At 42.5% G+C, this 111,196-nt stretch overlaps 1 protein-coding gene across 6 annotated transcripts; it reads left to right on the top strand.

The window, feature by feature from the left end:
• Nucleotides 1-14,459: 14,459 nt before the first annotated feature.
• SPEN (spen family transcriptional repressor) lies at nucleotides 14,460-110,895 on the top strand. 6 transcript variants are annotated; one of them, XM_059137053.1, is made up of 15 exons: nucleotides 14,460-14,963; nucleotides 43,921-44,241; nucleotides 47,334-47,810; nucleotides 79,962-80,122; nucleotides 81,649-81,849; nucleotides 84,135-84,286; nucleotides 88,642-88,767; nucleotides 89,881-89,994; nucleotides 90,793-90,906; nucleotides 92,061-92,161; nucleotides 99,336-107,538; nucleotides 107,945-108,454; nucleotides 108,611-108,805; nucleotides 109,103-109,261; nucleotides 109,724-110,895. In XM_059137053.1, the coding sequence occupies exons 1-15, from the start codon at nucleotides 14,881-14,883 to the stop codon at nucleotides 109,853-109,855; spliced, it is 11,049 nt and encodes a 3,682-aa protein (XP_058993036.1). In that variant the 5' UTR covers nucleotides 14,460-14,880; the 3' UTR covers nucleotides 109,856-110,895. The 6 variants fall into 6 exon arrangements, with proteins under 6 accessions (XP_058993036.1, XP_058993037.1, XP_058993039.1 ...); XM_059137055.1 differs by lacking the exon at nucleotides 14,460-14,963 and adding an exon at nucleotides 15,149-15,424; XM_059137054.1 differs by lacking the exon at nucleotides 81,649-81,849.
• Nucleotides 110,896-111,196: the final 301 nt, after the last annotated feature.

Consider the following 111,196-nt stretch of genomic DNA (forward strand, 5'->3'; position numbering starts at 1 on the left):
ATAAATTTAAAAATAAGGATCTGCAGACTTTATAGAAAAGTAGTAGTCTTTTTCCAAAGAAACTGTGTATTATTCATGTCGTTATGGAACAGATACAAGGCGAGAAGCAGACCATATCCTGAGGGTGTAATAATTCTTCCAGAAGCCTGAAGGTTTTGAGTTCCTGATTCTTGCACTGACCCAGGAACTTTCTGAAACAAAATGTACTTTCTACCATTACCAGCCCTGGTACCTTCCCCTCTAAGTCTACAGCAGTAATTTTCCCAAAGTGACTTCAGAGTCACTGATTTTTTTTTTTTTTTCCTTCAATCTAGTCCAGTCAAGCTCTGGCCCCACTACTCCACCCAAATGTCTCTTGTCAAGGTCACCAGTGACCTCTGCGGTGCTCCAACAGTCAGTCCTCCTTCCTCATTTTAACCTTTTGGTTGCATTCCACAGTTGATAAGTCTGATCACGCCCTTCTTCAGTTTCTTCCTCTGCCTTCCCAGGCACTACCCTCTCTGGGTTTTCCTCCTCCCCGACCCGTTCGTTCCTTCAGTTGCTTTGCAAGTTCCTCACTTCTGAGACCTCTTTCTTTTTTTTAAATTATTTTTATTAACATATATTATTTTCCCCAGGAGTACAGGTCTATGAATCATCAGGGTTACACACTTCACAGCACTCGCCGTAGCACACACCCTCCCCGATGTCCATAACCCAACCACTATCCCTACACACCCCCTACCCCCCAGCAACCCTCACTTTGTTTTGTGAGATTAAGAGTATCTTAAGGTTTATCTCCCTCCCAGCGTGTTTTTTTCCCCTTCCCTACCCCCCAAAACTCCCACCCTGCCTCTCAAATTTCTCATATCAGAGGGATCCTATGATAATTGCGGAGACCTCTTTCTTCAGTGTCAAAGTGCCCCAGGGTTTTCCTGGGTATTTTTTTTTTCCCTGCTGGTTTCCCTTGGTGACATCATCCAGTTTCAGACATCAAATTCCATTCACATGCTGGCAACTCCAAACTCTCCTTCCCTCTGGTTTACTTGCTGTCTCTCTCTCCCTTTCTCTCAAGTGCACACAGTCACATAGATACAATATACACATATACAATTTATCTCCTAAATAATATATAAAAATATAGATCTTCTGGACTTCTTCCTGAACTCATATCCAGCAGCCTACCTGATGCCTCCAACTGAACATCTAATACCTCACACTGAACATACTTAAAACTGAGATCTTAATACTGCTCTGCAAAATGGTTCTAGCCAGTGTTCCCTAGTTCAGTTGATGGCAACTTGATCTCTCTAGTTGCTCAGGTCAAATACCTCAGGCTCGTCTCTTGACTCTTTTTATCGACTCTGTTCAATCCATCATCAAGGCCCTCTGGGTTTACCTTCAAAATAAATCCAGGATCCCCTTAGCCAGTGAAGCCAACCCTTTCTCCTCACCGGCTCCTGCTTCTAGCCTTATTGGTCTTTCTCCCCCTCCCACCGGCACCCCTACACTCCCCTCCCCAAGCCAATTCAGTTTCATGAGAACAGAGATCTGATTACTTTCTTCAGTGATATAATATCCCAAGTACTTGGCACAAAGTTGATGCTCAAAAATTATTTGTTAAATAAACAAAGTAATAAAGATCTTGACTTTTTAGACGTCTTTTTGATGTCTATACAGGCCATTTAAACCATGACGCCAAACGATAAATCTACAGGTTTCATATAATCTGCACAATTATCAGGATAGAATCTTGTTACAGGGATGACCATGTATACTCGGACAAGATAAATGTTGGGTTGTTCCAGGAGTCTTTTTTATTTTCATAGATGTGTTTCTACTTTTTTAAGAAACATACTATTGGCTGCAAAGATTTTCTTTGAACTCCAATACTTCTGAAATGCTGAACTTCTGAGTTTTGCCTCAAAGCAGAGAGGCTATTGCACCATGTGCGAGTGTTTCACCGCTGCCAAAAATATTTTGAAGAACTTCCCATATTACTAAAGTCTCTAAAAGAGTTTAAATTATCCTTACCAGGAAAAGGTCATTACGGTTACTGTTTTAAATTCCCTCCTATGCTAGAATTGGCATGAAAAGCTGTCCTTTCCTGGAACAATGGCTAGAGAGCCTCAGTATTTCTACGTTGTTTAGAAAGGCTGCACACAATCTTCACTAAATGCCAAAAAAAAAACCAAACAAACAAACAAAAAAAACCAAGCCCAAGGGGCCTAGCACATGCCACGGAGATGCTGCCCTGGCTAAAGGATCTTGGTATAATTAAAGGTTCTGGTTAACATCCAGTCTCTCTCAGGGAACACAAAATGCTACAAATTAGTTCAAAAGCACAGTTGGAAAAAGAAAGAAAAACTACAGGAACAATGGGTTGGTGATGGTGGAATTCTCTAGTCCTTTATTGTTTGACAAAAGGAAACCAGTCCTAGGACTACATACAAAGCATTTTTACTCCAAGGGCAGATCATAAAATTGTTGTAATTCAGAATGTTTATTTGAACATGGCCTTCTACATGTTTAAAGTCCACCTGTTTAATACTGTTTGGGCTTTTTGGCTTAGGAAGCTGGAAAATGTTTTGAGGCCAACATTCGGGTCAGAATGGAGTTTTCCTGAATTTCTGTTCAACTGTTCTGCAAATGTTTGCCATTGATCATATGGGAGAGAACAGTGCAAAATACCACCCACTCTAAATACAAATTGAAAATATTTTATACAAAAAAAGGATGTGCTTTTAGCATTAAGTTTAACAGTTAAAGGTGTGAAATAAGAATGTTTTATAAATAAAAACAAATTCTAGGAATTAGAATTGTTAAATAGATCCTCTACATCTGTACAAAGTGAAAGGATTGTGCAATCCTTCTCTAGTTTCAGCTGCCTGGCTGCTGAAGGCATAATGTTTTGTCTGTGTTATTAGGATAATCTGTCCTAATGCCCAATAAAATAGTTTCATACTACTTAATTTTGGTTGTGCAGGCAAAAAGTAACAGCATTTTCAAAACAATTTTCATAAACTCTCCATACCAAAAATATACAATACTGTTCTTTATAAAATATTGAGATGAGTTTAAAAAATTTAAAAATTCCAGAAAGTGCTTTCAGTCATATTGAAACTAAGACAAAATTTGGGATCTAACAACCACTCCCCAGATGTTTCTTTCATCTGGAAGCGATCAAATCTTGATCCGTTCCCTCGAAAAAATATTTTTTAAACTCTTCATCCTATCATTACGAGCTTAACGCCCCTGTTACTGAAATAGATAACCAAACCTCTGTAATTATACATAGTAAGGGGAGAGAAAAAAGCCCTACTGTAGCTGCAGCACCAAAAAAGACTTGAGCCAGAAAAGGTTGGCTCGGTTATGAACTCACGCTGCTGTGAAGAAAAACAAAACTTAGGAAAAACAAAATAAAAACAAAATACCCCACCCCACCTCATTATTTTTTATTTTTTCTATGTTCCAGAATAAAAAAAAAAAAAAAAAGCCCCACATTAAACAAAAATACCTTGCACAAAAAGTAAGGCTGGAAGACAAATATAGCAACATTACTCTTGAATTTCCTGGCTTTGTTGATTCCAGCCGCAAAGTTAACATTAAATTGCCAAGATTCACATTTAAATATTCCCTTGAAATCAGAAAAACAATAGCTCTTTCAGGATGTGAAATGACCCTGGAAGGCACATAGTTATTTTATTGAGTCGATTTGCTATTTACATACTCATAAGGGGCTCCAAAAAGAAGTTAAATGGAAGATGTTCTCAACAGACAGAAATAAAATATTCCAATCTATTGTTCCAGTTTATGGCTCAGATCGAAATAATGGGCTATAAAACCTTATCAGAAACCAGTTGCGCAGTGCGTGCTTCGCAGCCAGCCAATGAACACCGACGTCTCGGTTCTCCTACTGATGACAGCACTTCAAAGACATTTTTTTCTTTCTTTCTTTTTTTTTTTTTTTTTTTTAAAGAGCCCGACCTCTCGGTTACGCCGGTGCTCGGCACCTCGGTCGGGTCTCCCAGCGCTCGAAGCTCGGCATTTTGCTATTTGCAGGGCGCCTCTGCGGCTCGAGGCAGCGGCGTCCAAGCCCGTCCAAGCCCATCCGCGCCCCCCCCCGCGCCCCCCCCGCGCGAGGCTCGCGGAAAGCGCCTTCATTCTCAGGGCGAATACGGCTTCCCACGGTGGCGTTCGGGGCACGGCCAAATAAAATGCACTCCTTTCCCAGAGCGGGGGTGGGGGTGACGAGCGCCGACTTGGACAGGCTCGGAGGCCAGAAGGGATTTGGGACTGTGCGCACGCCCCTCGGCCGCCGGTCGGGGGCACAACGCCGCGCGCACACAGCGCGGCTCCGGGGCGGCGGCGCCCGAGAGCCCAGAGGCGAAGAACAAAGGGGACGCGCTCGCTTTCGCGGCTCGGGGGCTGCCCGGGCGCCTCCGCCAGCCCCGCCTGCCCGCCCCGCCCCCCAAGCCCGCAGGCCGCGGCGGCGCGCGCCCCTCCCCCGCCGCCCTGCCCCCTTGGCTCCGCGAAATGGCGGCCGCGCCACAAAATGGCAGCCGCGCCTGTCCGAGAGCGGGCGCCTGCGGGGAAATAAAAGGCGCCGCGGACACCCCCCCCCCCACCGGTTCTGGCAGCACGGCAGTGCCCTCTCGGGCTCTCTCAGGGTGGCTGCCCGGGTGACCCTCCCTGGGCACCGGCGCGCCTTGACGCCGCACGCCTTCCCTCTCCGCGTCGGCCGCTCCTCGAGTCCGCAAACGAGGCGGCGCCTTTGTGCGGGCGCTGCCTTTGCGCTTCCAAACGTGCCCCACGGCCGGAGGCTCACACTGAACGGTACAAAGAGAGACCTCGGCTTCGCACAACAGACGGGCGACCCCTGCCCGCCCGGGACGCTTCTCGGGCTGGCGCGGGAAGGGAGCAGCCCTTTCCTAGGGTCTCCACACCCGCAGCTTTAGCTCTTGGCCACCAAAGTGAAGACAGGAAGGGGGAAGCAAAGGACATCCCCTCCCCCCCAAAACGGGGGGAAATTAAGGAAACGGGTCAAGGAGCCCCAGAGTAGTACTTCGGCAGCCGCGTAGAATCCCAATGCAGAGCCCACGCTCGAGAGCCAGAGAAGAGCCACGGGCGGCCCACGAGTGCGCGGGCAGCTCCAGAGGGCGGATGTCGGCTTTCACTCCACCACGCAAACCTCCAGTGAGCGTTTTAGGGTTTTCATCGCTCCCCCTGCCCTTTCCCTTCTCCCCGTGGTTAGAGGCCTCGGGGCTAGGCACAGGCAGTTCGGGTCTGCTGCAGTTTCCATGCTTTTCCCCCCGACGTTTGAGGGTCTCGGTGGTCTTGGGCTTTGCTGTGGCCATGGCGTGATGGATGGACGCGGGAAGGTGGCGGTGTGTTTTGGACGTTTCGCTTTCTCTTAGATGCTCGCTTCCCTGCGATTCCCATCCCCCAGCTTCCCCTGGCCTCCGTCTTTCCAGAAACTTCTCAGGGAACCAGCAAAAAAAAAAAAAAAAAAAAAAAAAAAAGCCGCAGGCTCAGCCACCGCCTCCTTCCCGGAGCATGCGCGCCGGGTAGGGCGGCAAGCTCCGCGCGCGCGTGTGCAAGTGTGAGAGTGGGACGTGCGCGCGCGCCGTGCGGGGCGGGGCGGTTCGCTCTCACAATGAAGGGAACAGGTTTTTGTTTTTTTTTTTTTCTCCCCCCTCCCCCCACGTTCCGTCGTCGCGCCGGCGCGTTGGGGCAACTCCCTTGGCCTTTGGAAGGGGGGGAGGGGCAGGTCCGTAGCGCTCGAATCGTTGCTCTGCGCGCCTGCGCAGCAGGTCGTCTCTGCCGAACTGTGTTCTCCGCGCTGCTTGCGGTAGCGTCTTTGATGTGAAGTGCGTCTGAGCATCTCGACTGCGCCCTACTCACTGTTTGCTCAGCTCCCACTCGGGGGAACTGTAGCTTCTTGAGGGGTTTCCTCGAGCTTAGCCTTCCTTTGTGGCGAAGGGATGAGGTCGGGCCGTGTCTGGCTGGCTCCCTTCCCTTCCTGCGTGCGCCATGTTTGGCCCGGCTCCTGCCCGGCTCGGGTGCCTGCCGTGTGGTGGCACCTTCACCCAGCCATGGGGGGTACAGCCTTGGCCGCGGGACCGGGTGGTGGCCGGGCTGCCTTCCGTCAGGCGCTGCCCGCAGTTCTTCCTCACTAAGCCGAAATAGAGGTGTCCTTTACTTGGAACGCTGCCCGGGCCGCTGAGGCAAGCCTCTGCTGGGGGCGGCGGGGCTGGCCGCTAGGCTTGTCCTCGGTGTGTGGCTGCGGACAAAGAAAGGGCCTGGGTGTGCAGCTCGGTCTCCCTGGGCTGACTTCAGCTTGGAGAGTGGTAACCATAGCAACAGCTTTTACCCTTTCTCAAGGTGCCTTTGGTTTTATTTTCCTTTTCTCTTCCCTTAGGAGTGTGGGGGAAATGACTGCCAGGGTTGTGGGTTCTTAAAAAAGCCGGCGCCCCCCCCCCCAGCTCTTTTAACTTGCTGTATAATCCACTTCCATGCGAGCCCGTTTCTGAAATCCAGCAGGTTGAGGTTAAGTAAGGGTCCCTTGGCAGGGCATGGAGGTCTGCCACGTCTCCAGTCCCGAGCTTTGTTTCCTTGCCGCCTTCCTTTTGAAGGACCTTCGTTTCGCTGGTGGAGTAATTGCCTTCCTATATTCGTTTAGCGTGTAATGTACCTTCAGATCCTTACAGATGCGAGGTTTGAAAGAGGGAGCTTGTTCGCGAACAAGGCACCTTGGGGGCTCCTAAAGACTGGCGTGGCACTTGCAGCTTCACATTTTATGGTCATTTGGGCTCTGAAGTTGTTGGACAGTGCTAACTTGCCCGCAGGTGCGAGTGCACCATTGACCACGCAGAGTCTGAGGTTAGGTCGGGTCAAGGCTCTGGGCGGAGCCACGCAGTGGGTCCTAAGGAAGGGAGATCTTTCTTCCTGGTGGGAATTTTGAGTTGGTGCCAGATTCCTATTAGGAGCTCTTAGTATATGAAAAGCTGTCTAGAGGCTGTTGAAGTACTAGCCAGCAATAGAATTCTCCCCCTGCTAACAAGACTGTAATTTGAAGCTTGGAAACGACCAAATCAACTGTCCCTTGAATTGCTAGAATTTTGGTTATAGATTCTGTTCTAAAAAATTATGGTTAATGAGTGTCTTCAGAGTCAAAATTCCTAAAGTAAGGATAACACCACTAAATAAGGGGAAGAAAATTTTGTGTTTGTTATGTTTTATAATTAAAAAAATTTTTTTAAAGGAAATGCACCCAGAATGGGGCTTGAACTCACAACTCCCAACCTAGATCAAGGGTCGCAGGCTCTACCCACTTAGCCAGATAGGCACACCAGATTTTTTTTTTAAGTTGTACATTTATTTGGATGTTTTAAAATTTTAAATAGGCATAAAAACAAAGTTCTTATGTGCAGTCTAACTGAGAATCTCTGGAAACTGATGTTGAGGGGTACGATATATTTAAACTGAAAACTGTGAAAGACAACAGTTTCTCTGTTTGAAGCCACTTTTTTTTTTTTCTTTTAAAGATTTTATTTATTTATTTTTCAGAGACAGAGCACAAGCAGGCAGAGAGGCAAGCAGAGGCAGAGAAAGAAGGAGGCTCCCACCTGAGCAAGTAGCCCAATGCGGGACTGGATCCCAGGACCCTGGTATCATGACCTGAGCTGAAGGCAGATGCTTAACCAACTGAGCCGCCCAGGCATCCCTGAAGCCACTTTTCTGAGTGAAATTTTTTAAGGGAAAGGTTTATGCTTGTGTGTGTGTATGTTTAAATTATCTGATATTGTGGGGGAAACACAGACCCCTTTTATTAATTCATCTCACCATGTCCCTTCACCAGCTGACAGTATTCAGTGAAATCTTTAGTTATGACACTTAATGGTTCTGTTTTCTCAGAGAAATCATTTTAAGTTAATCTAGCACCCTCAAAGACAGTTATACTTAGGCATTGTTTTTGTGTTTTTTGTTTTAGCCAGAGTATCATTCAAATAAAAGTGTAAGCGATGGTTCTCATGACTTCTGTAGTATATGGCCTGAAAAAATTCAATGAGCTCCATCAAAATACTGAAATTTAACTTTTTGAAGCTTTAAAAATAATTCCATCATTAATTTAGAAAGGTATCAGTCCTATGTAGTCTTTAAATAGTGTGGTTTTATTTTAAGCCAAAATGTTTCAAGTGTCTAATTATGGAATACTATAGAAAATTATCAATTATTACCATCCTGGAGATTATTGAGGCAGTGATGTGATTTAAAGAACCATTTTTATTAAATAGCAATAATTGAGTTAAGATGGATACAGTTTTAAAAACATTTCAAAAGTACATAAATAATTTTCTTTTTAAATTTGCTATTTCAAACTAGAGCCACGGAGCTCAAGACCCTAAGTCTGAAAATTTCAAGACATATGTAACAAGTTACTAAACACATTTTATTTGGCATTAATGTTTTTGAGATTGTGTCAACTGTACTTTGGTAGTGTCTCCCGAATTAATCAATAGCCTTATTATATTCTTACTTCCTGATGTTCAAAAGTTACAATCTACATGGGGTGTTCGGTTAATGTATATTACTTCTAGTGAAGAGATTAAGTTTTTTCTTACATGAGGATTAACAATAGAGGTTTAAAGGGTTGAATGAAATATCCGAATTAACATAGCGAATAATACTTTGTTCACATGGGATCTCTTAACATAAATATGTTGATTTAGTATAGTCCAGCACCAACATTTCAGAGAAACCTTGAAAGAAACACAGATACTGACTTCCAAAAGTCATTTTATTATAACTTTTTCTAATTATAAAAACGATATATGTTAACCAAAGAAAATATAGATGGAATTTTTTTAGAAAATATAGATGAATAAAAACTTTAAAAAATTTTTACATTTCAGGGGAGGTGGGTAGGTTAGGTGATGGGCACTCAGTAATGTATAGAATTGTTGAATCGCTATATTGTACACCTGAAACTACCACTGTATGTTAACTTTACCAGAATTGAAATTTAAAAAAGAAAAGAATTAAATTCTACCATATAGGCACAGCTGTGATTAAGGTATTTGCAAATATCCTTCCAATCCATTTTTTCCCCATGCCCTAAACGTTAATTTGTAATTCTGAATATTAGATACATAGCAATATTTCCTCATAGAGGGGAAAAATTAAGCAATATTTCCTCATAGAGGGGAAAAATTAAGCAACTTTCCAAGGAAATGGTAAAAACATAAGAATTTATTTAAAAAAATGTATCAGCCATTACATTCATTTCTGGAATGCAAAAAACAATGTGGGATAATTTAGCTTACATAGAGTGTTGAATAGTAAAATAGATTATGAAATGTTAGCTTGCTGAAAGTATGATTTAGAGGACTGGCTGTCTGATGGTCAATTGATATAAGTTATAATTTATGTAATTCCACCAGACTCTGCCTTCTATATCAAAATAGATCTGTTAATGGACTGGTCTTTCTTGCTCCCTCAAAACTAACAATATGTAAAACACTCTTTGAGAATAATATAGCAGTGTTGCCTGTTTTATTTTCTACTGTTAAAAAAAACCTGATTATAAAAATTTGTATTGTCAAGTTGTCAAGTAGGCTTTGATCATTTTAGAGCTAGTTAATGTGTTTTTATATGATGCCTTTAGAAACAGGTGCTTATATTTTAAGTATATGTTTTGTCATGAAATAGTTTAATTTTAATAGCTTGGGACTAGATTTGTAACCAAATTCTTGTTAAATATCTGGTAACGATTCTGTCTTTCTGTTTAAATGTTGATATTAATTTATCTGCTCTATTGGCTAGGTTAGCATTCAAAGTCCAAATTTGAGGCTCAAATGCTTTTCCCATTGGGCTTCCGTTACGCATGACTGAACTCTTTGAGCACATCTAGCATGCTAAATACAGGAGCTCCTCACAGCGTGAAAATAAGACCTGATTAAAAACACATCTATTTTAATTCCCCTTTGCAAATGGTTCTGCTTTTAATGTTACCTTTCCGAATTATCATTAAGACTCAAATGAGGAAATTCACTTCACCATCCATTTATCAGAAGAAAGGAGAGATCACACCCTACTTTTGATTTTTCTCAATGAGCATCAATTATTTATTGTTAAAATAAATTTAAAAATCAGAATAACAGAGTGGGTTGCCTTGCTATTGAAAACATACCAAGATAAATGCTGCTGAAGAAATTCTGCCTTTGTAAATATTTGTACCAAAGACAGAAATAGAGAAAAGCTTTCCCAGTGTTTTCTGATACATTGCCAATAAAAATGAAAGGCATTGAAAAAAATCAAATACTTGATTTGGGGCTATGCAAAGGGCGTGTACTTATCAGTTTTGCTGTTATTAAGAGCTTTGCAAAAACAAACGGAATGTTGGCATACTTAATATGCAATCACTGCATTTTGATTTGACTGTAGGACCTATGTAGGCTATAAAACCCTGAAAATTGATAATGATATGTTCTTAATTTCAGCTGATACTTACTTTTGATATTAATGAGAAATTAGTGGCCAACTTAATAGTATTTATGATATTTACAGTATGTTACTTCCAAATCCTTTTACATATATCATCTTCTTTGATACTTCTAGGAAACTTTTTTGATAGATATTTCGTTTTGCAGATAACGATATTGAGACTTTGAGGATTTAATCGATTTGTCTAGGTCATATAGCTAGTGACAAAACTGGAACTGGAATTTCTAACTCTTAACCCAGTAACCCAGGGGTATTCCATTATACATACTGTCTATTGTTTGTATCATCAGTATTGTTTTTGTTTTGTTTTTATTTTTTATTTTTTTAGTATAACACAGAGTTCATGCCAAGTAGTGTTTGTTATGCTAAAAGAATCAGTAAGGAACATGGACAGTATTATTATTATTTTTAAATATTTTATTTATTTATTTGACAGACAGAGATCACAAGTAGGCCGAGAGGCAGGCAGAGAGAGAGAGAGAGGGAAGCAGGCTTCCCGCGGAGCAGGGAGCCCGATGCGGGGCTCGATCCCAGGACCCTGAGATCATGACCCGAGCCGAAGGCAGCAGCCCAAACCACTGAGCCACCCAGGCGCCCCATGGACAGTATTTTTAACCTGTAACTATTAAGTTTAATAAAGATGGATAGAATTCCTACCTGAATTGCTCATTTGAACCCAGCATCTATATGTGAGCTATTTTTCCTTTAAATGAATCTGTTCAGTTGAAGTTAGTGTCATATTTTTTTTCTTTTGGCATCATAGGAGCACGTTAGATAATTGACATTTGTTTTACTCATTAAATTTATTTAGGCTGATATCTGTTGACATTTTATAAACTGAGAATTCTCTTGAGAAATATATATCGGATTTTTAAGAAACCAAGAAACTAAAATGAATACTTTCGTTGCTATTTTTGGTGCCAAACAGGTAGTTTGACAATACTTCAAGCGAATCTGAGTATAAAGGTTGGTTTGATGAGATTTTGTTAGGCTTTATATTAAAGAGAGACTGTTTCTCAGTTGTTTGGTAGATCTCTGGCTCGATGAGATGATATTCTTAATTTGATATTTGCCTCTAATCTTTTTGACATTCTGTGAGCTCTTTGGTCTTTGGGAGAACTTTAACTCAACTTTGCTTAATAATTTATGTGTTGGTAATCTTCTACCAGGTTTCTCCTCCACTACTTCCCAAAGGTGGGGGACTTGAAGTAGTATTTGTAAATAACTTTGCCCATTTTAAATTAATTTACAAAAATTAAGTACTTATTCTGCTTTTTACATGGAAAAACAGCACTGCTGTAACAAGACTTTTAGGCTAACTGAAAAGAACTAGTTCAAAAAATTTTTAGTTGGTAAGGATGTTGCTTTAACTTTCACTTAATGTACCTTCATTCTTGTGCCATGGAGAAAGTATTAGAAAAAATATCTTAATTGCTTCTTATTTTGTTCTGCTTTATCCTTTTATTGTTCTTTGGGAGCCCTAGATGGATACCAAATACTGCATTCAAGAATTATTCTAATTAGTCTTTTTTCTAATGATTTTGCTTCTAAAAGTCTACCCCCCCTTTTTTTTTTCAGTCCTTGAATTTTTTCCTCAGACTGATTTTAACTGAAGTCTGCATGCAAGGTCAGATATGCCCTTTACTTCTGTAACTGCAAGACACTATGTTGTGAATCCTCTTGTCAGTTGCCCCTCTTAGTGCAACTGAGCCGAATCTCTTCTGTTCTTCATGGTGACATTTTGGTCTTTCCAAGAAGTTTCAGCTAATACAGAGCCTATCAAGTTTTAAATGAGGAGTTTACATCCTATTTTAAAGTGTGTTTCAAATTGTGGTGGTTGCTTATATTGAAATTCATGCTTCATGGAAAAATGCATGTCAGTTCAATGTTAACTGCAGCCGTGCATGCAGAGCTATATAGTTCAGGGGTGCTTGGGTAGCTCAGTCAGTTAGGTGGCTGCTTTCAGCTCAGGTAATGATCCCAGGACCCTGGGACTGAGCGCTGCATCAGGCTCCCTGCTTAGCCGGGAGTCTGCTTCTCCCTCTCCCTCTGCCTGCAGCTCCCCCTGCTTGTGCTCTCTCTCCTTGTCAAATAAATAAATGAATAATCTTAAAAAAAAAAAAAAAAACAACAGCTATATAGTTCATGAGTTTAGGTTAATAGTGTGCTGGCTTGACACTCCTTAAGTGATAGTGTCAGGACAAAGAAATGGCCACATGTAAATGGCTGATCCTACATCTGTGGTTTGTTTGCTTTTACTGAGGAATCCATTCCATAATATTTTCAAGAATACATATTTCCATTTCATTTAATGGCTGATTTGCATGAAGACGAGGACAGCCTGTGGGGTGGCACTAAATACTTTAAGTAAATTATCAATTAATGCCACTATTGTAGTGGGGCTTTTCTGTTTCTAGCTTTTCTCTACCTCTTCTGACTCTTACTGAAGTTAAATTGGTTAAATTACCTGGCTCAGAATCTAGAAGTTTTAGAAATAATTAGTCAAAATTCCAAAAATCATTTCAAATGGAGGGTAAGCTTAGCCCCTCAGCTAGCTCATCTTTTACTGAAATCATTGCAACTGTGTTAGACTGGGGCTTGCTTAGCCTTGTCAATGGAAGAGAGAGTATCTCAACTGGTCAGATTTATAGCATGGACTATTTCTCTTTTTAAGATTTTATTTATTTGGGATAGAGAGAGTACAAGCTAGGGGACAGAGGGAGAGGGAGAAGCAATCTCCCCACTGAGCAGGGAGCCAGCTGCTGGGCTGGACCCAGGGATCATGACCTGCATAGAAGGCAGACGCCTAATGGGCTGAGCCACCCAGGCGCCCCTATAGTATGGACTATTAGACCAAATACAAGAAAAGTTGATGTGACTCTCAGCCAGACACAATAATTAATTAGCTTATGTCACATTATATGGTAACAAAGTAAAAAACCACTTGGAGCATTACTGTCTGTGGAACAAAAGAAACTGCTGTGCACAAGTGACTCCAGGTATTAGTGCCAGTGATCATGGTGACCATATTTTCCAGTTCACAATATAGTCTGGTGATAAATCGGCTGTATTTAAGGAGACCGTGAATAAGACCAAATATTTAAAATCTGGTGTGTACTTGAAGTACCGCACCTTTGATATTTTATTTCTGCAGATTAAAAAAATGGAAAATTGAGTTGCTGACTGTTCTAAACGATTCCATTTTTCTGGACTCAATACAGTTTGCCTTAATTTTGTCGGTTTTCTCTGGGGTTCTGTAAACTGGCCTTTATATGAAAGTTCAGCTATGGTCTTTAAAGGTCGCTAGGCCTGGAAACGCCAGAGGTCTGATCCGTTCCTATGCTTAAATATTAAATTACAGTAAATCCTTTATATAAATCCTTTTAACAATATTAGACATGTAGCCGTCTTCTATCAGTTCTATTCCTGATATACCGTAACGTATCTTGCAAAACATTTCGTAAGATCCTATATAAAATAGTTGCTTTACGTTAGGGCTAATTATTCTTGAGAGGGATGGGCTTCTGATCCCGTCATTGCTTCGCTTGGCAGTGAGAAGGGCGGCCTTGTTCTGACACTTTCCCAAGCAGGCGGGGATCCTGGTGCCCGGAAACGGCCAGCTCCTGGCCGAAGGGTGAGTAGGGTCAGGAGTCCTGGCTTCTCCGGGGAGAGGCACCGGCAGCCGCTCTGACACGCGGGGCTATCAAAACCAACTCCCTTTCTCTCTTTTGTTCCTCTAGGCCCGCGCCTGGGACCCCTGTTGGAGGGGCTGGAGACCGTCCCGGTCCCTGGAAGCTCGGCGCCCCAGGTCTGACCGAACGCCCACCCCGCGGCCCACTCCCTGCGTGCCTGCGCGCCTGCGCATCAGGATCGGGCGCGCGAGCGTTCCTTTCAAGCCCCGCGTTCCTCCCTCCCCCGCGCGCCTGCGCGCCGGCTGGGAGGAACTCGGCGTTTCAGCCTCCGCGGGCGGGCGGACGCGCGCGTGCCCGCGGCGAGGGAGGCGGGCCGCGCGCACCGGTGGGAAGCGTCCGGCTGCCACAGCGCCAGCTCCGTCGTAGTCGCTGCCGCCCGGGTCCCGCTCGCCCCTCCTCCCCGCTCCCCCCTCCTCCCCGCTCCCCCGCCCGCCGCCGCCCGGGCGCATGCGCCGCCGGAGCGCGAGGGTCGGCTTCGGGTGTGTGGTGGCGGCAGAGCGGAGCTGCGAGGCCCGAGAGTCAGAACCTGGGGGAGAGGGATGGTCTCTGCACGGGGGGGAGCCGGAGGAGCCGCCGCCGCTGCCGACGCCACCGCCGCAGCCGCCGCCGCCGCCGCCTCGGCGCCCGCCTCCCGGCGCTGACGGGCTCGTACGAAGCCGGCGAGGGAGAACCCGCACCAGCGGTCGCCGGCACACCGCCCAGCATGGTCCGGGAAACCAGGCACCTCTGGGTGGGCAACTTACCGGAGAACGTGCGGGAAGAGAAGATCATCGAGCATTTCAAACGGTGAGTGACACGCGGCCCGGGGCCGCGCTCTCCCTTCGGGCGCTGCTGCCCGCCCGACCCGTTGCCGGCCCCTCCCCGTGCGCGGAACTGCTGAGGGGACCCGGGCCAGAGCCGCGGACTGGTGCGGGGGGCGCGCGGTTGTCTGGCCGCCGCTCGGCCCGCGTCGCGGCGTTGGGCCTCGGGCCTCGGCGGAGCGGTCCGGCTGCCGCCCTCTCCCGCCCCAGCGAGGAGGAGGCTGTCGCTCGGCCTCCGCGGAACCGGCGCCCGGAGGGCGCCCGCCAGCCGGCGGGGCAGGAGTAGGGTCGCGTCCTTGCGCGCCGCCGCCCCGGACCCCCGTCCCGGCGCGGCCAACTCCGGAGTCCCGCCGCAAGTCCCGCTCCTCGCCCTGCCGACGCTTGGAAATGTCTAGCCGGGAGAGGGGTTTGTGCGACATGAGAGGCTTCACCCAGACACACGGCTCGGTAGGTGGTGTAGGAGCAGCTCGGAACCGGGGCAGCTGCGAGGTTCTGGGCACCTCTCCCGAACGGCTTACAGACCTAGAAACTACAGGGAAATGGCAAGCTCACATTTCTCCTGTGGGTTTTTGGTTTTTTTTTTTTTTTTAAATTCTTATTTTTTCGGGGTTGGCTAGCGAGTATGGTGTCTGAAAATAAGTTGGTGCGCTTGTTTCGGCTCTTTCGCCTTCCAGGCCGCCTCAGCCCTCTGGGGTCCTTGGGTGAGGACGGGGGTGAGGACCGAGGGCTTTCACTGGAAGCCCCACGGCGGGTAGGACGGTGCCCAGCGGGCGCCGGAGCCCGAGAGCCTCGGGATCGCTACCTCCGCGGCCGCGCGGGGTTAGCGCTGAGGGGCCGCCTTTGAAAGAACGGTGATTCCCTCCCGCCCAGAGTTCTTGAACCGGTCGTTGGAAGAATGCACGTCTTTTAAGATCAGGAGATGTAGTTTTTTTTTTTTTTTTTTTTTTTAACTTCCCAGAATATATATTTTTTTTCGGTGAGATGGTGGGATCACTGTTGTTTTGGTACCTCTGCTACGGTAGCATTCAAGCGCCTGCTTTCTTTGTGGAACGTATGCGTACCGTGACGGGTAGCGTCCTCGCTGGAACATCCTGAAAGTGACGCTGTGCTTAAGCTTGGTGCAGAATGAGGAGGACTGTAGCAGATCCGCGCTCGTCCTCGAAAATTACCGTTCCTTGCGATATTCCAGACCCGGAACGATCTTCAGTTCGGTTTACTCCCTAATTCCTCTTACTATCTAGTGAGTGGAGGAAATTATGGAGCGCCCTTATTAGTGAGTCACCATGGGAAAAACAGATTGCGTCGCTTGCTCCTGAGCAGCTTGGATAGGGAAATGGAAGCAGAGGCAGCAGAGCTGGATCCACTCCGTCTTTTAAATGGAGGATCATTGATTCTGTTGGTGGTTGCTGTTACTGGGGTATTAAATCTTCACCGCTGGGGCGCGCGTCTGCGCGTGACCGCGTGTGAAAAGGAGCCGGCAATAGTGAGGCCATTCATAACCTGCTCAGGCTGTCCTCGGCAGGGCTGGGGGAGGCGCGCTTCCAGGGACTCTCCCGGTGTTTACTACGTTGTGCTGAGAAACCAGGCAAGGGCAGGCAGGGAGCAAAAGCTCACCTCTACCCCGGTGGTAAAGGGGAGCGAGACCCCGGGCTCAGTGGAGAAGCAGATGGGAACTTTTCCCTCCCTGGCGCGGCTCCACCCTTTACCTCCACCCACCGCCCCACCGTCTTCAGTGCTTTGGTTGGAAAGTCCTGTAGACGCAGATTATCGGAGTGGAAAAGCCACTTTAGGTGTGCTCACTTTGAACTCCTGTGGACTTTCTCTGTAGGTCTCTGGGAAATTCGGCTGTACCGACGTGCAAACACGTGCATTGCAGCATTCGCGTTGCTCCTCAGTGTTCTGTGGCCAGACGTGTCACTTCGCATTATGCACATTCCAGAGACATTGCATACCTCTTGCAGGGAGTTTGACTCCTCTCAAGATGAGGGGAGAGGGAATGGGAAGAGGAGATCGTCCGCGGGAGGTTTGGGAGATTTTTAAGTGGATGGGGCTGCGGTCCGGCTTGTGTGAATGACTTTCTAAAATGGCGGCCAGGACCCACTTTATGTGGGAATCAGCAGCAGCTCTCAGAATGCACAGAGGGAGGAGGGGGCGGAGGATGCGAGCTGCCTTCGAAAGCGGAGGTCTGGAGGAACGTTACTGTATTAAACAGGGCTTAGCGGGCACACTGCGTTTAAAGGGGTACCTCACCTATTGCAGAGCACAAGCAGATGCTACCAAAAGCAGATTCTGTTAAAACTAAGCAGACCGTGTGTCCATGACACTCCTTTATGTTAAAAGCGATTTTTAAAAAAATTTAGACAAACGTCCTTAGCTCTTTGAAAAGGCAGTGCATTCTTATGGGTTTAAAGAGTGTGAAGGGTTCACAGAGAAAAATCTCCCCTTCACCCCTGACCTCGGGATTCCCAGTTCCCATCCCCCACTTCCCACCCAATCCCCGGGACAGGTAATCTCTATTTATGGTTTCTTGTTTATTCTTACATATGTATAAGAAATGTTTTTGCTTTTCCAGCTGTGGAGTTAAATGGACCCTGTTTGGAGGAATTCAAAGCCTTTTATCCCTATTGTAGAAAATGTTTTGTAAAATGTGTGATTGCTACTAGGGGAAGGCGAAATTTGAGTAATTTAAGTGAAAGGGATAAAAATAAAAAGATAGTTGTACCGGAATGATAGCTGTGTAAGAAGATGTAAACACTTCTAGTGTTTTCTAGAACTCAAGATGAGAGAAACTCTCTAATACCTTTTACCAGCTTTTACCCTTTTCCCTTGCTAATTACAACATTAACTAATAACTGTTTTACAGGATTAAGAGGTGTATATTGGGAATATATTACATAGAACGTTTTCAGAATTATTCTTGTAACACTGATTAGGCTATTATAGTAAGTGTTTGGGGTTTTGTTTTTGTTTTTTAAAGATTAAACCAGTTTTGGAAGCAGGGCAGCTTAGAGGGCACTTTTGTGTGTGTTTGGGGGAGGGGTCGGAACCAGATCTTTTTTGTATTATTTACAGTGTATTATTTTTATTATTTACAATGGTCAGTATTTTTGGTGGAAAATAGATTGAGGGAAGGATGCTGATAAAGGCTTTTTTCCCGTTCGAACTAAAGAAAGACCCAGTCTTTAAAATATAATCAGAGCATTTTCAAAATTTGGCTTTACCTTCTTGCAATAGAATATATTTGTTGTGTTCATTTTCTTTACAGCTTTTAATATACTGCTGAAAAAAATTAAATGAGGACTATTTCTGAATCAGATTTTAGTTAACAAAGATCTGTTGCAGGGACTGAATTTGCACAATAGAGAAAGTCCTTTCCTTTGTATGTTAGCTGGGTTGAAGGGGGAAGGGAGGAGTTACACAACAATTGGTTGCTGTCTTTTAGTTGTAAGAGAGAGAGGTGTGTGCAAAGATGATTCCCTGAATTAGAATGAGCGAACGAATAGAGCCCTTTAAAGAATATAAAATTCTCTATTTTATTTGCCTGTTTTAAGTAAATCACATTTTCAGGTTCTTCCCATCCATCCCCAGTTTTAGAGAAGACGTTAAAGATTGTGCAGAGGTAGAGCAAGGTAGCAGCTTATGTAAAAATTCTGTCAAAGAATGAGACCCATTTAAAAATGTATTTTTGGCTTTGCTAATTTTAAATATTACAGTGGTTTTCTGAGTTAAAATAGCTGGAATACATGTTACATGTATTTGGATATCTTTACTTTGGGGACACAGTAAAAATATAGTGGAAGAATTTCCTTGTCTTTAGTATTCTATAACTGGAGGTATTTTTAGACTTCAAACAAATTTGACTCACCCTAGCCTTACATCATTGCTACATCGTTTCTTTTTTAGAGCCCAGCCAGTTCTATGTAGAAACAGCTCTGGTTTTGAATGTTATAATTTTGATATTTTTGTGTCGGGCTTTTGTACATTTAAAAAATAAAATTCAGTTATTGTGATAAATAGCATTAAAAATTAATACAGAATGCTTGAAATACTGTATTTTATTTCCTAAGGAGGATGCCTCTGGCAGATTGGGGGGAAAATAGGTGCCAGGAAGATTGGTGATGTTTGACTGGTGGAGGGCACCGTCTTGATTGCTTTTTTAAAAAAAAGTTTGAGGGGCACCTGGGCACCTGGGTGGCTCAGTCGTTAAGCGTTTGCCTTTGGCTCAGGTCATGATCCTGGGGTCCTGGGATCTAGCCTTATATAGGGCTCCCTGCTCAGCGGGAAGCCTGCGTCTCCCTCTTGCACTCCCCCTGTGTTCCCTCTCTCGCTATGTCTCTGTCAAATAAATAAAATCTTTTTTTTTTTTTAAGATTTTATTTATTTATATGACAGAGAGATCACAAGTAGGCAGAGAGGCTGGCAGAGAGAGAGGGGAAGCTGGCTCCCTACTGAGCAGAGAGCCCGATGTGGGGCTCAATTTCAGGACCCTGGGACCGTTATCTGAGCAGAGGCTTTTAACCCACTGAGCCACCCAGGCTCCCCTAAATAAATAAAATCTTAAAATAAAAATTAAAAAAAAAAAGTTTGAAATAGTTTGTGAGAACTAGTATATACAATTGGAGATGATATATTTCTGTTTTTACTTATAAGAATCTGTGGTGTTTGAGCTGTAGTTAACTAGTCCACATTATTTAATGTAAGCATTGTGGTCTGCAAATACCTTTAGTATATATATTGTTATTAAAATTGGGCTCCTGAATTTCCTTATTGGATGCTTTGTAATGAATGTTCAAGCCCTTGAAACAGACCTATATTAGCCTGCTGAACAAGGAGACAAAATAAAGTAATACTTTTTTATAGTTAAATTTCTAAAGTTTACTGCTATCTTTACTTAATTTATTATTATTATTATTATTTGCCTTAGAGCTACTCATGTTTTGAGTGAAAATCGAATACTCTGGGGGTGCCCAGGTGGCTCAGTTAAGAGTCTGCTTTCAGGGGCGCCTGGGTGACTCAGTGGGTTAAGCCTCTCTGCCTTCGGCTCAGGTCATGATCTCAGGGTCCTGGGATCCAGCCTCACATTGGGCTCTCTGCTCAGCAGGGAGCCTTCTTCCTCCTCTCTCTCTGCCTGCCTCTCTGCCTGCTTGTGATCACTCTCTGTCAAATAAATAAATAAAATCTTAAAAAAAAAGTTAAAAAAAAAAAGAGTCTGCTTTCATCTCAGGTCATGATCCTGGGGTTTTGATATCGACCCTGCCTTGGGCTCTCTCCTCTGTGAGAAGCCTCCTTCTCCCTCTCCCACTCCCCCTGCTTGTGTTCCCTCTCTATCTCTCTGTGTCAAATAAAATCTTTAAAAAAGAAAAGAAAGGTAAATAGCATACTCTGTTGTGGAAACCAGTTAGGATGTTTAATCGTTTTATTAGAAACCATATAATTTTTGTATTCTACCTGTTTTTGCTGTGCAGAAATACGCTTTGCTGTGAAGAGATGTTCTTGATACAATTGTACAGTATTACAGTATTCAGACCCCACCCCCCGTGTCTGTATCTGCCAGGTTGAAAATTGTAAACATCTGAAACCCACAAAGAAATGTCTCTGTAAAATGCTAACTAAATTTAGTGAATTCTTGGATTTAATTACTTAGGAGTTCATTTTGAATATAGAGATAAACTGAAATTTAGCATAAAGGTTTTTATTATGTAAGGAACCACTCCAGTTCTTACATTTAAGGAGTATTTGTGGGAAAATTCAAATGGGAAACACAGTTGTTTGTCCTATTGCTTGTTTTGGTGCTAGATTTTTTTAGTCCAGCATACCAAACCTCTAGAGTAATATATGTCTTTGTTAAGTGCAGACTTTGGCTTACTTGAGAATTTGGACAAATGGAATGGCGATTTTCTGAGTGTACCTTGTATAGACTTTGATGGTTACATTCCTATCATGTTTACATGCGGTATATGAACTTGTGTGTGTAATGCATTTGTAGTTTTATGTATATATAATATATATAACATAATACATATATATATACGCATTTATAAATTCTTAAAATTGATTTTTTTAACCTTCACCTTATTTTATTCCTTTCATTCAAAAACTAGGACATTTGTATTCTTTTTAAACATTTTGTATTTCAGGGGCACCTGGGTGGCTCAGATGGTTAGGCCTCTCAGACTCTTGGTTTCGGCTCAGGATTGTGAGGTTGAGCCCCTACCTTCAGCTCTCTGCTCAGCCGAGTCTGCTTGAGATTCTTTTTTTTTTTTTTTTTTTTTTAAAGATTTTATTTATTTATTTGACAGAGAGAAATCACAAGTAGATGGAGAGGCAGGCAGAGAGAGAGAGAGGGAAGCAGGCTCCCTGCTGAGCAGAGAGCCCGATGCGGGACTCGATCCCAGGACCCTGAGATCATGACCTGAGCCGAAGGCAGCGGCTCAACCCACTGAGCCACCCAGGCGCCCCTCTGCTTGAGATTCTTTCCCTCTGTCCCTATCCCTGTTCCTGAGTGCACACAAGCATGTGCGTGTTTTCGCTGTCTCTCAGATAAGTAAATCTTTTAAAACATTTTTGTATTAAAAAATTTTTTTTTGTATTTTACAAAATGACATCTGGCATGCAGTGATTTGTGTCATCATTAAGTTGGTAGGTGGTAAATTTTTTTGTCTCAAGCATTAATTTTTAAAAACAACGCTGTTACACTGTAGTAAAGGCTCTTTTGTATTCAAGATTTCTTAAAAATCGCCTTGGGGTTTTTCTTTGTTTTTTTTTTTTTTTTTTTTTTTTAGTTTTTTTAGGATTTTATTTATTTGAGAGAGTGCATGCACATGAGGTTGGGGGTGGAGGGCAGAGGGAGAGGGTGAGGGACAAGCAGATCCCCACTGAGCACAGAGCCCAAGGAGTGGCTCATTGCAGGACTTGGTCCCAGGACCCCAAGATCATGACAGCAGAAGTCAGAGGCTTGGTGGACTGAGCCACCCAGGCACCCTGCAGAGGATTCTGACTTCCTCATTTCCATGTTTGTAAATAATTCATGCTCATCACAACTTAGAAACTAAAGTAGCTGTTAGACTTGCTGCTAGATACTTTAATGTATTAATAAAGATGCATATGTATTACTGTTTTATAGTTTAAAAATTGTACTTTGGAGAATTTTGGACACATATAAAAAGAGAAAAATAGTAAGTAAATCCTGTGTACCCAGCATTTAGCCCAAACAACTATCAATTGTGGCCTGTCTTGATTTATGAAGAAAATTAAAGCAAAGGAGGGAATAGAGAGTCATGGGGGAGGGAGGAATGAGTAAGGCCTCTTTGAAAAGATGGTATTGTGGGGCACCTATGTGGCTCAGACAGTTAAAGCAGCTGCCTTTGGCTCAGGTCATGATTTCAGGGCTTTAGGATCGAGCCCCACATTGGGCTCCCTGCTCAGCGGAGGGCCTGGTTCTCCCTTTCTCTCTGCCTGCTGCTCTGCCTACTTGTTCTCCCTCTCTCTCTCTCTGTCAAATAAATAGATAAATAGACATAAAAAAAAGATTTTATTTATTTATTTGACGGAGAGAAACAGTGATAGACGGGCGAGTGGGAGAGGGAGAAGCAGGCAGGGAGAAGCAAGCTTCTTGCCGAGCTGGGAGCCCCACGTGAGACTCTATCCCAGGACCCTGGGATCATGACCTGAGCCAAAGGCAGAGGCTTTAACCCACTGAGCAACCTAGGCGCCCCCAATAAATAAAATCTTAAAAAAACAAAAACCCAAACACTAACTCTTCTTAGTTTAAAAAAATAAAAGGGAAGATAAAATGGTATTTGATATACCAGAATGAGTGTCTGACCACGTTTAGACCCAGTTCTTTCTTACCAGTAATATTTTTCTCATTTAAAATTTATTTTGAAATATAGTTCATGAATGGTACAAAGAATTCCCACATTCCCTTCATCCAGATTCCTCAGTTGTTGACACTCTTGCATGGCACCTCATTGTCTTCCCAATCAGGAAGTCCGTATTGGTGCCATCCTACTGCCCAGTCCACAGACCCCATTCACCCGATGCCAGCCATCCCCACAGTGTTCCATTTTCCGTCCAGGAGCTTGGTCATGTGTTGCTGTTGGTGGCTGTGTCTCATCATTCTGAATACTTTGTCAGTCTTATGCTAATTCTCATGTGCCTGGTAGTCTTACAAAGCACAGGTCTTTTGGGGAACCTGGGTGGCTCAGTCAGTTAAGCATGTGCATTCAGCGGGGTTCATGATCCCAGGGTCCTGGGTTTGAGCCCAGTGTCGGGCTCCCTGCTCAATGGGTGTCCGCTTCCCCTTCTGCCCCTCCCCCTGCTCATGCTTGCTCACTCGCACGTGCTCTCTCTCTCAACTGAATAAATAAAATCTTAAAAAGGATAGGCCTTTGCTTCTGCAGGATAAACCCTCCAGTTGAATCTGTCCAGTATTACCTCATGACCAGATCAGAGCATGCATCTTGGCAAGAATACCACAGAAGTGATTCTTTGCTCTTCTCAAGAGTAGCATATAAGGAGGCAGACAGTATGGATCTGTGCCACAACTGGTGATACTAGTTTAACTGCTCACCTAGTCAGGTTAAATCTTTACTATTTTCCCCTTTGTATTTGATTAGCATTTTATGGGGAGATATCTTAATATTATAGTCTTTCTTCTTTTATCAAGCCTACAGTCACCAGCTTTAACAGTGCTAACTCTTGCCGGTAAGTATAGTGTTGTGATTCCTTCTATATTTAGTTTCCTGTAGGTAGGAGCTTTCTGTGTATGTGTAGAATACTTACGATTTCTACTTTTTTCAGTGAGCTTTGGTCCAGGGATTATTTGATACCCAAATTGTCCTAGGTTTGGCCACTTGGAGCTCTTTCAAACTGGCTGTTGTGTCCTTTTGATATCTCTCCATCACTGTTTAAGCATTTCTTTATTTCAGGCATAACAAAGGCTTATCATGTACTTTCCTTGTCCTATAATCAGTCATTTCTCCAAGAAATTCTAGTTCCTTTTAGTGTAGGATAGTATTTAGAAACCAACACCTGGATGCTCAGTGTACCCATTCCTACAGAGCTAAGAAAATGTGTGTCATGTGGGTACCTAACTATGAGATATATATATATATATTTTTTTTCCATATATACACATTATCTGTACCTCTGTGTCCCATTTTTAAAAAAGTTCACTTATGTTCCAATACCTGAAGATTTTTTCTAACCTCTCCAGTTTTAAAAATACGTATATTTTTAAGGATTTTATTTCATTTATTTGACAGAAAGACCTTGAGAGAGCGAACACAAGCAGGGGGAGAGGGAGAGGGAGAGAGAGAAGCAGGCTTCCTGCTGAGCAGGGAGCCTGTTGAGGGGCTTGATCCTAGGACTCTGGGATCATGACCTGAGCTGAAGGCAGATGCTTAACGACCGAGCCACCCAGGCGCCCCATAATCACTGCATTTTTATATTTGTAAATTTTTTTCTTAGTGAGAAACCTGACTACTGCTATTCTCACTATCTTTGCTCAGTCAGTTCTCTTTGCCCAATCAGTTCTCTTCTTAGCGTAGCTCTACACTAAGAAGTAGCTCTACACCACTCTACTTCCCCCACCTCCGACACCTTGCTGCCTCTGTTTCTCATTCCCTTCCTCTCAACTACTTTCTTTGGAAACCAACATTTGAGGGTGAGGAACAGGAAAGGAAGATGGGACTGGAAGTGACTTGCATTTTTTGTAAGTTTTTTCAATATTTTCCTCTCCTAGGAGATAGTTTAATGGATGAATACATTCACCTGTCTCGGTTTAAAGCAGATATGGAGTGCCTGGGTGGCTCAGTTGGTTGAGTGTCTGTCTTCAGCCCAGGTCATGATCCTAGGATCTTGGATTGAGTCCCACGTCAGGCTCCCTGCTAAGCGGGGGGCCTGCTTCTCCCTCTGCCTGCGGCTCCCCCTACTTGTGCCCTCTCACTGTCAAAGAAATAAAAATGAAAACAAAACAAAACAAAATCAGATACAGAGCTACCTGATGATTCTTAAAATTGTAGTTTTGGTTCTAAGCCAACACTGACTTGGTGACATGAGTATAATCACTAGATCTGTCTGAGCTTTATTATATGCTGAGTCACACAGAAGAGGAGATAGTGAGAAAGAAGTTTGTTTCTTAGGAATAATATTGGGAATCATCATTGCTTCATTTATTTATTTGGTTGTCAGTCACTCACTTTGGTATCTCAGCAAAATTTTACCTTTGCCCTACCTTCCCCCAAACCTTACTGACCTTAACTTTAAAAAATAAATGAGTTATAATTGGTGTATACTTGAAACTAATAATGTTATGTAACATAATCTGATATTTGTATATATTTCAGTATGGCCACCATGTAAGTCTACTTAACACCTGTCACTATACGTTGTTACAAAAATGTTTTTCTGGGGCGCCTGGGTGGCTCAGTGGGTTAAGACCTCTGCCTTCAGCTCGGGTCGGGATCCCAGGATTCTGGGATCCAGCCCCGTGTTGGGCTCTGTGCTCAGCCGGGAGCCTGCTTCCCCCTCTCTCTGCCTGCCTCTCTGCCTCCTTGTGATCTCTGTCAAATAAATAATAAAATCTTTAAAAAAATGTTTTTCTTGTTCTTTTATTATTTTATTTTATTTTTTAAATATTTTATTTATTTATTTGACACAGAGAGAGAGAGAGAGAGATCACAAGCAGGCAGAGAGGCAGGCAGAGAGGGAGGGGGAAGCAGGCTCCTCGCTGAGCAGAGAGCCCAACGCAGGCCTCTATCCCAGAACCCTGAGACCATGACCTGAGCTGAAGGCAGAGGCTAAACCCGCTGAGCCACCCAGGCGCCCTTATTATTTATTTTTTTAAAAAAAGATTTTATCTATTAGAGAGCATGAGTCGGGGGAGGTACAGAGGGAGAGGGAGAAGCAGACTTCCCGCTGAATAGGGAGCCTGATTCTGGGATGCTGGGACCATGACCTGTGCTGAAGGTAGACATTTAACTGACTTAGCCACCTGGGTGCCCCCAATTTTTTTTTCTTGTGAAGAGGACTTTTTAATTTTTTTTTTTTTTTTATTTATTTTTTTTTAAAGATTTTATTTATTTATTTGACAGAGAGAGATCACAAGCAGGCAGAAAGGCAGGCAGAGAGAGAGAGAGAGGAGGAAGCAGGCTTCCCGCTGAGCAAAGAGCCCGATGCGGGACTCAATCCCAGGACCCCGAGATCATGACCTGAGCCGAAGGCAGCGGCTCAACCCACTGAGCCACCCAGGCGCCCCGAGGACTTTTTAATTTTTTAAAAGATGTTATTTATTTGACAGAGAGAGAGAGAGAGAGAGAGATCACAAGTAGGCAGAGAGGGAGGCAGAGAGGGGGGGCGGGAAGCAGGTTCCCCGCCAAGCAGAGAGCCCGATGCGGAACTCGATCCCAGGACCCCAAGATCATGACCTGAGCTGAAGGCAGAGGCTTAACCCACTGAGCCACCCAGCTGCCACCCCCCCCTTTTTTTTTTAAAGATTTAATTTATTTGAGAGAGAGCAGGAGCAGGGGGAGAAGGAGAAGCAAACTCCCTGTCGAGCAGGGAGGCTGACTCGGGGCTCGATCCCAGTGCCCTGGGATCATGACCTGAACCTAAGGCAGGTGCATAACCTACTGTGCCAGTTGGACATCCCAAGATTTAATTTTTTAAGTAATCTCTACACACAGTCTAGGGCTTGAACTTAGAACCCCAAGATCAAGAGTCTCATGTTCCACCTACTGAGCCAGCCAGGTGCCCCTGTGTTGAGGACTTTTAAAATTTACTTTCTTAGCAACTTTCAGGTAAGTAATACAGTATTGATCATCACTATGCGGCACATTACATCCCTGTGACTGGTGTCTAACTAGAAGTTTGTACCTTTTGACCCCCTTTCTCTCACTCATTTCACCCTTCTACTCACTGCCCCCCCATCTTTTCTCTGTATCTGTGAGCTTATGGTTTTTGTTTTTAAGATTTTACACAGAATGAGATCATATATTTGTCTTTCTCTGACTTCATTTAGTATAATGCTCTTAAGGTCCATCCATGTTGTCTCAAATAGCAAGACTTCTTTTTTTTATGGCTGTTTAGTACTCCATTGTGTATATACACATCTTCTTTACCTGTTCTTCAGTCCCTGGACAGTTAGGTTGTTTCCATGTCTTGGCTGTTAGAAATTATGCTGCAGTGAACATGGGGTGCGCATTATCTTCTCATGTTAGTGTTTTCACTTTCTCTGGATAAATACCCAGAAGTGAATTGCTGGATCATATGGTAATTCTATTTTTAAAGTTTTGAGGAATCTCTATACTATTTTCCAAAGTGGCTGCACTCAACTTTTTTTTCTCCTTCCTGTATATATTCTTGGTCCCTATCCAACAGGTTCCTTAATGAGTTAAGACCCTTATTCTTGGGGTGCCTGGGTGGCTCAGTGGGTTAAAGCCTCTGCCTTCAGCTCAGGTCATGATCCTAGGTTTCTGGGATCTAGCCCTGCATCGGGCTCTCTGCTCAGCAGGGAGCCTGCTTCCCTTCCTCTCTCTCTGCCTGTGTCTCTGCCTACTTGTGATCTTTCTCTGTGTCAAATAAATAATCTTAAAAAAAAAAAAAAAGACCCTTATTCTTTAGCACAAGCCCTGGAATGCTGGAGTTTGTACAGTTTGTAATATTTTGAAGTAGATTCCAGACATTTTATCCATAAATATTTCAGTATTTATATCTAGAAGATAAGGATTGTTTAAAGAGATATATTCCTATTTCATATAGGATTCAAGTTTGTAATTGATTTTGTGTGTTTTTGTATGTGTGTGTGTTTGAAGAATGTTTTTTTAAAATTTTTATTTATTTATTTTTAATAAACATATAATGTATTTTTATCCCCAGGGGTACAGGTCTGTGAATCGCCAGGTTTACACACTTCACAGCACTCACCATAGCATATACCCTCTCCAGTGTTCGTAACCCCACCCCCTTTCCCAACCCCCCTCCCCCCAGCAACCCTCATTTTGTTTTGTGAGATTAAGAGTCACTTATGGTTTGTCTCCCTCCTAATCCCATCTTGTTTCATTTATTCTTCTCCTACGCCCTTAACCCCCTCATGTTGCATCTCCACTTTCTCATATCAGGGAGATCATATGATAGTTGTCTTTCTCTGATTGACTTATTTTGCTTAAGAATGTTTTTTTAAAAACTCGGGCTCTATTTAAGGTATACCAATTATAATTGGTGATATGTAATTCTTTAAAAATTTTATTGAAAAACTTAAAAATAAAAGTTGGGGGGAGGGCACCTGGCTGGCTTTGGTAGAGCATGAGACTGGTATTGGGTTGTGAGTTAAAGCCCTAGTAAATTTTAAAAAAGAATTATTGAGGTTTAATTTGCATTCAATAAAATGTACTTATTTTAAGTGTGAAGTTTGTTGAATTTTGAGAAATGTAGGCATCTTGTAACCAAACCACCACCACCACCACCACCACCACCACCCTAGTCGAGATACTACAGTTTGTTTATTTACTTATTGATGAACATTTTGGCTATTGAAGTCTCTTAATCTATAGATTTTAATCTCCCTCTCTCCTTACAACTTAATTTGTTGCAAACCAGGTTGATTGTTCTATGGGGTTTCTCACTGTGTGAATTTTGTTGGTAACATTCTTGTCCATGGGGCATTTGGGTAGCTCAGTCAGTCAGGTATCTGACTATTTTGGCTCAGGTCATGATCTTAAGGCCATAAGATAAGAGCCCCAAGTTGGGCTGCCGGCTGGGTTTGGAGCCTGCTGGGGATTCTTTCTCTCCCTCTGTCCCTCCCTATGCCCTCTCTGAAAAAAGAAAAGAAAAAAGAAAAAATTCTTTTTCTCTATGATGTATGTTAATATCACCTTTTGTCCTTTGGTTTTTTTTTTTTTTTTCTTAAGATTTTATTTATTTATTTGGCAGGGCAAGAGAGCACAATCCGGGGGAACAGTAGAGGGAGAGGGAGAAGCAGGCTCCCTGCCAATCTGGGAGTCCCTACAACGAGGGGCTGATCTCAGGACTCTGGGATCATGACTCAAGCCAAAGGCAGATGCCTAATCATCTGAGCCACCCAGGCGCCCCTGAGTGGAGGCATGTTAAAGTATTTTGGTAATTGTATTTCAGTATAATTGCTTTTCTTTGTAATCTTGTTCATTTTATTTTATTAATATTATTCTGAGGAAGGGTTTATAGGTTTCGTCCAGGGCACGAAAAAGTTAAGAACCATTGGTTTAAACAAACCATTAGGTTAAGAATAGAATAGTAGCATCTAATTTATGTACTAGTTTTAGCTTTGACATAAAAGGGTTGAGGTGTGAGGGGCACCGGGGTGGCTCAGTCAGTTAAGCGTCTGCCTTCCGCTCTGGTCATGATCCCAGGGTCCTGGGATTGAGCCCCATACAGGCTGCCTGCTTAGCAGGGAGCCTGCTTCTCCCTTTCCAGCTCCCCCGTGCTTGTGTTCCCTCTCTTGCTATCTCTTTGTCATAAGTAAATAAAATCTTTAAAAAGAAAAAAAATGTTGAGGTAAAAAAGTTAAAATCACCAAAAGACTTGGACTGGAAAATTGAAACAAAGATAGTGGTAGGTGAATAGCTTGATTCCTGCCCCTCTTTTTTACTCATTGTACTCTTAGTGGTTAGAACTGCTTTTTTTGGGGGGCGCCAGGGTGGCTCAGTGGGTTAAGCCGCTGCCTTCGGCTCAGGTCATGATCTCAGGGTCCTGGGATCGAGTCCCACATCGGGCTCTCTGCTCAGCGGGGAGCCTGCTTCCTCCTCTCTCTCTGCCTGCCTCTCTGCCTACTTGTGATCTCTGTCTGTCAAATAAATAAATAAAATCTTTTAAAAAAAACTGCTTTTTTTTTCCCATGGATTTTTTGTTGTTTTTAAGTTTTGCATTCTCCTCCTCTTACTCCTAGTCTTATTCTAGAAATTTGGAGTCTTTATATTTCTAATGTTGCTCCTTTTAGTCAGCTTGAATTCTCTCAATGACGGGAATTTCAGGCACATCCATAGTTAGAATTAAACTCCATAGTAAGTACTGACCCTTTTTTTTTTTTTTTAAAGTAGGCTCCACACCCAGTGCAGAGCTTCAGCTCATGACGCTGAGATCAGTTGGACACTTAAGCCACTGAGCCACCCAGGTGCCTCTGTAGGCCACGCTTTAATCAGAAGAAAAAAGATGTGTGAAAATCTCAAGTTTATAGAGAGCTCTTAAAATTCAGTTAGTTATGTGATGCTGTACGTAAAATAAGATGCTTTAACTCTACATAATACATTTATTACCTAAAGTGGGTACATGTAATTCCTCCCAGAAACCAAGTGGGTTGGGTTATAAGATTCCTAGGGTCTTTCCAGTTTAAGAAATCCTTGTTATAGCTGTCATTCGTAAGACAACCTAAAGGCCCCTGGAATGCTATAAATTTTTAAAAAGTATGTATTAATGTTCAGTTGGATTATAAGAGAATTTAATATCTAGAAATACTACTGTAGCCATCATACAAAACATAGTGTATCACTTTGAAATGAATCATTCTGCTAACCAGCTATGTTCTTCAGTCAAAAGTAACCTTTCTGGGTCAAGACTTAAGTGGTATTTGTAAAGTTTTAAATAATTTAACAGCATGTTGCAGTTAATTAAAAAAAAAAAAAAGAGTGATCACAAGTAGGCAGAGAGGCGGGGTGGGGGGGCAGGGAAACAGGCTCCCTGCTGAGCAGAAGCCTGATGCGGGGCTCCCCAGGACCCCAAGATCATGACCTGAGTGGAAGGCAGAGGCTTAACCCACTGAGCCACCCAGGTGCTCCATATTGCAGTTAATTTAAAAAAAAAAAAAGGGTGTATATGTTTTGTTACATGTAAAGTGTGTAAGGCTGTACTCTATAGTTTTTTTTACACTCACTCCTCTCTGTTTTTCTTGTGAAGTAACCCTTTCCACAGGGGTTTTTGACACTGATTATCCTTTTTAGCATATATTTGCTTTGTCATTCTAAAAGTAGATGTATAGAAGGAACTTTCATCACAGCTTTGGGTCTCACAGGGTTATGACATTTGATTTCCTTTGTGTTGATCTTACAGGAAATTTTGTTTTAAAAATGTTCTTCTGAGTGTTTTTTCTGAATGTTTTATTTTTCCTAAAAAAAAAAAAAGCTTTTTAGTTCTAGAGATTATAACTAATCAGATTAAAATGTTTCCTGGGGAAGTTTGCATATTTAATAAAACGATTGGCTTAGAAACTAGTGACTTTTTTTTTTTTTTTTTAAGATTTTATTCATTTGACAGGGAGATGAACACAAGCAGGGGAAGTGGCGGCAGAGAAGGGAGAAGCAGGTTCCTGGCTGAGCGACCAGGTGCCCCAGTGACTTTTTTTTTTTTAGGAGTTTGTACTTTTTAGAGCGAGTGAGCTTGAGCAGGGGGAGGGGGAGAGGGATAAGCAGACTCTTGTACTGAGCATGAAGACCCATACAGGGCCTGATCCCACTACCCTCATACCAGGATCTGAGCTGAAATCAAGAGTCTCACACTTAACTAACTGAACCACCCAGGTGCCCTGTAACTTATTTTTTAATTGGATGGGGTTAATTCCATGCCAAGGTTCTTTATGGGGAAGCACCTTTACTTAAAAGTTTATAAAACACTGGAATTCAGTAAAAAAAAGTCCAAAGATCTTTTAAGATTGAGGAGTGATAACCCATTTCCTAAAGCTAGGAGTAGAGGTAGTCTTCAGAGATTCTACAAAAAAAACTCACAGTGGAATATGAAAAGAATATGGACTTTATGTACATTACAAAAAGATGGGATCATGTTTTTGTCTTCTATTTTATCTTAGCAACTATATAGTATGAAATAAGGATAAAAGTCAGTAGTCAAGGGAAGTATTAGAAGTATTTGTAAGTTTTCCAAAGTCATTGTTTAAATTATCATTTTACTAAGAAATTAAAAGGTTAAAAATGAATTTCTTGGGGCGCCTGGTTAGCTCAGTCGGTTAAGGATCTGCCTTCGGCTTAGGTCATGATTTTAGGGTCCTGGGATGGGGGGGCCCATCAGGCTGTCTGCACAGCTGGGAATCTCCTCCTGCTTCTCACTCTGCCCTTCCCTCTCTTTCGCTCATTTTTTCTCTCTCAAATAAATAAAATCGTAAAAAAAAAAACGAATTTCTTCTCAGTAGTTGTAAATAATAGTTCTGGTAAACCAGGTAGGAATCATGTTTTCAAAGAGCCCTTTGTATTCATACTAGGGACTCTTGATGTGGATTTTTGCTCTTACTTGTTCTCTAGGCTTTTGTTACTTCCACTTTGTTCTCTCCAGTCTTCCCTTTTTTTGATCAGCTTGCCTTGCTCCTCTTTTCTCCATCTGTTTTATTTATTGTCATTACTCTAAGAAATGGATAATCATCACTTGCATTCTATTGACAGTTAATTATACTTGAACTTCTCCCAGAAAAGTACTGTGTAAATCAGACACATTTATGAAGTTATTCATGAATTATTGTGAGAACAAATGTCCAAGTGTTAACTTAGTAGTTACCATATTCTTATACTATAGATTTGATTTTTCCAGTACAGAGTCATCTCTCCTGTTCTCTAGAGGAGTACTTTATGAATTATTTCTAAGATTGGCTAAAATACTCAGTCTTCCTGTTTGATCTCACCAGTAGGATCTAAAGATTATAGGATCTTTGCCATTTTTTCTCATAATTGAATAATCTTTCAGAGGTTTATATGTCAGTTGAGCACTATCCTTTTGTTAAAAAATAATGAAAAAAAATTTTTTTTAAAGTGAGTTCTATGCCCAACATGGCTTGAACTCACCACCCTGAAATCAAGAGTCATATGCTCTACTGACTGAGCCAGCCACACACCCCTCAAATTAATTTTACTTAGTAAATAGTTTCTCATTAGATTGGTATAAAATAATGGATGTGTGTGTGTGTGTATGTATATATATATATATACCCCCCCCCCCCAGGTAATGATGTTATTTGAGGCTTTACTGAAAACATTGCTTTTCTTAAGAATTAGTCATCAAATTTTCATACAGGATTCTAGGCATTCATCATAGATTCAGTGAACAGATGAATTTAGTTTTGTTGGTTGGATTAAGCTTGTTGCCAGTCTTCAAGTTTTCTTAAACCCTCTGAAGTCGAGCCAGAACCAGTAAGTAGCTTTTCATATAAAAAAGTCATCTATTATGTTCATAGCAGCATTATTCACAATAGCCAAAAAATGGAAGCAGCCAGTGTTGTGACCCATGAATGAATAAACAGAATGTGCTAATTAGATTTGTGACAAACAGAATTCATGTAATGGAATATTACTCAGCCTTAAAAAGGGAAGGAAAGTCTGACTCTTAAAGGGAAGGAAATTCTGACTACTGCTACAACGTGGAGGAACCTTGAAGAAACTGTGCTCAGTGAGGGAATTTGACATTTCTGTGGATTCTCTGTATGCATGCCTATTAAATTTGCTTTTTTCCTGTTTAAAAAAAAATATGCTGGGGTGCCTGAGTGGCCTAATCAGTTAAATATCCGACTCTCGATCTTAGCTCCGGTGTTGATCTCTGGGTCCTGGGTTCAAGCCCTGCATTGGGCTCCAGACTGAGTGGAGAGCCTACTCTAAAAGCAAAAACTAAACAAAGTTATGCTAAGTGAAATAAGTCAGGTCCCAGAAGGCTAAGTATTGTGTTATTCTACCTGTAGCAGGTACCTAGAGCAGTCAAATTCACATAGGCAGAAAGCAGAATGGTTATCCCGTTACACCGAACAAGCAGTGTTGCAGTAAGCAGTGTTGTGTACTCTTTGCAGATGCCTGCAATTGCACGTGTGATCAATCTCTGAGTTGAATTTCTGGGATGTGTACTTAATTCTTAATCAATACTATCAAATTATCTTCCTAAGAGGTTTTTCTGATTTGTTCTTCAGAGAATTTATGAAAGTGTCTGTTACGTTAGACTGTACCTAGGTATTATTAGAATTTTGGGTTTTGTGTTATTTTACCCTCTTTAAAATTTAGATTTTTGGGGGCACCTGGGTGGCTCAGTTGGTTAAGGGGCTGCCTTTGGCACAGGTCATGATCCCAGCATTCTGGGATCGAGTCCCACACCCCACATCGGGCTCCTTGCTTGGCAGGCAATCTGCTTCTCTCTTTGCCTCTGACTGCCACTCTCTCTGCCTGTGCTCACTCTCTATATCTGACCAAAACAACAACAAACAAACAAACAAACAAAAAAACCTTAAAAAAGAATAAATAAAATTTAGATTTTAAAAATTTTGAATAAAATTGAACAGCATTTTTTGAGTGTATTTTTTTGTTTACTATTTGTGTGTATTTTATTCATTTCTTAAAAAAAGATTTTATTTATTTATTTGACAGAGAGAGATCACAAGTAGACAGAGAGGCAGGCAGAGAGAGAGAGGGAAGCAGGCTCCCTGCTGAGCAGAGAGCCGGGTGCGGGACTCTATCCCAGGTCCCTGAGATCATGACCTGAGCTGAAGGCAGCGGCCTAACCCATCGAACCACCCAGGTGCCCCTATTTTATTCATTTTTAAGATTTTGTTTTTAAGTAATCTCTATGCCCAGTGTGGAGCTCAAACCCACAACCCTGAGATCAAGAGTTACATGCTCCAGCGACTGAGCCAACCAGGCACCCTCTATGGGTATGTGCACATTTTAATTTAGTTAATTAATTTTAAGAAAGATTTTATTTGAGAGAGAGAGAGAGAGAGAAAGTGAGCATGGGCACAAATGGGAGGAGGGGCAGAGGGAAAGGGAGAAGCAGACTCACCATTGACTGGGGAGCCTAATGCTAGAACCCTGGGATCCTGACCTGAGCCAGTCACCCACTTAACTGACTGAGCCACCCAGGCACCCTAGTATGTGCATATTTTAAAAGAACTTCAGATATTTTACCTGTTTTTGTTTGGACCTGTGTTTCCCTTGATTTGACAGCATTGTTTGTATATTTCAGAAAACATTTTATTTCTTATGTGTTACAGCTATTTTTCCCCATTTATCTTTTGACTGTTTTGTTATTTAGGGGCTATAATTTTTCTATGGTTTGTGTGGTCTTTTTCTTTCTTTCTTTGGAGATCATACAGAATCGTTCAGATTACAGCTTTATTGAATTTGTAGAAGGATTCTACAGTAAAACATTTTTTTTTTTAAAGATTTTATTTATTTATTTGACAGAGAGAAATCACAAGTAGGTAGAGAGGCAGGCAGAGAGAGAGAGGAGGAAGCAGGCTCCCTGCCGAGCAGAGAGCCCGATGCGGGACTCGATCCCAGGACCCTGAGATCATGACCTGAGCCGAAGGCAGCGGCTTAACCACTGAGCCACCCAGGCGCCCCTACAGTAAAACATTTAAAAAAATAGCATAGTAGGGTACTTGGGTGTCTCAGTCAGTTAAACGAAGGCCATGATCTCAGAGTCCTGGGATCAAGCCCCCACAATGGGCTATCTGCTCAGTGGGGAGCCTGCTTCTGCCTCTTCCTCTTCCTCTGTGTGCTCTCTCTCTCTAGCTCTCTCTCTCTCTCAAATAAACAAAATGAAAAAAAGAAAAAAAATCACATAGCAATTAGTACTTAGTAGGTATATATATACATGGACATTCCAGAAACAAATAACAAAAAATGGAATTCATGTGGTCTTTTTCTTTATGATTTAGAGGTTTTACCTTCTGTGTTGGGTCTTTCCTAGATCCAAGATTATATAACAAATGAATAATTTTTATTTGTTTATTTTTGGCAGAGAGAGAACACAAATCGTGAAACTATTACAAATCATTTCTCCTTTCATCTTTTTCCACTCCTCCCCCTGTCCTTCCAAGTAGAGAAACACCTCTCAGAGTATTAGCTTTTTCTCCAGTGAGGCTGGGGATTTGTGGTTGACTGCCTTTTGCTGGCGTTAGGGATCCTTAGTCTGTCTTTTGCCATCTTCAGTGATTATTTGTACTTAGGCAAAAGATAAGATGATTAAAGGTGGAATATATGAATTATTTTAAAATGTTTATAAATTCCTTTCCTCTCCCCTTCCCTCCCCTTCCCTCTCCTGCCCTCCCTTCCCTTTCTTTTAAATAGAAATTTTATTTGTTTACTTGTCAGAGAAGAGAGTGCTAGCACAAGCAGGGGGAGAGGCAAGCAGAGGGGGAAGCAGGCTCCCCGCTGAGAGGAGCCCAATGCCAAACTCGATTCCAGGGCCCTGGGATTGTGACCTGAGCTGAAGGCAGACACATAACCGACTGAGCCACCCGGGTGTCCCATATCTTTTTCTTTTAATAAGTTTTATTGGGATTCAATCTACATGGCATAAAACTCATCCTTTTAAAGTGTACAGTCCAGGGGCACCTGGCTGGCTCAGTTGGTAGAGCATGTAACTCTTAATCTCAGGACCATGAGTTCGGTGTGTGTGTGTGTGTGAGATGATTTATTTATTTATTCATTTATTTCTTTATTTAATTTATTTGAGAGAGTGAGAGGGAGTGGGGTAGAGGGAGAGGAAGAGAGAACCCCAAGCAGATTCTGCATCGAGTGTGGAGCCTGACACACGGCTTGATCTCATGACCTTGAGATGATGACCCAAGCAGAAATGGAGAGTCTGGCTCAACTGACTGTGCCACCTGGGCACCCCTGGGCAGCTCTAATTTAAACACTGTTATATTAAGTTGCTAAGGATTCTGCCTTTTAGTCTGCCTGTAGTATTTCTAGTCACTGGTGTAGGGTGTAAAATAAAGGTCTGTCACAAGAGGGGAAACCAGCCTTTTCTTCTAAATATAAGATCAAATGGGTTGGGGCGCCTGGGTGGCTCAGTGGGTTAAAACCTCCGCGTTCGGCTCAGGTCATGATCCCAGGGTCCTGGGATCGAGCCCCACATTGGGCTCTCTGCTCTGTGGGGAGCCTGCTTCCTCCTCTCTCTCTGCCTACTTCTCTGTCTACTTGTGATCTCTGTCTGTCAAATAAATAATAAAATCTTAAAAAGATCAAATGGGTTGGTTTATATAGAAGTAATTCCCTCATGAAAAGTTACTACTATGAAAAGATAAGTGTTGATGTTACTGCATTATTTCAGATAAGTGTTGTAATGGATATACTTATGACTGACTGACTTTAAAAGAGGCAAGATTGTGAGTCTTTTTAAATTTTATTTTATTTTAAAGATTTTTATTTATTTACTTGATAGAGATCACAAGTAGGCAGAGAGGCAGGCAGAGAGAGAGGGGGAAGCAGGCTCCCCGCTGAGCAGAGAACCCGATGTGGGGCTCGATCCCAGGACCCCGAGATCATGACCCGAGCCGAAGGCAGAGGCTTAAACCACTAAGCCACCCAGGCGACCCGATTTTGAGTCTTTTTATAATGTAAAGAACAAACACAAACATTTCTTGTCTTTAATATATATATCTCTTAGGCCTTTTTATCCCTTAAGACATATTCATTTGCTCTTCACTTCTTTCTGTCCGTGCTTATTGGTTATTTACTTTTGAATAAGGAGCATCTTGGCCATTATGGGATGGAAGGGTGGGAGAGTGGGTAGCGGGCAACATTGAAGCTTTAGAAGGGATCTCTTTACTTGGAAATAGAGCAGCAGTAGTGTTAGTAATCATAAAAATCTCAGATGAGATATTTTGCCTCTAGGAGTTAATGGGGCAAAGAAGGGAGGGTCGAAGTAGAATTTGAGTGTATTGTCTAAGCAGAGTGGATCTGTCGTTTCAAAAATGACTTGGGGATTGGCGCCTGTGTGGTTCAGTGGGTTAAGCATCTGGCTCTTGATTTTGCCTCGGGTCATGATCTCAGGATTGTGAGGTTGAGATCCCTGCTGGGCATGGAGCCTGCTTGAGGTTCTCTCCCTTTCCTTTTACCACTGTCCCCCCCCCCCCCACCTCTCTCTCCCTCCCTCTCTTTAAAAAAAAATGACTTGGGAGGATTGTTTTCTGTGGTAGGAGGCCTTTTGTGAAAAGCAAGTACTGTATGTGGCTATTTTTTTTACTATTGCTTATTAGTAGAGTCAGTTGCAAAACCTAGGATTATAAGTAATCTTTGCATTTTTATTGAAAACCCAGCCAAAAATGATAGAGTGTAGTGCCTTCTGGAAAGAAAGGGTATTGAGAGGTACGTTTGTATTGAGGGGTATGTCTTTAGCTTTACGTAATGGTGTTGCTTTGGAAATTATAAAGTATGTTTCTTATGGAGTTGATAAAAATAGTTTAGGTCTATTCTTCACCTATCAGGAATCTAAATTGTAATTAAATTCCCTGAGACTAGGGAATCTTTGCTTTGTTCCTTGATAATGCATCAGGTGCCTAGAACAGTTCCTGTTAAAAACCATATAATTAATAATTGAATTAGGATCATAATGCTAGTCCAGAACTTATGCATTTCCTCCACTATGTCAACATTGCTTTCCAATGGGAACTCTGAGGCCATTAATTCACTGAAATTATATTCTTCAGGGAACGCTAACGACTGTCAGTACGTATATAAATTGTCGATTGTGGGGTTTTTTTTTTTTTTTTTTAAAGTAATCTTTACACCCAACATGGGGCTCAAACCCACAACTTCAGGAGTCACAAGGTCCACCAAATGAACCAGCCAGGTGTCCCTAAATTGTCTATTGTTGAAAGGAGACCACAAATATTTCACCAAACCTGGCATTATTTTGAGTAAAAATTTTTTTTTTTTTTTTTTTTTTTTTTAAATTTTAAGTAGGCTCCACACATGAGGCTTGAACTCAGGACCCTGAGATTAAGAGTTGAATACAGTACTGACTGAACCAGCCAGGCACCCTTATCTTGGATAATTTTTAAATTGACTCTTCAAAACTTACCCCCCCAAAAAAAACCTTACAATACAGTGTATGTTGATCAGTTTAGTATTTTTTAATGTTGAACATTTTGACCAATTAGAAACCAGTTTAGTATTGTTTTTTGACTGTTGTATTTGAAGACAAACCTATTAAATAGTTACATACTGCAGTTTGTAGCAGTCGAACACAGTTTCTTAGCTTATGTTCTCATTTATTTTAACTTTAGGCTCTCTCTTTTTTTTTTAAGATTTTATTTATTTATTTGACAGAGATCACAAGTATGCTGAGAGGGAGGCAGAGAGAGGAGGAAGCAGGCTCCCTGCTGAGCAGAGACACCCCCCCCCCCCCCATGTGGGGCTCCATCCCAGGACCTTGAGACCATGACCTGAGCCGAAGGCAGAGGCTTTAACCCACTGAACCACCCCGGTGCCCCAACTCTAGGCTCTCTTAATTCTTGAGAAATTATAAATGCATTAACTGAACCATATAACTAGTAACCATGTAATTTTAGAAACTGATGTTTTCTGTGTATTACTGGAAAATATTCCATAAGTTCTCTGAAAACCTGTATCTAAGGCTTGGTGTTGTTGAAAAGGAAATATTACCTAATTGTGGTTTGATTCTTTTTTAACTACTAAATTTCAGATAAATGTTTAATCTTGAATACTTGAAGGATACTTGAAAACTGTTGGAAATGCGTTGTTTTGGAAAGAGTAGACAAAATCAGGACATCACCTTTACCTACTGAGTTTTCATGGATATGAAGAGTTAGCCACTGCTTTTTTTTTTTTTTTCCTAAATTTATTTATTTTAGAGAGCGAGCACAAATGCATCCAGGCATAGGAAGGGGCAGGAGATGGAGAAACTTTCAAGCAGGCTCCCCGCTGAGTGCTGAGGCTCACTCGGGGCTCCACGACCCTGAGATCATGACCTGAGCTGAAATCGAGAGTCAGGTGCTTAAATGACTGAGCCACCCAAGCGCCCTTCTTTTTTTTTTAATAGAAAAACCTTTGCAACCTTCCATTTATTGAGAATCTTTGTAGGTGTGGGTGTGGTAAATAGGCATAATATAAACATTTATTTTGGGGCGCCTGGGTGGCTCAGTGGTTTGGGCTGCTGCCTTCGGCTCGGGTCATGATCTCAGGGTCCTGGGATCGAGCCCCACATCGGGCTCTCTGCTCCGCAGGAAGCATGCTTCCCTCTCTCTCTCTCTCTGCCTGCCTCTCTGCCTACTTGTGATCTCTGTCTGTCAAATAAATAAATAAAATCTTAAAAAAAAAAACATTTATTTTAACCGTTTTGGGGCATACAATTCAGTGGTGTTACATATAATCATTCACCACTATTTCTAGAATTTTTTCATCCCATACAAAAATTCTGTTCCCATTAACAGTAATTCCCCATTTCCCTCTTGTCTCTGCTCCTCCTCACTTCTGTTCTGCTTTCTGTCTCTATGAATTTGCCTATTCTAGATACCTCATATAAGTGGAATCACAAACGAATTTTCCTTCTGTGTCTGGCTTATTTCATTTAGGGCGATGTTTTATTTTTTATTTTTTTGATTTTATATATGTATTAAAAGATTTTATTTATTTATTTGGGGGTCACAGGTAGGCAGAGGGGGAAGCAGGCTTCCTGCTGAGCAGAGAGGCCAGTGCGGGGCTCCATCCCAGGATGACCTGAGCTGAAGGCAGAGGTCTTAACCCACTGAGCCACCCAGGTGCCCCTGTTTTTTAATTATTTAAAAGATTTTATTTATTTGGCATAGAGAGACAGCGAGAGAGGGAACACAAACAGGGGGAGTGGGAGAGAGAGAAGCAGGCTTCCCGCTGAGCAGGGCTTGATCCCAGGACTTCAGGATCATGACCTGAGCCTAAGGCAGACGCTTAATGACTGAGCCACCCAGGTGCCCCTAGGGTAATATTTTAATTTTTATCCATGTGTGGCTTGTATCAGAACTTTGTTTCTTTTTATGTCTCTTTTTTTTTTTCAAAGATTTTTTATTTATTAATTTGACAGAGATCACAAGTAGGCAGAGAGAGGGGAGGAAGCAGGCTTCCCGTCGAACAGAGAGCCCGATGCGGGGCTCCATCCCAGGACCCTGAGATCATGACCCAAGCCAAAGGCAGAGGCTTTAACCCACTGAGCCACCCAGGCGCCCCTCTTTTTATGTCTTAATGTACTATCCCATTATAAATATATTTTGCATTTTGTTTATTCATTCATTGGTAGACACTTGGGTTGTTTCCATCTTTGGGCTGTTATGAATAATGCTGCAGTGAACATTGGTGTACACATAGCTATTTGAACCCCAGATAAGGAGTGGATTTATTGCGTCATATGGTAATTTTATGCTTAACTTACTGAGAAAAATTCCAAACTTTTCCACAGTGGTTCCACATTTTTATAGTTCTACTAGATCTGCCCTAGATTTCAAAATTTTCTGCATTCTTGTCAACACTTTTTTTTTTTTTTTAAAGATTATTTATTTATTTGCCAGTGATAGAGGGAGAGAAAGCGAGCAAGCACAGGCAGACAGAGAGGCAGGCAGAGGCAGAGGGAGAAGCAGGCTCCCTGCCGAGCAAGGAGCCCGATGTGGGACTTGATCCCAGGACGCTGGGATCATGACCTGAGCCGAAGGCAGCTGCTTAACCAACTGAGCCACCCAGGCGTCCCTTGTCAACACTTTTTATTCCTTTTTTTTTTTTCCTGCCTTAAATAGTCATCCTAATGGGTGTGAAGTGGTATTTCATTGTGGTTTTGATTTGCATTTCCCTAATGACTATTAATTTTGAGCCTATTTTTCTGGGTTTATCTGCCATCTGTGTATCTTCTTTGTTGAAGTGTTTTGCCTATTTAAAAAAATTGTTTGAATTATAAAAGTTTTTGTACTCTAGATACAAGTCCTTTGTCAGATACACTGGAAGGTATTTAATGTTTGTATGGAAAGAAAAGAACTATTCCAATTTCTCACAATTTTTTTTTCCAAATTAGGAAGCTCCTTTCATTAATTCAGTATCAACAGATAATTTTGTTTCTTCTAGTTCAGTTGTCTGATGAAACAGAATTTTAGGATTAGGTTTCCATTGTGAGAGGTATAACTTAAATCATACTGGAGGATGTAAAGAGAAGAGTTCTGCTTTCTGATAATGTTAGCTCCAGGAGAAGTGTAAAATTATGATTTTGGTTTGTCAGCAAATAAGAATGCTATATTTAAAATTGCTGTGCTTTTCTTTCTAAAATGCCAGATTATAAGTACATAAAGCATAGTTAACTCCTAATGAAATTCATAGAATTTCATGACTTTTAAAATTCTGAATCATTATATTTCTTACACATATCTTCCAAATATAAAAGGTGCCCTAAAATTTTTCTTTACAGACATCTCAAGCTTTTTTTTTTTTGGGTGGGTGGGGGAGTAAAAATGGGAACATAGGTCTATCAAAAGATTTTCTCAAATTATATGAAAAACAGTTTTAAGTATACCTAAATTATAAGTTTTAGTAGTTTTAACCTCCTGAAAAAAGTTAAATAGCAGAAAACTGCATTAAAAAATTAGACTGTTGGGGCACCTGGGTGGCTCAGTTGGTAAAGTGTCAACCTTTGACTCAGGTCATGATATCTGTGTCTTGGGATCAAGTCCCACTTCAGGCTCCTTGCTTAGTGGGGAGCCTGAGTCTCCCTCTCTCTCTGCCTGCTGCTCCCCCTGCTTGTGTGCTTGCATTCTCTCTGTCAAATAAGTAAATTAAATCTTCAAAAAAAAAAATCTCACTCTCACTTGAAGGGCACCTGGGTGGCTCAGTCAGTTAAGTGTCTGACTTAAGCTCAGGTCATGATCTCAGGGTCGTGGGATTCAGCCCTGTGGTGGGCTCCGTGCTCAGCAGGCTGAGCCCCTCACCTGGCTTGTGCTTTCTCTTTTTTGGATAAATAAAGTCTTTTAAAAAAATTAAGACTATCACTTCAAATGGATTACTTTCAAGTAAAGATTGTGGAATCATCTCATTTTTTCAGTAGGCTCATTTTCACTTAATGATTTAAAAATGAAATCTGTAGGGGCGCCTGGGTGGCTCAGTGGGTTAAGCCGCTGCCTTCGGCTCAGGTCATGATCTCAGGGTCCTGGGATCGAGTCCCGCATCGGGCTCTCTGCTAAGCGGGGAGCCTGCTTCCTCCTCTCTCTCTCTCTGCCTGCCTCTCTGCCTACTTGTGATCTCTCTCTCTGTCAAATAAATAAAATCTTTTAAAAAAAATTAAAATTAAAAAGTAAAGAAACATCTTAACTAAAAACAGCTACTTTACAGATTTCATTTTTTTTTTTAAAGATTTTATTTATTTATTTGACAGAGAGAAATCACAAGTAGATGGAGAGGCAGGCAGAGAGAGAGAGAGGGAAGCAGGCTCTCTGCTGAGCAGAGAAGCCCGATGCGGGACTCGATCCCAGGACTCTGAGATCATGACCTGAGCCGAAGGCAGCGGCTTAACCCACTGAGCCACCCAGGCACCCTAATTTTAATTTTTTAAAAAGATTTTATTTATTTATTTGACAGAGAGACACAGCGAGAGAGGAAACAAGCAGGGGGGAGTAGGAGACGGAGAAGTTGGGCTTCCTGCTGGGCAGGGAGCTGGGTGCGGGGCTCAGTCCGCTTAGGACCCTGAGATCATGACCTCATCTGAAGGCAGACACTTAAGGACTAAGCCACCAGGCCCTCCTGATAAACATCTTTAAAGATATCTAAGTAACATTGAAGCATCTTAGGTTTAGTAACCTTTTTTAAGAATGTAAAAATTCATAAAACAGATTCATTTCAGCTAAGTGTTCTTAAAAGGTGAAAAGTAATTCAGTGAATGTATTTAAGAAGTAAGAGTAATGGTTAAAACATTTGTAAATTTTGGAGAACCTGGCTGACTCGGTTGGTAGAGCATGCGACTAGATCTCAGGACTCTTGAGTTCAAGCCCCACATTGGGTGTAGAGCTTGCTTTTAAAAAAATCCTTGTAAATTTTTGCCCCAAGTAAAATGTGAGTGTAAAAGCCATCTTGTGTACTTTGCAACTCCTTCTACATATGCAGTTAATGTAAATTGTCTAAGATTTTCACAGACTATTCTTGGAAAATTATTGTTATGCAACAATAATGTTTTATTTTTTCCAGATATGGCCGCGTGGAAAGTGTCAAAATTCTCCCCAAGAGGGGATCTGAAGGAGGAGTGGCCGCCTTTGTGGATTTTGTGGACATCAAAAGTGCACAGAAGGCTCACAACTCAGTCAACAAAATGGGAGATAGAGACCTACGCACGGATTATAATGAACCAGGCACCATTCCGAGTGCTGCTCGGGGATTGGATGATACAGTTTCCATAGCATCTCGTAGTAGAGAGGTTTCTGGGTTCAGAGGAGGTGGTGGAGGGCCTGCTTATGGCCCTCCACCATCACTTCATGCACGAGAAGGACGTTATGAGCGGAGACTTGATGGGTAAGTTCCAAGGTTTCTGTAGGCAGGTATTTTGTATTTGATATGGTGAGAAACAGAAACTCATATTTAGGGGCCCCAGATGGATTTAAAGTTTTGGGCATTCTCAATGTTTCCTATTTTGGGTTGGAAACGGAAGTGATTTCTATGCCAGTGGCTGGTATCTTGTGGAATCGTAGAGGATATTTCCTGCAGCTGGTTGGATATCTACTCCTGAGATGTAAAATGGTGGAAGATTTTGTATGGCAGTATCATTTTTGGAGTTACCTATCTTCTAGAATTAATTATTCCTTCTGTTGGATAATCTGAAGGCCTTCCTTGGATATATCTCTGCTATCTGATGGAGCTATTTGGCTACAGATTTTGTGGTTGTACTATATGGAATATTTCTGGAATATTAGAGCCTACAGATTCTTTTAGAAGTTGATATCTGCTTCTCAATTTTCACTACACAAAGTGTACAAACAAATTGGATTGTCACAAAAAACCTAGCAGACCATAATGATTCAACCGCCTGGATTCTACAAACAATACTTTAATCTGGAAATCTGTACTTGGATGAAGAAGAGTGAAGGCAATGTTTGATTTTTTTCCATTTTGGATCTACACATTTTCCATGTTGGAATTATACTCCTTGATGGAATGGGGGAAATTTGAGATGATGAATGTTTCTAAATCCTGGAATATAGCCATTCTTTTCTAATTGCTGGAATGTATGGGATGTCATGCAGTCAAGATTCCATTAGCCCAGGGGAAGAGGATTACTATTTTGTTTCTTAAGCAAGTTGCTGTCCAATTAAAGGTACTTTAGCCTTGAACACATGGTGACGATCAGTTGTGGATACAGCAATCAAAATTGACTGTGTGGATGGCTACAAAGGTGAACTAATGGGGAGCAACTGTTCTTCCTCATTTGGTGGAATCGTAGAGGAGATTTCCTCTTCTGTCAGCTGCCTGATTCCTACTTAGGGCTGGAAATTTTTTTGAATGTGGATGAATTTATAATTGTCTACTATCTCAAGAAAGAAGTCTGGGGGTTTGAGAGTTACAGTTTGTCTGGGACTACTTGCTTCCAGTGGAATTATTTTATCTGGTCACTAAGATTTTTTTTTCCTTGTGGTTCATCTAAATATCATTTGACACCCTTGCCCATTAAGAAGGTGGATTACCCCCATAAGAGGGGCCAAAATTGGGGAAGTTATGTTCACAATTCTCTCCCTAGATTTAATTGGGATTATAGGTCGTGTTTCCACACTTGGAAAAGGTTGGTATGTCCTGACCTGTGTATATTAGCCCCTCTCCTAACCCAAGTCAAACTCTCTTCTTTTTTCCCCCCACTAACTCTAGAAGTATTTAGTACTAATAGATGAATCAAAGAATAGCTATTAGATTTCAGCTCTGCTAGCTCTTGTGCCTGCCTTCTGTATCTTCCTAATAGATAAGAACTTTGCATATTTCTAAAATACCAGCTGTAGCAGTAATTCTCCTAGAACTATTGCCTATTGCTTGTTATATCATTAATAACAGCTTTTACCAATTAACATTTGATAGGGTGCTAGTTAAATTATTTGTGAAATTTTCTCTTAAGTCTCAAAGGAAACCCTGTTTTTTTGTTAGACATTGAAATATCTATCCAAATGCCAGAAATGTAGCACATTTAAAAAGGAAAAAGCTATTTAATACTTTTAAATAGGAAAGATAGTACTGACATTTTTTTGCCATGCAGTTGCTTCACATCATAGCAGCAAAAAGCAAGTATAGCCTAGGAAGGTATGGTGAAAGAAAGGGTGGGTGAAAATGAAGATTAGTGGAGAGATTTGGATTTATGTATCTACTGGGGACATAATAGTAGTTGTAAGATTTTTGCCAGATATTCTTCACTGGAGAGATTCTAATTCTGTGTCTTTGATGATTTCTTAATCTTTTGATAGAAGATCAGATCCAAAGATAATGTTGAAAAGAAACTCAGTCTCAACTTGAGAATCAAGTGATGAAATGGTCTTTTAGGAACTCAGGAAATGAGTTCTGGTTTCCTACAAAAGTAGAAAATGTTAAGATTTCTGTGTAGGATTAGCATTGGTTTTCATTATCAACACATAAGTGCATGTTTAATTGAACATGCAGCAATCTCTTGTAACCGTAGGTTGGCAAATAGTCATGTCCTACAGAAACATTTTTTTAGGTTAATCCATTGCTAATAGCAACCTTCAAATATCTTACAGTTTCCAAAGTTGGCTAATTTCATCAGAGGCAATTTGAGCTTAGCTATGACTAAGAGCATATTTCCTATAAACATTAAGCACAGACATTAACAAGTGGGATCATGGAATAGTTGTTTTAAAAAATTACGTGGAATTTGATAGCACCAGTAGATGAAATAATCTTTATTCTTTAGTTAGTTAAATTTACCGTAGAATAAATAGCTTGTGTCAATCCAGTATTTTGATAACCTTTTCTTTTAAGATTCCATTTCTGTTATTAAATGTGATTGTTTGGGCACAGCAGTTTACATAATCTGGTAGTTTTTATAATTACCCAAGAAGTCGAAAGTTAATGAGAGAAAATTATACTTAAAATTTTTTTCTGGACTTCTTTGAAAATGCCCTCTTACTGCTGGGACATACATTGCAATAGGGCTTTCATGTCTGTGTTAAAATGTATCATGGAAATTTTGCCTAAAATAAATTTGTCAAGTAAGTAAAAGTTTGGTATGTATCTTAATCAGATGGAAGAAAACTTTGATATTAAAATGACAGTCTCTTTTTGTTGCATTAAACTGCAAATGAAAAGGAGATGGTATATGTATATTTCTGCATATAAGCCAGAAAATCCCTAATAAAAAGAGCATCTGATTTGCAGAACACTAGTCATGAAAGCCCAATATACACAATGATTGCTCAGCTGTGAAAATAATATTTGGAGTCAAGTAAAATGTTAAGCTTGGTAGTGTTTGCTTACTAAGTAGGTTAATGCTGTTTAGAAAATGACAGTTGCAAAGACAGACAATGCTGAAATGAATGTTTGCATGACTTGCTTTTAGTTTTGCTTGCCCTTTTCTGATTGATTAAATATTTTTCCCCCCCTCCTAAATGCAGGGCTTCAGATAACAGGGAGCGTGCTTATGAACATAGTGCCTATGGACACCATGAACGGGGGACGGGAGGATTTGATCGGACAAGACATTACGATCAGGATTACTATAGAGATCCTCGCGAGCGGACTTTACAACATGGGCTCTATTATGCTTCTCGGAGTCGAAGTCCAAACCGTTTTGATGCTCATGACCCCCGATACGAACCTAGGGCTCGGGAGCAGTTTACACTGCCCAGTGTGGTACACAGGGATATCTACAGGGATGATATTACCCGGGAGGTACGAGGCAGAAGGCCAGAGCGGAATTACCAGCACAGCAGGAGTCGGTCACCACATTCATCCCAGTCTAGAAATCAGTCTCCTCAGAGGCTGGCTAGCCAAGCGTCTAGACCTACAAGGTCCCCTAGCGGCAGCGGCTCTAGGAGTAGATCCTCCAGTAGTGATTCAATCAGCAGCAGCAGTAGTACCAGCAGTGACAGGTAGGTTAACAGCCTTTTGTTATCACAGACGAGCTGTTGAATAATATGTCACAAATTCTCAACAATCAGTGGTAATGATTTGTAGCATAGTAATATTTTTTAAAGTAAGTAATCTTGGATTGTGTGTATAAGAAGCTGTGATTAGTGGGTGGCCATGGAATTCACCATTCTGTCAAGTACCTGAAATAGTGATTTGCAAATGCTGTTTTTTGCTCCAGATGTTCAATATTCAAATGGCCAAAAGAGGTAGAAAAACGGTAACTTTAGCTGAATGAATTAAATCCTGTGCCGCTGAAAATGTATCTCTTTAGAGTTTTTAATTTCTTGGGTGTATAATGCTAACTTATTATTTTGGTTGAAAATTCATAAAAGCCTTTTGTTTAAAGATGTATTGGTGAAATATACTGTTGACCCATCTATTATAAATGACCAAATCAACTTTTGAGTACATTTTAACTAATTTTAATATCAAGGTAAAAGCCAGTTTATAATCTCAAGTAGAAAAGCTTTCTTTAAATGCTGGTTGTAACTTAGCTGTTCATTAAGGTTGAGTGAGCTAATTTTATTAGTTGGAAATTTTTTTACAAAGAAATTTTATTTTAAAGGTAAAAATAATAATTTGAAGGTAATCTTAACAGGAAACCGCTTAGAAGTTTATCACAGATCTGTGTAGATAGTACAGCTTACTCGTTTTATAACCTTGGACAAGTTACTTAAACCTCAGCTTTCTCATCTTCTGTGAGAATCAGGCTTTAAAATTATTGTGAAGATTAAACGAAAAAAGTGTTTAAGTGCTTAGCTCGATATCCATATATATTAAATGCTGCCTTTAGTAATTATTAGCTATTATTATTACTGCTTCAGTTGTGGAAGCATTTGAATGGTCTTTAACCATTCCTTGTTTCCATCTACTGTTATTGATCCTGTTTATGCCAAATATCCTAGTTTTATATTTGAATGCTGTGTATTTTAAATTTATAGGATATGAAATTTTTTGATTGATTAAAATGCCCAGATTAATTATTCTTCTTCTAGCATTGCCTGCTTCGAATTAATTTGAGACAAGTAAATGATCATGTACTTGGGGAAAATTATGTACTGGCTCCAGTGTTGCAGCTCTGTGACATGGGTGAAAACTCAGCCTCTCATGATTTTATTTGCTACATTGTCAAGTTAAACAATTGACAAGATTCATTTGAACTCTATAATAAGCTGATTATGAAGTCTTGTTATGTCCTACTTTCTCCTACATAGAATTAAGGTACTCAGGTTTTAGTCCTTTTTCTCTAAACCTACCTCTTTAAAGGGACACCGTAGCATTCCATTGTGTCAAAACTTACTGAAAAGCCAGCCAATTGTGGAAGTGTTGAAGTTGGAGAAATATGATACAGGGCCTTCAGGATGGCATTATACTTTGATGGGAGTGATAGTGATTTGGGATCTGGCCCTTAGCATTGTAGGCTCAAAAACTTGAACCCAGAGGCTGTCTGATGAATTTGATGGAGCTAATCCCTGTATGCAATCTAAAGGAAGGGTTATATGCTTCTGAATATTTACAATCAGAAAGATAACGCCACAAAGGCAGGATAAACTTAGAAAATGTACACGGGGACTAAATTATAATTTTTTTTTTTTTTTTTAAAGACTCTATTTATTTATTTGACAGAGAGAGAGATTACAAGCAGGCAGAGAGAGAGAGGAGGAAGCAGGCTCCCTGCCGAGCAGAGAGCCCGATGCGGGACCCGATCCCAGGACTCTGAGATCATGACCTGAGCCGAAGGCAGCGGCCCAACCCACCGAGCCACCCAGGCGCCCTAAATTATAATTTTTTAAAAAAGATTTCATTTATTTATTTGACAGAGATCACAAGTAGACAGAGAGGCAGGTAGAGAGAAAGGAGGAAGCAGGCTCCCCATGGAGCAGAGAGCCCGATGTGGGGCTCAATCCCAGGACCCTGGGATCATGACCTGAGCTGAAGACAGAGGGTTTAACCCACTGAGCCACCCAGGTGCCCCTAAATTAACAGTTGTTGAAGATATTTCCTCTTCTGTCAGCTACCTGATTCGTGCTTAGGGCTGGAAGCTTTTATGATTTAGGGCTATAAAGGCTGTTACGTAGCACTTCATCGACAAGAAGAGCTGAGTTTTAGGCTAGGCAGGAACACTGGGTTGAAGGAACAACCTGGAGGATACAGATGGAAGAATGTTTGTGAACAGCACGTAATTTAGAATGACTTAACGATGATAATGATTTTGGGTTTAGTTCTTTATGCGGAGATGAGTGGTTGAAAGATTTTGAGAAGGGAGATAGTTTGTTGAGATCTGTGCTTTAGATTTAGAAAGGCATCTGGTGACTTAGAGTAGGAAAGACTGAGATTGTGGTGGGGAGGCTATTTCAGTAGTTCAGAGAAGGAAGTCTTGGACTCTGAGAATGCCTAACTTGGGACAAGTGGGAGAGACATTGTGTTAATAATCAGATTATGTTGATTGTGAGAAACAGTGAACTTTCTGGAAATGGGACTGAATGACAGGCCTTTCAGTGCTATCCTTTAAGAACAAGACCAGGTCTTCCTTTGTGCACACCATAAAGCTTAGCATATCGTCTTTCTCAAAGTACATGTTCAGTAAATAGTTGAAATACTTAGATACAGTTCTTAGTTAACACAATGGATAAAGTAGAATTAATGTAAATAGCTGAAAGATTGGTCATTATATATGGTCCAAGCAAGTCTGAGAAAAAAAATATTTTGATGTGCATAGAATACCCACTCAGCCTCCCTTTCATCAGATGTCCTTTTTTCCTTTACTATTTTGCTGACATCCAGAGGGTAATTATTTTGAGATGTTTTATAAATTCAGAATGTTGAATTTTATTTTGGGGGAAATAAGTTCTTTTTTGTAATCTTTAAAACCTTATGACTGTGAAACCATGACCTTCCAAGTTCTTTAAAAATGTTACAAATTAACGTCTTATAGTAGATGAAATGTAGCTTGGTTCTAGCGATAGAAACAAGCTTGTATTCTGTCTGCATGACTGACAGGGAAGTTAATCACCCTCCATCCCCCTTAATTGTTGGAGCTTTGGTGAACAGATTCCTAACAGTGCATTTCCAATGAGTAAACGTGGGATTGATAACAGTCTGGTTGTGAACTCTTTATAAATGACACACCTACAGTTTCTGCATAACTATTCTCAGTATTTAACTGGTGAGAACTGGAACTTAATGGTATAAGCTTTCCTGTGTGCAGCTCTGTGGTGCTGTCTGTCTCTTTGTGTGGTTTAGGGAGTCACTTTTCCTTTCAACAGAAAATTTTAAATGTATATATTCCACAAAAGTATTTCTTTTAAAAGCCCTGATTGAGGGGTTCCTGGGTGGCTCAGTCCTTAAAATTCTGCCTTCGGCTCAGGTTATGATCCCAAGGGTTCTGGAAACAAGCCCCTCATTGGGCTTCCTGCTCCACAGAGAGCCTGCTTCTCCCTCTCCCACTCCCCCTGCTTGTGTTCCCTCTCTCCCTGTCCCTGCCTCCCCAGCGGTGTCAAATCAATCAATCAATCAATCTCCTTTTTTTTTTTTTAAAGGCCAGATTGAAGTTGAATATACCTGATTTCTGTAGTTTCCTATCATTGGGTTTCTTTTTCCTGTCATGTTAGTGAATTTTCTGTAATACAGGTTAAAGGAATTGAAGAATTTATTGAATTTAGTTCATAAACTTTACTGATAGCTTTTTTTTTTTTTTTTAAGATTTTATTTATTTATTTGACAGAGATCACAAGTAGGCAGAGAGGCAGGCAAAGAGAGAGGAGGAAGCAGGCTACCCGCCCAGCAGAGAGCCCGATGCAGGGCTGGATCACAGGACCCTGAGATCATGACCCGAGCAGAAGGCAGACACCCAACCCACTGAACCACCCAGGCACCCCCTCCCCTTTAAAAAAAGATTCTATTTATTTATCTGACAGCGAGAGAGGGGACACAAGAAGGGTAGTAGGAGAGTAAGAAGCAGGCTTCCCACTGAGCAGGGTCCCCGTTGTGGGGCCCCAATCTCAGGACCCTGGGATGATGACCTGAGCCCAAGGCAGACACTAAATGACTGAGCCACCCAGGTGCTCCATCCCGATATCTTAAAATAGTTTTTGTGTTTTGTTTCCCAGTGGTTTACTTTGATCGAACCCAAAGATGATTGGGCTGGTTTAGGGTTCCTGAACTTGAATGGGGAAAATTACATCTTTTCACTAGTAATCTGTAACTGAAATTAAGTATCGCTTTGCATTATGAAAGTAGGCAACAAAAAAAAAGTAGTATTGACAGTATGGGTTACTTTGTTACCAGTATAAATCCGCAGGTAGTTTATTATAGTTGCAGATATCTCAAAATGCCGTGTCTAGTCATCATTACTGGGACTACTGGGAATTACGTAGTTACTAAATTCAGTGTTAAGTATTATAAGTTAATGTTAATGAAAACATTATAATACAACATTTTGAATATTTTAATAACTATCAATATAATTGGCTTCCATTTTTATTCCTGTTTATTTTACTTTATGCATTTAGAAACATTATTCTGAAAAGTGCAGAGGCTTCACCAGATTGCTGAAAAGATATCCTTGCAGTTAGTCCTTGATTCTACATGCTTTAAGAGTTTACTGAATGCATGGGGAAAAAATGGATGAAAGGGTAAAGGGAGAGAGTTGAGATTTGGATAATCCTAAACCTGTTCCTATTCCTTTCCCTCCTATTCAGTAGATTACTTCTCTAAATCTCTAAATTTAGTCTAAATTTAACTTTTGAGTTTATATTCAGCCATCTGTTTAACAAATACTGTGTTTGTGCACACGAAATTTATGGAATAAGATAGGTTGTATGGATCCCCAAGAATAGAACTAATTTATTTATTTTTAATATTTTTTAAAGTTTATTATTATTTTTGTAATCTCTACATCCAGTGTGGGGCTTGAACTCTTGACCTTGAGATTAAGAGTCAGATGCTCTTCTTTTTTTTTTTTAGATTTTATTTATTTATTTGACAGAGAGAGAGAGATCACAAGTGGGCAGAGAGGCAGACAGAGCGGGGGGGAAGCAGGCTCCCCACAGAGCAGAGAGCCCAATGCGGGGCTCGATCCCAGGAACCTGAGCTCATGACCTGGGCCAAAGGCAGAGGCCTAACCCCTGGGCCACCCAGGCGCCCCCAGATGCTCTTCTGACTGAGCCATCCAGGCACCCCAAGAATAGATTAGTTTAGATTAAACATTTGCAATGGCTGGGCCAAAACAGAAAACTACATATATGTCTAATTAAGAGCTAACATGTATTTATATTAATCTGGGTGTCTGTGGCTAGTGCATCTTTCCTGCTTTCCAGAAGCAGCCTCCTCTGTCTTGAAAGCTATTTGGGCTAGGGTCAGACTTTTCCTTTTTGTTCTTCTGAATCCTGCTGGTTTGTCTGTCTAAATACATCTGATAACTACAGAGTTTTATTCTCACAAAAATAGGTCTTTAGGTGGAAACAAAATGAATAGTAGTAATAAGCAAAGATAACTACATGAAAATAACCGTAGTTAGTTACATTTCATTGTCTCATTGTGGCTCTTGGTAAACCATATCGCATTAAATCATGCTTAGTTACCTGTTTGAATAAATCAGAATTTTTTTTCTTTTCTTTCTTTTTTATTTATTTTTTTTTAGAGAGAGAGCACACGTGAGTGTGGTGGGGGGGGCAGAGGGAGAAGGAGATAGAATCTCAAGCAGACTCCCCGCTAAGTATGGAGTCTAATGTGGCTCTCAGTCTCACAACTCTAAAATTCTGATGCGAAATTAAGAGTTGGACACTTAACCAACTCGAGCCACCCAGGTGCCCTGAATCAGAATTTATTAGAACAAGCTTTCTACATACAGATTTTTTAAATTGGAATAAATTGATTTGGAAAATACTTGATGATGGGGCGCCTGGGTGGCTCAGTGGGTTAAAGCCTCTGCCTTTGGCTCAGGTCATGATCCCAGTGTTCTGGGATTGAGTCCTGCATGGGGCTCTCTGCTCGGCGGGGAGCTTGCTTCCCTTCCTTTCTCTCTGCCTGCCTCTCTGCCTACTTGTGATCTCTGTCTGTCAAATAAATAAATAAAATCTTAAGAAAAAAAAAAACTTGATGAAATTTCATATGTTTTTTGGTATAATTAATTATATTACTGGAATTTCTTTTATACCGTCATGGTTGGAAGATTTTAAAAAGTAGGCTCCATGCCCAATGTGGGAATTAAACTCATGACCCTGAGATCAAGAGTTGCATGCTCTACTGACTGAGCAGCCAGGCACCCCCACAGTTGGAAGATTTAAGGAAGAGACTTGGGGACAGGAAGAGTTGGGGGGGGAGAGAGAGAGACACTCTTCTTACTTCCAGGGCAGGAAAACTGGCATTTGAAATAGCCTTTGTGGTGTTTAGTTGAAGTAACAAGAAAAGCATATGGAACTTTTTTTTTTTTTTAAGATTTTATTTATTTATTTGACAGAGATCACAAGTAGGCAGAGCAGCAGTCAGAGAGAGAGAGAGGAGGAAGCAGGCTCCCCGTTGAGCAGAGAGCCCGATGTGGGGCTTAATCCCAGGACCCTGGGATCTTGACCTGAGCCGAAGGCAGAGGCTTTAACCCATTGAACCACCCAGGTGCCTCAAGCATGTGGAACTTTGAGCAATCAGACTTTTCAGCACTGATGCTCTGTTAAGATGTGGTGTGGTTTCTGCTAAAGCCCCTCTCTTGTTTAATGTCGTAGCTTTGCAGTTGGAATAATTTACTTTTTAAAAAAAATTACTTCTTATTGAAGAGGAAATTAAAAATACTTCTTTTCTTTTCTTTCTTTTTTTTTTGAGCGAGAGACAGACTCAATAGAGAAGATGAGTGGAGGAGGGAGAATCAGAGCAGGGAGCCACATGTGGGGCATGATCCCAGTGGAAGGCAGATGCTTAACTGACTGAGCCACCCAAGCACCCTGAAAAACACTTCTTATTGCTTGTATTATTTGTAGAACTTATTTGTATGTTTCTTTTATACATTTTTAGTAAATTATTTCAAAGTTGACCATAACCGTACTCATTTTTTAATGATAGACCATTTAAGATTATTTTACCTGAATTATATTTAAACAGTAATTAGCAATATTAAACAGATTCTGAATTGTTACAACAACATAGTTAAAAGGAATGTAGTGAGCATTTTTTTTTTCCTGTTAAGACCTGTTCTGCTAGTTGTTTTGTGAACAATCAAGACATTATAGTTTCTGAGAGGGGGAGTTTTTTTCAAATACCCTTTGTCTATGATTTCAAGAGGAGGTTTGCAGCTACTTATTTAAGGAGAGAGAACTTTCAGGTTCATGTAGAAAATTTTCTAGGCAACCCTCTCTGGTCCCCCCACCCCTTTGGGAGCTTTGTATTCATTAAACTTTGCTTTACTATCACGAAGTTTAAAAAAAAGAAGAAGAAGAAGAAGAAATTTTCCAAAATTGTTGTCATCTTGCAGGTTTGTGAAAGATTATGGATGAGGCCGATAAGGTGAGAGGGAAGCCATTGGGATTGGTGGTGGTATGTGTATCAAAGTTGACCGTGTACCTTCCATTTCTCTTATTTTACAAATATGCTTATATAGAATACTGATATGGAAAAGGAAGGAACGCTCATTTTATTACCTTACTATACAGTTTGCTTATGATAGGTATAATGTGCTGGAAACTGTCAGATTTGGATGTAATTTCAATACTATATATGAAGTAAAAGTCCTTTTTTTTTTTTTTTTTTTTTAATATTTGTTTGCAGAGTCAGAGAACATGATCAGAGGTAGAGGCAGGTGGAGAAGCGGACTCCCTGTTGAGCAGGGAGCCTAACCTGGGGCTCCATCCCTGGACTGTGGGATCATGACCTGAACTGAAGGGCAGACAGGATCATGACCTGAACTGAAGGGCAGACACTTAACCACTGAGCCACTCAGGCCCTCCTAAAGATTTTATTTTTTAGTAACTTCTGTGCCCAACCCTGGGGCTCTGACTCATAACCCTGAGATCAAGAGTGGCATGCTGCACTGACTGAGCCAGCCTGGTGCCCCAAAAGTCAATATTTTGGTGTTAAAGGAATTAATAATTAGCAGTTTTTTGATGATTGTTGAAATGTTTTTTTTTTTTTAAGATTTTATTTATTTATTTGACAGAGATCACAAGCGGGTAGAGAGGCAGGCAGAGAGAGAGAGAGAGAGAGAGGAGGAAGCAGGCTCCCTGCTGAGCAGAGAGCCCGATGTGGGACTCGATCCCAAGACCCTGAGATCATGACCTGAGCCAAAGGCAGAGGCTTAACGCTCTGAGCCACCCAGGCGCCCTGATTGTTGAAATGTTTAATCATAAAAACACATTTGAGCTTTTAATCCTCAAAGTGATCTCTTATCTATAATAACAGGCAAATAATTTCAATATTTAGTTGGAAGTAAAATGTTTTTGTTGCTCTGTGATTCCTTTTTTTTTTTTTTTTTTTTAAATTTAGGATTTTGAGGCGCCTTCATGGCTCAGGGGGTTGGGCCTCTGCCTTTGGCTCAGGTCATGATCCCATGGTCCTGGGATTGAGCTCTCTGCTCGGTGGGGAGCCCCCCCCCCCCCCCCCCCCGCCTGCCTCTCTGCCTGCCTCTTTGCCTACTTGTGATGTCTGTCAAATAAATAAATAAATTAATTAATTAAAAGAAATTAGGATTTTATTTATTTATTTGACATAGAGAGACACAGCAAGAGATGGAATACAAGCAGGCTGAGCAGGGAGGGCTCCATGACCTGAGCCTGAGGCAGTCACTTAACGACTGAGTTGCCCAGGTATGATTTCTTATTCTCAGATATATTTAGGGGCACAAAAATAGTTTGTATTTCTTTTTTTAACAGAAGAAAGTCAGTACCACGTAAAGTAATGACTTTCAATCTCAGGAGAAAAATTGATACAATGAATCAAACAATATTTGGGAAATTGGTGTTTAGGTACCATGACTTTTCTCCCAGCTCTTGTTTGTAGTTGTGTAGGATTGAAAGGATTATAGAAATTAAGTTGGTTTTACTGCATAATAATACCAACCTTTCTCCTGTTTGCTAGTGTTTATACCTGTCAGTTTGAGATGAATCATTTAAGTTGAGATTTTTTTTGTTCTTGGTTGTGTAAAGAGAAGAAACCATTGAAACAAATTATGCTAACTAACATGTAAAAATAGACGATTAGATGTTTATTGATTTGGGGATAACTGGTGAAGTGTATGTTTTGGGAGCATTCAGAGGACTTTGAAGGAGAACAGTAAAGGTTTATTTAAGCCTTTAAGAAGCCAAAGTCAAAGATAACAAATATTCTTAGGAGGGATGTTTATATTTTTGCCCCTTTTGTATAAAATGAAAATATTTGCATGCTTATTTAAGCCTAAGTAAAATAACCATTTTAATGCATTTTAAATAGCTGATTTATTTCTGGGTTTCACAACCATTCTTCGCCTGTTTTATTATTTTGTACTTCTGCCTCATTTTTACTTTATTAGGTAGCTCAAATTATCTTAGACTTTAAAAAAAAAAGATTTCTTTATTTGACCGGGAGAGAGAGAGTACAAGCAGGGGGAGAAACAGGGTCCCAGCTGAGCAGGGAGCCTGATGTGGGGCTCCATCCCAGGACCCTGGGGTCCTGATGCTTAATTGACTGAGCCACCCAGGAGCCCCTGAAATTAGATTTGGAATGGAACTGTTTCGCAGAAAGTCAGGGTTGTAAATAAAATGTATTCATTGCTCTATTTTCAACCATTCAAGTTTTGTATTGTTTTAAATTTTATTTATTTGACAGTCAGAGATCACAAGTAGGCAGAGAGGTAGGCAGAGAGAAAGGAAGGGAAGCCGGCTCACCACTGAGCAGACAGTCCGATGCGGGGCAGGGTCCCAGGATCCTGAGATCACGACCTGAGCTGAAGGCAGAGGCTTTAACCCACTGAGCCACCCAAATGCCCCTTAAATAAAGTTTTTGTCTTGAGATCTGCAGCTCTTAATTTGTGAGGAAATTAAAACCATCTAATAGTTTTACTGACTTTATGACTCTTCTCCTTGAAATACTGGTATCTGAGTTCTCTTTTTTTCATAGAAAATTTATTTTTTCTTTATTTTATGCGGTACAGTTGACAGGAATTGAAGTTCTTTAAAAAGCTACCTGCTTGGAGGGAGAGGGGAAAGACGAGAACAGCAAGCATGTTAGTGTGTCTGCACTCCTGGAGAAAACTGTTAGATTTAAAATACACAAAGTCTCCCCACATGTATATATATTTTTAAAGATCTTATTTATTATTTGTCAGAGAGAGAGCACAGGCAGGCAGAGTGGTAGGCAGAAGCAGAGAGAGAAGCAGGCTCCGCGCTGAGCAAGGGACTCTGATCCCAGGAGCCTAGGATCCTGACCTGAGCCAAAGGCATCGGCTTAACCAACTGAGCCACCCAGGTGTCCCAAAGTCTCCCCATATTTTGAGTAGCTCCTTAAATTACTGTTACTTTCCAGCAGAGTGAGCATTTGTTCATTCCCTCTTAAATCAGTTTGGGGGCTCTTGAGCAGCATGGAATAAGTGTTCCGCAGTCTGTGCTTTGGAGAGTGCTCCCCAGTGAGAGAGAGAGAAAGAGAGAGAGTGTGTGTGTATAGTTATGTATGTATATTTCTGTATGTATCATTTTCCATTCCCACCACCAATTGAAGAGGCTACATTTTTGAAGTTTATTTTGGGGGCAATAAGCTATACACAATCTTCTGTCTTTGGGAGTCCTATTAGCTAACCAAACCTTTTTAATGCTGAATATGGAAAATGGAGGTGTTTGCTTTGTGACTGCCCTGATGGGCTTAACTTCCATTGTGGAGCTCTATAAATAGATTGATTTCCTTTCTGGTTCCTTTCTTTTTGTTGGGTACCAGCATTTCAGTAAGGCTGTCGTAATAGGTGGTATCAGCATTAGGGTTCTGTATGGAATAGGCAGTTGTGGAAACAAGTGCTAGGCTGATCCGTATTTGCTGTGTACGGAGAATCCGGCTTTCACTTGAGATCCCCTGCTGCGAGGGAAATGAGAACAAGGTAGACTTAACGCTGAGAGCAAATGAGGAGAGCTCATTGTGTGCCGCCTCAGCAGCCAGAGTGTCTGAATATTGCGGGGAAAGCTAAGAACTGCTTGTTTGTGAGTCAAACCAGCCTAAACTGGAATTATCCAGTTTGAGTTGGCCGCTTGCCATCTCCCAGAGGCTTCCTTATTTTGCCAGAGTTTCTGCCCATCCCTCAGCCCCGGGGGTGGGGTGGTGACCGGGCAGGCTCTGTGCTGGGACTGGGCAGGCAGTGGGGAGGGGCAGGCCGTGAAAGCCGCTGCTGCTTAACCCCGGTTCATTCCTAGGCGGAGGCATTTCAGATAGAGCAAGGAGTTTTAGAAGCTGGTGTGAACTCTGCTATTTCCAGTGCATTTTACTCTGTTACTCCCTTGCTTTCCCTGTAACTTTTTGATTTTTATCCTTTAAAAACCAAGGCTTAAAAAAAACCAGCGTCTGCCGTACTGTTGCTCCGGTACATAATAACATGATTTGCACATGGTGATAAAGAATTTATTATCAAAAATTTGGGGTGCCTTGATGGTTCTGTCACTTGAGTCTCAGATTCTTCATTTTGGCTCCAGTCATGATCTCGGAGGGTCGTGAGATCCAGTCCCCTGGCAGGCTCCACCCTTTGCCCAGAGTCCGGCAGAGACTCTCTCTGTTCCTGTTCTCCCTCCTTCCCTTCCCCACTCTCCTTCTCTCAGATAAGTTAAAATGTGACTGATTTACAGAGTTCCTCAGGAATTGCGCTTTTAGTTAAGTTAGTCTTTTTGAAGTGACAAACTGTCCCTCCTTTACCCATTTTCATTCTTTCCATTTGGGTTGTGCTGAGGTTTGTTTTGGTTTGATTGTTAGATGGAAGAAATGAAAATAGATTTGGGGATAAGCTTGTGACTCCATGTCTTGTGAATTTTAATGTGAAGTAAGTTTTTTTTTGAAGTGAATTTTTAAAATGTTGCTTTCAAATTAACAAAAAGTAATTCAGATTAAAATCCTAAACAACAAATTTTAAAATTAAAAGAACTGGGCTGAATTTTGTTTAACTTGGAGGCAAACTCTAAAAAAATATTATGCTTAAATTGCCAATTGTTAGTGTCATGGCTACTTTGTGCATATAAAGAACCTCTTAGCTTTCTTCTTTGAGAAATAAGGGAATTAAGTGATTAAACATGGCCTAATTCCTCATCAGAGAACACCCAGAAGTCACTAAGCCACAAATTAAAGCCTCAAATAAAAGAGTACATTTATTTTTGTCTTTCTGGATGCCAGGGCTGTATAGAAAATGGAAATTTCCATAACCTTGCTTATGTTTCAGGCTTTTGGAATGAGATTGAAACCTCTTTTACTTATGGTAGAAGTTTATTCAGAGCAGTTTTGGTGTTCTCTTTTATCTTTTGTGAGGTATTTCCATTTGGAGGTCATTCTCAGAAACCCTGATATAATTTCAACCTGTCCTGAATGAGGGATCATCCATCACAGATATAAAGGAAAATGTGGTAATCGTATTTTTAAGTTAAAATCTTATTTTAAACATTACCACTTTCTGAAATTCAGAATTAGCCGAGATTTTATTATAGGTACCTTCCCCCTTTTTAAAAATCTGTGTCTTAGAGTATAAACTAAATGATTGCCCTTATTTGCGAAGGATAGTTTTGTGATTGCTTCTCTTATGAAAATATAGAGCACCCTCTGGTGATTTGTTTACTTAAGTCATGTGGTCATTCATTAAATTATATGCTACTGGAGTTTACTGTTGCTAGAAGTTGTATGAAGTGACCTCTATAGAACATCTTCCTAAACACACTTTGTTGAATAGATGAATTTCCTCTTTCCAGATAGACAGAATAATAAGTGAAATTTATCTGTATTGTAGAGTTATTTGAGGGAGTACACACATGTGAGCAGGGTAAGGGGCAGAGGAGGAGAGAGACTCAAGCACACTGGGCACTGAACTCGGAGCCTTATGTGGGGTGTGATCCTGTGACCCCGAGATCGTGATCTGAGCCAAAACCAAGAGTTGGACGATCAACCGAATGGGCCACCTAAGTGTCCCTAAGTGAAATACATTTTAAGATTCACTTTGCGGAACAGAGCTCGTTTCTCCTAAGAAGCTGAGTCGTACTCTAAAAACTTTTCTTGGTATAGATGAGGAGATAAGAAGAACTATATGCTACCATGTGGGTAGTAGTAAGATATATTCATAGACTCAGGTGGGAAGACTATATATATATATGTATATATACCTACCTCAATAAAATAGGGTTGGACATTTTAAGAATTTGGCTTAGTTAATAACCATTGAGTTTTTCTTAATGTCACTAAATTAATAAATACACTTGTGTGAATTGTTGGTAAAATACTGAACAAGGACGGGGTGGTGGGTATTTTTTGTTTCAAATCATTAGCAAAGATAGTTTTTGAAGTATGAAGTGGTAGGTACCATAGAGTTAAGGTCCACTTTCTCTGTTAATTCTGTACTTTCCTCCCTCCCTCTCTTTCTTTCTTTCTCCCTCTCTCAAGATTTTAATTACTTTTTTGAGAGAGAGAGAGAGAAGCCAAGCAGGGGGAGAAGGAGAAGCAGACTCAGTGGCTCAGTTGGATAAGTGTCTGAATTTGGTTTTGCGTCAGGTCATGATACCAAGGTGTGGGATCAAGCGCATCACGGCTCTGAGCTCAGCAAGGCATCTGCTTGAGATTCCTTTTCTCTCTGCTCCTCCTCGTCCTGCTCTCCCGCCCTCCCTCTCTCTCTCAAATAAGGAAGTCTTTAAAAGAAGAAACAACAAAAAACACAAACCCTTTGTTATCTGTCATAAATGACATTTCTTTTTAAGGATTCTCATGGCTTTCACATGGTCTTTTTTTCCCCCCCAAGGTTTTTGTTTTTGTTAAAGATTTTATTTGAAAGCGAGAAAATGAGTAGTGGGGCGAGGTGGGGGTGGGGGGGAGACAGAGAGAAGCAGATTTCTGGTTGAGCAGGAATCCCAGTGTGGATCTTGATCCGAGGACCCTGGGATCACGAGCTGAGCCGAAAGCAGAGGCTTAACTGACTAAGCCACCCATGTGCCTCTTAACATAGTCTCTTACTTAACAGGTGAAAATGTTTGTTTCTTGAGGAGCTTTTTGGTTCCATAGCCAGGTTGCTCAGTACAGTCTACAGGCCACATGTGGCTATTGAGCACTTTAAATTTGGCTAGTCTTTACACCAGTACTAATCTTTGCTATACAGTGGACAGACCTCAAAAACATGCTAAGTGAAAGAAACCAGCACAGAAGGCCACATACTATATGATTCTTTTTTTTTTTTTTTTTTAAAGATTTTATTTATTTATCAGAGAGAAAGAAGGGGAGAGAGCAAGCACAGGCAGACAGAATGGCAGGCAGAGGCAGAGGGAGAAGCAGGCTCCCTGCCGAGCAAGGAGCCCGATGCGGGACTCGATCCCAGGACGCTGGGATCATGACCTGAGCCGAAGGCAGCTGCTTAACCAACTGAGCCACCCAGGCGTCCCTCTATTAAGATTCTAATGTCATGAAGTAATTTGTGCATCTGTTTAATGCTTTTCATTTTTTAAAAGAGAAACAATATTCTTTTAATTTTAATTCCAAGACCCTTATATTCTCTTTGCAGTTATGGATTAATAGAAAAGGTTCTTGGGACTTGTGAGCCTAAGATACAGACTGAAGTACTTTCAGATTCCATCTTCAGCAAATTTTGTTTTGGTTAGGCTGAAGTGCATGTTTATTTCTAGGGTGGCCAAGGGAATATTTCAGCTTTTGAAAAACTTAAATATCTAAGCCTCCAATTAGTTTAATTCCCCAAGAAGAAAATTAAATCATTTTAACCAGAGTAATTTTTTAATGATTAAAAAAATTCCTTGGGGCACCTGGGTGGCTCAGTGGGTTAAGCCACTGCCTTCGGCTCAGGTCATGATCTCAGGGTCCTGGGATCGGGTCCCGCATCGGGCTCTCTGCTCGGCAGGGAGCCTGCTTCTCTCTCTCTCTCTCTCTCTCTCTCTGCCTGCCTCTCTGCCTACTTGCGATCTCTGTCAAATAAATAAATAAATTAAAAAAAAATATTAAAAAAAAAATTCCTTAAGTGAAAGTAAGTTTTAAGTGATGTTTAATACTTTTGGTAGAGTTTTGAAATGTGTGTGTATATGTACAGTGGAATTCTGATGTTGGAATTAGAATAAGACTAATGCATATAGTGTTGCTTCTAGACATGATTTATGTAACCAAAACTGTGGTTTTTTGTTCTTGTTTTTTAAATTTTAGTCAACATACAGTGTTGGTTTCTGGAGTAGAATTCAGTGTTGAGTTTTGTGATTCTTTGAATGTCATTTTCGGTGGTAGAGGGAAGAGCAGACTAGCCCTGTCCTGAATGTGCTTTGTCATGGTGGTTAGAGCCATTTGGACTGGAGCTTTGAGTTTGTTTCCACTGGAAGAGAGTGCGGGAGTTAAGCAGGACTTGAGGCTGGAGTTTGTCGTAGTGAGTAATTTGAAGTCATTTATAAATAAATAAACAAATGCACCAAGTAATAGATGGCTTTAGGCTTCCTGCTGGGGAATTAGGTGCCCTTCTAACCTCTTGGGTCTGGAACTACCTTAACAGAGAGCTCAGAAGTTGGAAATAGCAGACTTCTTTTTTATTCTGGCCAGGAAGGAGATGTAATTAGCACCAAAGTTCAGTTGGAAGAAGGCAGAACTCAAGGTTCAAGTTTACTTGTGGGTTTGGTAAAGGTTTCAGCCGTTGTATATAACCACTTGAAGTTAAAAAGAACCATGGTTTCACTTGATTTGTAAGCTTTTTTTGGTTTATGTGTTCTGAAACATTTTGGTTATTCAAACAAGAAGAAGTACATCTGATTTTATAAACTGCGTGAGGTTAAGGGAATGAGAAAATCCCACTGTATTATAATCGACAGTTTAGCTTTGCTGCCATACAGAATTTCTTGTTCCTTAGGCATACATGTTACGTCTGCTTACAACTTTCAGGGATAATGCGTGTTTGATGCTTTTTGCTTTGAGTTACTTGAGCAGCAGTTTTTCTGACTCTTAAGGTTTTGCCAAGAATATAATAACTCCATGAACCCAGGCTCTTTGGAATTTTACCCAAAAGTAATTCTAAGGCAAGGTGTTTCAGACACAGTGACAATACGTAGGCAAGTTTTTTAACTTTACCCATTATGAAATATTAACTAGGGAATTTTAGGGCCTTGTAGCACACCTGATTCTTAATAATAGTTTATTTTATTTGTTTATTCATTTGTTTTTAAAAGAAAACTTTTTGAAATTTTTTTTTTAGCACTTTTAAAAAAGATTTATTTATTTGTGGGAGAGAGAATGCCTACAAGCAGGGGGAGCAGCAGGCAGAGGGAGAAGCAGACTCCCCACTGAGCAAGCAGCCTAGTGCTGTCTCAGAATGTGGGATCATGACCTGAGCTGAAGGCAGATGCCCAACCAAGCCACCCAGGCGTCCCTGAATGTTGTTGTTGTTGTTTTTAATTCCAAAGTAATTCCTACACTCAACTTGAGGTCGAGAGTCACATGTTCCACTGCCTGAGCCAGCTAGGTGCCCCCCTAGTTTAATAAGAGCATAGCCTCGGGGCGCCTGGGTGGCTCAGTGGGTTAAGCCGCTGCCTTCGGCTCGGGTCATGATCTCAGGGTCCTGAGATCGAGTCCCGCGTCGGGCTCTCTGCTCAGCGGGGAGCCTGCTTCCTCCTCTCTCTCTGCCTGCCTCTCTGCCTACTTGTGATCTCTCTCTGTCAAATAAATAAATAAAATCTTTAAAAAAAAATCTATTAAAAAAAAATAAGAGCATAGCCTCTTGGAATTTTTGCTTTTATTAAAACAATAACTTTTGAAACCTTCAGATATATATTTAAAGATTTTATTTATTTATTTGAAAGAAAGAGAGAGCATGAGCCAGGGGAGGGACAAAGGAAGAGGGAGAAGACTCCCTAATGAGCAGAAGCCCGAGGCGGGGCTCAGTCCCAGGACCGCAGGATCATGACCTGAGCCAAAGGCAGAAGCTTAACTGACTGAGCCACCCAGGATTCCCTCAAATTATATTTTTAATGCCAGATTTTTAAATTATGGCAAAATATACATAGCGTAAAAGCTGCCATTTTAGCCATTTTATTTATTTATTTATTTATTTTTAAAAAAAGATTTTATTATTTGAGAGAGAGAGCAAGAGAGAGCATGAGCAGGGGGAGAGGCAGATGGAGGAGAGGCCAACTTCCCGCTGGGCAGGGAATCCGGTGATGGGCTTGATTCCAGGAACCACCCAGGCGCCCCTGTTCTCACCATTTTTAAGTGTACAGTTCAGGGGCACTAAGTACATTTACTTTGTTGTGCGGTCATCGCCACCAGTCATCTCCAGAGCTTTTTCTTCTCAGACTGAAACTCTGTACTCATTAAAACATAGGGGTACCTGGGTAGCTTAGTGGGTTAATAAGCCTCTGCCTCTTGATCTCAGTGCAGGTCTTGATCTCAGAGTGGTAAGTTTGAGCCCTGTGTGTACGCCCAGCGTGGAGCCTACTTAACAGAACAAACAAAACAAGCAAAACTTCCCCCAGCTCCCTGGTAACTACTGTTTTATTTTTTGTCTCTACTGAATTTGACTATTCAAGGTAACCCATATAAATGAAGTCATGTTGTACCAGCCCTTTTGCATCTGGCTTAAACTTTATTTAACATGTTTTCAAAGATTCATCCATGTTGTAGCATATGACAGAACTTCCTTCCTTTATAAGACTGAATAATAGTCCTTCAGGTTTTTTTTTTGAGGGAGGGACGGGACTTTTATTATCCAGCACACACCCTATAGATCAACTGTTTCCATGTTTCTTTTACTTAACCCCATCCAAAGATAGTAAATAATAAACTTAAAGAAACGTGAATTGAAGCTGTAATTGCATCCTAGAGAGTTACTTGTGTTTAATCCTTTGTGAGACAGCTAACCACATACAGCATGTTTAAGCTCAATGCAGTATTTTCTGCCAAACTCTTTTAAAGTAGTCTTTAATGATTTTGTTTTTCCCTCACTTATGTAAACTCTTGAATTTCAGAAGAGGAAGATAGATAAAATGAATTATTTTAATTATTGTGGTTGAATTTGCTTTAGTGACCATGAACACTAAACCTAATTAGTATTAATCTTATCTACCTGTAAAGTGGACGTGGGGGAGGGGGCCTGGGTGGCTCCATTGGTATCAAAAAGTATCAACTTTTTTTTTTTTTAAGATTTTATTTATTTATGACAGATAGCAAGATTGGGAACACAAGCATAGGGGAGCTGAAGGGGGAGAAGCAAGCTCCCCACTAAGCAGGTCATGATTTCAAGTCAAGATCATGGGATCAAGCCCTGCGTTGGGCTCCATGCTCAGTGCAGAGATTGCTTGAAACTCCCATTACCCCCACCCCCATCCCACTTGCTCACGCACATGTGCACTCTTTCTCTCTAAAATAAATGAATAAATCTTTTTAAAAAGTGAACCCCGTAGTTGTCTAAGCTTTAGACATGCTTGATATTTATAAACATTCATAGTTAAAGACTAGATGGATACTAGAACTCAGGAAAAGTTAACTTCTGAGCTGTACACTTTCTACTAAACTTAGAAATCCTTAGGGAGTAAATTATTAATTATGTCAGCAATAAAAGCTGATTCTAGTGAAAAACAAAATTACTCCTGGTGGAATACAGTTCTCTTTCTCCTTCTACCTTTGTCTAATAAAATCTATTAACCAAAATAAATTGAAGTTAAAATATTGGTTCCATAATAAAAAAACTAAAATTCCACTCTTTAATGTATCAATTGTTTCTCTGAATTAGGATCCCAGATTTAAAGAATTTAGACAACTTTTCATTACCTTAGGCTCTAAAGAGCTTAATTTACCATTTATACGATAGAACTGTTAGTGTTTTCCCTATATCTTTTGCAGTAGTTGCAGAATCACCAGTTACAGCTAATTCCTTTTCTCTGAAATCATTTCTGAGGAACTTTACCTGGATAAGCCCAGTTTTGAGACCCTTTGATTTAGCAGAGCCTTATTGACAGAAAGCACTAGGAATCCTGTTTCATTGACTGGTTGGGAATCTTTTTCTTAGGTGGCAAAGAGAAGAACTATTCACTTTGTATTTTACTTTGTAAGTCCTGTGTGTGCGTGTGGCAAAATAACAAAATTAACCATTTAACCTTTTTAAAAAAAAAATAATAATAATCTCTCAGGGCACCTGGGTGGCTCAGTGGGTTAAGCCTCTGCCTTTGGCTCGGGTCATGATCCCAGGGTCCCTGGATTGAGCCCCACATCGGGCTCTCTGCTCCTTGGGGAGCCTGCTTCTTCCTCTCTCTCTGCCTGCTTGTGATCTGTGTCTGTCAAATAAATAAAATCTTTTTAAAAAAGTAATCTCTCTCCAGCATGGATCCTGAACTTACAACCTCGAGTTCAAGACTCAGTTGATGTACTGACTCAGCCAGCTATATGCCCTTCTCCTTTTAACTATTTTTAAGTGTATATAGTTCAGTGGCTTTAAGTACATTTACATTGTTGTACAACCATTACCACTGTCCACCTCCATAACCTTTTTTATTTTTCCAAACTAGAACTCGGTATCCATTCAAGGATTTCTCATTCTCCTTCCCCCAGCCCCTGGCCGCCACCACTCTACTTTCTGTCTGTATGAATTTGACTGCTCAGTATCTTATGTAAGTGGAATCATAAAATATTTGTCCTTTTATGACTGGCTTATTTCATTTAGCATAATGTCCTCAAGGTTCATTCAAATTGTAGTATCAGTTACCTTCCTTTTAAAGGTTGAATAAGGCTCAATTTTATGTTGATCATACTTTTTTTATCCAGTTCTCTATCCCTGGACTCTTGGGTTGCTTCCTCCTTTTGGGTGTTAAGCATACTATGAATGTGGGTGTACAAATACCTATTGGAATCCCTGTTTTCAATTATCTTTTTTTTTTTTTAAGATTTTATTTATTTATTTATTTGTCTCAGAGAGAGAGCACGCGCATGCGTGAGCAAACACAGGCAGAGTGGCAGGCAGAGGCAGAGAGAGAAGCAGGCTCCCTGCTGAGCAAGGAGCTGGATGCGGGATCCAGGACCTTGGGATCATAACCTGAGCTGAAGGCAGTGGGTTAAATGAGCCACCCAGGCATCGCAATTCTCCTTAAGTCAATAAATTTTTAAGGAATTTTACGTGTAATTCCTTCCACTGCCAATCACGTTAGTTCCTCCAAAGTCAAAAAATCATAATCTTCAAAATAGCCCCTCCCTTCTAAGTAACCTAAAGATTAAGCATCCTTAAAGATTTGATTTGATTTTATCTTTTAAAAAGATTTTATTTATTTATTTGACAGACAGAGATCACAAGTAGGCAGAGAGGCTGGCAGAGAGAGAGAGAGAAATTCTGAGAGGGGGGGGGGGGAAGCAGGCTCCCGGCTGAGCAGAGAGCCCGATGTGGGGCTCGATCCCAGGACCCTGAGATCATGACCTGAGCCGAAGGCAGCGGCTTAACCCACTGAGCCACCCAGGTGCCCCCAAAGATTTTATTTTTAAGTAATCTTTATATCCCACATGGGGCTTGAACTCACCCCCAAATCAAATTTGTATGTTCCACTGACTGAGGCAGCCAGGTGCCCCCAAAATAGTCCTTTTAAAAAGAACTTTTGTTTGGTTCACAGTTGTCATTGTCACTCCACAATTCTTTTGGTTGGGTTTCTTTGATCTCCACTTGAATATAGACAACTTCAAAAATTCCCCGCTGTAATCTTTGGGATCCAATTCCTTTACATAAGGGCACTAGAAGTCAAATTGTAGGAAGTACATTGATTGCTGTTTTGGCAAATGATCTAAAATTATTATTCCTTAATTGTTTCTAATATTGAAAGGTCTTGTTACTTCCATTCTCCTCCCTGAGTCTGGCAGAAAATGTTATACATCCTTTGGTCAGCACTGCAATAAACTTGACTGCGTGTTTACAGTTCTTTTGGTTATATACGCAGAAGTAGAACTGCTGAATAATATGGTAATTCAGGTTTTTTGTGGAACTGCCATACTGTTTTTTATAATGTCTATCATTTTATTTTGCTAGCAGCAGTGTGTAAGGGTTCTGATTTCTTTTCATCCTTGTCAGTGTTCTTTATATTGTTTCTCTATAATAGCCATCATGATGAGTGTGAAATAGATCTCATAGTGGTTTTGATTTCAGTTTCCCTAATGAGTAGTCATGTTGAGCATCATTTCATATGCTATTTGGCTATTTGTAATCTTCCTTGGAGAAATGTCTGTTCATAGGTGCCCATTTTTGCATCTGGTTTAAATTTGTTTTTTGTTTTTGTTTTTGGGGTTTTTTTTTGTTGTTGTTTTGTTTTTTTGCTGCTACTATATTGTCATGTTATTATTATTTTTTAAGATTTTATTTTTTGAGAGAACAAGAGAGAGTATGAGTAAGGGTAGGGGCAGAGGGAGAAGCAGACTTCCCACTAAGCAGGAAGCCTGATGTGGAGCTCAATCTTGAGACTTCGGGATTATGACCTCAGTTGAAGGCAGACACTTAAGCAGCTGAGCCACCCAGGCACCTCTGTATGGGCATTTTTCTTTTTCTTTTCTTTCTTTTTTTAAGAAAAGATTATTTATTTGACAGAAAGAGAAATCACAAGTAGGCAGAGAGGCAGGGAGAGAGAGAGGGGAAAGCAGGCTCCCCGCTGAGCAGAGAGCCCAGTGTGGGGCTCGATCTCAGGACCCTGAGATCATGACCTGAGCCGAAGGCAGAGGCTTCAACCCACTGAGTCTCCCAGATGCCCCGTCATTTTTCTTTTTTAAAGATTATTTGAGAGAGAGAGTGAGAGAGAGTGAGTCCACAAAGGAGGGAGGGTCAGAGGAAGAAACAGACTCCTGGCTGAGCAAGGAGCCCAGTGCAGGGCTCGGACCCAGGAAGGACCCTGGGATTATGACCTGAGCCGAAGGCAGATGCTTAACCACCTGAGCCACCCAGGCATCCCATATAAAGTAATATATTAGTATGAAGGAAGAGCTGTTGCTTTAAAGGATCCCACATATGAATTAGATCTTAAAATTAGCATATTGCTTTTGAAAAAGAAGGGAAAGCAGTCAGATAACTTAGGCAGGGTTTTTCAACCTTGGCACTGTTCACAGATAATCCTTTTTCCTGGTGCTCTCCTATGCTCTGTAGGATGTCTTAAGAGCATCCCTGGCCTCTCTTCACTAGGTGGAAGTAAGTCACCCCCACCCACAGTTATGACGGCCAGAAGTGTCCCGTGGTAAAGGGCAAATATAATAGGATGCATGAAATGCAAGATGTGTTTTTGTTTTTACAGATACCCATGATTTTTCACTCAGGTTATTAGTGTAACATTCTGAAACCTTAGAACAGCCACTAGTGTTCTTGCATAATTAATGAAACATTAAAGAAAGAAATAAGCTTGCAGTTTGCACCAAAGTAATATTTTGTCAGAAATTTTCATTTTATTCTTAAATACTGAGTTCAGTTAGTACCTTCATTTTACTGAACTTGGTGTACTTTCCTAAGTATTAATTTCAGTAACTTTCACTATTCAAGTCTGTAATTTCTTATAGGCACATCATATCGGTTCTCTGTTTGCAGAGGTGAATTCATTATTGGCCTTTCAGGATGGTGGTAAATGAGTAGTGACAGTACATGGTGAAGGGGTAGGAGATAGACATTGTAATAAAAGTGAGAAGTCAGAGAATGTTGTGAGGTGGGGTGGGGATGTCCAGCTACAGGGAAAGTTAACATTGGAGCTAATTCTCAGAGACAGGACAGGCAAAGAGGGACAGAAAGGTGTCTTCTATAGGAATGGGTATGGGCAAGGGCAAGAGCTCTTTACCTGCTTGCTATATGCTAGGCAAAGTGCTTACGCATTTTATAATCACTAACCTATTAAATCTTTGCCATATCTCTCCCAAGTATTATCACCGTTTACTTTACAAGAAAATTAAGGAATAGGAAGTAATTTAACCCAGGACTTATGTCTAAAAAAGAAGATGTCCATGATTAGAAACTGATCTGTTGCTCTTTAAAAAAAAAGTTATTTTTAAGTAATCTCTACATCCAACATGGGTCTCAGACTCACAACCCTGAGATCAGGAGTCTGAGGTTTTACTGCCAGCCAGGCACCCCCTGATATATTGCTCTTATGTGGATAGATCGTTAGTGGGTGGTGGGTGGAGTAAGAAGGTCAAGACAAGGGAATGAGAAGGAGTAGATAGAAAATTAGTTGTTAAGGGTCTTCTCTCTCTTGTGGAAGAGTGTGGACTTTACCCTGCATGCATTTGAGCTGTCAGAAATGAGTGGTTAGAGGTGGGTAGTGGCTCATAGACCCTAGTGTTGGCAGGACCTTTAAACGTCATGAGATCTGGTAATTCACTAGAGAAGCTAAAGTTAAGAGAGACAGAATTAGGTTTCTTATTCTAGACCACACAGCTGAGTATTTCCTTCCTCATTTTCTTGTAAGTAACAGTTATAGTACAGAGGTTAATTCATAGGTTACGTTAGAAGTGGTATAGAGTTGAAAATGGAAGTGGAATCTCATCAGATTGTCTATTGAACTATTGTTTTTTTTTTTTTTTTTTTGCTTTCTGGGCTTAGGATCCCTTTATCTGATTAAATTATGAGCTTTAGTTTATTGTAAGTAATATCTATAGACACTTGCCATATTAGAAGTTAACTCTTAATTTGAAATTTTTGTTTATTCTGATATGACTCAGTAATTTGTATTTGTGTTTTCTTTTTAAGACTTATTTATTAGTAAAAAAAAATTTAAAGATTTTATTTATTTATCAGAACGTGCGTGAGCTCGAGCAGGGGAGGACGGGGATGGGGGTCAGAGAGAAGACTCCCCACTGAGCAGGGAGCCCAGTGTAGGAGTCAATCCCAGGACTCTGGGATCATGACCTGAGCCAAAGGCAGATGCTTAATTGACTGAGCTGCCCAGGCGCCCCGTCCTTCAGCAATTTGAGATAAAATCATTTTATTTTTTTTAGATTATTTATTTGAGAGGGAGAGGGTGCACCAGGGGCAGAGGGAGAGACTCTCAAGCGGTCTCTGCTGAGCGTGGAGCCAGATGTGGAACTTGATCTCTCAGCCCTGAAATGATGACCTTAGCGGGGACCAAAAGTCAGACACTTAACTGACTGAGCCACCCAGGTGCCCTGAGTAGAAAATCAATTAAAAATATTTGGGATACCTGGATGGCTCAGTCTGTTAGGTGTCCAGCTCTCTATCTCAGCTTGATCTCAGGGCTATTAGTTCAGGCCTTGCTTTGGAGCCTATTCAAAAAAAAAAAAAAAAATTAGGGCGCCTGGGTGGCTCAATTGGTTAAGCAACTGCCTTCAGCTCAGGTGTTGATCCTGGAGTCCTGGGATCCCAGCTCCGTGGGGAGTCTGCTTTTTCCTCTCACCTTCTCCCCTCTCATGCTCTCTCTCTCTCTCAAATAAATAAACGAATTTTTTTTTTTTTTAAGATTTTATTTATTTGACAGACAGAGATCACAAGTAGGCAGAGAGGCAGGCAGAGAGAGAGAGAGGAGAAAGCAGGCTCCCTGCTGAACAGAGAGCCCGATATGGGGCTCGATCCCAGGACCCTGGGATCATGACCTGAGCTGAAGGCAGAGGCTTTAACCCACTGAGCCACCCAGGTGCCCTAAACGAAATCTTTTTTTAAAAAAATCAGTTTTTTAAATTGGGCAGTGCCAGACCAGAAGATTTTAGGAGTGCTCTTGAGAGAGAGAGAGAGAGAGAGAGAGAGAGAGAGCGCGCGCGCACAGGAGCGTGCCAGGGGAGGTGCACAGAGAGGGAGAATTGCAAGCAGACTCTATGCTGCTAAGTGCGGAACTGGGCACAGGACTCGATTCCACGACCCTAAGATCACAGCCTGAGCCAAAATCAGGAGTCAGACTCTCAACTGACTGAGCCACCCAGGTGCCTCAGGTTTCCTTTCTTAACTTGAGGCATGTATAGGCTTGATTTTTGCTTTGCTTACATAGCCTTCTCAGGTATTAGAACCACCTCAGTCTAATGGCCTCCTTGTTTAATTTAACATCTCTCCTCCCCTGCCCCCTACCTTTGGTCATCCTCATACACAAGAGAGTAACCAAAAATTTGGTATTAGTGCCACTCTCACTAAAACTCATGAGTTGTGATGTCAAGTCTGTGAAAGAATTGTTTTTTGCTGTTCATTTTGTGCATCTTACTTCTGTTTCTCCAAGCACAGCAGGGCCATCTGATGTGCTTCTGATGGCTACAAACACAAATTTAGGACCCTTGAGACAAGGTAGCCCACTAGGGAGATGATAGTAATGACCGTCAGTTGCATAGTGCCGAGACTGCAGTATGCTCCTTAGGACCCCTGTGAACCTAGCCAGTTGAAGTCAAGTAAATAAAGGACATACCTGAAGGGGCGTCAGCCTGTTTTAGTGAGGTGGCTTGTTTGTTAATTTCTTACATGTGCTGTGCTACCAGAGCTGTTGATCCAGGTACAGCAGGAAGTATTTGCAATGATAACACTGTTCAGCCAGTAAGTAATCTAAAGCAGTTCTGGGGGCGTCTGGGTGGCTCAGTTAGTTAAGCTTCTGCCTTTGGCTCAAGTCGTGATCCCAGGGTGCCAGGATCAAGCCCTGTGTCTGACTCCCTGCTCAGCAGGGAGTCTGCTTCTCCCTCTGCTTCTCTGCTCACTCAGGCACTTGTATATACGTGCTCTCTTGCTCTCAAATAGATAAATAAAATCTTTTTTTAAAAAGGGGGGGTGGGGGAAGCAATTCTCTTATCTAAAACTACCCTAGCAAGAAATTGTAGGGAATTCTGTTGTGCAGCTGAGGCCTTAGCGATAGATTAAGTGACAGTTGTCAGAGTTAAGGAACATTTTTTTCCTGTGCATTAACTGAGAGAAAAGCAAAAGGCAAGAAAAGGCAAAAGGAATAAAGGTTTCATATTGGAGGTGAAGATCTTCATCCCTGATTTTGGGGGAGCTGTTTACCTCAACATGATGTCTGCTTCTGGGGAGGAACCAATTTTAGATTTTCAGCTGGTATGATACAACTTTTTTTTTTTTTTTTTTTTTTTTTTTTTTTTTTTTTTTTTTTTTTTAAAGATTTTATTTATTTATTTGACAGAGAGAAATCACAAGTAGATGGAGAGGCAGGCATAGAGAGAGGGAAGTAGGCTCCCTGCTGAGCAGAGAGCCCAATGCGGGACTCGATCCCAGGACCCTGAGATCATGACCTGAGCCGAAGGCAGCGGCTTAAACCACTGAGCCACCCAGGCGCCCGATACAACTTTTTTAAAACCAAAAATAGTGAGACGAGTGGCATTGTGTTATGTATTTATTTTTGCTAATCTCTTTAAAGTCTGGTTTAATTAGATAGCTAGATTCTCGTAACTGCTCCTATATTCAGACTGTCATTATAGTGTGTGTGTGTGTGTGTGTGTGTGTGTGTGTGTGTGTGAGACGTGTATGAAGAATTGGCCTCACACAGATACGTAACTGAAATGAGGACCTCACAGACCCCCTGAAAGGACTTTGGTCCTTGAAGGTCCGTGAAGCCACAGTTAGAGAACTCCTGCACAAAAAAGAGGGTTATCTTGAAAATTTGGACCTGTAAGAAATTGGATAGAGAGGAGTTATTACCTGGTGTGGTGATACATTCCATTTAAGAAATTACATGATTTTCTCCCGATTTAATGGAAATATGAAGACAATGGGGCATGTTTTGAGTTGCCGAAGCCTGATGGAAAAATCTGCATTTTGCATCTTTTTTCTCTCTTCACTGAAGCTTATATAAGATGTAGAGAGAAAATTATTAGCTACCTGTTAGAAGAGAGGTGGTTGGAAAATTGTCGCTTGAGATTCTGCTTTTTTAAAAGATAATTTTAAATAATAAGCCTCTAATATTTTAAGGAAAACATACTTCTATCAGTTTCTGTGGCTGACAAACCCAGTTTTCAGTGATGAGATGAGTTGTGCAATGCTTTATGAAAAGATTGTATCTGCTTTTAACAAATGGGCCCTCTTAACTTTTAATTGCAAAGTTTCCTAGTTGCTTTAATTGTTCCTTTATCCTTTTATGTCAGATTTTTGTTTCTCAACTTGGTTGAGATGCATTTCAGTCTTTCAGCTTTAAAAAAGCAAATATTCATCATAATCAAATGTTTACAGGGATACAGGTGTTAATGTCTATAATTGGATCCTACTCTTGTGTGAACAAATTTAGCCCTGAGTCATCTTATAAATAGCATGCCCCGTGCCTTGACATTTTCAGTGTGAGGAGTCAACTGCTTGCTGTAGTTCTGTGTAGTTGATTATTTGACACTGTAATTTTGGGGTGAGAGAATCCTGGCATCCTAATTTCTGTTCTCTTATCAAAATTATTATGTAGAATTTCCTGAGCTATCCTTGGCAGGAGGGCCTTGTTCCTTACCCTGGCGGCCTGGGCTCTTGTAGACCATGGCAAGAGTAGACCTGGAGATGGGGACTCTAGAGCTGCAGGTGCCTTTCCCTGTGGCCAGAGGAATGGTTCACTGATTCAGACACTTGCACTGGAGCGGGGAGCTGGTCCAGTTGTGGGGTCCAGGGCATTAGGGTTCCAGCGGGGCTCAGGGAGGTGGGCTTCTCCCCAGGCTGTGGCTGCCGTGCAGAAGACAGGGAGCCCCTGCCACAGGTTCTCATCAGGCACTGACCTGTATCCTCCATGTAGTTCTGTTGGGAGGCTACCTGGTCTCCTGTACTCCTCATTGCTCAGACAATTGCATGGCAAGTTCAGGTGCCCTTTAGTACAGCTATATGTGTATTCCTTTTTTAAATTTTTAAAAAAGATTTATTAGAGAAAGAGAGTGTGAGTGGGAGGAGGGACAGAGAGAGAATCTTCAAGCAGACTACCCATGGAGCCCCATGTAGGGCTTGATCTCATGACCATGAGATCATGACCTGAGCCAAAATCAAGAGTTGGATGCTTAATGGACTGAGCCACCCAGGCACGCCTATGTTTATTCCTTTTTATCTGCTTGCTAATAAATTGCCTTTTTGTAACTTCTGCATTTTATTTTCCCTTTTATTAGTAAAATGTGGTTCCTACAGAATAAAGCTATTTACCATTTTAAAAAAGAATTGTTAAGTAACTACTTGCTTATTATATTTTTCCATTATGGGAATTTCTATAAGATCTGCCTCTTCGGGGCGCCTGGGTGGCTCAGTGGGTTAAGCTTCTGCCTTTGGCTTGGGTCATGGTCTCAGGGTCCTGGGATTGAGCCCCACATAGGACTCTCTGCTCAGCAGGAGCCTGCTTCCCCTCTCCCTCTGCCTGCCTCTCTGTCTACTTGTGATCTCTTTCTGTCGAATAAATAAAATCCCCCCCCCCCCCAAAAAAAAATCTGCCTCTTAGTTTTCTTGGTAATTTTTTTTTTTTTTTAAAGATTGTATTTATTTCAGAGAGAGCGCATGAATGGGGGAACCCAGCCCAGGGCTTGATCCCAGGACCCTTCGTTGTGTGCTTGCTCTCCCTTTTCCCCAAGATTTTATTTATTTAGGTGACAGAGAGATCACAAGTATGCAGAGTAGCAGGCAGATGTTGGGGGGTGGGAGGAGAAGCAGGCTCCCGGCTGAGCAAAGAGCCCGATGCAGAGCTCAATCCCAGGACCCTGAGACCGTGACCTGAGATGAAGGCAGAGGCTTTAACCCACTGAGCCACCCAGGCGCCCTGAAAAAAGGAATTTTTAAAAATTAAAAGTCACATGGCTCTTCTGGGCACTTGGGCTTTCTTTTTTTTTTTTTTTTTTTTTTTTTTTAAAGAATTTATTTATTTGACAGAGAGAGATCACAAGTAGGCAGAGAGGGAAAGGAGGAAGCAGGCTCCCCGCTGAGCAGAGAGCCCGATGTGGGACTCGATCCCAGGACCCTGGGATCATGACCCGAGCCGAAGGCAGTGGCTTAACCCACTGAGCCACCCAGGCGCCCCGGCACTTGGGCTTTCTGTCAGTTTAACAGGACTGAGAAGTATTTGGGGATCTGGATTTAGGCCCCCATTTTGATTTATGATCTTTAAATCTGTAATACATCTGATACACTACACATGGAAATGCACATTGCAGTTAGGTTAGCATATTGAAATGTGAACTCAGAAGTTGAGTCATTTTATCATTTTGTAATTCATTTTTAAAACCTTTTCCCCTTTGGGGTGCCTGGGTGGCTCAGTTAAGCTTTGGACTCTTGATTTTGGTTTGGGTCATGATGTCAGGGTAGTAAATCGAGCCTGTGTGTGTGCTCAGTATAGAGTCTGCTTGTCCCTCTCCCTTCCCTCTCTGCCCCTCCCCTCCCCAATAAATAAATAAATAGATAGATAGATAGATAGATAGATAGATAAATATCTTATTAGTGTGGTAGTAGGGAATTCACCAAGAGTGCAGTGGCATTTATAACAAATTTAATTTGTTAACTTTTTTTTTTTTTTTTAAAGATTTTATTTATTAGATAGAGTGAGCGCACCAGCTGGGGGAGGTGCAGAGGGAGAAGCAGACTCCCTGCTGAGTGGAAGCCTGACTCAAGGCTTGATTCCAGGACCCTGAGATCTCGACCTGAACCCAAGTCAGAGGCTTAAACTGAGCCATCCAGGCGCCACAAAATCACTGTTAACTATTGATTGGTCTCCGTCTCCGTGTTTTGTTTTGTTTTTTTCTTAAGATTATTTATTTGAGAAAGAGTGGGGTTGGGGAGTGGGCGTGAGCACATGAGAGGGAGGAGAGAAGCAGGCTCTCCTCTGAGCAGGGAGCCCAATGGAGCGCTCATTCCTAGGACTTCCAGGATCATGACCTGAGCCAGAGGCGGTTGCTTCACTGACTGAGCCACCCACGTGCCCCTCACCTTCTCCACCTTCATGACACACACTTGATACGGAACTTGGTGTTTTTTGCCTCACTGATTCTTTCAGTAGCAGAAATTCTGCTCTTGCCCATATTTTCTTTACCCGTTGCTGCTAAGGAGTTTGGTATTTATAATATTGGCAGTATTGTAATGAGAGGAATTTCCTTAATGGTATTTTGTGAGTCATTGGAATTAAGTTGATAGTCCTATAACATATTCTATACTGTAATCATATGGTGGCTTTGCCAATAATCTTGTATTACTTGGAGGACTTAATACTTATAACAAGGATTTTTCCCCTTCTGTGCTAAACATAGTTAATTTTATTAAACCCTTATTTCGAATGAACATAGTATCCTGTTCACCTAGTGCTGGTAACACTCCCTTTACTTGAGTGATATAGAAAAAAATTTTTTTTCTTAGATTTTATTTATTTGTTTGTCAGAGAGAGAAAGCACGCAAGCAGGCAGAGAGGCAGGCAGAGGCGTAGAGAGAGGCAGGCTCCCTGCTGAGCAAGGAGCCCAATGTAGGACTTGATCCCAGGACCTTGGGATCATGACCTGAGACGAAGGCAGCGGCTTAATCTGCTGAGCCACCCAGGCGTCCCTAGAAAAAAAAATTTTAAAGAGAAAACCAATGCCTAAGCATGTATAGGAGGCCTTGCAGTGACAATCTGTGGTCCTATCTGAAGGCTTCTATCCCAAGTTGTATTTTGTAACTCACATATGACCTTTTGGATCTTACTAGTATAGGTTTATTTCTCTATGTTTCAAGCTTCAGAGAGCTCTGATAACCTTGTGACGTTTTCATCTTTTGCCCTAGCATGTGAGAGCTCAATAAAAATGCTGTGTAAATTCTTAGTTATAATACCCTGTTTTCTTATAGTATTTTTTAAAAAGCAGTGGCAAATTTGCCTTAATTTGTTGAGTTGGATTTATTTATCTGGCTGTCTTAGAGATTATCTTGGCTATGAGAGCTGTTGTTGTTAGCTCAAATGACAAAAACTGTCAGGTCTTCCCTCTATAATGTATGCTTAAAGTGGATTAAACCACCTCCTTTCCCGTCCCCTCACCCCTGGAGTTATTTGCTTAAAAGATAAGCCTTCCACAGCAGGGAGGGGAAAGTGTGAAGCAAAATTTCAGAAACCTGTAAATAAATGACAGACCTTGTAAATAGCTTTTTATTAATATATTTGAGAATGCGAAAACAGAACAAAACCGTGGCAGTCCTTGCACATTTGGTACTAAAAAGAGACTTTCCTATTTTTCATGTAGTTCTTAGGCATAATAAACTTGTTTAAATATATCTCTCTCTTATATGAACAGGTATAATATTTTCTTGTCTTTCAACCGTCTCCCCCTTCAAGGATTCTATCAAACTGAAGAGTAATAAACTCTCAATTTCATTGACTCATTTCCCACATTGCTCACAGAGAAAAGAGCCTAAATCAGCAACACTTGAGTCACTTACATAATACTTCCTCATTAGTCCCTCAAATACTTAAAAGTTAAAATTACCTAGGAAATTATTTTGGATATTTTTGTTTTCCTCAAAATTGACACATCCCTGAGATGATTGTGGCAGTGGCGGCAGCATTCGCAGTAAGAGTAACAGAGCAGTGCCACTTCATTTCCTGATGGCTGTCTACTCCAAACTCCTCAGACCTGTGGGTTATTTTATTTAATTCATGACCCTGCAAGATAGGTGCTTTTATTATTTCCATTTAATAGCTGTGGAAATTGAGGCTTATTAGCAAGAGGTTAAGTTACTTGTCCAAGGATACGTGCTGTACATCTAAGTCAAAATTTGAATTGAGGTCTCTGAATCCGAAACCATTATTACCATTATTCTTTTATTATTACTGTTCAGTGATTGCATTTATTAGTCCTACTTGATTTGGAAAAAGTTGTTCCCATTTTGTACAGAATGAAACATTTTCTTTAGGGGGCATGTAGTGGTAGAAGATCAACACTTTTGCTCCCTTAGGCTGTTGTTTTCTCTGTTGGAAGACAGGAGTGTGAAGTAGATGTGGAGAGGGGAGGGCAGCTAGAAATCCCAGAAATATAGATGATTGCTTCTAATTTTTCCTACTTGTTGATTTTAAGAAGTTTCACGTGCTGCCCATTTCTCTGGTTTGTCTTCGTTTACCGTTCCGCAGCACCGATTCCAGCAGCAGTTCAAGTGATGACTCTCCTGCCCGATCGCTTCAGTCAGCAGCCGTCCCCGCACCCACTGCCCAGTTGCTTTCATCCCTGGAAAAAGATGAGCCCCGTAAAAGTTTCGGGATCAAGGTTCAGAATCTTCCAGTACGCTCTACAGGTAACAATTTGTACCGCCGTAGTTTGCTCTCTGCTACAACTGGAGGGAATGGGAGACGGAGCACCTTAAGGTCTGTGCTGGGACAAGCTTCCTTCTTGTGGCTCGTTAATGTATAATGCCCTGTGAGGAAAAGCAAGCAATGACGGTAACTTTATGAAGGTGGCATGTTACTTGTATTTACTGTGTACACATACATATACACATATATATCATTATACACGCTGTACATACATACACGAAGACTGTATGGTGCATGTTTTGTAAAGAAAGCATTTTTTTTTTTTTTTTTAAATACGCTGTCTAGGTTAAATATTTTGATATTAAGGGAAATTTGATACGATGAAATTTTAGGAATAATATTTTCATTTACATTTATTATATTGTCCTGGAGTCCTATGTTCTGTGAGAAAACTTTGAACATTAAACTATGATAGGAAACCCGCTTCGAAATACTAACATTTTAAATGAGGAAAATCATGAGTAATGGAAAAGTCTGGTTAAAAGCTCTACTGAAGTCTTTTTTACTCTTAATATTTTAAATTGACAATTATATAATGTCTATATACTGTACTGTCATTGTTTACATTAGGCATATTGAGTATGTAAACAACTGTTACTAGATGGTCAAACCAACAGAGACCAAACTTAGTACTTCTTAGCTAAGTGCATTTTAGTGACTACTTAAATTATTCATTAAAGCAGCCTCTAAAACCTACATAAACCAGGTTTGTGAATAGAGTTGTTGAGGGACAAATGTTGGTGAGCTTTTGATTTAGAATACTTAGTTGTTTAGGAGTGGATGGAGGTAAAATTTGCTTGTCTTTCTGTACAGTTTTAATTTTTATAATGAAAGAAATTAACAGAAGACCCCTCTAGATGGTTTGATTCAGCTGTAGAAAACCTTAGGGTTGTTAGCATTGTTAAATGCTGCTTTCCACACAATTTTATCATTGACATGGTGCTTAGAAAGCTAGAAATACAGCTTTCTTTCTCATGTCTTTAAAGTTTTATGTATGTATGTATGTATACGTGTATATAAAATTTTTATTTTGGAAGTTTTAAACCTAGCCAAAAGTAGTAGTAGCAGAGTGAATGCCCCTTACTCCATACCCCAGGTTTAAAAATTGTCACTGTCTTCCAGACTTGGCTTTATCTAATGTTTCCACTTCCCTTCCTTCCTGTTTTTGTTGTGTTTTTTTAAAAGTGAATTACATTGTTTCATATTGAATTAAAGATACATAAATTCTTTGTTGTTGTCTGTAGTAGGAGGGTGGTTTTTCCCGCGTAGCCGCAATGTCATTCTTACCTAACAAATAACCAGTGATATTTTCCGATATTCAGTTTATTTTCACAATTGTACAGGAGTCTCTAAAATGTGATTTTTAGGGTTATTTTATTTGAAAGAGAAATGTTTTAATGCTAACAAAATTTAGGTCAAAAATCAAGCTAAAGATTTCATAGCTTGCTTACTGAGTTGTAACTAAATTAGAAAAATAAGCACCTTGTTTTTTTGGGGGGGGATTTAGATACAAGCCTTAAAGATGGCCTTTTCCATGAATTTAAGAAATTTGGAAAGGTGACTTCAGTGCAGATCCATGGAGCTTCAGAAGAGAGGTATGGTCTGGTATTCTTTCGGCAGCAAGAGGACCAAGAAAAAGCACTGACTGCATCAAAAGGAAAACTTTTCTTTGGCATGCAGATTGAAGTAACAGCATGGATAGGGCCAGGTAAGAGAAAGGAGGCTAATTTTTAGTGTAATTTGTATTTCAGCTTGTGAAAAGGCAGCATCTTATCCTGAATCTGGATGCTTTATTTATTGACATACTTCCAGTGACTTCTGTTTTAAAGACTGGGTACATTGGTTCAAGTTAATAAAATTATGTTTTGGTTAGGGAGGGTGAAGATAGTTCTGTTCCTGTGATGGAGAAATGCTGACTTTGAAGAGTCTGAAAGACTGAGTTTTAGCCCTTTGTTGAGTCCTGCCTTCCCAAAAGGATTGAGTTGATTGACATAAGGATATCGTTCTTAGGAGAATGACATCAGAATTACCTTGAATTAGAAAACAGACTACTTGTTACACTGATTTGATGGACTAGTTAGACCAGTTTTATTTCTATTATGCCCAGCACAAATTGGATCTGTTGTTCTAGTTTCCATAACCTTCCATGACCCTGAGAAATAGTGACAAAGAAAATCAGGGCTAGGTCTTATAGAAATATAGATTTAAATGATTGCAAATTATGCTTTATCCTTCTTACTCTGCCTTTTGGAATGTAAATCTCAAGATGTGTCTGAATTATTTTGTCTCTTCATTATTTTTCCTCCCCTGTTAAATGAAATATTCCTAAATATGTGCCCTTTGTTAGATAGTTTCAAGAAAACCTAGTTAATCTTGGGATGCCTGGGTGGCTCAGTTGGTTGGACGACTGCCTTCGGCTCAGGTCATGATCCTGGAGTCCTGGGATCGAGTTCCGCATCGGGCTCCCAGCTCCATGGGGAGTCTGCTTCTCTCTCTGACCTTCTCCTCGCTCGTGCTCTCTCTCACTGTCTCTCTCTCTCAAGTAAATAAATAAAATCTTTAAAAAAAAAAAGAAAAGAAAAAAGAAAACCTAGTTAATCTTGAAATGAGATCTCTCCCTAGGAGATATGATGGGATAGAGACAGGTACATGCGCGATTGCAGTTTCGGGTCCACCGGACTCCGTGAAAGCACATAGTCCTTGATGAGGCCGGAAGGGTTAAGCTGAGCTATCATTAGAGCCGTGAAACTGGAATCAGGAGTGAGGTGTGTTCTGAGTTCACTCAGCAGCTCAGATCTTGAATCTTTTTAATGTCAGTGTTGTAGTTGACATCAGTAGTATTCAGTACATAACCCTAAACACTTCCAGCCAGGCTGATTAACTTTTTTGGATGGCTTTGTTTTACATTAAAAAAGAGAGAGCATGTATTTTGTGGGCTGTATTATAATTATTATGACAAAACACTGAATGTTCTGCCCTGGGTGAAGTTTAGAAATGAAGCTTCAGAGAAAGGCTATGCTTGAATAAGACATTGAACAAGGGCTTTGATCATAAGAAATAGAAACTTTAAGAGTCATTGAGTCTCTTCTTGTTTGTCATTGGGAACTTTGCAGCAGCAAGTTTCTAAGTGCTGCTTCAGTCCGTTTTCATACAGTTACTATTCTTCTACCTAACAATTGCTACATTTAGGCACTTGGGCTGTGTTAATTAGTATGACAAATGTAAAATGCTAAATATTTTCTAAAATGTTGAAAAATTAAGTAATGAAGCTGGGCTGTTTTCAGTTGGGTTTTTGTTTTGTTTTGTTTTAGATTTTATTTATTTATTCATGAAAGCAAGAGAGAGAGGGGGAGACTTAGGCTCCCCGCTTGTGGGACTTGATCCCAGGACTCTGGGATCATGACCTGAGCGGAAGGCAGACGCCCAACCATCTGAGCCATCCAGGCGCCCTTCAGTTGAGTTTTATTTGTGTTTCAGATTGTAGTTTTATACTTCCCATTGACAGCCTGCTGCATAATTTTTGGAACCTAAGATTAGGCTTAAGTAATTACTATTTTTACTGGAATTTAAAATCTATTTCTGTGTCAGTGATTATTTTTAAAACAAATCAACTTGCAGACTGAAATTCAGTCTACTTTTCTGTTTTAAAGATCAAAGAAAGTGTTACGTCTCCCTAAGTTTTGTTGACAAGTTTCTTTAGCCTTTGCAGTTAGCAAAAGGCAGCTCTTTCTGAAGGTATATAATTTTTCAGATTGTATGGTAGTCAAGCCCAGTATTTCAGAGACATAGCTTCTTAAGTGTAGATTTTCCCATGATACATAAATACTCATTAAAACACTTTGTCTTGGGGTACCTGACTGGCTCAGTCAATAGGGCATGCAACTCTTGATCTTCTGATTGTGCGTTTGAGCCTTACATTGGGTGTAGAGATTACTTGAAAAACAAACAAACAAAACTCTTCTCTTTTTACTCTGCCGCCATCCCACTTAACAGAAACGGAAAGTGAAAATGAATTCCGTCCTTTGGATGAAAGGATAGATGAATTTCACCCCAAAGCAACAAGAACCCTCTTCATCGGCAACCTTGAAAAAACCACTACTTACCATGACCTTCGCAACATCTTCCAGCGCTTTGGAGAAATTGTGGTATGTTGCTTTTTACACTAAAAACAGTTTTAGATCTTTGTCATAAAACATAAAGCAGAGTACAGAGTGTATAGCAGAGTACAGAGTGTATTTGGAAAGATGATATTGAGATGGTGTAGTGAATATGTTTCTCATTTGCCTTATGTGTTTTTTACTCCTGCTAAAAGATGACCCAGCAAAACTATTCTGTGTGTGTATGTAAAACTGTGTAAGAGATCTTTGTCTTTATTTTGTTTACATGCATATTTTTCTGTCCATTTTTCTTACTTTTCTTTGTCCATGGGGTGCTGTTCAGTGCCATCTCTAGTCCTGTGGGTTGGAAGGAAAATAAGAGAAAATGTGTTTGTAAGAAAGAAGCAGAAGCTTAGTGTGTGAGTATTGTGTTCTCACAGTGCACATCAGACTACCTTGGGGATTACTGGAACGTGGATGTCATGCCGGAAGCTCAGTTCTATTTTGAAATTTTAATTAGAATCACTTTTTATATTATGCAAGTCATTGTTAAATTTAGGAATTTGGAGGGTTTTTCTGTTCCTCGTGACTCAAATCCTCGTGACTCAAGTTTTGAGTCACTTTCTAATGAAAATAGTTTGGTTACAGCTTTGTACCCTTGGGATACATATACTATTTTGTTTTGTGTTTGAAAAAGTAGGAAAATTATTTCTGTCTCCCCTAGATTTCTTCTGTATTAATAACAGCAAAGAAATTGCTGTGTAACTTTGGACTTTGGAGAGTAAAAAAATGTGCTGGGTAGAGAAAACATTTGTTAATCTTTCAGGGGTGGGTGCGTGTGCATGCTGCATGTATCCATTCTGTCCATCCAGCTGTCCGGCCTTATTTACACACTGCTGTTGTAAGCAAAAATCTTATTTGTTTAGTGGTGTAATCTGGAGAATAAAACATTTGTGCTTGTAGCTGATCTAAACCTCATCTTATGGGGAGAGTAGGAGTGAGAGAGAAGTGGTTGGTAGAAAGTCAAAAAACAGAATTCTGTAAATATATATTTAGAGAAACAGCAAAACATACATTTTCCTTTCTTTTTCAATTTAAGTTCTTTTATCATGTACTCTAATTCCAGCTATACTGCCCGCTGAGATGAGTGACCTGGAGTTCACCTGCCTGTGTGGGCTCCAGCTTTTTCTGTCTTTAGACAGTGATCTAGTATTCAATCTGCTGATTGGGGGGCGCCTGGGTGGCTCAGTCATTAAGCGGCTGTCCTTGGCTGAGGTCATGATCCTCAGGGTCCTTGGGCTCCCTGCTCGGCGGGAAGTCTGCTTCTCCCTCTCCCACTCCCCCTGCTTCTTCTGTTCTCTCTCTCTAGCTCTCTCTCTGTCAAATAAATAAATAAAATCTTTTTTTTTTTTTTTTAAGATTTTTATTTATTTATTTGACAGACAGAGATCACAAGTAGGCAGAGAGGCAGGCAGAGAGAGAGGAAGGGAAGCAGGCTCCCTGCTGAGCAGAGAGCCCGATGTGGGGCTCGATCCCAAGACCCTGGGATCATGACCTGAGCTGAAGGCAGAGGCTTTAACCCACTGAGCCACCCAGGTGCCCCAGTAAATAAAATCTTAAAAAAATTTTTTCCTGATTGGCATTTATGAGTCAGTTCATAATTGGGTTTTTGTTTGTTTTTTAAGATTTTATTTATTTGACAGACAGAGATCACAAGTAGGCAGGGAGGCAGGCAGAAAGAGAGAGGAAGGGAAGCAGGCTCCCTGCTGAGCAGGGATCCCGATGCAGGTCTCATCCAAGGACCCTGGGATCACGATCTTAGCCCAAGGCGGAGGCTTTAACCCACTGCTGAGCCACCCAGGCGCCCTGAGTCAGTTCATAATTGATAAAAACTTTCAGACCTACTTTGGAGTGTGGCTGCTACTTTGTATTTTGGGGCAGTATAATAAGTTGTATTTGGACACAGATAAATTTTCATCGACAGGGTTGTAGAAAATGGAGTGATTATTGTGTTTTAAAAGCCATGCTTCTCAGTAAGGTGGCCACATCAGCATTCTGTTTGAAAACCATATCTCACCATGTTTGCAGTTGCTCACGAGAGTAGCTGTTTTAATGACACACAAGCTCTGGGGAAATGGTCTGCTGCTTATCAATAACAGATTATGCTATAGCTAGAAGAACCTATGTGTGATTCGACCCACCAGTATTCGTTGGAGACCGTTTCTCTTAAATGGAGTTAATCCTGGGTTTTTACTTTCTACATTATGGTGAAAATCAGCTCCTCCTTACCATTACTTAAGTAGAACTATTTTGAATATAAATTACTGCTTTAAAAAATTTTTTTTGTTTATTTGACAGAGAGAGGGAGAGAGACAGCAAGAGAGGGAACACAAGCAGGGGGACTGGGAGAGGGAGAAACCGGTTCCCCGATGAGCAGGGAGCCCCATGTGGGGTTTAATCCCAGGACTCTGGGATCATGACCTGAGCCGAAAGCAGACGCTTAACAACTGAGCCACTCAGGTGCCCCTAAATTACTGCTTTTTTTTTTCTAAGAACAGCTCTTTAAGTGCATTATTCATTTTGTTCTATTTCAGCTTTTGATTATTGGCTTATGACCCCTAAGAGGCTTAGATCATCGCAATACTTTAGATTGTGATTTACAGAATACTTTAGATAGTCACCATATGGGTCATTATTGTTCTTAAGTACAAGTTTTGCCTCTCTGGACCATGTTCATGTTGTAAGTAAGCCAAATTTTTATACCACCTTGTCTTTGTAGGCAGGACCAGAACCATCAGGTGTGAGTACAGGGTTCAAGCATTCCAAAGAGATGGGGCTAGGGGCGCCTGGCTGGCTCGTTGAAAAAGCATGGGGCTCTTGATCTTAGGGTTTCGAGTTTGAGCCCCATGTTGGGTATAGAGATCACTTAAAAATAAACAAACTTAAATAAAGAGATGGGGTTTTACCTTTATAGAGTGCTTCTTTAATCTAGGGATGGTGTTCAGTAACAACTTCACAAAATAGTTCAGGTATTTATGTATTGATTGATTTTGGATGTGAGAGGTCATTGCCATACATATTAGTCACCAGGCTTGGTATGGTTAGATACACTGGTGGGACAAGTCTTCTAATTTAGGATTGCGAATTTTAAATCACTTTTTGAAAACTTGATTTCTTTACCATTCTTACTCTTCTCAGGTATTATATTTTCAGTGGCCTGCCCCTAGTAAGGATTTTAGATTATTGCAGAAGGGAATTACAGTTGACCCTTGAATAGCATGGGTTTTAACTGCTTGGATCCACTTATATGTGGACTTTTTTCCTTATGATTTTCTTTTCTTTTTTAAAGATTTTACTTATTTTTTTATTTGACAGACAGAGATTACGAGTAGGCAGAAAGGCAGGCAGAGACAGAGAGGAGGAAGCAGGCTCCCTGCTGAGCAGAGAGCCCGATGCGGGCCTCGATCCCAGGACCCTGAGATCATGACTTGAGCCGAAGGCAGCGGCTTAACCCACTGAGCCACCCAGGCGCCCTCCTTATGATTTTCTTAATAACATTCTCTTGAGCTTACTTTAAGAGTACAATAATAATCATATATACAAAATATGTGTTAATTGTGTTATCTGCAAGGCATCTGGTCAGCAGTAGGCCGCGAGTAGTTCAGTTTTGGGGGAGTCAGTAGTTGTAGGTGGATTTTCAGCTGCCTTGTGGGTTGGCACCTAGGTACCCCCCACAACACCCCCACTACCCCATTGTTGTTCAAGGGTCAACTTGTATTTCTTAGGTTTTTATTAAATAGGCTGCCTTTTCTTTATTACTCTTCTCTGTGTTGTTCCAGTGTTTAGTATATGTACCACTAAGTCAAGCACAAACTTTTCTGTATTCATAAATGTCTCCTGACACAGGTATTGTGGATTTTAAATTTTGAGTTTGCAGTTTTTCTTTTGCAAAGAGCTTCGCATAGGAAGGTTTTCGTGTTGTGACTAAAGAATGCTGTGCATGTAGTCTTGGCTATTTACAGTTGCTTTACGATGTACAGTTTTTTTTTTTTTTTTTTTTTTTTTTTAAAGATTTTATTTATTTATTTGTAAGAGAGAGAGAGAGTGAGAGCAAGCACAGGCAGACAGAGTGGAAGGCAGAGTCAGAGGGAGAAGCAGGCTCCCTGCGGAGCAAGGAGCCCGATGTGGGACTCGATCCCAGGACGCTGGGATCATGACCTGAGCCGAAGGCAGCTGCTTAACCAACTGAGCCACCCAGGCGTCCAACGATGTACAGTTTTAACTAAGAAAATGATTTTGGGGAATATGACTGTTTTGAGAAATATGCACTTCATCTGGGTTTGGGTTATTCTGATTTTTTTCTGTTGGCATGTCACTAAGAGGGTGCTTATTGGCTTTTTCAGGATATTGATATTAAGAAAGTAAACGGAGTTCCTCAGTATGCGTTCTTGCAATACTGTGATATTGCCAGCGTTTGTAAGGCTATTAAGAAGATGGATGGAGAGTACCTTGGAAATAACCGCCTCAAGGTAAAGGACTTTGCATAAGTTATTATACTGTTAGGATTTGTTATGATTTAGAGGTTTTTTGTTTGTATGATTATTTAAAATTGCAGTATAGCTAGATAACCATAAAGGTGATCTATTGCTTTGCATCCTCATCATCTTATACTGTAAACTGAATTAGGGGCATCTGGGTGGCTCAGTCGTTGGGCGTCTGCCTTTGGCTCAGGTCGTGATCATGGTGTCCTGGCATCGAGCCCCACATCGGGGCTCCCTGCTCCGTGGGGAACCTGCTTCTCCCTCTCCCACTCCCCCTGCTTATGTTCCCCTCTCTCGCTGTGTCTCTTTCTGTCAAGTAAATGAAATCTTTAAAAAATAAAAATAAACTGAAAATTAATACTTGCTGGGATGCCTGCCTGGCTCAGTCTATAGAGCATGTGACTCTTGATTTCAGGATTGTAAGTTCAGGGTTCAGGTCCCATGATGGGTGTTAGAGATTACTTAAAAAATAGAATCCTGGGGCACCTGAGTGGCATACTAGGTTTTGAGTGTCTGACTCTTGGTTTCTGCTCAGGTCATGATCTCACGGTTGTGAGATCCAGCCCCAAGTAGGGCTCTGTTAGCATGGAGTCTGCTTGAGACTCCCTCTCCTCCTGCCCCCCGGCCCTAAATAAATAAATAAATCTTTTTTAAAAAAAAATTGAGAGAGAGAGCACAACCTGGGGGCACGGAGCAGGAGAAGCAGGCTCCCCGCTGAGCAGGAATCCAGACAGGAGACTCCATTCCTGGACCCTGGGATCATGACTTGAGCTGAAGGCAGATGCTTAACTGACTGAGCCATCCAGGTGCCCCATAAATAAATAAATCTTAAAAATAAATAAATAAATAAATAAATAAAATTGGGGGTGGGTGGGCAGGAAGCCAAGTGCCTGGAGTCCATAAATTAAAATCTGGTGAATAAATACTTGCTCAGCCTGGCAGAATTAGTTTTATATAAATTTTTATTTGATTTTAACCAGATGGTTGCCCTTTGGGATGATGGTCTATAAGATTCCTACAGAAGGCAGGTTTATTTTCTTAGAATTCTGTAGTTGAATAATTGGTGATTTTACTAATAGAAATTTCACCTCTCCTGTCTAGCTGGGATTTGGAAAAAGCATGCCTACAAACTGTGTGTGGTTAGACGGGCTTTCTTCAAACGTGTCGGATCAGTATTTAACACGACATTTCTGCCGATATGGGCCTGTGGTAAAGGTAGGTGGGAGGTTTTGGTATTGGTGTCTGACTCCCTGTTCTCGGATTCTGTCTGTCAGCCCGAAGTTTTAGTGTTGACGTTTTCTTTTCTTTAGTAACTCATAACTTGTCATAGAAGGACAACTGTATCTATTAGCTTATGATATGAGGAAGTATTTTGGAAAACTATTTTGAACTGGCCAAGATGATTAATTTTTGAAACTAATTTGCATAATACTGGTAAATAGAATGTTTCTTAGGGGTTTTTATAATTTTATCTCATTAAAATTAGTCTAATTATCTAATTATTTACATTCGCACTAATACGTAATTAGATTTCATTTAAAAAAAAAAAGATGACTTTAAAGGGGCAGTGGGGACAAGAGTACACACATCTAACTGATGTTGGTAATGTACGTACCTGCGCCAGCAGGAGGGTCTCTGGACCCCATTCCCGTACGTGAAAGGAGAGCTTTGAACTCCTTGGGAGCAGATTCATACTGTGGTGGGCATGGCGCATAATATCAGCATTTCTTTTGATGTAGCTTTTGTTGTTCAGAGAAATGCACCATAAAGACGGCTAGCGTAAATAAAACATCCAGCTTTAAGAATTCTACTTATAACCAGAATTCACTGAAATTTATTATTTATTTTATTTTATAAATGTATCTAATTTATTCTTCTAGAATAAACAATATATAAATATGTTTTTTCTTGGCATTGTCCTTGAGACTTAAGATTTTCTTGGGATTGACACTGAGTCTAGTGGATGAGGCTCTTACTTGGTTTTTGTTTTGCTTTTGTTTTTGTTTTTTATAGGTGGTGTTTGACCGCTTAAAAGGCATGGCTCTGGTTCTCTACAATGAAATTGAATATGCACAAGCAGCTGTAAAAGAGACCAAGGGGAGGAAGATCGGCGGGAATAAAATTAAGGTGTGCAGAGAGACTTTCAGCAGCATCACACCGAGATCCCACCCTCTTACTAACGCATTGTGTAGTTGCCTGGCAGGGCCAGGGGTTTACAGGATGTGCACTGTATGGCCTGTTTTTTTTGTTGGTTTTTTTGTTTTGTTTTAAAGATTTTATTTATTTATTTGACAGGCAGAGATCACAAGTAGACAGAGAGGCAGGCAGAGAGAGAGGGAGGAGGAAGCAGGCTCCTCGCTGAGCAGAGAGCACGATGCTCAATCCCAGGACCCTGGGATCATGACCTGAGCCGAAGGCAGAGGCTTTAACCCACTGAGCCACCCAGGCGCCCCTGTATGGCCTGTTTTTAAAGGAACTTTTACTATTTGTATACTTGGCTCCTTGAGGCCACAGGGCCATTAACCACAGAATTTTCCCTGAAAATCATGTCATTCAAGCAAATGTGCTTCTTTACACCCAGGTTCTTGGTGCAGGTGGGCCCACATTCACCTGTGGGTATCTGCACACCTGGGAGCTCGAAGTGTCACTCATTCCAGCTTCTCGAATGATCCTTTCTTCCTCTCCTTCTCTCCTAAAGAGTGGGTAACCACTGAACAGTCGATCTTTTGTCAGCTGTTTTGTTTAAAAACCTCTGTTCATGATAACTTGAAGGGGTTTATGCACTTAATACCTATAATGGTTAAATTGGAACGAGTCTTTTGAAATGAGATCTTGATAGAGGATGGGTACCGTCGGCTTAAGTGACTAAGGCCCAGCTGTGAGGGAAGTTTGAATGTTCTTCCATATTTCACTTTAGGTTCTAACCGTGGTTCGAGCAAATTTGCAACACAGATTCCTGGGTTTAGTCAGTCTCATTATTTGGCAACCTAGAATCTCCATAGGTGTTGTTTCAGTTTTCCATTTTGCCTTTTCCACTCCTTCAGTATGGGTTCTGGAGGTTTAAATTATAGTTCTTTATCAAGAATTCTGTTGAATTTGAGAGAGATTTCACATTATCAACATACAGTTTCAGTTAGAACTGTTTCACTTAGTTGAGACAGATTGTTCTTACTTGAAGTTTATCCAGAGGGCTATGTTGGGAAGGATTTTCAAATTCAGTAATGCTTTCCATCTTGAAACCTGAAACTTGAATCAAACACCTTCTGTTCTTTCTTTTTAAGGTGGATTTTGCAAATCGAGAAAGTCAGCTGGCGTTTTATCACTGTATGGAAAAATCTGGTCAAGATATCAGAGACTTTTATGAAATGTTAGCAGAAAGAAGGTATGTATTTTTTTTTCCCAAGTAAGAAGGTATGTATTTTAAACCTATCATCATGGCTTGAATTTTAAAATTTCAAATATATCAAATTTAGATGGGATTAACTTTTATTTTTCACTCGCCCCCTTTTCAGAAGATTTTATTTATTTATTTGATAGAGACACAGCTAGAGAGGGAACACAAGCAGGGGGAGTGAGAGAGACAGAAGCAGGCTTCCACTGAGCAGGGAACCCGATGTGGGGCTCAATCCCAGGACTCATTTGGGGTCATGACCTAAGTTGAAAGCAGACACTAAACGACTGAGCCACCCAGGCACCCCTCACCCCTTTTATCTACACTTACCCCCCCAAAATCTTTCATTTTACCCCCTCATACAGAAACACAGGTTTATTTTTATGAATCCAGTTTTCATGTGGCTCATGGGATTTAGGTTAAGCTAAATACATTTCTCACTGAATGCTGCTGGAATTTGAAAGTTACTGTTTTGCTAGATTATAACTTTATATACAAATCATCCTGCTTAACAGTTTTAAATTAAATATGATAACATGTTGAAGGGCACTGCAAACTGTTAAGTGCCTTGTATATTTAGTAATGACAACATTCAGATTATAACTGTACGTGTACTCAGACTGTTAGGTCAGAAAATAATTGAGGGGCCTCTGGGTGGCTCATTCAGTTGAATATCTGACTCTTCTTTTTTTTTTTTTTAAAGATTTTATTTATTTATTTGACAGAGAGAAATCACAAGTAGATGGAGAGGCAGGCAGAGAGAGAGAGAGGGAAGCAGACTCCCTGCTGAGCAGAGAGCCCGATTCGGGCCTCGATCCCAGGACCCTGAGATCATGACCTGAGCCGAAGGCAGCGGCTTAACCCACTGAGCCACCCAGGCGCCCTGTCTGACTCTTCTTGATCTTTGTTTAGGTCTTGATCTCAGTCAGGGTCATGAGTTCGGGCCCCGCATTAGGCTCCACACTGGGCATGGAGCCTTCCTTAAAAAAAATTTGTTTTAATTGAAAAGATTATCGGGAGCTTTCTTTGTTTTAAATTTGAATCTTCTGTGGGGGTGCCTAGGTGGCTTAGCTGCTTTCGGCTCAGGTCATGATCCCATTGTCCTGGGATCGAGCCCCACAGCAGGCTCCTTGCGCAGCAGGGAGCCTGCTTCTCTCTCTCCCACTCCCTTGCTTGTGTTCCTTCTCACTATCTATCTGTCAAATAAATAAATAAAATCTTAAAAAAAATTTTTTTTTAAAGATTTTATTTATTTGACAGACAAATCACAAGTAGGCAGAGAGGCAGGCAGAGAGAGAGGAGGAAGCAGGCTCCCTGCTAAGCAGAGAGCCCTATGCAGGGCTTGGTCCCAGGACCCTGAGATCATGACCTGAGCTGAAGGCAGAGGCTTTAACCCACTGAGCCACCCAGGCGCCCCTTTTGAAAAATTATTGAGTCTTCTAAATAATTTGTGAATAAGTGAGCCAAAGCATATTTAAATTGGTAACTTTAGCCATGTAAAAAATAAACCTTATTTCCTCTTGTTAATTTTTTTGGGGTCATGGTAATATTTGATTTTTTCTTTTCCTGCTTGTAGGAAACATTGCAGTTCTGAATCATGTTAGGTCTTATAGTTTGAACCAGGCTATCTCTATTAGCTTAAAACTGTCCCCAAACTGGTAGTTGACTCTTTTCTGGACTGAATATATTAAAACCCCTTAACAGAGTGTCATCAAGTGCTTCAATAGCCAATCACATTTGAAAGTGGAAGCTATCATCCACATGATCAAGCTGTTTGCCTAGGCATGCCTCCGTGATTAAGTCTTCTGGAATGTCACCACTGGATCTCTACCCCTGTTCATGTGTTACAAAGCTGTGTGTGAAAAATGCCTTTAGACACTCTAGTTTAAGTATGAAAGGGGGTCTACAGGAAGTATTTGTGAGATCCTGATCAGTTGCCAGAAACCTGTAGAATTACTGCCTGTTCTTTGCACTTTATTTCTGTTTTAGTCATAGAAGGGGTATGTGTATATATATGTGTGTGTATATACACACACACACACATATTTTTTTTTAGTCCTTTCCTTGTGGAATATTGTACGACAGACATTGAATATTGGGAAAGTTTTGTTTTTTTTTTAATTTATTTTTAAAGATTTTATTTTTAACTAATCTCTACACCTGAATGTGGAAGTGAACTTAGAACCCCCAGAGCAGGAATTGCATGCTCTACCAACTGAGCCAGTCAGGTGGCCCTGGGGAGGTTTTGTTTTGTTTTGTTTAATTGTTTTTGCTTTGTTTTGTCTTTTAAGATTTTGTTTAGTTATTTGACACAGAGAGAGAGAGGGAGAGAGCACTAGCAGCAGGAGTGGTGGGCAGAGAGAGAGGGAGAAGTAAGCTCTCTGCCGATCAGAGAGTCGGATGTGGGGCTCAATCCCAGGACCCTGGCATCAAGACCTGAGCTGAAGGCAGATACTTAACTGAGCCCCACAGGCGCCCTCCCATACACTTACTATGTTCAGAAAGTTTCCTTTTATTCCTCCTTTGATGAGGGTTTTTTCTTTTTCTTTTTTTGAAAATCATGAAAGGGCCCTGGATTATCAGTTAAAATTATGTTTTTTCTTTATTAATATGGTGGATAATGTTGATTGAACGTTGTATTTGAACCACTCCTGCATTCTTCTTTTAAAAAATATTTAATATATATATTATGTATATAATATATATTTTAAAAGTATTTAATAATGCAATACTGATTTAATGAAAGTTTTTTAAGTGGGTTATGAAGCAGTAGGTATAGTATGACCCAGTTTTATAAAACAAAAGCACATGTGTGCACATATATGCAAAGAAAAAAGACTGAAAAGATTTGTATACACATACACACACATAGACTACATATATGTTTATACACATACAGAAATTTATGTATAGCAGCATTTGTATCTATTTCAAGGTGTTTAGATTATTAGTGATTTTTTTCTAAAGATTTTATTTATTTGAGAGAGAGAGAGTGAGAGCTTGAGAGGGGAGGTCAGAGGGAGAAGCAGACTCCCATGGAGCTGGGAGCCTGATGCAGGACACATCCCAGAACTCCGGGATCATGACCCAAGCCAAAGGCTTAACCAACTGAGCCACCCAGGTACTATAGTGATTTTTTTTTCTTAAATTATTATTAACATGTATTATTTGTTGCAGGAGTGCAGGTCTGTGACTCATCAGTCTTACACAATAATACACAGTGCTCACCACAACACATATCCTGGAGTGGTTTTTAATTTTTTTAATTTTTATTTTTATTAAAGATTTTACTTACCCACTTAGAGAGAGAGAGACAGTGAGAGAGAGCACAGGCAGGGAGGAGAGGGAGAAGCAGGCTCCCCACCAAGCAGGGAGCCCAATATGGGGCTCGATCCTTGGACCTTGGGACCACAACTGGAGTTGAGCTGAAGGCAGACGCCCAACCGACTGAGCCACCCAGGCACCCCTGGGGTGGTTTTTTAAAATGAAAAATGTACCCCATAGTCCAGTTCCCAAAAGCTTGAACTACTAAGGATTTGATAGTTTTTTGCTAGTAGATGAATCCACAGCCCTCTAGCTGGAAAGTTAGTTTTGATACAAGGCTTTCCTGTGTCAGCTTGTGTATATGTGTGTGAGAGAGAGTGCATGTGCATATGTTGGAGAATATGTGGGTCTGTAGATAGAGGAAAACATTTTCCATCCTGGCTCCCCAAGTAGCAGTTTGAAGTCACTGTTAACATTTTAAGTGCTGGGGCACCTGGGTGGCTCAGTCATTAAGTGGCTGCCTTTAGCTCAGGTCATGATCCCAGGGTCCTGGGATCGAGCCCTGCATCAGGCTCTCTGCTCAGAGGGAAGCCTGCTTCCCCCTCTGCCCACTCCCCCTGCTTGTGTTCCCTCTCTCACTGTCTGTCTCTCTGTCAAATAAATAAATAAAATCTTAAAAATAAATAAATAAATAAACCAAAAATCTTCCATTCAAAAAAAAAAAAACATTTTAAGTGCTTATAGGAAGCCTTCTCCTTAAGCTAGTGGAAAGTTTGTTGGTGTTCTAGTGGCACCTAAGACATAAAACATCCATTAGAATCTTCTGTGCATACATTAAATATTTTTCAAAGACTAGTGTCTTGTGAGGGTTGGATAATGCTGTGTGGGTGTTCCTTTTTTTTTTTTTTTTTAAATTAACACTTAAATTCACTCGTTTTACTGATGATCTGCCTCTGGCTTTGTTCTTTGGTTCTTACCCGTGGTTACTTATCCCTGCTGAGGGGAGTTTATCTCCTAATGTAGGAAGCAGGCGGATGTGGGACCTAACTCTGACTCAGTTTTGCTCCATTTCGTTTCGGATGGCAATGCTCACAGAATGCATTCCTTGCAGTAGAACTTGAGGATCTTTGCCCTTTCTGTAGAGTGGAAGCGAGTCATCCCACTGAATAGTTAATGCAGGAATGAAAAAAGTGCTTCCCCTCTAATGATAGCTTAGCTCAGGAATACAGGACCAGTTTGCATAGGGCACTGCAGTTTAAAAGTACCTTTTCATTTATTCCCTCAAATACTGTGTCAGAGAGGTAGGGTGGTTACTCTTCTCCTGTGTTACCTTCGGTGGGAACTGAAGATCGATGACTTCCTGATAAGGTCACAGGCTAAGACGTTGGGCTAGAGATCAGCCCAGTGCTCCTACCTGCTAGTGCATTGAGCTTTACACTTGACCAAAATGATTCTCAAGGTGAATTTATAGGATCCGATCCTATTATGCTTTAGGTGAATTTCCCACCTACTTAGGGGAGTTGGGATATCGTACAGTCATGTGAAAAGAGTTCTCTCAAAACGTGGCTTTTCCAGGTTCTTTGGAGACCCTTTTTGTCCAAGGTATGAGTGTGCAGTTGTACTCTCCTGCTTGTCTTGAATTCTTTGAAGGCAGGAACACTCATTTCTTTAGGTGGTCGGGAGCCCTGCAAAATATGTCCAAAATCAATTATTCACACGTATGCCTTTGATTTATGTAACTTCATATTTTTGGATGTAGTTTTATTTAGTTTGATTAATCTAAAACATACTTGAGACTGCTTTTATAGTATGATTTAAAGCCTACTGTTAACGTGGGCAGTGAGCCAGTGACTATTCTAGGTGTCTCAATCACTTTATATTAGAAAGCATACAGTGTGTTTACCTTTATGTATGAAAACGTGCTTCCTTGGAGTTTGAATTTATATTGGTGATTAATTAAATTAGCCGAATTCCATGCCTTATAACATTTATTTTAAGGTAGCTGGTCATTGTTTAGGCAAAGAATCTGATTCCTCTGAAACTTCAGAAAGATCATCTTGAATCCAGTTAAACAAAATGATACAGATATACCGTAATGTTCTCTTTGGACCGAGAAATTCTGTGTGAGTTCATGGAATAATGTGTTATTGTTGTTCCCAGTGTCTGAATGTTCTCTTAGATGCTTCATCTAAGAGAACATTCTTGGAGAGTGGGCTAGCACACCACCTAGGAGTAGCTTTGACATATTTTTCTAAGGTTCATTTTTTCAGTGCCTCCTATGAGCCAAACACTGTTACAGGAAGACCCCAAAAAAGCTAGTGACTTTAGGGGCTTAAATTTTGGATTTTTTTTATGTTTCAGTAAGCCACTAGTGGCAGTACTGCATAGAATGTATGACTTGCTTGAGGGAACAGAAATGGAGGGTGAGGGCACCTGGAGGGCTCAGTGGGTTAAGCCTTTGCCTTTGGCTCAGGTCGTGATCTCAAGGTCCTTAGATCAAGTCCCGCATTAGGCTCTCTGTCAGCTTATGATCTCTGTCTGTCAAATAAATAAATAAAATCTTAAAAAAAGAACTGGAGGGTGAACAAGAGTGAAAGAATTGATCTCTGTTATGGGTGAATTTTTATCTGTCATACATGTTCTTGTGTGTACATTTAATCCTATCTTGAATGCCTCTGGATCGGTCACTATAAAAGAAAACTATGGTGAATTCCTTTACAGTTGAGGAATCCTCTCACAAATCTTGTGTTCAGTTGGTGGCTTGGGGAAAAGTAACATTCCTGAAGGTCAAGTATGTGCCTCACACTATGTCAGGAAAGTTCTTAAAACTGGTATCTTATTTAATCCTCTTAAGAGCCTTGTGAGGAAAGGTTACCACTGTTACAAGTGAGGAGACAGCTCAGGGAGACTGGCCTGCCCCGTTTTTTTGTTTTTTTAATTGCGAATTGAGAAAATGCACTATTATCAGTATCATATGGGTCACGTTAGGTAGGAGGATTTCAGTTAAATTATTCTCGTTATTTCCCAATAATGCATTTGTTTCCCAAGCTGTGGTAAGAATATCTTTTTTTTTTTTTTTTAAAGATTTTATTTATTTATTTGACAGAGAGAGATCACAAGTAGGCAGAGAGGAGGAAGCAGGCTCTCTGCTGAGCAGAGAGCCTGATGCGGGGCTTGATCCCAGGACCCTGGGATTATGACCTGAGCCGAAGGCAGTGGCTTAAACACTGAGCCACCCAGGCTCCCCAAGAATATCTTTTGATAGAAAAGTAATTATGAGAGACTTAGAAATGTGGGGATGTGATATTGGTTACTAGTACTCATTAGAAGTCATGACACCTCAACCAAAGGAATGGCAAGGGCTGAAGTGCTGTCCAGTAGAAACATAATGCAAACTAAATTTGTGGTTTTAAATTTCCTAGTCAACACAGTAAAAAAAATGAAAAGGTAAAATTAATTTTATTCAACTCAGTATTTCTAAAGTAATATTTCAACATATATTCAAGCTAAATAAATTACTGAAGTATTTCTTTTTCCTTTCTTTCTTTCTTTTTTTTTTTAATCTACCAAGTTCAGTGTGTATTCTATATTCACATCTCAAATTTCAAGTTCTCAATAGCCATGCATAAAGTTTGACTACAGATGGTATTGGATGGTCCGTGTCTAACTAAAGAGTAAACAATGGCAAAGTTTTTTGTTTTTTTTTTTTTTAAGATTGTATTTATTTGAGAGAGCGAGGGGGCTGGGGGAGTGGCAGAGGGAGAGTTGGGGAAGCAGACTCTCTGCTGAGCAGGGAGCCCCATGTGCTCGATCCTAGGACTCTGTAATCTAATGTGTATATTTAACGTGTCAGTGACAAGAAAACACAAAAGACTAATACATTCTTTTTCATATTTGGTAGAGAGGAACGAAGGGGATCTTACGACTATAGCCAAGATCGTACATATTATGAGAATGTTCGTACTCCAGGCGCCTATCCTGAGGATTCCAGACGGGACTATCCAGCCCGAGGGCGAGAATTTTATTCAGAATGGGAAACTTACCAAGGAGACTACTATGAATCACGATACTATGACGATCCTCGTGAGTACAGGGATTACAGAAGTGACCCTTATGAACAAGATATTCGGGAGTACAGTTACCGGCAAAGGGAACGAGAGCGGGAACGCGAAAGGTTTGAGTCTGACCGGGACAGAGACCACGAGAGGCGGCCGATTGAGCGCAGTCAGAGCCCAGTGCACTTGCGGCGCCCACAGAGTCCTGGAGCATCCCCCTCACAGTCGGAGCGGTTGCCAAGTGATTCGGAAAGGAGGATTTACAGCCGATCCTCAGACCGGAGTGGGAGCTGTAGCTCACTTTCTCCTCCAAGATACGATAAGCTTGACAAATCTCGCTTGGAACGCTATAGTAAAAATGAGAAGACAGATAAAGAAAGGACTTTTGATCCTGAGAGAGTGGAAAGAGAGAGACGCTTAATAAGGAAGGAAAAAGTGGAAAAGGACAAAACCGAAAAGCAGAAACGAAAAGGTAAAATTCATTCCCCTAGTTCTCAGTCTTCAGAGACAGACCAAGAAAATGAGAGAGAACAGAGCCCTGAAAAATCAAGGAGTTCTAATAAACTGAGCAGAGAGAAAGCTGACAAAGAAGGAATAGCAAAAAACCGCCTGGAGCTCATGCCCTGTGTGGTTTTGACTCGAGTGAAAGAGAAAGAGGGGAAAGTTATTGACCACACTCCTTTGGAAAAGCTGAAAGCCAAGCTTGATAATGACACTGCCAAGTCTTCTGCCCTAGATCAGAAACTCCAGGTCTGTCAGACGGAGCCTGCTAAGTCTGACTTGTCTAAATTGGAATCTGTTCGAATGAAAGTGCCAAAGGAAAAGGGACTGTCAAGCCACATAGAGGTGGTAGATAAGGAAGGTAGGCTTAAGCCCAGGAAGCACCTAAAAGCAGAGCAGACTGCCGACGGGGTCAGCGCTGCAGATTTGGAAAAACTGGAAGCAAGGAAGAGGCGTTTCGCCGATTCCAATCTGAAAGCAGAAAGGCAAAAATCCGAAGTCAAGAAAAGTAGTCCAGAGATGGAAGACGCTCGGGTACTTTTAAAAAAGCAGCCTGACTTATCATCTAGAGATGTCATTCTGCTGAGGGAAGGAGAATCAGAAAGAAAGCCCGTGAGGAAAGAAATTCTTAAACGAGAATCTAAAAAACTCAAACTAGACAGACTTAATGCTGTTCCCAGCCCCAAAGACTGTCAGGAGCTTGCCAGTGTTTCTGCCGGGACTGGCTCGAGGCCCACCTCAGACCTGCAAGCGAGGCTGGGAGAACTGGTGTGCGAATCTGTGGAAAATCAAGAAATCCAGTCCAAAAAACCCATTCCCTCAAAACCACAACTCAAACAGCTGCAGTTAGTAGATGATCAAGGACCAGAGAGAGAAGATATTAGGAAAAACTATTGCAGTCTTCGCGATGAGACACTTGAATGTAAATCAGGCCAAGAGAAACCACAGTCAGTAAATACTGAAGAAAAAATTGGCATTGATATTGATCACACGCAGAGTTACCGAAAACAAATGGAGCAGAGTCGTAGAAAACAGCAGATGGAGATGGAAATTGCCAAGTCTGAGAAGTTCGGCAGTCCTAAAAAAGATGTAGATGAATATGAAAGACGGAGTCTGGTTCACGAGGTGGGCAAACCCCCCCAAGATGTCACAGATGACTCTCCTCCCAGCAAAAAGAAAAGGATGGACCACGTTGATTTTGATATCTGCACCAAGAGAGAGAGGAATTACAGGAGTTCACGCCAAATCAGTGAAGACTCCGAAAGGACTGGCGGCTCTCCCAGTATCCGGCATGGTTCCTTCCATGAGGAGGACGATCCTGTGGGCTCCCCGAGGCTCATGTCAGTAAAAGGGTCTCCTAAAGTAGATGAAAAAGGTCTCCCCTATTCTAACATAACAGTCAGAGAAGAGTCCTTAAAGTTTAATCCTTATGATTCTAGCAGGAGAGAACAGATGGCAGACATGGCCAAAATAAAGCTCTCTGTCTTGAGTTCTGAAGATGAACTAAATCGGTGGGATTCTCAAATGAAACAGGATGCCAGCAGATTGGACGTGAGTTTCCCGAACAGCATAATTAAGAGAGACAGCCTTCGAAAGAGGAGTATACGTGACTTGGAACCTGGTGAGGTGCCTTCTGATTCTGATGAAGATGGTGAGCACAAGCCCCACTCCCCCAGAGCCTCTGCTTTATATGAGAGCTCTCGGCTGTCTTTTTTATTGAGGGACAGAGAAGATAAACTGCGTGAGCGAGATGAAAGACTCTCCAGTTCTTTAGAAAGGAACAAATTTTATTCTTTTGCACTGGATAAGACAATCACACCAGACACCAAGGCTTTGCTCGAGAGAGCTAAATCACTGTCTTCATCTCGAGAAGAAAATTGGTCTTTTCTTGATTGGGACTCCCGTTTTGCTAATTTTCGAAACAACAAAGATAAAGAAAAGGTTGACTCTGCCCCAAGACCTATTCCGTCCTGGTACATGAAAAAGAAAAAAATTCGGACTGATTCGGAAGGAAAAATGGATGACAAAAAAGATGATCATAAAGAAGAAGAACAGGAAAGACAAGAATTATTTGCATCTCGTTTTTTACACAGCTCGATCTTCGAACAAGATTCCAAGCGACTGCAGCATCTAGAGAGAAAAGATGAAGACTCAGACTTCATTTCTGGTAGGTTGTATGGGCGGCAGACATCCGATGGCGCAAACAGCACAGCCGATTTGATCCAAGAGCCCGTAGTTCTTTTCCATAGCAGATTTATGGAACTCACGCGAATGCAACAGAAAGAAAAGGAAAAAGACCAAAAACCCAAAGAGGTTGAGAAACAGGAAGATAGCGAGGATCATCCCGAGACCCCAGAACCGGCTTCTGAGAGTAAGGAGTCAGAACTGAAGACTCCCCCTCCGACTGGGCCTCCTGCCGTCACGGCTGCAGCTCCAGAGTCAGCCTCGTCGTCCCTGGAGAAGACGACAGCCAGTGAAAAAGCAGGGGAGGTGCCACTGGAGACAGAAGAGAAACCCAGGGAGCTGGCCTCCACCTCAGAAGAAGCAAAGCCCGTGTCTGAGCAGGCGGCCACCGCGGTGCAGCAACCTGAACAGGCCGACCTGCCCTCAGGAGCGGACACCAGGAAAGACGCTGCTGGGCCTCCCTCGGCTGCGGAAGAGGGCTCGACCGCCGACCCACTGCCTTACCTGGACACCAAGCCTCCGACTCCCGGGGCCTCGTTTTCCCAGGCGGAGGTCCCCGCAGATCCGGAACCGGATAGTGCCCAGCCACCTTCCAAACCGACCCAGAAGCCTGAGGAAGCCGATGAGCCAAAAGTGGAAAAGCCAAACTCCGCTGCTGACGTTGAACCTAATGCAAATCAGAAAGCTGAAGTTGTCCCCGAGGTTCAGCCTCAAGCTTCTGAAGACGTTGAGGTTGAGCCTCCGGTGGCTACAAAAGATAAAAGGCCAAACAAAAGCAAGCGTTCCAAGACCCCTGTCCAGGCCGCCGCGGCAAGTACTGTGGAGAAGCCGGTCACCAGGAAGAGCGAGCGCATAGACCGGGAGAAACTCAAGCGGTCCAGTTCTCCTCGGGGAGAAGCCCAGAAGCTTCTAGAGTTGAAGATGGAGGCAGAGAAGATTACCAGGACGGCCTCTAAAAACTCAGCCGCCGACACAGAACACCCTGAACCAAGTCTGCCCCTCAGCCGAACAAGGCGCCGGAACGTGAGGAGTGTCTATGCGACCATGGCTGACCACGAGAGCCGCTCTCCTGTCAAGGAGCCCACGGAGCAGCCACGAGTGACCAGGAAGAGACTGGAGCGAGAGCTGCAGGAGGCCGCGGCGGTCCCCACCACCCCGAGGAGGGGGAGGCCTCCGAAAACACGCCGCCGTGCTGAAGAAGAGGAGGAGACCGAGGTGAAAGAACCAGTTGAGACCGTCAGACCAGCCGAGGGATGGAGGTCCCCACGAGCCCAAAAGTCAGGAGCTGCTGGCGGCCCACAAGGCAAAAGGGGGAAAAATGAGCCAAAAGTAGATGCTGAACGTCTGGAAGCTGCAGCTGAGGTGAGTCCCCAAGTAAACGTGAAAGAAAACACAAAAGCCAAAGCTGATAAAGAAGAAGCAGGAGGTGAACAAAAACGTGACAAAAAGGAACTTAGCACAGACAAAAATGCACCAGAAGCTCCTGCAGTTGAAGTGGTGGAGAAAAAAACAGCGCCTGAAAAAAACTCCAAGTCCAAGAGAGGAAGATCTCGAAACTCCAGGTCGGCAGCGGACAAGGCTGCAAATCTGAAAAACGTGGACACCAGCGTCAGTCCGAGTGCGGCGGCAGGCTCCGGGGGGCTGGCGGCGGACAAGGAAGCGGCGGTGGCCTCTGGCCCCGCCGAGAAGAGCGAGAGTCCGCAGAAGGAAGGGAGTTCATCATCCCAGCTGAGCAGTGGTCCAGCCCCTCCGGACACGGCAGCGGAGGAGAAGGAAGGGGTGTTGGCCTCTGCGCCTTCCCCGGAAGCCAACCAGTTAGCCAAGCAGATGGAGCTGGAGCAGGCTGTGGAGAACATCGCAAAGCTCACCGAAAGCGCCGCTGCGGCCTTCAAGGCGGCGGCCGCAGATGCACCAGAGGGTCTCTCCACCGAGGACGGGGACAAGCCGGCACACCAGGCCAGTGAGACAGAACTGGCTGCAGCCATTGGCTCCATCATCAATGACATTTCTGGGGAGGCAGAGAACTTCCCAGCAGCTGCACCTTACCCTGCAGAATCCCAGACAGATCTGCAGCCCCGCTCTCAGGCGCCGCAGCCCCCTGGGGAAGGAATGGAGCCCGAGACCAATGAGGCCGTGTCTGGCCTCCTGGAGACCGAAGCTGCTACAGAATCTTCTGGGCCACCAGCCAGTGCCCCTGACCCCTCAGCAGGCCCAGCAGATACCAAGGAAGCTGGGGGGAATAGTGGCGAAACCTCCCAGCCAGTGCCAGAAGCCAGAGGACCAAAAGAAGCAGAAGTCCCTCTTGCTCGGAAAGAGAAAGGGCGCCAGAAGACAAGTCGATCACGTCGCAAACGGAATACAAATAAGAAAACGGGGGGCAGTACAGAGACCCAGGTCGCCGAACCTGACCAAGTACAAAGCAAGAGTCCCGCTACAGCTGAGGGGACCGCGGTGCCACCCCCAGAAACTCCACAGGAAGAGCAGCAGAGAGAAAAGCCCCAGTCTGCTCCACCCGAGTCCTGTGCTTCCGACCCAAGCAAGACTCCATCCATCGAGAATATGTCCCAGGAGAGCAGTGTTGAAGCAAAGACTCCCACCAGAGCGCCTGTGCCCCCGGCCCTTCCCCCTCCCTCCCAGCCCGCACCAGTGGAGGAGGAGCCACAAGCCAGATTCAAGGTGCATTCCATCATTGAAAGTGACCCCGTAACCCCACCCAGTGACTCAAGCACACCCACCCCCACGGTCCCTTTGGTAACTGCAGCAAAGCTCCCACCCCCTGTTGCCTCTGGTGGTGTGCCACACCCGAGTCCCCCTCCTAAGGTCACGGAGTGGATCACCAGGCAGGAGGAGCCTCGGGCTCAGTCCACCTCATCTCCGGCTCTTCCCCCAGACACAAAAGCTTCTGACATTGACACCAGCTCCAGTACGCTGAGAAAGATCCTCATGGACCCCAAATACGTCTCTGCCACTGGCATCACTTCCACGAGTGTCACCACTGCCATTGCGGAGCCTGTCAGCGCTGCCCCTTGCCTGCACGAGGTGCCACCCCCGCCTCCAGTTGAGCCTAAAAAGCCACTTGTAGAAGAAAAACCAGCAGCTCCAGTACCCAACACCTCTGACACGCAGGCCCCAGAGGTTCCAGTAGCGGCTGAAAAGGAAAAGGTGGCTCCAGTCATCGCTCCCAAAATCACTTCTGTGATTAGCCGGATGCCCGTGAGCATTGATCTGGAGAACTCGCAGAAGATAACTCTGGCAAAACCAGCTCCGCAAACCCTGACTGGTCTGGTGAGTGCTCTGACGGGCCTGGTGAACGTCTCCTTGGTCCCAGTGAACGCCCTGACCGGCCCCGTGAACGCCCTGAAGGGCCCCGTGAAGGGCTCGGTGGCCACGCTGAAGGGTTTGGTGAACACTCCTGCGGGTCCCGTGAACGTCCTCAAGGGGCCGGTGAATGTTCTGACGGGGCCGGTGAACGTTCTCACTGCTCCGGTGAATGCCGCCGTGGGCGCGGTGAATGCCGCCGCGGGCACGGTCAACGCCACTGTGGGCACCGTGAACGCCACCGCCGGCGCCATAAATGCAGGCGCCGTGACCGTCACAGCGGGGGCAGTGACTGCTGCATCTGGCAGTGCGACCGCCACTACAACAGGCACAGTGACGGTGGCAGGTGCAGTGATCACACCGTCGGCAAAGTGCAAACCCAGAGCCAGCACTAATGAGAACAGTCGGTTTCACCCAGGGTCTATGTCCGTGATCGACGACCGCCCGGCAGACACAGGCTCTGGTGCCGGGCTGCGTGTGAACACGTCTGAAGGGGTCGTGCTCCTGAGCTACTCAGGGCAGAAGACTGAAGGCCCGCAGCGGATAAGCGCCAAGATCAGCCAGATCCCCCCGGCCAGTGCCATGGACATCGAATTCCAACAGTCAGTGTCCAAGTCCCAGGTCAAGCCTGATTCTGTCACCCCATCACAGCCTTCGCCCAAAGGCCCCCAGGCTCCTTCGGGCTATGCCAATGTGGCCACTCACTCTACTCTGGTACTGACGGCCCAGACGTATAACGCATCTCCTGTGATTTCATCCGTGAAGGCGGACCGTCCGTCCTTGGAGAAGCCCGAGCCCATTCATCTCTCTGTGTCCACACCTGTAACCCAGGGGGGCACAGTGAAGGTTCTCACCCAGGGCATAAACACGCCCCCAGTGCTGGTTCACAACCAGCTGGTCCTCACCCCGAGCATAGTCACCACTAATAAAAAGCTTGCTGACCCTGTCACCCTCAAAATAGAGACCAAGGTCCTCCAGCCAGCGAATCTGGGGTCCGCCCTCAATCCCCACCACCCTCCTGCTCTGCCCAGCAAACTGCCTGCAGAAGTGAACCACGTCGCCTCAGGGCCCAGTACCCCGACAGATCGAACGGTCACCCACTTGGCAGCCACAAAGCCAGATGCACACTCTCCTCGGCCCAGCGGGCCGGCGCCGGCCCCGTTCCCGAGAACGTGCCACCCCAGCAGCACCGCGTCCGCCGCGCTCTCCACGAACGCCACAGTCATGCTGGCTGCGGGCATTCCCGTGCCTCAGTTCATCTCCAGTATACACCCAGAGCAGTCTGTCATCATGCCGCCCCACAGCATCACCCAGACCGTGTCCCTGAGCCACCTGTCCCAGGGTGAGGTGAGAATGAACACTCCCGCGCTACCCAGCATCACGTACAGCATCCGGCCAGAGACCCTTCACTCTCCGCGGGCCCCTCTGCAGCCCCAGCAGATAGAGGTCAGGGCCCCGCAGCGCGCGGGCACACCGCAGCCGGCTGCAGCTGGCGTGCCGGCCCTGGCCCCCCAGCACCCTCCCGAGGAGGAAGTGCATTACCACCTCCCTGTCGCTCGAGCTGCAGCCCCCGTGCAGTCTGAGGTGCTGGTCATGCAGTCCGAGTACCGCCTGCACCCCTACACTGTGCCTCGGGACGTGAGGATCATGGTACATCCGCACGTGACGGCGGTCAGCGAGCAGCCCCGGGCGGCCGACGGGGTGGTGAAGGTGCCACCGGCCAGCAAGGTCCCACAGCAGCCCGGGAAGGACACCACCAAGACGGCGGAAGCCAAGGCAGCCGCAGCCCCTGCCCCGGCCCCCGCCCCCCATGGGGAGGCCCGCATCCTCACGGTCACCCCCAGCAACCAGCTGCAGGGGCTGCCTCTGACCCCGCCTGTGGTGGTGACCCACGGCGTGCAGATCGTGCACTCCAGTGGGGAGCTGTTCCAGGAGTACAGGTACGGAGATATCCGCACCTACCACGGCCCTGCTCAGCTCACGCACACTCAGTTTCCTGCCGCTGCCTCCATCGGTCTACCTCCTCGGACCAAGGCTCCTGCTCAGGTAAGTGCCACACAGCAGCCGTCCTCCCTGTGGTGGTTGAGTTGCCGGCACCATTCCAGACACGTGGTGCCCTTTCTGTGAGTTTAAAGAGGTGCCTCTGAAACTGCAGGGTTCGGGAATCCGATCATCATGCAGAGGACGAACTCAGGGATCTCATGGTGCTCGTGGTTGAGGGTTGGGGGGGGGGGGGTTTGCCTCTTGTGTGCAGGGGTGTGGGGGAGAGTGGGTGGGTGACCTCTTCCTGGAACCCTCAATCCTGAGTGCCCAAGAGGATCACTGCGTGGGCCTGACTTCGGGGATGCCTGCAGCGGATCCTGCCGAAGAGCCCACAGCTGGGGGCCAGGGGGCAGGGTGCTGTGTGTGACGCGCGCTCCACTCCCTTCCCCTCTCCCCTGCTGAACTCCAGGGCCCAGCTCCTGAAGGTGAGCCCTTGCAGCCCACTCAGCCTGCACAGTCTACACAGCCTGCCCAACCCGTGCAGTCCACACAGCCTGCCCAGCCCACGCAGCCTTGCCAGCCCACCCAGCTCAGCCAGCCGGGCCAACCCCCAAGCGGCAAGATGCCTCAGGTCTCCCAGGAGGCGAAGGGGACCCAGACAGGAGTAGACCAGCCTCGCCTCCCAACTGTCCCTGCGAGCAGGCCAGCTGAGCAGCATGTGCAGGTTCAGAGGGCGCAGGCAGAGACGAGCCAGACCTCCTACCCCTCCCCCGTGTCCGTCTCCATGAAGCCTGACCTCCCAGCCCCTCTCCCTGCTCAGGCTGCCCCAAAGCAGCCGTTGTTCGTCCCCACAACCTCAAGCCCCAGCACCCCTCCAGGACTGGCTCTGACACACACCGAAGCCCAGCCTGCTCCCAAACCGGATTCTGCTCCACACCTGACTTCCCAGAGGCCTGTGGATATGGTCCAGCTTCTGAAGGTAAGTCCGTGCAGGGGCTTCCCGCTCCCCCCAGCTTTGTGCCGTGTTGAGTGTTGTCCTGAGGTCCCCACTTAGTCATCTGTCGCCTGGGGCCATGTCCAGCATGGCTCTGCTCTGTAGCCGTGAGCTTACTTCTGTGTGTCTCCCCGAGAGCAGAAGTACCCCATTGTGTGGCAGGGCCTCCTGGCCCTCAAGAACGACACGGCTGCCGTGCAGCTGCACTTCGTCTCTGGCAACAACGTGCTGGCCCATCGGTCTCTGCCCCTCTCTGAAGGCGGCCCCCCGCTGAGGATCGCCCAGAGGATGCGGCTAGAGGCCTCGCAGCTGGAAGGGGTTGCCCGAAGGATGACGGTGAGCTTCGGGGCCCGGGCGAGCACCGGCCGTGCTCTTGAGGGAGGATGTGGCTCGCCCCGACCTGCCCGTCTCCCTGGCGCGCCCACCCGGCATGTTCTGTCTCCCGCTGGCATGTCACATGCCTCTAGGCTCAGAAACTGCTTTTTCAGGCAACAAATAGGACTTTAAGGTCACCCCAGTGGGGTGGGGGCTTTTGTGGACTCTGCAGCTGAACCCCGAGGTTGGACAGGCCTCTGCATGGGGCTGCTTTCTGGAGGGGAGGTTGCTGATGACTGCCGACTGCTGATGCCACAGGTGGAGACGGATTACTGTCTGCTGCTGGCTCTGCCCTGTGGCCGTGACCAAGAGGATGTCGTGAGCCAGACCGAGTCCCTCAAGGCAGCCTTCATCACCTATCTGCAGGCCAAGCAGGCAGCAGGGATCATCAACGTCCCCAACCCTGGCTCCAATCAGGTCAGCCGAGTGTCCTCACCTGTGGCGCACACGTGGGGGCCGGTCGCGGCTGGTCAGGCAGTCTAATCGGGTGGGCTGGGCTACTGGTGCCAACTCAGAGGCCGCCAGAGGTTTCTTAGAGGTGGGCAGGAGGGCATTTTGGAGAGAGAACTCGAGTGTAGAGGTGGGGCCTCCGTGGCCCTTCCCAGATCTAACCCCGGGACAGCTGAGACCGCAGCGGTGTTTAGCTCTGTGCGGAGGAGCAGGTTCCCAGGAGAGTTGGGGGGACAGTCGTTTGCGGACAGCTAGGCTCCTCTGGGTGGGCAGAGTCCTGGGGGCACAAGCTGACCGGGAAGCCGACTCACCCAGGCTCTGTGTGTTGTGCCCCTTCAGGGCCCCCAGTTGGAAGTGCTGAAGAATGGTAATGGGGTGGCTGAGGTGGACACAGGGGGTCCCACTCTTCTCTCTCGTCCCCCTCTCCAGCCTGCCTATGTGCTGCAGATCTTCCCGCCCTGCGAGTTCTCGGAGAGCCACCTGTCCCGTCTGGCCCCCGACCTCCTTGCCAGCATCTCCAACATTTCTCCCCACCTTATGATTGTCATCGCCTCCGTGTGAGCCACTGAATGGTCGCCACTCAGTGTATTTCCCTGAGGCTCTGCAGCAAAAAGTAAACCCAGGACCCCCCAGTCTCGTGGAGGAAGCAGCTGCTGAAGGGGACACCCTCCACTGCCAGCCTCGCCCTCGAGCCCGCTCCCCGCCAGGCTCCGGGGGACAGACCCCTCTGGGCAGTGGTGCTGCTACCTGTGTGTTTACATGACATTAGCCCGAGGACAGACCACCAACCGATGGACTCTGCAGACACCTTGGGGCTGGGTTTCTCTCCTCTTTTAGGAGAAAAGGAACTGGGCAGTGGAATTAATTTTTTGTTGTTTTTGTTTTTAAGAAACAAAACAGAACTGCCTTTGCACTAAATTAGTGACTTGGACTTTTGCACAGTGAAGACAGGCTGTGACACTCTGGATGTCTTGGTGAACCTGAAACACACATCGAGGACTCGAGCGCAGGACTTCAAGCTTCTGCTGAAACACTGGGGTCAAGGAACATTTCATTGGGTTGTTTTGTCCCCACCCTGCCCTTCCCCTTGCTCATTTGGATGTGTCACCTTTCTTAATTCTCCTACCACCATCTTTGATTCACCCGGATGTACAGTTTACAATCGCAAAAGAGCAAACAGAAGGATTTTCTTTCCTGGTGGGATATGCAGAACTTGGGATGTGTGTATATATAAATATATAATATATATAAATATATATAATACTGACTTAAAAAATCAAATTCCCCTGACATACATTTTTTTTAATCTGTGCCAAAAATGTGTTTTCAGAGAAAAATCTTATTTTCATACTCAGACTTTGTATTGTCACTCATTTGTATAAGTGCGCTTCGTTACAGCACGGGCCCTGCCCCCGCAATTTGGAAGTGTCACACACACACAAAAGACTGTACAAAAAAGACTGGCTTCCCCTCTTCCTGTTACCTTGACCCCCCCCCCCCCCAACTTCCTAACACTTATTAATTTATGAAACTGGTTTTCTCAGCGCAGTTTTGTTTTGTGTGTCCATTGGATTACAAACTTTATTAAAAAATACAAAACACGTTGTGTGGATGTGATTGTCACTCGAGTGGGACGACCAAGGGTCCTTTGCTTACGGGAACAGCTGGTCCTCCCACTTCGCTTTCCCTCCCCAAGTCTGTGCACGGGAGCTGCTCCCTTCCTGCCACTTCATCCCCCCCCAGCGCTGTGTTCGCTCGTACAAGAGGTTTCTGCCGCAGACTGAACTTAGTCTCGGGTAACGTGGAAGGCACTTCAGAGTTGAGGTGGGGGAGGAACCACCTGCCAGGCAAACTCAGAAACCTCATAGGCAAACTTTGGTGTCTTGGCTCTTTGCCCCTTCC

Source organism: Mustela lutreola, chromosome 10, assembly GCF_030435805.1.
Source record: "Mustela lutreola isolate mMusLut2 chromosome 10, mMusLut2.pri, whole genome shotgun sequence".
NCBI lineage: Eukaryota > Metazoa > Chordata > Mammalia > Carnivora > Mustelidae > Mustela > Mustela lutreola.

Bases quoted from the DNA above. Each gene is read 5' to 3' on its own strand.
- SPEN (XM_059137053.1), top strand. From the start codon at position 14,881: ATGGTCCGGGAAACCAGGCACCTCTGGGTGGGCAACTTACCGGAGAAC. The intron at 47,811-79,961 runs GTAGGTTAACAG...ACCGTTCCGCAG, and splicing joins AGTAGTACCAGCAGTGACAG to CACCGATTCCAGCAGCAGTT. The intron at 81,850-84,134 runs GTAAGAGAAAGG...CCCACTTAACAG, and splicing joins AACAGCATGGATAGGGCCAG to AAACGGAAAGTGAAAATGAA.